Source organism: Argiope bruennichi, chromosome 2 (genome assembly GCF_947563725.1).
Source record: "Argiope bruennichi chromosome 2, qqArgBrue1.1, whole genome shotgun sequence".
Lineage (NCBI taxonomy): Eukaryota > Metazoa > Arthropoda > Arachnida > Araneae > Araneidae > Argiope > Argiope bruennichi.
In genome coordinates, this window is record NC_079152.1 from 92,914,397 (window position 1) to 93,055,898 (window position 141,502).

Below are 141,502 nucleotides of genomic sequence, written 5' to 3' on the forward strand. Positions count from 1 at the left end.
TGCCTTAAATTATGCTACCACCATTTGAGTTATGTGTAATTTGTGTGAGAATTTATAAACATTGTTTTAAAAACAAAATGTATTGTTCCTTTTTTTTATTTTTAGCTTTTACTGTGTTGCTTGTTTTTAACTATGAATTATCTATTATCAAACTTCTTTTTTATATTTATGTTACAAATTTCTTTTGATTCTATCAAAGGTGAGACATGTTTCTGTGGAAAAGTGTTATGTGATTTTGCTGTTGTGGTTTTTATTTTGTATTAACTAGATTGATTTTCTATGTTTAAATTATATAAAAATGTTCTTGAATACAAATTTTTCTTTTATAATATTTTCATTAGTCTTTGATTATTTTATTCATATGCTTTTATTTAATATTCTTGTTTCTTTTGTTATTTAAAAATTTTAAAGACAAATTAAGTTTATAATAATTTTTTTGTAGTAGTTTTTCTTGTAATATGGTAATACTGGCATATAGATTTTTCCTGAGCACTGTAAAATTGACATTAGCACATACTCATGCAGATTGAGACATCCTTGTATACAAAAACTGTGCCACTATCAACATATTCATCTTCCAGATCTTACAATGCTCATTCCATTACCATTTTTCCATTCATTTTCAAGCCTTGTTTATACATTTTGAAAGAGCATGAAAAGTAATGCCTCTCCATTCTTTGAATAAAAATCTTTTCTCAAAGTTCAGTCATTTTTCATTATTTCCTAGGTTCTCCCATAAGAGCAGAGTCAATTCAAATGACATCTGTGACATTAAAAACATAATTGAATATCACTTAATATGCAATTGCATTTTATATAGTATGACAGACTGTGTATGTGTTAGATAACATAAGAAGCTATGTTTATATTTTGCACAAATTTTTTTAAGAATAAAAATCTGTTCTTTTTCTATATTTACTGTGATAATGGAAAAAGGGTAATTATTGTATGAAAAACAATTTTTTTTTGATCAACAACAGTTGGATAATAAAAGTATGGGAAGTTAAGATTTAGAAGGCGAAATCTTTAATTTATAATACTGTTTACCGTTTAATTTTTACAATGCTTCCGAATGTACCGATTTTGTTTTATAAAAAGAAATTTAAAAAAGACAATTTATTTAAAACTTTTGGAAGGTTATAAATTAATAAAATTGATTACAATTATTAATAAGGCTTAGAGGTAAAATGCTTATGTAAATAGAAAACCATTTTAAATAAAGTATACCAGATTATGAAAATTGTAATATATATATATATATATATATATATGACTATAAATTGTTTTTTCAGATGTTTATTATTATTATTTTTTTAATATCTTTACAAGATGTGCAGTAGATATCGGATTTTAATTGGTGAGCCATTTTTAAAGTGCATTAAATACATATGATTTCACTTTTTATTTTTTAAAAGAAATTAAGTGAAAATGAACTGCAGATATTGGATTGCTTTATATGGGAGGGAGTTGGTAGGAATCCTTCAATTTCTGAAAACAAATTCTTGTATCTATTTTAAGAGCTCTATGAATCTTATATTTTTTATGGTCAGTTATATTTTACTGAACAATCTTATTCAGGAAATTTTTTTTAAGTAGTTCATGTTTAAAAAAATTCAATTATTTTCTTTTTTAAAAATTAAATATTAAAACTTGCAGATTGTAAATTAATGAATACCATTTTGTATCTTTGTTATATAAAAATTTTTGGTTAGAAAAAAAAATTATCTTTCCTTCGAAAACAAATATTTTAACACATTCATATTTTTACAGAATTAATCCTAATGATTGCTCTTTAAAAACTGTTGAAATTGGTTAAGAAGCAAACTCTGTGTATTATAATGTTTATAAATTCTAGAAATTAAATAATTATTTTTTTGAAATTCAAGTATTTAAAGTTATATGGATCTAAATGTAATTTTTAATAGAACTAAGATTGAAAAAAAGTGAAATCCCTTGAAAATCAAACATGTATCTTTTTATTGACAATTGTAGAAAGTTGATTCAAATTGTAAAATATGTGCTCCTAATGAACATGCTATATTAATTTTAGAAAGGCATTACTTTTCACCATTCATTTTTCACTAGTCTTTGATTCATTATTTAATTAATATTTACAATAGATTTTCTTGGAATTTATTTCGTTTTCGTTTTTATTTTTAAAAAAAATTAATATTTTTAGAATGCCATATAAAAGTTAAAGCCATAAAAATGGCATTTATTGAATTTGACAATATGTACATTTTTTAAATAAAAAATTTTGTACATCATTATCAGAATTCCTTATTTTCTGTTTTTGTCATGAATGAAATTTATGCTAATATATTTATTAGATAGAATGTTGTATTTGTCTAATAATTCATCATAATCATTGAATTTGAAATAAAAGGAAAAGCCATTGCTGTCCATCGCATGTAATTTTCTACAAAACTCAAGTTATTTGCATATTAACTATGTAAAATAGATTTATCTGCACATTTTATTTCTCATTTCTAAATCTCATATCTAAAAGCTAGTATATAATAAGCTTTGAGACATAGCCATGAGAATTTTATATACCTAAGTCTCAAGCTTTTAGTTTTCCCACAATTCTTAAAATTGCATTATTGTAAATTTAATTGTCTGACAGGACTGATTTTGTAAATAACATTATGAGCCTATATAGAACTGAAGTATCGGCAATCTTTGTAACTGCACTATCCAAATAAGGGGAAAAAATCTCATCTTGGATGCTTAAAAGCTTACATTACCTCTTCATATACTTACATGACAATACATCTTGGAAAATCATTGCTAAGATTTAAAAAAAAAAAAAAAAAAATATGCCTATCTATGAACTAGAAAAGATGGGATTCATCAGAAAGTTATTTTATAATTCTTCATGATTACTACAAATATATATGAATCTAAACGTAAACATAAATTTTTCCATTAATTTATTTACATTATGCAATACAAAAAACATTTATAAAAAATTAGAAATTTTGAATTTTTCTGTGTATTTCTAAAAAATAATATTGCAAACCTTAATTGAACATATTTCAAACTGCAAACTATTGTTTAAATAAAAGGTTACCCAAGGACTAACAACGAATATTTATCTGAAAGTATTACATATTTTCATATATTTGAAACAATCCACAAGATAATAGGCACTGATTCTGTATTAGCAGAAAATATGATGAACATACTTTGAAAGTTGCCATCGCCAAAATTTTATGATAATTTGGCAAAATAAAAAAGAAAACAGTTGTCAGGGCGATGATTAGAATCGCCCTGACAAATTGATTTGCTGATGGTTAGAATCAGAAAACGAACTGAAGGGAAGAGTAGAACCGCGGGAGAGACGGTGCCGAGAGAAAAAAAAAGATGGATGTTCGGAGCTCTATGATGTTCTCGTACTAAATTTTGTTACAGTGTTCTTGTATGTTATGTTTTGTCCTACGTCAATTAAATGTTGTCAAAAAAATTTAACTATGGTGTCATACCGATTATTTTCGTTTACATTTACTTACTAAAAGGGCAGTCTTTGCCTTATTAATTTTTCTGATGAGAAATAAAAATTGAAAAAGCTTGGCAGCACCGACAACATTTATATTCACATTCCGGATTGTAAAAAAACATTCCGTTTAAGATTTATCATAAAATTAGTATTGTAGAATGATCTTAATGATTTTTTTTCTGCATTATTGATTTTATGCATCATGTAGTATTATTTAGTGATAATGAATTATTTAGGTCATTATATCTGTTTTGGGTTGGATGTGTTTGTTTAAGCAATAAGTTTGAAGACTTCAAGCTCAGATATTATCTTCATCATTTAACAGAAACTAATCACAAAATGCCTATTTCTGATGTAGTTTCCAAATGAAATGTTTATGTAACACATAGAATCTGATAAAAGAAAGCAAATTAGACTATTGTGAAACCAAAACGTGCTATATCTTTGGACAGGTTTGTTTTGGAATATAAATGCCAAGGCCCGTACATTCTTCTTGTGTGTAATTGCATAGTCTATGTATTTATGTTTTAAATTCTTCAACATTTTTCAATCAAAAATAGTTAGGCGATAAAAAGCTTTACTTTTTTTTTTTAAAATTTTAAAAATCGTAGTTATTATTATTTTTTTTTAGTTATCAAAAATACTTCATTTTCTTATTTATTTTCCAATTTCCAAAAATTGAATGCTATAAATGAAAGTCTTTTCTGTTTGAAAAAGGCTTAGGAAAAAGAAAAATTAAGAAGTCTTACATTAAAAAAAAATATTAATTGTTTGTTTGATTGAAACAATTAATAATTTGTTTGCTATTAATTCAAGTAAAGCAGTGCCTTTTTATAATGATAGAATGCATTAATTTGGAATTAACCTCTACAAATTAAAAAAAAAAAAATAAAACCTCACTCAGAAGAAACTGGATAGCTAGGAAAAGAACATGGAATATCTCAAGTGATGCTCCATAAGCCAGTGAACAGTGTAAAATGGAGTACAAAAATATTTTTATTTGTAGCTACATTTTGCAGGCTGTTTCTAGGATGAAAAACCAAAACATCTTTGGTGTGTAATCATAAATGATGATTAAAGCCATTTGTTGCTCTCCTCGCTGGCATTCTAAACTATACAGATGAAATTTGACAAGAGGACTCGATTGGTATCAAATAATTTAACGGAACAGGCACATTATCTACATAAATATTTGATTTTCTTCAGAATATAATTAAAAACCATAATAACATTTAAAAAATATATTGCTCATTGCACTGAACAAAAAGGCTGTCATATCCAGTTTTTAATTGCATTTATTTGCATACATGTTGTCATTCCATGGGATAAACATATTGAAATGTGTTGGTGAAAGTATTATCATGACAATAACTGATCAGCTAAGGAAGTAGAAACTACTCACCATTTTATGAATTTCTAGTTCACTATAGAAAACTGCAGTCTCATTTGCATTGTATTCTAAAGTCAAATAAATCATCTACAACGTTATAATTTTTTAATCATGTTTTGCAAACACAATTCTATCTCACATAAAATAGAAAATGAATTCCAAAATTTATAATTGCATACGAAATTATTATTAATTTAAAATCAAGAATTATTATTATTTAAAACAAATCATGAATGAAAATATTAAAAAATGAGTATTGTTAGACATCTAGCTTTAAACCATATATATATGTGTGAGTGGGTGTAAACATATTTTAAGCAGATGCGTGGCAGAAGAGAAGACACTTTTGAATTTTTAACTTTGATTTATTCCATCCGGGAGGCATATTACGTACAAAAAGCGATGATGAAACTGACGTCCATTTACATTGCGATACAAGAGTGAAAGAGATAGATATTTTTCCCTTCAATAATTTTACTAAGAGATTTTTTATAGGGCCACGTGTCGATTTAGGTAAGGGAATTTTGGGTATTTTTAAAAGAATGTGGTAAACATTAAGGATTTTTATCCCTTCACTTGAAGCGTGAGAAAATGCAGAAGTAAGCAGTTTTATAGGACATGTGTTGAATTAAAAAAAATTGGAATTAGATCAGAAAATAAGAGGACATTTTAGAATGAAGTTAATATGGGCTAAATTAAGATAAAAATTTGATAATGAATCAATATTTAAATTAGATATAAAAATATCATTATATATGTATATTCTTGTTCTTATAATAAATAGATGAAGATATCTTTTTTTTTTCAATTAGAAAGCTTTATTGGCATTATCCAGATAAAAAAAATGCAGTTTTGATGTACTGATTAAAACCTTAAATTAAGTATAAGATCATAATTATTATATTATGAAATACATCATATGTATAAAAAGTACTAATAATATCAACATTTTATGTTCCATTTCTTTATAATATTGATGAGCATACATCATAATATGAAGTGCATTTTCACAAGTACCTTCAATTTTTCGTAAAATATGAATAAGATATTAAAAATTTTCATAGTGGTGCACAAATATTGCTCCCTCATGTTTGTTCAGTTCCTCACAAGATGTCTGCACACTTCTTGTCATTAAGGGTGGTCCACAACTGAACACTGCTATTTTGTTCACCTAAATGAAAAGTGATGGGGGAAAATGTAGTTATTGAAAACAAAAAAATCAAATATAAAGTTGAAATGTGAGTTCAGCACATAGATTTGACTATTTACTATAGTTAACATCAAATCAAATGCAGGGAGTGAAGAATGGCACAATGATTTAAGTTTATACATTCCTTATGTAGAAAATGCTGAATATTTTGTTATTTTTTTTAAGTAATAGCCTTGTTTAACAGAATTAAATTTAAAACATCAATGCAATAGAATTCAAAATTTTTGATATATATTAATGTAAATCCTTTCGATATCTGCTATTTTTCTCACTTAATTTTTAAACTGCAATCCAAATAACAATGGCTGGAATCAATCCGATCCTTACTTAATTCGGATAATTAAAAAAAAATAAATACATTAACCCTTTCTAAGGCCGTGGGAAGTATGCTTCCCACGAAATTTATCAATCTTTGTATGAAATTTTGTAGGTTGGCATAAGTTCTGACAAATTTTTTTAGAAAGACAGAAACTTAGATGCTTCAGTTCTTTATCTCACACAAAATGATGTATCTTGGTTTGTCACTTAATTATTAATTAACCAAATTAATTAATTAATTAAATTAAATTTATCTAATAAGCTAAATGAATCCCTTTTCTTATTCTAATTTCAAGCCTAAAAATATTTTAACATAATATAACTAGAAAAAAATGGCCCTTTAAAGGGTTAATTGATGTTTTGGATAAAGAAAAATCACAGTTTCAAACAAAGGTCGTTTCATTTTTGGCATCTATTTCCGTAGTTCAAAGGTGCATAAATATACGAATTATATTATTCATAAGCACTATTACTCTTTGTTGCTTTCTACATATTGTCAACTTGAATGGTCATTGACTATTATTGAAAATTATTAAAGATGAAATAAAAGAAAATTACAATATGATTGAAAGTTGTAAAATCAAAGATATGCTTGCTAATATCCCCACCACCTCACTAGCTGAAAATTAAACTAAGTTAATAATTCAAGCTAGTTGTGAAATTAGCATTAAGTAAACTTCTTAAAAGTTGTGTTTTCGGCATATTACTGCTAAGATATTCCACTCGAGTGGATATTTGAAAACAGGGAAAATTTTGAACAATGATTTATGAATGCCATGGAATTTACTGATTTATTATTATTGACTGAATGATATCATTTCTTATCAGAAGCGTCTCATCAGTTCAGAAACTAAAAGTTCTACAAATAATAATAATAATAAAAGAGCTTTTTCTGAAAGTAGCTCAAAATATTCATTACTCTCTACGGTTCAAAATTAACATTGTGATCAAAAATATAAACAATATTTTTCATATCAGCAGCGGCTCGTCAGCTCAGAAATGAGCAATGTTCCAAAAAGTATTTCTCAGTAGAATATATTTTCTTTTAAAAAAGGCAACGTTATTTTCAAATAGCACGACATTTTCAATTATAATTCTCTGAATTGTATTTTAGAAAATTATAGATGTATTTTTCCTATGAATAACTTTTAACAGAAAAGTAATTTGTATTAAATTATATGTGCTTCCATCAAAAAACATAAGAGAGAGAGAGAGAGAGAGAGAGAGAGAGAGAGAGAGAGAAAAGAAAGACAATTATGAAAGCGAATGCAATCCTTAAGTGAAAAGAAAGAGTGGGAATTATTTGGTCGAGCGCCAAAATAGAGCTGCAAAAATTTCAATCCTTTCTTCGAAAGATCAAATGGAGAAAATGTAGCTTATAGTCTTCCACTGTATTCTTCAGCTACGCACTCTGAAAGTACTTTTATGTGTTCCAGAAATATTCAGTTAGTAGCTCTATCTATAGTATCTCTCATACTTACCAATTCATTTTTAGTTTTTTTAGGAAATTATTATTATTATTTGTTTTCGTTGAATTTAAAACTCTTAGGATGAAAAGGCAAGAAAATAGGATTAAAAACGGTAATACAAATTTTAAAAATGCATCAAGGAATCTTGCGATTTTGCTGCCAAAATGGACGAGACACCACTGGTTTTTATATCATCCCAAATCATGAGCAATCGTAATGTAAGAATGCTCATAATCTAAATTTTTCAAATATTAAAAAATTGTGGGATTTTCGCAGTGACTTCATATACTTTATCTAAAGAGAAATCATAATTTTTCAGGAGAATCCAATCAGTAATAAACAAAGTAAAGGCACACAAGCATTTCGCCATTTGATATCATAATTATAAATAGCATAGAGTTGCCAGTCATCAGGTAAGTAACTTCCTTGTTCCATTTGTAATGGGTATATTGATTGTTAATGAAGGAAGACCAGAATTGCAATATCACAAATGGCTGAAAAAGAATGTAAAATAGTGTTCTGCATTGATGCAAATTTTACATCTAGCAAAAATAATAAAGCAAACAGTACAGTACTTTGGAATTTCCTGCAATGGAAGACAGAATGCTATTCCACAATTTTTTCTTTTTTTAAAGATTATAAAAAAAAAAAATGCGTCAAGGAATTCGGTATCTAATTTGGTTAGCATCCGAAAGCTGATCATTGTGATTGGGAATAAAAAGAATTGAATGAGGAAAGAAGCAACGAGTGTAATGACAGAAATCCAAGCTCTATGCATTAGGAAAATTGACTGGTGAAGAAAACTGACTGAAAAGGAAATAAGTTTTCTAGAATTGGTTAATACTAGAAATATATAACAAGTATCACTCATGTTGTTTCATCGGTTACTAAAAGAAACTAAAATAAAATGGCGTAACGATCACAATGCATAATGGTCTAGATGTCCCGGGCGCTATAACAAAATATAAATGCGTTTGTGGTGTTAAGCCAGATAACAACTTCCGGACACAAGTAATTACTTTTGTCTAGTGGCTATGTTACTCGGCTATGAATCGTAACGTTGGGTGTTCGAACCTCAACCTTGCACATTGGTGACCCGGACGTGATATGAAGACGCAGACCTTGCACACGTTTATTCCACTTTTTTTTTTTTTTTTTGTTAAATGTGATAAGGTGATGAAAAAAAGCCCACCAAACTTCGCTGACATTTACTTTTGCTACCACACTGACGACAGCTGAAAGAAAGAGGTTAATCATATTATGCCCTAGGTGCCACTTTATCTCGTTACACCTATCTCAAAATATTCTACTGTTTTTTTTAATATATATATTTATATCTTGTGTAAAGCTAAATTGGTACAAAGCAGAAAATTATTTTATTGTATTTTATATTCTATTTACTCTTCTTCCGTTTTCACTGTAATTTAAAGATTATCGTAATGTCTTGTGTGTTATCCGCAGAGGCGTATAATCCACAGGTGCTACTTTTTGGCTTGACAAAAATTTCAGCAGATAATCTGCACCGCCATATAATTCGTGGATTATACGGCGGATAATGCGCGGCGGCAAATTATTAGTGACGATTTTCATATTTTTTTAAACAGAAAACCCTCGGATTATAAGCAGGAAATTATCGTAAATATATTTTCAACATTAAAATGAAAGATACATTTAACAGTTTTCTAGTATGGGTAATTAGAAAATATTAAATATAACTATAATAACTAGAGAATATTATTCCATAGAAAGGCATCCTAATAACACAATTACAGTTAATATAATGAAATAAAATTGATATTAATTAAATCTTACATCTGAATGCTCCGTGCGAAGAGAATTGAAAAACACTTGGAAGTCCGGTCTACCGAAATGAGTTATGGAGCGAAGACCTGTAAATAGGCTTCTTCCACAAACTCTTTGGAAATGACGCTCACAGATGTACTGAAAGAAATAATAATAATAAAATTAAGCTTACATCATAAACATCAGCACAGGAAATGTGTATTTTATGACAATAGTTTAAGATTTTAATCTACAAGTAATATGTATTATAAAAATTTACAATGCATTACTCATTATTTTGAGCGTGCAAAATGTATCCAGATCTAAAATACAGTCAAGACTTGCTTAATGAGTGCTCACATAATGAGCAAATCAAGATGTAAAAAAGTGATTCGCTTGAGAGCGATGTTTTGCAGAACAAGTGGTGAGGAGACACCACATTCTGAATTGGCTTGTATAAATCTGTGTTGAGCGTTTGTCTTAAGAGAAGCTTTATATTTATATCGAAGAAGTTTGGCCAGATAGCGTTGTGAAACGCGACTCTGAGAGGTTTCAGCAAGTGTCTGTGGAGCCTTAACCAACGAGATTTTATTCCTGATCAAGGTTATGGGACTAAAAATGGATAGCAAAGGAGAAGGGTGGATTTTTTATCCGTTTGTTGTATCCACGTGCATGTGAAGAAAAAAATGCAAAAAAGTTTATATATGTATATTTTTTTTAAATTGATTAATTACAAATGTACAGTTATTTTCTGTATTTTATTATTATTTGTATTCAGTTATATGAAATTATACTATTCACATCTAAAAATAACAAAAAAGAAATCTTATGGGGATACAAATGGCATCATATAGCCTGATCGTAGATCTTTAGATATGTTAATCTTTGATTCATATCCCTAATATAGGGTGGTCATAAAGTCTTCCCTTGATTACAAAGAATTATTACGAAAGATGGATATAATGCTGTAAAATTTTCACCATGGAATTATGTTTTTAAATTTCTTTTAGTTCGGCACATAGTGCTATTTACGCCGAAACTGAGATTTTACATTTGATTGTTAGAAAAATGGCATCAAAGAAGGAAATTATTTAATATTTTTTTATTTCATAAATTTAAATCAACCATTACTGTTCAAAGCTAATTTTGGGGTTACATAAAAGACAGAGTGTTTTTGTAATGCTTAAAGTTAGGATTATAGATACTGCGTCTAATGTGACAACCAAAATGTTGGACAATACATGGCGAAAATTGGAATATCGCCTTCACATTATTCAAGATATCAAAGGATTCAAATTGAAATTTATTGATGAAAGTGGTTTTATTAAAAACTTAAACGTCTTATAAAGTTTCATAAGACTTTTATAAAGTTATACAATATTTTGAAATAATCGTACGCCAAATTATAATAATTTATGTACAAATTTTTTTTGTAATTATAGAAAATACTTAGATTACCCTATATTTCCAAAAGATATGCATACTTAAGAATTCTCATCTATGATATTATGCGACATATTTGGATATTTGGCAGTTTCAATAGCCGGATGGCAATATTAATAAACTTCTAGTCTGAAACATCGTATGTATGAAAATATTTTAGGTTATCTGAACTAATATAAAATTTGTTTTGAAATTATTCGATTACATAATAGCTATTAATGGTACACAAAGTATATAATTACTAGCAGTACCCGCACAGCGTTGCCCGTGGCATATCTATGAGAAAAAATTAGCTTTAGACTTAAGTCTAGCCTCTACCCGATATGACATGGGAATGTCATGCGGAATCCAAAACATATTTAGAAATCATCAAAAATAACTACAAAACAATTTTTTATAGCACAAATTCACGAATCGTAATAGGAAAATAATTAAAATCGTAATTATAAAACTCTTTTATTTATTTTGATATGACTTCAACATACTAAAACCTTTCCCAATAAATGCCCTATAAAATGGTACAAATATCTCCAAATTAGTTAAATATTTCTAATTACAAGAAATTAAATAAAAAATTAAATTTTTTTACAGTATTTCAAAGTGGCGTGAAAATAGGTTTTTGTTTAATAATATTTTTTAAATTGAGGAAAATATTAAAATTTATTAATTTTGAATTAGAAATTGAGCACGGAAGATGTCTTTCACGGAAAAATTTTTGTAACTTCAAATATTAATAAAAAAGAGGAAAGTTTTTTCTTATTAAAATGTGAATCCCATTATATTTGATATTGGAAGGTAAAAACTTACTAGCATAGTTGTGCGCAAATCAAACTTTTCATAAAACTGAGTGATAAAAATGTGAATGTCAACAAGGCCATTTCGATCATTGTCTTCAACTTCTCGTAAGATGTCAATCATCCATTCAAACTGTCTTTGACTTCTCGTTACCCAGATGAAGTACAACTAAAAAAAAAAGAATGTTTGCATTTAATAAATTAATTTAAAATAACCTGAAATGACGATAAGATGAATTTAATGAGAATTTAAGTTTCATAAGATTAAAGATAATCTTAGGAAGATAAAATTAAGATTTTTTTTTCTCCTTAAATTTCTTTATTTTAAACCAATCAATGGCCAGTGCGAGGGAGAGCTGTATATTGATTAGATGATATTTCTGGTTACTATAGAAATTGTCTAAAAAATTAATATTTAAAATTTCATTATTCAGTAAGTTTTTGCTCTCAAACACATACATTTTTCTTTTATTTCAAATGTTACTGTCTCAAAAATATCTTTATAAATATAGTGGATGCCACTTAATGCGATCACGGTTAATGTTATTTGCTTTCTATTATGAAATTTCTCTAGACATCTCATTGTCGTATTCAAAAATACACACAAAAAAAGTTCGTTCAATGTGATTAGTTTTAAGTAAAGAACTAACCGATCCTCCATTTTCAGTTGGCGTTAATGACTGAAATTCGTGAAATTTTTCGTTCCATTCCTAAGCAAATATCTGGGAGTCATCTTCCCGATGGGATGGAATTTAAATTCTTTTATATGGACTAGAGTGATTAACGGTTATTATAATCAGATCTGATCAAAGAGTTGTGTAATTGTATAAAATACCATGATCCAACACTTCTACAATTTCAAATTTATTTCATTATTCGCTAATTAATCTTGTAGTGGAATGAAGATCTTTATGATCAGTGCAGTGGAAGCAAGAGGACCCATATTTTCGGGAACATTTCTTTAATGATCACATTTCACACAAAACAAACACAAACACGAAAAGACAAGACATTAACGCGTGCACACTTCTTACAGAACAACATCTCATCTCATTATAATAATAACAATTTCAGAGTACTATGGGATGTGTACATAATCAGGTATCGCCATCTATTATCCAAAAGAGAAGATAGAGTAATGCAACTGCTACAATCTGAATTAAGTCCCTTCTTGCTTATTTACATATTACAAAATAATCTTTCATTAAAGAATGAGCCTAACGATAGCTTGTTTTTATTGTAATATATAAATTTTATTTATTTATTATTTTTATAAGTTTCAGTTAGTAATATGTAGTTTATAGTTTATAAATATGCGAAAAGATCATCTTTACCTATTATGAAATTTATGATTTATGAGTGATTCAAAAAGTTATTTGTAAACTAACATCTTATCAATATACTTGCTATTAGTACATTATTTAGTTTTTGTAAAATTTCTCAATTTCAAAAATGCTTTGTTTTAAAACATATTAGTGGATTTTAGTTTTTTACAGGCCAGCTTTGCTTACAGTATGAAGTAATAAATGCTTACGAAATGCAGCAAAAATTACAATGAATACAAAATCAAATGAGGAAAAAATGAATAACTAGTTTTACCTTCTTGCAAAATATTTTATGCTTCAAAGATGATTTGAAAACTACATCTTTCAAGATAGAGGCGAAAGGTGTAACACCAATGCCACCGCCAACAAGTACAGAAACATCATAACGAAACCAGTCCTGGTGTCCTTCGCCATATGGTCCATCCAAATAGATCTGTTAATAATCTTTATTTTAAAATTATATACATATTAAAAAAACTGAATAGTTTAAATAAAGCTTAAATTTAAAATGGAGGGGGGGGGGATGGAAATATATTTTTTTTCAATATTTATAATCACATTTTTTTTAAAGGCTAAAATTTCCTAAAAGTCATGAAGCTACTGTATAACTGTACTTAAAATATTAAGATTTGTTTTAAAAGCAACCCAAAATCGACTCCACTCTTTTCAGCGGTTCTTCAATTCAATGTTATATTAAAGACTTCAATTTCTACTGACAATTTTTAATTTTTCATTACTTTTTAATGTCAGACACACACAAAAGAAATTCTCAAAAATGCATTCACTTTGAATTAAAAAATTGTTACACATCTTACGAGTTGATTTCATATACAGTTCTTTAAAACATATATTTTAAAATATTCATAAAAAATTTCTTATATCTACTTCAATTCTTAAAAAAAGTCATAGATTTTTTAAAGTAGTAAATGAACAAAAATTCAGCATGGAGAAATATCAATCATTTTAAAGTTTCCATTTCTTCAATGGCACGGTATAAAAGTCCATAAAATAGTTTGTAATGTTTACAAAAAGTTAATAAACCTGTTTTAAAGTGCTTAGCATAAAAATTGCTAGAGTTTGGAATAATCAAATGCGACACTTGTAAAATGAATGTATACAAAAAGATTAAAATTTTCTAAATTTTTATTTCAACAATTATAAAAAAAAATATATATACACATTGAGGTTCATTTTAAGGACAGTTATATTTCTAACATAAATTTACAATGCGCACGAAGCTATTTACAACTTTATTTCCATTATTTAAAAAATCTTTAATTTTACAAGTAAAAATATTTAAAAAAAATGCTTGAATTTAGAATTGTGATTCATATAAGGAAGAACAATTAATTCGTAAAACATGACAACAGTAAAGAATTGGATTCATAAATTTGTTTAAATTAAGATCTGAAAGGGTTTCATTTACAATTGTTCCTTGCATTTAACTCTTTGCATCCAGAAAAGTAATTCGATGCATAGTTATTCCCCTTAATACCTACCTTGTTCAGTGTACCGAAAAATAAAAAAATATATTTGTTTAAAGTTGAATTTCTCCGAAAAAGTAATCGACATCTTCTTACAACTCTGTAGGAATTTTTAACAATAAAAATTTTAAAAATAATCTTTAAAATGATGCATCGTCTTAAATGGTGAGTGAGAGTCACCATCCGAGTGCTACAGGTTAATATTTATGAAGTCCTGTTTTAATAAAAGCATCTGAAAAGTGCGAGTGACAATACTGTTTAGTTTCCAGTCATACAAGGAAAATTGTTAAGTAATTTAATAAAAAATGTAGCATCGCTTTGGAATTTTACAGACGTGTATAAAATGATTCAAGCTATCATATAAACCAGTAAAAAGTATTGATAGTTTGTTGATTTTTTTTTAGTGCTATATCACCTTAAGACTCAAATATATATATATATATATATATATATATATATATATATATATATATATAAATATTTAATGATTACCATGTATATGCAAAAATGGTGTGAAATTTCTTGGTTACGAATGCTGCTTGAATAACATTTAATAGTAGAAGCTCTAAATATACGAGAAGTTATTTAATTTCTTTGCAACCAAATGTCCCTTCCGTTTAACAAAAAAAAAAAAAAAAAAAAAAAAAAATCAAACGTATTTTCCATAGAGAGCTGAATTGACGATCATTGTGGCTTCATTCCCTTCAAAGAAAAAATGACTCGACAATTCTACATTTGTAAAAACCACAAAACCCAAAAAATTACTTTGGGCTGTGTAATGATTGCAAGTGTAATCGACGCGAAACCATATAAGAATAGCGTTGTGGTTGACGACTTCACCAGGATGTTCGGTATCGAAATGGCGCCTGAAAAGCTGCTGTATTTCAGTTACAAATTATTATAAGAAAGAAAAAGTATTTTCGAGTCCCCAATGATATGATGGAATATTTAACATCACTATATGGAGAGTTGAACGACACTTAATACAATCTCTTATCATCCTATTAATAGAATACTATCATTACATAAACATGCTTTTTCTCAGAACCATTCTGTACTTAGAACAAAAATCAAATACAAAAGCACTTGATGACTTTTCTGTTATTTTTCAGAAAGTCTCAAATTTATTTTTTTCATAGAAGGATCTATTTTTATATGCTATAAATACAAGAGGTTGAAATATATTAAAGATTTATACTTTTTAGATTTACTATCTCATCTGAATTGAAAATTATACCTCGTCAGATTTTTGAATGCATTCTCAAATGGAAATCTCAAAGTGCTAGATGAACATATAGAATATGACAATATATTTCATCCAACCACACCACTATTCCATTAATAAGTCAAGCTGCGTGAATTCTTGCGTAGCCACGATAGAACTTAAATTCTTTACGATTATTGAATTTTTGGATGAGCGATGAGCTCTAACTGCCGAGCTATCTACACTATAATTCGTCCAGTTTGTTTGATTCCTTGATATCAATTCGAAAAACACTTGAGACAAATCTTTATCTCAGAAACCAATCGGATCGGTTAGGTACCACATGGTACTAAACAATCTATCCCACATAACTGACTATCTATCTGAAATTATCTTTTATCAATTGACTGAAAAAAGATAATTTCAGTCTGTACAGTGAGTACACCGCAGATGTCGAGAAATGGACATCTTTGAAATGGCTATCCGTCGAGTATACATTTTATTCCGATAACGTTAATAGTTTAAACAAGCGTATGAGTTAAACGATTCGATTTAACATATTTGCCGATTTATTTTTGACTTCACATTTCATTTCACATATTCATTCATTTTTTTAAATAATAGTATTAGTTTCTAAATTTTAACAAATGAGGATTTCATTGAAATAATTTCGCATTAACTTATAATGAAAATTACAGTTATTCATTGTGATAACCAGCTATTCAGCTGGAAGGCAGTCTCAATGTGGTTCTTGTGTTTGTGTCAAGAACCTGAGTTTTATTAAGTAAGACTGAAATGAAGGTAGGCATTTTCTCATGTCTGGAAATGCATCATATAGCGTACATTACGGCGATACTTATTATTAGCATAAATGTAAGATGAAAAATCTTACTTCATAAGTTTTGCGTTCTTATTAAATATTATATTGTTAATACTGAGATTCATGAACTTGTTACTCTTCTTCTATTAATATTCAGTAGATTTAATAACAAACTATTATATTGTTAATATTGAGATTCTTGAACATGGCACTCTTCTATTTCTATTCAACATACTTTTATTTCCCTTTTCATTTTCAATTCTCACACAAATTTAGGGCAATAAAATTCTTCAATTTATTCTTTCATTTTAAACGTTTACTTTTTTATATTTGTCAACAAAAACTAACATTATTTTCATGTATTCCTAACTGAGTCGCCAAGTATCGAAATCACCGATAGTATACCGATGCATTATCGGTGGTTGTATACATGGTATGTTTTCCATAGGTTAGGAAAATCTGTTGTAGAGCATGTCACCACAAGCTGATTATGAAAATCAACAACTTGGCCATCCATTTTCAACTTATAAATGAAACTTAACTTTTTTTCATAGAATGAAGCAAAAACTATCAGATATTGTTTGATATGTTAATATCCCAGATGAGAACAATTCTAATATTTTCAAAAATGAAGTAATTATCCATTGTGAATATGTATAATGTCTCTTTGAGTCACAGAATAATACAAGACGAAAATGATTGTTGAATTAGGGAATACTCTTTTCATTTTTTTTTCTTTTCGAATTTAAGTGCATATAGATTGGGTCATGTTCGACCAAATAATTTTTTTTTGTAAAATTAATGCACAATTTAATTAAACAATTATCGTATAGATTGGTTCATGTTTGACCAAATAATTTTTTTTTGAAAAATTAATGCTCAATTTAATTAAAGAATTTTAAATGTAATAATACAAGAAAAATTAAGTTTATTGTTTGAAAAATTAAATAAAGAGAAAAATTTCAAAATTATATACATAATGCGTTAATTAATATCTAAAAAGTTTAACTTATAGCTTTTGCATTTGCAGACTCTTTACTTAGAAAGGAATAATATATCTCGAATTTTCTTCAAAACACCGATAAAAGTTTAGATAATAAAGATTAAAAAATAAAAAAATAATAAAGCACACCATAGATAAAAAACGGGTTTGAATAAATAAGTTGCTGTTCAAAGAGCAGTTGAAAGCTAATATAATGGTGAATCTATATCTATATCTTATAGAAATAGAAAGTTTCACTTTCTTTTTTGTAAGTAATACTGCTTTTTATAATAATTACAGCAAATATTTATCAACATTCAGAGCTTCATCAAGAATAATTAAATTCACACTAAAATTTAAAATTTTTGTTCAATCAGATAGTATTTTGGGAAAGCGTATAGAAATACTACATAAAAAAATGGTTTCAAATTAAATTAACAGTTTCGAAATCTAAATATTTCTAAAACAGAATTCCTATAACATATCATCAATATGAACAATAAAAACGATATTAGATGTTTATGTTGACAAAAGAACAGGATAAAAACAAGCAATTTTGTTTTTATAGATATAACTTATATGTTAAGAAAAATGCATTACCGACCGATATAATATAAATTAAAATTAAGTTATATTAAATAAACAAAAATAAATAAACTGTAAAGCTGATAAGAAATAAATTATAAACTTAGAAAATCTTTAAAACATTATACAAAACTAATTTTCATAGCAGGAGAGAGAAAAGAAAAAAAAAAAAAAAAAAAAAAAAAGAAGAAGAAGAAGAAAAGAGTTCAGATACCTTTGGGAGAGCATGACGCTGCAGATTATTCGGATCATAGATTTTCCGAAGGTTAGTCGTCCAAGGTCCAACCGCTCTGATGTGCAAGCTTAAATTTTCTTCGTGTGGTGCAGATGATAAGGTAAATGGATGGAACTCGTTAGTGTTCAAGGGCACGCAAGCTATCCTGACCCACTGACCACTTTTATATTCAAAGTTATTGGGCCTTTTAAATTCCAGGTGAGTAACTCCTATAAAAAGAAATTGTTGCTTGAAAAAAATGTCAAATTATAGTAGAAAGTACAGTAAAAAAAAATCTTGCCTTTGCGATATGATGTTCAAAGGACTGTTCCAAAATGATGCATCATATTACATTCGGGTACACATTGCGATGGACTATTTAGTGATACAATATAATCGTACAAGTCTACAAAGGATCGTACAATCGTACAAGTCTACAAAAAATCCCCAAACTAGATACAAAATTACTTTTTAGTAATATTTCTGTCTATCGTTGTTAATAATAAAGATGAATGTCTGTATGTGCGTGTGTGTATTGGCGCTCTACCGCACAGATCGTTTGACATTGATGTACTAAATTTGACGTATATATAGTTTGGAGGATGGGATTGTGCACCTCAACACGATTTTTAAAAGATTTTAATTGATGAAAAAATTAAGTGAAATTTTAGAATTCTCCCACAATAATTTTCAAAATATTATGTTACCAAAATAATCTTTACATCATATTAAAATAAAAAGAAATTCTTTTTTAATGAAGTTATTTCCTTAGTTATATACAGGGTTAGCAAGAAATCAGTTACCCTCTTCAGAGGACTCTAAAGTTGCATTCTATTGGTCCAAATAAGATAAAATTCGAACTACAGATTATTCAGATGATGCGCTTTACATTTATTAAGTAAAAAAAAAAAAAAAAAAAAAAAAAAAAAAAAAATCCTAAACATAATTTGTGTTACAGCGCATATCTATTACCATTTTTCTGTAAATAAAATAAGACAGATTCTGAACGAACATTAGTTTCTTCTCTGTTCGTCATGTCTACATTGCAAGAAAAAGCGCTACTGGTGAAATTGTTCTTCCAGAACCAACAAAACTTCGTTGCAGCTCTAAAGGTATTTTGTCGTATGAAGCAGATACGAAGAGGTCCAATGTCTCCAGGTGCCTTACGCAAGATGATGCAGAAATTTGAAAAAACTGGCAACTAGGCATTCTTCCAGGTAGAAGACGGGGGAAAAAAATCCCGTCTTCCACCGTCGAAAATGTTGCGATCACACTCGTTGAAGCCAGCAGTCAGTCGCCGCATAATAGTGTGAGTTTGCCAGTTGTTTCCCGTGTTCTGGATATGCCGCATTCAACTGCACGAAAAATCGTTCGGCAGATTTTGCATTTTTATTCATACAAAATCAAGTCTGTTGCCGGACGGGGACTTAGATTTCCGTAAAACTTTTGCACTTCGGTTCCTTGCTCGAATGGTGGTTGACACAACTTCGCCATGGAACATTCTGTGGAGTGATGAGGCTCTTTTTTGCCTCAATGGGAAAGTTAACACCCACAACTGCCGAATTTGGTAGAGGAAAACCCTCACGTTATCCAGGAACAGCCCTTGCATCCTGAAAAAGTGATAGTATGGTGTGATTTTACAGCTACCTTTGTCACTGGACTGTATTTCTTTGAAGATATAACTTCAAATGGAATCCAAACCTGTTCCGTCACAGGACAACGGTACCATGATATGCTGAGGGATTTTATAATCCCAACTCTTCTGAAGCCTTTTGGATGCCTTCAAGACATCGTTTTCATGCAGGATGGCGCATCACCTCATATTGATCGTCGTGTAAAGCGATTGTTAATACAGCATTTCACAGAAGGCACGAGTTATCAGCCGTTCATTTCCCACTAGCACGGCCTCCTCGCTCGGAGGACATTACCCCTTGCGACTTTTGGTTGTGGGGTTATTTGAAGTACAATATCTACCGTCAAAGGCCTCATCTCTACCAGATCTGAAGGACAACGTTCGGCGACATATTCTTAATATTCCGGCAGACTCAATCAGGTCATCTATAATAAATATGGTTCTCCGATTGTATTGTTGAAACAAAAGAGCATATTGTTGAAAATGAAGGGGGACATATTGAGCTATTTTAATTTTACTTTATTTAACAATTATAAACCATATTAAATGATTTTATGTGTATTACAACGCCACCTAATGGTGGATTTTTGTATTAATTTTTTTTTATTTAATAAATGTAAAGCGCATCATCTCAATCTGTAGTTTAAATTTTATCTCAATGGATCAATAGAACGCATTTTAGAGCCCTATGAAGTGGGTACTTAGTTCTTGCTAACCCTGTATATATTTTTTTCTATTTTTTAATTAATTATTCCATGCCACAACCCCCTTTTTGATAAAAACCTTTCATTTTACTTTTTAATGCACTAACAAAAGTCTGTCGACTTTTAAAAATTTATTATCATATATCCTTCAATCTTATATATATTTCATTAAATTTTTCGCAAATTCACAATTAAATGTACACGCTCTTGAGCACATGGGCAAACAAAATTTAAGGAAATGGATTGATTCATAATTAAATTTTGGACATATCAAAATATTATATTATCATCAGGAGCACACAACTGTACCAAATAATTGCAAACATGATTCAGAAATACGTAAGAACAAACCTGACGGAAGTAGCTCAGCTTTTATGACAGGTATTTCCACTTTTTTCCGACTAACACTAATCAGCCTGTCGATGCAAAACAGCACACAAGGTCCAAGGAAAAAGTAATAAAATAGTGGCTCTTGAATAAGTTGCCCGATTCCATGAAGGATGCACAAAATGTAGAGGACCGGATACAAATTATGAGTTTTCCAAAATGCATTGAACACATGCCTACGAGCGAATTGAATTGCAAAGACATACATCAAGGTAAGTACGATGACCAGGAATACACCGGTTATGCCTGTAAAAAAAAAAGAATAGTTTATTCATATGATATTTATAAAAATATTATATTAATAACCAGGCTCTTTTTCTGCCGATGGTTTTAAAATTTTCATGATATTAGATGTATGCATAAAGAAACGACACAGAGGAGAATCTTAAATGGCTTCGGTTTAATTATTATTAATCTTATTAATAATATTTAAACCAAAAATAAAAAAACAGTTCTCTCGATTAAACCTGAATAACATTAATAAAAAAGGATAGCTTAATTTTCTGATAATTACTATTTTGATTATTTTTACTCTCTCGTATACGTAATATAGAGAAAGTATAGAAATCGCCAAAAAATTTGAAGTCGGGATTTTGACGAACTTCCACATTTTAGATCTCCTTAAGTACGAAAAACATATTTTTAGAAAATGTCCGTCTGTCTGTGACAAAGATAGTAAAAAAGTGCTTTGAGCTAGATGTTTGAAATTTGGTATAGGTCTTTACATTAAATGTGCAGATTTCTGTCAAATTTTGAATAAGATCTGTTCAGAAGGAATCTGGCTTCTGACTGTTCGATTATAAGTTAAGACAACTATAAAACGAAAAGAGCTAAATAAATAAAATTCGGTATACAGATTTAACATCCATAGTGCCGGTACTTTTCAGATCCTGTGTCAAATCTAACAAAGAGTTGACCATCTGTCTGTCTGTACTTTCAGAAATATGCAAATGCGATAACTCAAAAACGCAATGACTTGCATATATCAAATTTGGTATGGATTTTTGTGACTACAAGTGCAGTTTTGTGCCAAATTTTTTTGTTTCAATCGTTTGAGAAAAACACGTCTAAATCACAAAATTGATTTTCGGATAATATTAATTCCATTAAAGGAAAGAATCGCCAAATAACTCGCCAAAAATGACATGACAGATTCAATATCAATGCTTAATTCACGCAAAAAATTAATGTTTCGTAACTTTTGTACACCAATGCCAAGTAAGATGTTCTCTGGCATGACAAGTTTATCAGAGAGCATGAAAGAAACTTTTGTGAGACTACTCCTGCTGCTTTTACTAATTTTTTATAACAAAAACAGAGCATAACATTTAGCTGATTTACACAATTTAACAGATTTGTCTGTAAAATTAAAATGGTGCTAGAAAAAGAAGAGAATTATACAAACATTTGAAATTTAATAGAGTAAACTAGATAATTACAACTAATAAAACACTGATATTAACTTAAAATGCTTGCAGTCCTTTTAAGTAATCACCAAATTTTGATACAACTAATTGCTACAGTGGAAGGCCTAAAGTACTTACTATTGCTAATTGCACAGACGAAACAATCTGTTGCTTTAAAAATATCTGTAATTGCTCGGTAGTTCTTTTTACATACCATACATCGCTCTACAGTTTCATTTTTTTAAAAACAAATTATAAACACATGGGCAAAAAAACCTGCCACAAATTAGTCATATGAGCAGCGAACGCACAAGTTTGGAATCAATATAAAGCAGTACTATTTAAAACACAAACGGGAAAAAAATATCTAATGGAACGGAAATCAAGCTGAAAGTCTAAAAAAGAATTCTGGAAGTGCTCTCCTCTTACTGCATATCATCCTTAAGTTGTTGAGTGCCATCATCCAAAAATGCCAGTCCCGGAATCCTGAAACAATTAGTATTCTACGACTACCTTATTGTTGAAGACAACAAGTTGTACATAATTCTGATGACAGAGGGCGTATAATCATCTCAAGTTAGTACTGCGTAATTGCAGAATCGCAACTATTAAATATTCAGTTATAAATTTAACACTTTAACTGCTACGACATCTTAGTTGTCCCATGCATTTCAGGTTTAACATAAGTAAGACTGGTTAAAATAATTCCAAAACTCATTATTCATTTTGAAATCAAAGAACCGATGCCTTGAATTAGAATATTTGTTTCGGGATACGGAGATTGTAGTTTCAGACCAGAATCTCACGAAAAATCCACTGTTTGATAGGTCTGACAGGTATTAAATACATCAGATTCTAATATATTCATGCTAAAATGAAGGCAGGAGGTGTCGTCTTGTCACAGACGTGACACCAGTTGAAAAATTACGAGGTTCAAATCCAAACAGTTCTCGTGTAGCTTTAGAACCTATTAAGCTGTTTGCAAGTAAGAAAAAAAGTGTAATGCCCCGTAAGTCAGAAGTGTGACTCATGTGTCACATTTAATATCAATGCCAGAATTACATAGATTTTCTTATTAAATTACAAAATTCAAAATCAAATATCAGAGATAAATAAAAAAAAGTTTGGAAATGGAAATTTACCTGTAATTGTTTGAAATAGCCAATATGGAAGTTTTGGAGGATTTTGAAAACTGTAAATAATAATAATAAAAACAATTCATTTGTAAATAAATGCAAACATTCGAATAGACTTTCACGATCATTAAAAACACATATTACGTTTTTTTTTCTGATCATTAGTTTTAAATGGTATTAAAATTGTTTGAAATATAAGATCTTCAAGTATCTGAAAGTCAATCATAAAAATAAATTTAACTTTATTTCTTACTGAACATTGATCCTTAATGTTTTATGATGGGTGTTTGGTTGATTTCATTTTTGTGTAGATTTTACTTTTTTCTGCCTCATTCTCAAAACTCACTTTGATGAAGTAAGAAAATAGTTTTCTGATACGCTAAGCGATAGGTAACTTGCGCCACTATAGCACATACAGTTAATTTTGTATATATATATGTAATGATATTTTAAACTCTTAATTTAATCCAAATTAATTTCCAAGATTTTATCTTAATTTAGCCCATCGCAACTTCATTCTAAAATATTCTCTTATTTCGTGATCCAATTCCACTTTTGGTTTAATTAAGTCCTCTGTAAAAATAATGCGCCATCAGTACTACGTATCAAGAGAAAGTGATATCTTCGGTTGCCCTTGAAAAAGTGTCAAAGGTCACTATGTGTATTGAATTTGCGCTTGGCCAGAAATCCTATGTTATATAAGACTAGTGATCATTTGTTCGTCCCTTTTCGCTCTTCTTACTTCTGCTTTGAACCGCGCTGCGCCTTCTTGTAAATCATGCCTGCCACTCGGAATAGAATGAAACGAAATTAAAACTACAAAGTCTCGTCATTGCTTCAACCAAAATAATGTTACATATTATTAAGCCGACAGGATTAGAAAAATTCATTATATATATATATATATATATATATATATATATATATATATATATATATATATATATATATATATATATATATATATATATATATATATATATATATATATATATATATATATAAAATTGATACTGTGGCACCTTGCTGAACGAGTGTAATTCTTTTCCGAATCTTACTCGTACTGCGTTAAGAGAAACATTTTTTTCCTGAGGAATCCATGTAAAATAGAACAATGCGTTCCATTCAGAGAAAAAAAAAATTACTGAAACAAGTTTATAATGTATGCTTCTTCTTACGAGAAAATTTTCTAAAGAGTTTGAAAATTTTCTGAAGATTTTCTTTGACTACACTTCGAAACATTCATAACATTATAGTTAAATGAGTTTGTAGCTCGCATAGCTACTGTCTTATCAGAGTGGTACTTCTCAACATACGATGCAATAATTTTCAATACTTTCAACAACCTTTTTATATCACTGGAAGGTTGTTGCTCTATTGCATCTATGATTTCTTCCTATCTTGACCAAATCTCCTCCTAGATTTTTTGCTGTGACACAGAATGCATCTCCAAAAGTTCTTCGTTGGTAGTTCTGGCTATGTTCTTTCACCTGTTCATCGATGCTTTTACTATCCACTCTTCCCCCAAACTCTAGACCAGAGACAAAATCTTGTCGATTTAAAAGATTTGGTGAAACCCATTGGAGTCGCATTTACAACACTATACGGCAAAAAGTTCTTCCATGTCGATATAAGGGTTCTTTTCAAACAAGTACTCAACACGGATTGATACATTTCAATTCACCATGTGACGACACGGTGTCTTGTTGTCACTCGTTCAGCGAAACATCGCTCGTTTAAGCAAACATTATTTTATTTTCCACGTTTTACGAATTACTCGTTAATGCGAGGTTTGATAGAATTAATTTTTTATAAGTTAAATAATGTTGATTTAATTAATAATGATGTCTTGAAAAAATCTTTCAGTCTAAAAAGGCACATATGCACTGTCCATTCTATTTATAAGTTGCAATTATTAAGTAATAAATTGAACCAGGGATAGATTATCAAGTAAGTAACTGCGAACTTGATAATTTTTAACAGTATTTTCAAGGTATTTTCATTTGATTTATAAAAATCATGTATCCAAACTTATTCAAATTAATATGAAGCATCCTATAAATTCCAGAACAGTATTCTTATGACTTCTTAATATTTTTAAATTAGCTAAACGATCAATGTATTTAATTTTTTTCAGTTGGTTGAACAATTCGCCAGGTCAATAGCTCTGAAAACTGTATCAGAGCAGATTAGATTATATCTAAAACATTTTCGATTTTTTTAACCATTTCGTTGAAAATTACTTTAAATTTTTTTATACTCTCTTGAAGTAGATTCGAAATTAAATATTTTAGACTATCATAATACATGCTACTTATAAACTGCTTACATAGAGCTTAAGGCTTAAATACGAATGTTACCTTTGGGCAACATTTGTATTTAAGCCTGAAGTGCACTGGCCAGTTTTATCTTCTAAAATATTATGAGAATAAATTTGAAGCTCTATGGCTTATATTGCCAATAGGGTACGCACTGAAATTTTTATTAAATCACTAGACAGTATGTACAAGGCCGAATTTACAAATAAATCAATTGGGTTTTTTTTGGTAACTGCCATTTTTGTTCAAATGCGTGATTAAAAATACCATGCATTTGAATGATTAAAAATATCATTTTTATTGCGCAATGCTGAATTAAAAGTTGCTGCTAAAAATGGTATTTAAATCTATATTTATCACTATTCACAAATTTTTTTTTATTCAAATAAAGGCCAATGCTGTCTGTTTACAACAGGCTTTTTCTTAGACATGAAGTCTTAAAGCATTTATTTAAGGCCTTTCCCCCAAAATGTATTTAAAAAATAGAAATAAAAATGATTATTGAGTAATATTTTTTGTTCAAGGTTTAATCAAACCCTGAACGGGATCCTTCTGAGCGGGAATAGTTTTTCTCTTTTGCATTAACTAAAAGCTGATCAATAATCCTTTTAATACCGCAACAAAATTTTCATACCAGAAAAGATATTAATAATAAACGTTTCTGCTCAGTATGTCAAAATTTAGTCGAATGCGCAGATGACATGAGCAGTTGCTTTTAATCAAGTGACGGTGAATTAATAATCGATTCCATCAGAGATATGAAGTCAAAATAATAAATTTTTCGATGTTAAAATTACATACAATCCTACACGTTTTTATAATTCCGTATTTTAAAATTTAGATTGAAATATAGTATTTAATAAGAAAAAAAAATTTATTTGACCTTAAAAGGAAATCTGCTATTAATTATTTATTTTAAAAAAATTATACTTTTTAAGTATTTATATTCTCTTTTTACATGATGAACTAGGTAGAAACATAAGACAAAATATATTTCTTACTTTAAATGAAAATTAGGAAAGAGGCACTGTAGATCGCTCACAGTCTGTGTAGATACATGATAAAAATTTATTCCATGTCCTATAATATGAAACACTGAAAGAAAAATATAATATTATGTTTCAAATAATAACCCAGGCCATTATATGAAACAGCACACATATAATAAAATAATGTAGAAATCACTGAAACAAAATTGCAATACTTTAAAAAAAAAAAAAAAATCTTTTATTGTTGTCTTCAAATTGTTCTGAAACCGATGAAAGAAATAGAATAATATTTTTGACAATATTCTAGATAGTTCCAATTCATGATAATCTCGAACTATTACATGTTTAAATGGATTACCAAGAAATGGTAGAAAGAGTGCCAAATTAGTCACTAGAGTTTTTTAAAGCTTCAATAAAGGGAACATGCAAAATTAGAAATGCAACTGAAAAGAAATGGCAGATTCTTTATTTTAAAGAGATAAGTGGCATTGCGAGAGTAAGAGCCACCTGATACATTATATGAATTTTTTCAAGCTTGCATCAAAATTTATCTTCTATTCCCTCGCCTTTACCCGAATGATAGAGTTTGTGAAGATGTCAGACTAAAACAGTGAAGGTTACAGAAAATACTTTTTAATATATTAATGTAGTGGCATTTTTAAAGATACAAATGGAAAGAAAATTAGGATATAAAATGCTAAATGAAAAATGATTGCACTTACATGAAAATATGAGAGCCCAAAATGCAATGTATTTATGGAATGTTATTGCCGCATCAAATGGGATATATTGGTGAAAGAATGTTTCTCGGAGAAATGTTATTGTGTTACGACACATAGTTAACAATATGGTGCTGTATGCAAACATCATAGAGCTCGCAGCTCCTCGGGTAACAGTCACGCCATAGCCTGCAATTCTTCTGAATCCCGTATGCTCAGCTTCAACTGAATAATCTATAGAAAAAATATATTTTATATCGCATTAAAGAATGTAAAATATAAATAATTTAATTCATAAATAAATCGTATGCTATATGAAGGTAATCAAAACAATTCATATACATCACAATACTGAAATGATAAATCATATAATAAGTAACTTTTCAAATGTTATGGTTAGTGACTATTCAAATTAACATTACAGGGAAAGTTGTGCGGTATCTCATTACTCTCAGATGAATGTTCTTGAATACTGTCAGAATATATTTTGAAAATTAACATTAGCATTAAAAAACTTGTGACATAAGTTCTTTGCAATTAAACTATTTTCAGATGAAAAGTGAATAATTCCATACAACTTTGTTTATAACACTAGGGCACACATAAACGCATATTATCTATTCATAATGCAGCCTCTTGTATCTCTCTGCATGCAATTAGCTAGAATAGTATGAATTATAGTTGTCGCTATATCTCAGGAAAGAAAGCAATACCATATTATTTCGATAGGATCTATAATTGCGTACCTTTAATAGGCTTGGTATTATATCGCCCAAACATGCATAAGGATCATATGATTCAGACGCATGTTTGGGCGATCATACATGCTATGTTTAATAACACGATTAATTTAATCTGGTGATTTATTAAATCATATTATGTATACCTAAAATCAATCGCGAAAACTCTGGGCTCAGAGACTTATCATCTAAAAATGTCACACCCTTATTAGATTATGTGAGATCCACAGAGTATTTCAAATGGTCAAGAGGTTAAACGTAGCAATTTCTTGTTAAGGATTGGGTCAGTTTTATCAGAAAGTCTACACCAACTAAACACTCCTCATAGTATTATGGAACTACCATTAGCATACACAGTGTTCTGCACTTGTACCACATTGCTTAATGTATTAGTCATCGCCTTGTAGTTTGATTCACATAGGAACACGATCACCAACTCATATAAATGAAAATAAAATTATCCATCTTCTTTCAATCTTGAATTCCGCAAATCCGTTTGTAAGGAAAGCAATATGCAGAAGCCGATATTGCAATATGGGTAAAGACATTCGAGCAGGTCTTTCGTTAATAGATCTCATTACCAATAAATTTTCTTGTATAAATTTTATGGACATGTTTATAGAGACAGTACTTAAGATAACGCCAGTTTAAGCAGTGCCATTCGCTTATTATCATAGACATATTGTACAAATGTCGCTAATCGTGCTCATACAACAAACATAGATGAAACTCTTGCAGAAGAGAATAACATCCACGAAATATTGTCTGTATATAATCAACGCATCACTCCTCATTTTTTTGTTGTTGTTAAAACTAAAGTATGCTATATACTACATGGCGCTATACAAGACCCAAAAGATATTTTACAATATCGTACAGTGTTGATTTATTCGTGGACAGACTCTCATAAGAAAATTCGACATTATAATCACACGCTTTATAATTTGTTTTTAAAGAATACCCGCCATAATCAAATATGAACATCCGAACAGATGATTTATAATGAATGCCAATTCTCATGCCTTTACCGTTGGGTAAGTAATAAAGTAAGTAAATAAACTGAGTAAGAAAATAGTCACTAAGACAAGAAAAGTAAGTAAGTAAATTGAATCATTAAGGCTAAAAATATTGAGGTACAATGAAACTTGGACAATTTGAAACTAATGGGACCGAAATAAAAATTCGAATTCTATAAAAATTTCAATTAAACAAAACTGCTTTCCATTAGCATTATATTAAATGTGAAATTCAGGAGACTAGTGAAGTTTTCGAATTAATTCCATTGTTTAGAGTAATAATATTGTAAAGCAGCTTTTTTTCTATAAGGGTGGAAACCAGGGAATTTTTAAGCTTTTTATATTATAGAACAATTTTTGAATAGGAATATTCCAAGCATGGAGCTCCAACAATTACTTCCGGTTCAGACTTCGTTGATTCTAGTCATCGGGTAGAAATTAAAGCGATTTTCAATATTTTATGATGTATGAAAGAGTGCAAGAAAAACAATGATCACCTTACTCATTACATTCTTTTAACCTTTTCGTCGTCCGTAACACGTCTAACGCGTTCAAGTGATACTTCTGTAGGGCGGCCATAACGCGTTTCAAGCGTTCTTCTACATTTAAAAACTTTTAAACGATTAAAACGCTTTGTAAATGTTTGAGTTTTTGTTCTAATGCGGCGAAAAACAGAGGAAAAACAGAAATTTTCGCGGACAGGAGAGGACGGCGAAAGGGTTATAATGATTATGAACAATAAATATGGTTGGTGAATTACTGAAGTTTAAAAAAAAAATTAAAACCTATTTAGGACCATTTTAATGGCTTCTTGATTCAGAAAAAACCTTCGGTTGAAATTTAATATATTTACTTACTAAATGAAAGTGTTAATTAAGTATGACAACAAACATTTTTAATAAGAAATAGGTTTATTTGAAACATTTTTCAAATATGCAAAAATTAAAAACTACAAAAAAATACAAAATTCAAAATTTCAAATGAAATACATTCAAAAATGGAATTAAAAGTAATTATATTTTTTTTCTGCTAATGTTTTGAAAATGTCAGTGGTTGTCAAAACTTCTTAATCAAAATTTTTCATAGTTTTTATTCCTTTTTCTGGATGAATTTTGAAATCCATGTTAATTCTCACGCCTATTATCGAATTTTGAATTTTTTTTTGGAAAACCGCTTATTTTTCTACTACTACTAATAATAAATGTGTTAAGTTGGTATTCTACAGGCTAGATCGTTTGATCTACGGTTACCAAATTTGGCACATATATACTCTGGAGCGTGTAAATGTGCATTTCAGAGAGATTTTTTTGAAAATTTAAATTAAAATTTTAACGAATTAAAAATTAAGTTGCATTTCGGGATTTTAATTTATAACTTCCAAAAATATTGAACAAAAATAAATTTCTTACCGTTTTAAAATTTAGCAAAGTTGTCTTTTTAATGATATCAGTTTTACAGTCCTCGAATTTTTTACTCAAGTTTGGCAATCTTTTAAAAATATTTTTTTTGGCTGATTTTCTACAATAAATCACATTGTTGTCTTGAAATTCGAACCACTTTCGATGTTTCATCAAATATTTAATCGCGTGATTTTCTTCCATTGTTAAAAGCTAATGACGAGGAATTCTTTTTAATATTTGTGTAATTCAGAAAACATATAAAAAAAATGTGAATTTACAATATTGCAAAATTTAAAAGATAGATTAACCAGATATTTATATTTTTAATTTTGCTATGATATTATGAAACTATCCCAATTAGAAATTGTTCATATACATAACAAAAAGAACTTATGTAGCAAGGCAACTAAAATAATATGGCTCTAAATTGAGATAATTTGGCGAAACTATGGATATGAAGTTATATTTAAGTGATTTATTTCAAATCAAATATAAACAATATTCCCAGTGAACCGGCTAGTAAACTGAGACTACTAGTAAAAAATTTGATCAGATTTGATTTTCTTTTCAAAATCTATATTTATTTCAAACAAGAAGATCCCTTCAAAGAAAACAGTTCAATTAACTTCAAATACTTAAGAAGCCATTTTGTTAGTACAATTATTAATCAAAATCTCCATATGATAAAATTTCACTTACAATAAGCTTTCTGAATGAATATTCCAAAGATAACAAGTGTGTATAGGGTGGTCCAGAAAATGTGTGGCCTGTAATTTTCGATGAATCGAACGAGTCGATTCACTTGTTGCTTTGTTGGATCTTTCTCATACAGATTTGGTTTTGTTGCAACTCGAAGATACGTTTTAGTACCTTCTATCGATCCTGTTCCAACGATACTAAAATAACAAAAATTTCATCATCAATAGACAATTTTGGCATGCGTATGAGAAGAAATTTTCAAGTGCATTGATAAGATAATGTTTCAGTACGGAATTGATCATTAATCCGAGTTAAATAATCTTTGGCCCGATCAAAATGCATAAATATTTGTCGATATATTAAAAAAAGTAAATATATTCTGTAATATATATTATACATATGAAAACTAGTATCGCCGAAAGCTAAGTCTGATTCCGAGGTAAAGCATTGTCATGCAGCTCTCCCCCTTCACATACTAGCTTCTTTTCAAAATAAGAATATATTTTGGTGTTATTTTGAGCCGATGGGCCTCTCCTCTGGGTTCGAGAATCTTTCACCCCTGACTCCCGTTCTAGATGGGCCAGATGAATACTATATTTAAAACGAAAGTTGTTTCCTTTCATACAGTTTTTTCTCTATACTTAAGACACACAGGGCCTGCCATCTGGGAGGTGCGGCAGATGCAATGCACTGGCGCTCTGCGAATGAAGGGACTCCAACATGATGAACTAAAATATTGTTCTGAATAATAATAGTGGCATGGAAAGAAGATAGGAAGAAATTTAATTGAAACAATCGATTGGGTTGTAAATATACGAAGTTTACAGACATATTACAGTCTAGTGAAAGTGCGCAACTTATTATAAACACAAAATAAGTAGATTTACGGTCATTTACCTTGTCTTCTAGATTAAATTGCATATAGTATTTTGATAATTCATACTGTAAACTGTTTAATACTGTTACATTTAATCATGTCCATGCTAAGAAAATGTCACTCTGGGTGTCAAAAAAGAAACTTAGCAGAAAAGCTAAATTTGAAGAATTTATTAGATCTGTTTTCTTGTCTGTGAAATAATTTTGGCAAAATATCCTTAAATGCACTATACTAAGAATAAAAAAAAAATTGCATAAATTGTAATTTTTCTGAAGTAATTAATAGCAAAAACAAAACCGCGTAATAAATAAATACATTTTTAAAAATTTTATTTAACAAAATATTTAGGGCCCCAAATGATCGCTTGCACCCAGGCCCTTTATAGAGAAGACTGGCTCTGAAGATACACGTGTATTTCATCTTCCACCAATAAATCAGTCGCTTGCAATTTGTTTAAGAACCGTCAAAGACGAGATTAGAATAACTAAAAAAGGCCAGAGAAAAAAATTGCTGGAAAATTGTTTAGCATTATTTATCAGGTTTTAGTCGTGCCTTTTCCGATGACGTTCTTTACTTATAAGTATTGAAAGAGCAAGCGTTGCAATCTTTGAAAAAACAAATCGATATCGAGATTTTGAAGAATCTTCACGTTTACACCTTCTTGAGGCCAAGGGGAAAAAAATCGACTAATGTTTGATAATGGAGATGATAATTTAAAAAAAGCAACGAATTAAATTTATGAAATTCGTTAGTGGACTTGACATCCAAATTCTAGATTTACATCAAATTTTGAATGAAATCAGCGGATGGAAAGTTTATCGATATGCTTGTGGGCATGCGAATCGATAACTCAAAAAAGCTAAATGGATAAAATTTGGCATGTTATTTAATCATGGGAATCGTAAATCAGCAACAAAATACATCAACGGATTTGGTGGTCTTTATATTCGAGCGTATGTGAATACGATAACTAAAAAGCACAATGATTTAGGTAATTGGTAATTGTAAATTATATATCAAATATTGGATAAAAAAGTCGATGGCAAGACGCCCAAATAATAACAGTTCTACAAAATTCTGTCACATTGAGTTAGAATAAAAGAAAAGAGCATTCCTGTTTCTTTCTTTCTTTTTCAATTTTACTTTTATCTTTTTTTCTTCTTTTTTCTTTTTCAAAAGGAAAAGAGTGTATAAAGTTCAGCCTTGATTAAACTCCCATTTGAAACCCACAGTTAACGACTAACTGGAATGGACCATATAATTTCGAACCATGGTCAAATGATAAGAACGACTCCTAACCGGTTATCCCTTCCCAAACTTCCATTTCCATCTATCAGTGGATTGAAGTTTGAACCGAAGGATTTAACAAACACCAAGTTCGCACTCTTAGGCGAAATCATGAATCGACCTTCCAGATCCAAACCGATATTCTGCCAGTTGTAGTATCAGAGGACACTCTTTAAAATAAAAATTCAGATATCTCATCTAAGTCAACATTCTAAACAGTGCACTATTTTTAGAATTTTTTTTTTTATTTAATAGCTTTAATATTTTTTTAATAGCTTTATCATAGAGTTATAAACAAAAATTGCATTTTTATTTCTAGAAAGTATAAAAGCAGTCTTTGTATTCAGAGAATAATTACACGTCTTTTCTGAATACAAGGGATGAAAATAATCTTTGGTTGAGAAAAAATTTTTCCTCTTTTTTATCTTCAAAAGTCACCTCACCCACTTGATCAAGTTAAAGAGCTAAAAATGTATTTTACTGCATAATATCCATTCTGTTACAAAAACTTAATTTTTTTTTGGTGAAACTTTAATGATACGGCCATCTTACTACTCAAATACAACATCTTTCAACATCTATTTGTTCATTAAAATCTAGGCCCGATTTCGGAAAACAATAGGTATAAACCTGATAATATCTATTGTTTGAAATGGACCTTAATACACATTAAGGTGCACGTTTGTGTTTAAGGTTCAACGCTTTTTTTTTTTTTTGCAAGTGTGATTATATCCAAACCATACGACGTGACTGTTTAGGTGTTGTCTTCATTAATTCAAAAATATGCGTCTGTATATTTGCATATATTTCAAAAAGAAAGATAATCAAATCAATCAATCAACTTTAAAGACAAAAATGGCCGTCATGAAAAGTAACGACAATGCTTTAAAAGCATTTTCTGAAGAGGCACAAAATAAAAATACATAAAAAAAGTTTTTAAAAAAAATTATTGATAAGAGATGGTAGATTCACGATATAAGATTCAGGTCAGAATGCTTCATAATTATCAAATTCTATAATGAATATCGATATGCCGTCTGTAATAGGAATGCTAGTAGAGATAAAGATGACAGAACCTGAGAAGAGTTTATATTATTTGTAATACTAATAGCTGGGAAAATGTGAAGGAGAAAATATAATAAATACAAAATAGCATCGGATCGAAATCACAGATATTTTAAGAAATAACTATCAATATTAATAAGAAAGATTTAATAATTAAATTAATTACTAACACCAGTTGCAGCTCATGCGTCAGAAAGGAAACGAGTAATTGGCACATCTTTGGCAATTTCCGGAATACCGAGACAAATTCTGGTAACAAGAATTGGAGAATGGACGGTGGGCGTTTCGTAAAATATTTCTGAAATCAAGGCTTTTCAGATGTCCGTTAAAAAAGAAATAGGTGAGCAAGATTCGAAAAATCTAGGGATGAGATAAGTGAATGACCTGTTAAAGGTAAATGACACCCATGGAATAGCATTTATCTTTCTTCCTCTTGTATACTTGAACTATTTTTGCAATTAAAATTGCCAATATACGTAAAAATATTAGCTTCGCAATATCCTTCTGGTCTAACATCTGAGGCATCCATCCCCTGACCATCCCACGCTACGCTACAGGAGCCAGAAATTGGATGCATTCTCCATACTAATATATCAGGGAAACAGAATATTCAAGTAGTTAACTTACCAGCTAATGAGTTTTTGTAGTAAATCATTTAGCATAAATCGCGAATTGTGTTAAGCATGTTGTTGCTTTTATCTTGTCCTGTCATAACACAAAGTTGTGACTCTCTTTCTTTCACCTCAGGTGTAATATCGAATGTGCTTAAAATTTTATAATACAAGGCTCTTTGTTATAAGGAAAAATTAGAATTCAAAGAATTAAGTTTTATATGAAGGCAAATGTGTATGCATTTTAAATTTGTCTTCAGAGTTTTTTAATTTCTCTGCAATCCGATTATAACACATATATATACGGCATATGCAGATTTCAATTATAAGTAATTGCTCGAATTTACATTAAAACAAACTTTGCATGAAAATCTTAGTTATAAACGAAGAATTCAAATAATTTTGCAGAGTTATGACAGAAAAAAATCGTTTACCTATAAGCTCGTACAACAGTTTCCTCTGCTCGAAATGCCATACTTTTTCGAGGCAACTGTGCAGCAGTTGTTTTAAAGCCGTCACCAACTTATTAAAAAAAATAAAGTATTTTAGAAATAAAATATAAAGAGTGTGAAAAATAAAATATACAAAATGGATAACATTATGTGACAAAAAAATATTTATTATTTAAAAACGTTAATTACGGTACAATAAAAGGATTTTTTTTTAACTTTTATTTTTTATCGTACTAAGTGATTCAGAGCAAAGCTTACGATCAGGCGCCATGAAATATATGTCCACTCTATGTATTCTAATTTTAAGAATGAGTGCTAGAGTAATTTGAATGTGAAAGTGAAAAATTTGGACATTCAATGTAATGGCCAAAAGATCGTCTTGTGCCGACATAATCTGAGTCATCTATAAGTTGAAGCTGCTCTAATTCGATGCCTTAAGATGATATTGCATGCGCAATATTCTTAAGTTAAAATACCCGGTTTTTGTAATGCAGCGAACGTGGTAAATTAAGCTTCATTCTTTTAACACTCCCTCCCTCATCCTTTTTTCAGTATCACAAGCATATTTGTAAGGACAGGGATGGGGGAAGGTGTTGACTAAAATATTAAATATTTCAGTTTAGAATGCAACAATGAAAAAAAAAGATAGACAAATTTAAACTTACTATTAAAGCTTAATTGCACATAACCCAACTGTTCGCGATGATCAGCTAATAAATGTTGAAAATCATCAAATGTCATCTCTTGCTTTTGCTGTAATCCAGCTGATGTAAACATGGAAGCAACAAGCTCATCCAACTGCTGAGGAGATAACGACTGGTTGGCTAATTCCAATAGTGACCTGTTAATATGCATAAAACAAACAGAAAAAAACTTTTTCAAATCTATTTCCATATATTTAAAAACTTTATATGACGCATAACATTTATCAACTTTGCCTTTGATAAATGTTATATATATATATATATATATATATATATATATATATATATATATATATATATATATATATATATATATATATATATATATATATATAATGATATTTTAAACTCTAATTCTAATTAATTCAATTGAAGCTTTGTTAAAATGATTGCGTCAGCCGCTCCCAAGTGCCGAGTGAAGGCATAGAGAAGCGCTGATGTAAACAGATTCTTCTAAAGGATCCCTTTGTTTCTCTGGTCAAGGTCGACGCGTGTGAGAAATTCCAATCGGAATCGACACGTGTCAGAAATCTCATCTTATATAAGACCAGGGATCATTTATTTTGTTCTTCCTTACTTCTGCTTTTGTGCCGCACTGTGGCGTACGTGCTTTGTCCGTGTCTCCTTTTGTAAATAAGTTATGCCTTCCAGGGATGGATTAAAGAGAATTTAAAAATCCAAAGTGTCTTCTCTATCCTCGAACCTTCCATCTGCTTTCAGACAATTATATGCTTACATTATATATATATATATATATATATATATATATATATATATATATATATATATATATATATATATATATATATATATATAAACTCACATATATATATATATAAACTCTCATATAAATTAGATCTTCGAAATGTAAAAAATATTATAAACTATGAGTTTATATATATATATATATAAACTCATAGTTTATAATATTTTTTACATTTCAAAGATCTAATTCAAAATCAGTTCAAACACACAAAACATATTATTGCTATTCTTTTATAAAAAAAATTCAGTGTCCAGTATAATAGTTCCTTTTTTGTGTATTTTCTAAATATACAAAAAAGGGACTATTATTATTTTAACAGACTAGACAGATTAAATTAATTTAAGTACGATATTTCTATTCATTTGTTTAAAGTATTAACACAAATGCTTAGCAAATGTAAAACGTTAAATAGCAAATATTTTCATTACATGCTTTATTTCTAGTATCCGCACATGAATATAGTAGGTGCATTTGTAACAACTGAAGACCATTACTTACCTTATCATGTCAGAAAACTCCAGTCTAGAAAGTTTACCAGAATGATCGATGTCATACATATCAAACATTAATTTTGTTTTATCTTCAGGACTACCTGTTAAATAAAGCAAACAAATGAAAATTAAAAATACAAATGAAAAATACTCTATATATCTAAAATTAAACTACCCAAATCCACAAACAAGTAACAATTACCGAAATTCTTAACTTTAACAGAGGAAAATAGCAAAATTTGGGACAACAACATCAACAACATGAAAGAATTAGAAATGATTGGTTCATACAGTCATTAATCAAAAATTAGATTTAACCAATAGAATATAACATAAAAGTATGAAATGAAACGAATTTTTAAAAAAATACTAATAAAATTTTGGCACTATATTGTTTGTTGCATAAAAACTTAATTAAAATGCAATAAAATTCTAATTGTTTAATTTAGATAATTGTACCTTGTTTTTCTACTTAGAGAAGACAGTGTAATAGTTTATGGAAGCGACACCTCAATAACATGTAACCACATAAATCAGTGATGGTCCAACTATGGCTTGTGGGACATATATGGCATGCAGCAGATTTTTAAATAGAAATGTAATAATTTTAAAAATAATATAATCTATTGATTATACTATTTTTCTTTTTACATTCTCGTTTGTACAAGATTATGAGAAATTTTCTTAAATGAAGTCAGTTTCTAATATAAGTTGTCAGTTTACGTTGTCAGTTTTCGTTCACAGCATTTTTTATTGAAAAAAATTCTAATATTACTTTTTTTAAAAAATGTAATAAATTATATTGGTACGCCAAAACGTTTTCTCTCCCTTCACACATTTAAAAATATCTGTATATCCCTGACCAGTGGCGGCTTTTGGTTTAACTTAAATTTTGTCCTTTAAAATTAAACTTGAATAATTTAATTATTAATCAACTTCTATTAACAATAAATGAGAATATATGTTAGACAAACCAACCGTTTGATTTAGGAGAGACGGTTTGATCTAGAGCAACGGAATTTGGCTTAGACATATTTTGGAGAATGAGAACATACACCTCAGCGCGATTTCTTTTGAAAATTTTAATTAATTAAAATTAAGTGTGATTTTAGCGTTTTCTCACAAAAATTTCTGACTAATAATTTCTTAACTTATACTACTGCACAAAATAATTTTTATATCATTTTAAACTAAACAAAAATATATTTTTTAATAACATCAATTTAGTTATCCAATATTTTTCTAACAATATTAAAAAATGTTTTTCACTTGATATTATTCAACGCTAGCTCGCTTTTACTATAATAAAATTCAAATAGTTTTCATAATTTTGTGAAATATTAAGACAGCATCATTTTCTTCTATTTTAGAAAGAAAGAAGAAAAATTCTGTTTAGGCCAATTACAATTGGAATAAGAAAATGATTCTACAGTATTTCGAAAGACAGGTGCAATGAAAAAAAAATTACCTGGGCAGTTAGGTTTTTATATCACAGTGATATCATAAGACTCAATTCCATCAGAAATATTCATGTGCTCGATAAATAGAATAGTTATAAAGTTATTAAATAACAAATATTAATGTAATTTAATTTTATTGCAATTGGTTGCATAGAAATACTTTCAATCATGAAGGAATATGAAATGCATGTGAAATTTAATTGTAATTAAATTAATCCAATATCCCTGGCGAACTTTAACAATAACCTTTAATTTTTAAATTTATATTCAAATTTCAGACTTGTAAAACAACGTTTGCATTATTACTGAAAAAATGTTTAAAATCTGTGTTCTTAAAACAGATTCCTTCACAAACTATGCAGTACACTTCCTTTCACAAACTATGCAGTAAAATGATTGCGCTTTGCAAGTGCCATTTTATCCAATGACCTAATAAGACCGAAATGTAGGTTCATCATTGATTCAAAGCCACATAAAATTTACTGATTCTGAAATTTACTATGTAAATAAAGTGGCATAAAAGGAAAAAAAATTATATTTATTTTAATAAAATAATGATTAATTTCAAAAATGTAGAATGCTTTTATATGCATATACACGTACTATTCGATCGTTTACTTGAATAATATTTTTAAAAAAATATTATTTACAATGAAATGCTTTAGTTTCAATTAAGTAAATGAATTTTAAAATATTAAATAAAGTACAATGGATTTACACATGTTTTATTATATTAATTAAATTATTAAGTAGCAATGTATTTTTGTATAAAACAAACACGTAAGAAAAAACATTCTTTTATAATGTAACCATTAAAAATAATTACTTACACCGCTCAGGCCTTGTTAGCCAAGTTTTATCTAAAAAAGACATCGATTAACAAAGTAGTAAAAAGCTAATAAAATAAAAAGTCTTTTTTTTTTTTTTTTTTTTTTTTTTGCTCCTCATTTCTCTTATTAAGTTGGCCTTTTTCGTTAGGTCATTGGCGCTCAAATTTTAAAATGTTTTTTATTCTAATAGGGTGCCAAATTACTCTAGCTCAAGACGACGTTCAAATCTGATAATATGATCCTGTTTGCTGTTGTGCGCATGCAGTGGTAGAAATTGGTACTTCTAGCAGTACTTTCATTTCATAAAGTATGGAGCTGAACGGAAGCGCTTTGTTATCGGTAGAAATTTGTGGGAAGTTTTTCTCCCTATGAGAATATATATATATATATATATATATATATATATATATATATATATATATATATATATATATATATATATATATATATTCTCATAGGGAGAAAACGGTCCCTGGGACGGTCATTGGTGGATTGGTCACTCAGAATACAAAGATGAAGAACTGTTACCTTGGCAACTATGATAAAGAAATAGCACACTGGGTAATATTTGAGTGTGCAGAGAGCGGGGGATGGGGGGGATAGATCGTGTGTATGTGTCTCTATGTCCAAAGACTATTACTAATTTGACAACTATAATAACAGCCGCGGCAAAGAGACAAGCTAGGGGAAGTTTGGCAAGACGGATTGATTTATGATATTTGACAAAGGACGCCCATTTAAAACTGTAATGCCTCATTTAAAACTGTAAAATATTTCAAATAAATGCAATAATTACCTATTGCACACAGCTCAGTTTTAAAATCGGAGCATTGATTTTGACCCCTCTATATCTGTCAAGGATCAGTTGTTAATGAATTAAAAACAGAGTCATGATATTTAGGTCACTATTTACGAGAAAATTAGTGTCAATTTCAACCGAATAACTTTCTGATATTTTTCAGAACATGTTTCTATCGATTCTATAATCAATCAAATAATGTGTTTTAAAACTTATTTATACCTACTTTATTCCAAAGAAAGTCAAATTATTGTTTATTTTCGCTGACAATTTCGAAAATCACTAAAGAATCTGTTTAGTTGCAAAATTGCATTCTAAATGAGAGCTTTTAAAGCTTAGAGCAATATATTTACTGACCTATTTTGGAGTCCTTTTTATTTAGATCCGATATCTAAATTTTTATGATACGTTAAAAATCTATTTAAAGTTGCGATGGGACTTCATGCAGTAACGGTACATTATTTTATGATCTTCAGATTAAAATTTATCAAGAGAAAGCAATTTCTTAAAGGTATATCATCAGTCAACAATGTCTAACGCTATAATGAAAATAATGCTGTCAATTAACAATCAACTGTTGTGACCTGGATGAAATGTGCAAAATCATTCACCGGTGATTGACGAGGTACAAAATAAAATAGTATATTGTCAGTCAACAGTAACTGATGTTGTTCGACTGAAAAATGCCAGTAGCTTAACGTGTTGAAAATATCAAAAATCGAAGGAAAGTGATTAAGCAGCTGCTCAAATGCAAGTGAACAAAATAACTGCAAAACGTAAAGAGCTAAATAAATAAAATTTGCATTTAACGTTTGTTGTTGTTGTTGTTTCTTATGGCACTTGCCATGGACAAGCCCGTTGTTACGAAGACAGCGATTTAAGCCGGTAGGGGAACGTCTCTTGTTCTTATAGTAGCGCCAACTAGGCCCAAGAGTACGACTTTGCTAACGCATCACTCTTCCGCTTGCACAACCCACATTCACACATCTCACAGATAGAACAACGGAAGAACAACCATGCCCAAACCGGGATTGGAACCCAAGACGTCCAGATCACGGGGAAGACGCGCAACCCCTATGCCACAACCCCGGCATGAATGAAATCCTTCTTGGAGTTGACCATCTTTCGGGCTGTACTTTCGCATGCATATAAATGCAAATAACTTAAATAAATGAAACTTAGTAAGTGATTTTCTACTAAAGTTGTAGTTTTACGTAAAATTTTGGCTTTAGTAGTCCAAAATAAGATGTCGTGAATACATAATCGATTTTCTGGCTCTTGTGCACTTAACACACTCCAGCGATTATTGCCAAAAACCGCATGGTAGATTCGGTAAAAAATGCTAGATTCACGCTAAAGACGCGTAACTCCTTTTCGCCGCCATGCAATTAATACACAAGTATCAGTTAACTTTACTATGCTAAGAAACATATAACTCTTGTGTGTGGGACCCTGAAATTTTAAATTTGGTCAGCCTTATCCAATGTCCATAATTTTAGCGTGATGGGAAGTTTAGTTTAGTTTAGTTATATTATCGACCCGTTGTAATGCAACACTAGAGCTATTTAGGGACGGACCTCGTAATTTTGAACCGCGGTCAGATGACGAGGACGACACCTGAGCTGGCACCCCCTTTCCACACCAGCGGGAGGACGTTTGGCCTGACGGATTTGGCGACCCCCCTTACACGACGGTTCTTCGGTGGAATCGGGTCTCGAACCTGAAAACTAACGGCTCACGAGCCGAGACCTTACCCCCAGGCCACCGCGGCCCCAGCGTGATGGGAGGGAGGTAGTACTTTTATTATAGAACATGCGAGAAAGATTCAGGATGACAATTCCCGTTTACAAGATAGACCATTGGACATAGACTAACCAAACTTGACACATATATACTTTGGTGGGTGGAAATGAGCATCTCGCAGCGATTTTTTAAAAAAATGATATGGAAAATTTTCGTATTTTTCTGTATTAAACTCAATTATCATCGTAATCAACTTAAAATTAAAAAAAAAGAAAAAAAAAAGAAATCTCCCTTTCACTGGTACCAATTTTTTAACGCATAAATTAAGTTTCTATTTTTAATCAATTTTTCAAAAAAAAAAAATATTTTAAGCAAATTTTAAAATTTATCTCACAAAATAAAAATAAAAATTAAAATTAACCAAAATTTTCTAGAATGATGAGTGCTAGAAAAAAAGTATTTGTGAAATTTTAAATATTTATATTATTAATTCAGTAATTCTGAAGCATTTAAGGCAAACATGGCTTATATATGTATACAGGATGTCCACTTTAATCGGTCGCAACATTTAATTTCTTAATAACTAGTATTGCGCTTATACATTTAATAGAGAAAATGGACTATTTTATGCACTTAATAAATGTTTAATGATTAGCGAATTTTATATTTTTATATAGATCCCTTGGTTCAGTGAGTCATATTAAGTAAAATATTCTTCAGCTACTAACATTTCAAATAAAAAAAATCCACTTCATTGCGACTAAAATTGAATGAGTTATAAAAATTTGAATATTATAAAAATGTGAGATTTTAGACCATTCTTTTGATTATCTCAAAAAAGTGCCCTGAGTTTCCCCAAAGATTACTAATCTAAAATAATGAAATAGTTGATCATCCTAAAATAATATTCAAAACTTCATAACTCGATCAGATTTTGTCACAGAAACATTTTTTAAATTTAAAAGTTGGAGTATCAAGAATATTGCAGTATGAATCTTTAGGAAAAAAGGACTGTATAAAATTTATATTTCATAATTTTTTAATAAACATTTGTTACTGAAACAAAATAAAGAATTATAATTTACGTCATTTAAAAGTAAAACTATAAACTGAATTTTATGACGAATCAGAGAAATTTTTATTGAATAGTTCTTTGAGATATTTCATAAATTATAAAAAAATATTCTATAGAATACTTCAATGCTGAACGGTTTTCTTTTCTGGACTCATAATTTTTTTAAATGTTTACTTACAGCAAAAGAATGTTTGTATTAATTGAAGATAAATCACTTTAGCTTCAATTTAAAGTACATTTTTTAGAATATACAAAAAAGTTATATAAAAAAGTGGAAAGAGACATAATACAACGAAAAGAACGGAATATGGCTTCTATAATAATATAAATTATATGATTACCAAAATTTAAAACTTAAAAATATTTTGCAAATGAAGCTATTAAGATACTAAGTTACATTAAATAATTGAAAATTGTAGCGAGCATTAATACCGGTGAATTAAATGGTCGCAAAAAGTAGCTAGTGAATAAATAAATAAATTTATTTTAAAAATAATAATAAGAAGAGAGCTTTATTCTTTTTATTCAGTACCAAAGCAGGAATTCAAAGAAAGAAATTTTAAAAACTTATTATATCTATAAAGTGCATAATGTTATATTAATAAAACATGTATTTTAGAGAACGCAAAGGTAAAATGAAAATATGTTTTTAAAACAAACCTTTAGCAAAAATCACAATCACATTCAAGAATTCCCGGAAGGAAATGTAACCATTTCCATCGGCATCAATGAGAGCAAACATCTGTTTGACAAATGTAGCTTCAGGGCGCAGTGATAATGCATCAGCAAATTCATAAGCTGTCAGCTCCATTTTGACAATTTCTTTCAGTTGATTACAGTCTATACCTGCTAGTGCATTTCTTTCGTGCTCTATAGAAAATGCCTGTAAAAAATATAATTGTATATGAGAAAAATGGCGAGCATTTGCAAGGAAACAATGCGAAAAATGATGTTTAAAAGAAAGGGTTCGGCCTTAAGAAAGTTTAGGTTGTGTCAGTTAGGTGCATATCTAGAACCATAATCAATTAAGCCAAATCTAAGTGAATGCGGACCGATATAAAATTTAGAAATCACATTTTATCTTTAATTTATTTACTCAAAGTTCAAGTTCTTCCCCTCATGATTCTTTGAGATTCATTTTTAAAATCTGTGAGAATGGTCTCCTCGAAACTTTCTCGTATGTACTCTAATAAATATACTGGTGTATTATTATCACATGCCATTGGCAAACTATGGTTACGAGAGAACCTATTAGCGCGCAATTGTTAGCAAATTATTACCAGAATGCGGATAATACAAAAGCACTGGAGCACCTAATGTATATTTTGGATGCCTTTTTTTCTGACTGATTGAAATCGAAATTTGACGCAGAACTATGACCGTAGTCACAAAATCACATACAGAAATACGTATATTTAAGTCACTGCGTTTTTGAGTTATCACATTTCAATGCTTGTTTGAGTACAGACTAACACACCACCCCTTGACGGATTCGGTTCCAAATTTGATATGAATCTATATTTTAGATAATTAGCCTGAGTATCAATCTATTTTTATCTATATTATCTATCGATTTTTTTAAAAACATTTTTTTAGCTATAGGGCTTATTTGGATAGCTGGACAGACAGATTTCCTTGAAATGAATTTCATTTAAAATTTTTAAAATATCTACAAATTTGGTATATATACTACATTTCATTCATCTAACTCATAGCGGTTTTGAATTGTGTTCAGTGAGTGACAAATAAAAACCCAAAATGGTGTTTTTCCAATTCCAGAATGTCTGAAACATGGAGATACAAATGTTACAATACTTTCTCGTTTTATATTTCGTACACAAGAAAGCAAAAAGTAAACAGAAATAATATAAGATAAACGGAAAATTTTTATAGCACAGATTATCTTCGTGATTTACCAAGATGAGTTTCTTTTATGTTATTACACACTTATTCATTTTTATTTATTACAAAATTTAGACGATACCATCTACAGATAAAATAAAATGCTTATATTTCATATTCATTTGAGAATTTTTTTTTAAGTTAAACAATTCTCAATCTGACGCTAAGGTTTACATTTTTAAACTGACACTAATGAATTAAAAATGAATAAAATGTACATATAGTAATCGATGATAAATAATTTATAAATTAAAGAATGCATAGCGAAATGTAATTTTATACATCAAAAATATTTTCAATGCTTCTTTAATGTTATAATATTTTTTGAATGCAGTGATAACAAAATATATGAACGCTTCATAACTTTATTTTACGAAAGGGTTTAAATATATCGAAAATACAGCATCTGCCTACTATTGTGATAGTTAGGAACTATTAGAAAGGAAGAGTTAATTGGATAGGGACTCTGGGATCCTGATTTCTATAATTATGAATGAGAATATAATATGTTACTGAGTAAGTTCAATTAGAATATCAAAAAATGTATGATTACTTAAGTTTAGCGATATTAAATTTTAAGAGCATTCAACTATTTAAGGATTTAAAGTTACAAAGAGGATATTTGCATAAAACGTGATTAACTAATATTTAACATAAAACTTGATTACAACTAACATTTAAAAAAATTATCCAAAAAATTACCTGTGCAAAAACAACACGGAAAAATTGCTCCAGTTGTTTTTGTCGGTGCCTTTTTGTTATGGCAGTTTTAAGCATTTGATTAACGGTGCATTCATACCGTTGACGGCCAACGCCTATTTTTCCTAAAAATGTTTCAAGTTTTTCGATGAAAGCTTCCTTCTCATCAGGGAATTCAAATTTCAAAATCTATAGTGAAAAAAAGAAATAATAATAAAACCATTAATCGCTTGATTTACATAAATTATACATTTTACTCTTTGCTTTTGTATTTGAATTGTAATAATTATAATTCTATTTTTAACATTTATTATTATTTCAATGAATTTGAAAAAATGAAGAATGCATGAGATATTTAAGTATATCATAGTGATTTTTGTCTTTTAAATCAATTGGTTCTTTGACTTAATAACAGATTTAAATATAAAAAAATTCTGTAATTAGAAGTCAGACGCATTATTGTAAATAAAGAAATAAACAAGTTTTATACTATCTTACAATTAATAAAATTAACAAAATAATTTAACACTAATGACTATTTTTCTGTAAAATTAACCAGCGGAAGTGGTTTCTCCAAAACTTTCTCGCATACTTTCTAATAAAGGATTATCACAGAGAAATGTACGACAATGTCTTGCATGGTATTGCCGTACAATGAGTACGAAATATTAATCTTCGGAATGAATTATACATTTTTACTAAACTATCGTGTCATCCTTGGCGAAGATTTGATGATTAAACCTGCCATGCCGTCAATGGATCAAATACAAAATGATTTAATATTTTTTCAACTTTTCAAATTTTTTATTAACTAATAAATATTTTAATATTTAATAACATTTAATACTTTCGTTAATAAAAGGTATTTTTAAAAACTGTTTTTATTAAGTTTATTGTTCATTACTTACAATATCATATTCTCTTGAAATTCTCACAAGGACATAGTGCAAATGACCTCCCGTGCTGACATGTACTTCAACCACTTGAACATGTTTCAAATCGATGGAACGCAACATTTGTTTATTTAACAGGCAAATCGTCAGAAGCTTTCTGTCTGCCAAGAAATTTATGATAACATCCCGAGTTCCTTCTTTTCTGCCCATCCATTCAGTACCTAAAAAGAAGAAGAAGAAAAAAAAAAAAAAAAAAAAGAATAAACAAGTCAACAGAAAACCTTATATAGCCATGAAGTCATACAGCCATGACAAATACTATTGAGATCTCATCTATAGTCATTGGCGAATTTCATTAACATAAATGGTCATGAAATATTCTATCAATGATGGATGAACTCAGTGGCATAGCAAAGCGAACAGGCGCCTGAGGCAAAATATAATTTTTTCCGCCCTCGATAGTTATTAGTGGCTTAGTTAATATATATATATAAAATATTAGCCTAGAACATGACACTAGTTTTTCGCCTTTCATGACATTTATTTCAAAAAATGGTATAAAAGCACGGATGTTCTGATGATACCCATTAGATTGCCGTCTGGGGGTCAACATTTAATTTCCCTCCTGATCATTCAAATCTGGATTGAATTGTTGGGATGTGGTCAGGGAAAATAAATGGTCAACAGAAAGAATAAGCAGAAGAGCATTCATAATATATATATTTTTTTCCATTTAAAATGTGTAAGGACTTTGTACAAGCACTGAAATAATAAAGTATCAACAACACAGATTTAAAAGTTATTATCTGATATTTTATTCTTAGTTAAATATTTACATAATGTTGATTATATTTCAAGGCATTAATATGATGATAATGTTAAAGAATAGTTATAGAATAGTTAAAAATTAAGTAAACAAAAATTATCAGCAAAAGTCATGATATGGGTAAGTCATATAGAAAATAGTATGATTTTTTTAAAAACTCTAAATATATTTAAATGTCTGTAACGTTTTAAATTTAGAGTCATAAAACTTGGCTTTAAGTGTTTTGTTTTAATTTTATATTAAACGAATATATTCCATTTGTGAATACCTTTCCATTTTATGAATAAATCTGTTTCTATTTTTATTTCTTCAAAACCAGAATTTTGTATATACTGAAACAAGACAACAATATATGTAAAGGTTTCCACATGCCTCACCTATGCAAGAATTTTCATCTGAAAAATTCTTTCTTTGTTGTTTTACTGAGTGTCTGAGATTGGCTATAGCTCTTTTACGCATGTTTACAAGAATAAATAGAGCAATGATGCAACCTAAAATAAAGAAGAAAGCAATGAAAATTCCCTTTAACATTTCTGATTATTTTATTATTTTTATTTAAAGTTTTTAAATCTCAAATTATCTTGACAATACTTACCAACAATGAAAAGGAAGAGAAACAGAAAAGAGAGGGCATAAGGTAACCCACTTCCTGTAAAATAATCATAAGTTTCTGCTTTTGAATTTTTACATAATGGAGTTGCAATAGAGGATAAACATTGCAAACTTTCATCAGCAACAGTAGGCAATGCTAGGCAAGTGGTGTTCACACCATACACTTTGCAAGGATAATCAGCAAGATCCGATGAACACTGCAAGTTATCAACTATAAAATAAATGTGAATTTAACAAAAAAACTAAAAGTAAAAATTCTTTGTACAAATTTCAGATATGATAAAGGCTTTGAAAAAAAAAAAAAAAAAGCTAAACCTCATAAATTTATAAATTGTGCTAAACATAAACATTGAGAAGTAAAATAAGTGAACTTAATGCTGAAATTGGATACTGAAAAAAGTGAGTAATTTACTATAAAATGAATACATTTATAAAAATACTTGAGATATTGAAAATAATCTAGCATTATTAGATAAAAGAAAATTAATTGATTTTAAGAGCGATAAGATTCGATCTCAAAAACATTGCAATCAAATGTGTTTGCAGAAATTTGTCATGTCTGCCATGTAATAAAGTAATAAAAAATAATAAATAATAAAATAATAGTAAAAATTAAAGTAATGGTAAGTAACAAAAAATATACGAAAATAAACTGATTCAGTATATAATTTTATCACACAATAAGAAAGTTTTTCCCACTTTAAAAACACAGAGCAATTAAAAAATTTTTTCAAAGCATATTTTCTGAATTGTGAAAAATTAGGATAATATTAACAATTTTAAAAACATAATTGATCATGTCTTATATATTTAATTTCATTCACTTACCTATTACAATATTAAGAAACACTGAACGTCTATTTAAATTATATTATGTGCACATGCAGTTGTGAATGCTGAGTAATCATAAGCCATGATAAATCAATAAATAATAATATGCATAGTTTCACAACATTATTATAATAAAAAAATCAATTTAAATAATTAATATGCTGCTTAAATGATTAAAAGAGAGGTTTCATAATGTGCTCTATCTAGATTTGGAAAATTCCAAAATCCTTTACTGTTTGTTCACGAAACACTTCCTGTATGTGATCTCAAAAGACAAGAAAATTACAGGATGTTGAATAAACTTCGAAATCATAGTGCATAGCTCATTTTCAATGGCAGATTTAGATATATTGTATAATTCATATTCAGAGGCCTCTCTCTTAACAACTGATAAGTTTAATTTCATATTTCAATACATTTTTACCAATTAATAATTTTTTTAATAACTTTATGAAAGTATATAAGTTTTCAGTTTTTATTTCTTTAAGTTTAATATATATACTGTAGGATAAATAATTAATGTAGTAACATTTTTAAAAAATTACCATAATTATTAATTAAAGATTTCTTTATTTTCAAATATAAACATTTAATTATTCTGAAAGCTTAAAAAAGAATAGGAAATTTCAAACAAATAAATTATTTTTACCTTTATTTTACAAGACCTATCATATATAATATAACATAAACATTTAATAAATAATTAATATTCCAATATATATTATAGAAAAATATTTATTTATGCTTTAATTAATTATTTTAATAATTTAATGTATATAGACTCTGTTGTCCTAATATTTTATAACTTCAAAAATTTGTATTTCTTACATTTTTTAAAAGAAATACTACGCTAATAACATTTTTGATAGATCTGCTTGTTAGCCCTTATTCAGTTCAGCAACCCTAAGCAGCTGCAAAATTAGAGATCTTCCACTGCTCATTTGTAAATATTAGGGAATTTTATCATAATTTTAAATATACAATTACAATAATTTATACAACTTTGAATAACTGACCAATAAAATCATGACTTATCATACTTTACATCATGGTTGCTAGTACAATACCAGGTAGATATTATAGATATTAATTGCTATAATACAGGCTTATATTAATTGCTTAATAATAATGTTTATTATTAAGTAAATAAGTGTAAAGTAAGTATTATTAAGAAAGAGAATCTTTTATTCTAATGGACTAATGAAATATTTCACCTGTTTCTAAATTGGGTACATGAAAAACATCCTTTGGTAGAGAATCAAGTTCCAAATCTTTAGCCACAGACAAAATAATGTCAGACATTAGAATTTCTCTAATCTGCTTAATTTCTTTCAGTGTAAAAAATCTATAAAGATTTTTTTAAAGAAAATTATTAGAGTGTAACATTAATGAAGAAAATTATATTATACACTAATAAACTTTTTTTTTTTTTTGCTAAAGAGGGTATAATTTGGCATAAATAAGATAATATAAATACAATTTTCAAAAATTAATACTAATTACTATAATTAAAACAATTTAAAGAAGCACAGAAGATAAATTTTTAAGAACAAATATAATGAAGTAGATATTGAAAGTGACATACCCATTTTCTGTATTTTCAAACCAAAAACGATCTCCATCTCTGATACGTTGAAACTGTTCCTTTATTATTTCTCTGAATACTGGACCTAGACCTTCATTGGCTTCTAAAAGTCCACCCAAGAAAAGATCCACCTCGTCCATAGATGAATAAAATTGTGGTAACTCATTTTTAATAACCTTCAAAAATAAAAATGCTAATAAAATAAAAAAATATATAAATAAATAACAAAAATGTTAAATTTCCAGTTTGTTCAGCCAATACATCTATAATATTAAATACAATATTAAAAAATATTTTTAAGGAAGAGTTTATATATTTTTATAAGAAAAAAATCATATAGTGTAAGATTAAAAGTCACAAGCATAAATATATTAAAAAATTCAAAAAGAGAAATTAAAAACATTAATTATTTATTATATTTTCAATTCAGAAATTTAAACAGGATATCGTAAAGATAAATAAACAAATTAAATAAATGCATATAAACATACTTAATATTTTTGTAAAAAAAGATTAATATAGTTTTTAATAGTTGGAAATAAAGACAATGCGCAGTTATATTAGAGATTGGAAAATGTATGTTAAACTGTTAACCAGTTATGACAAAATATGTCAATGTACAACTAGTTGAATAAAAATTATTTACCCTGTTAAGAGGTTAAGAATATTTTATATTCATTTATACAATTCACAAATTCCTATTCTATCAAATTATTTATCCACAATGGCAAAATATTAAACATATTTATGTTAACTATTATTTTAGCATGCTATCTGAGGGTAAAAAATAATTTTAAATTCCATGATCCTCTCCCAACAATTTATATTACACAATTTACTTTTCATCAGTTAGGTTTTGAAATATATAAATCAACTGGTGATCAGAAATCAGTTACTTATTGATAAGTTCAGAATGCATTTAAAAAAGTTTTCTAAATTATGGAATAATATTAATCTTTTTCTCAGAAGTAGAAATGAATGTTTTACTGCAAAGCAGTTAAGATTTCACTTTCCTCATTGAATTCATTTATCAGTCTGCTAATCAATCAGTAATCAGTTTCATTTCTTAGACCATATATGTCATGCCATATGAATTAGTTACATTTACTACAAATTAAAGAAAAAGTAATTCCATAGGTGGTCAAAACAAACCACAGATTTTATCTTGGTTTAGAAAAAATGGTAAACATGTTCAAACTAAATATTTCGTCCTCAAAGAATATCTTTTAAAGCTCTATCCGCTCTTAATTAAAAGAGTAATGTCTGTAAAGATTACAATTATTTCAAAATATTTTAGACAAGCTGCACTGAATGTAACATATTATACATTACATAATAGAAGCATTTTAAATCATTTTTATATATTTACTTTCTGATAGCGTGGATACAAAGCAGCCATGTGATCAAAATCAAAATTATCAATTTTTTCCCTTGGCAAAAGCATTTTCCTTGCAACTCCATATCCTGGGAGACCATGATCGCGACCTCTTTGAATATTAATTGCTGCCAAATCCCTACGAGTAAATTCTGGGGGACCATATAGAAACTCTAGAAAAAGAAGAAAAAAATCCCCCTTCATTATACAGAAATTATATAGAATAAAAGAATTACTAGTCTAATATCATTGCAGTGAAATTGAAAAGTTTTGTACTAAGCAATCACTTTAAACATCGTTTTAAGAAAATATAAGTTAATAAATTTAAAATTAATTATATATCAAGAAAAGAAGAGAATAGTAGGCAAAATTAACGTAGTAGAAATATATATATATATTAAACTTGCTACCTAGTTATAAATTATAAAAGAATAAAAAATAAATAATTCAGACAAAAAAGTGAATTTAAAAAAACCTTTGACAGGAACACCACTCTATTTGTAGATTAACGAAAGATTCGTGATTAATATGTTTCCAAAAATAGTCTAGTTTATACAACAACAAAACTGCATCTCTATTCCGAAAGATAATTTCAGACATAAGCCAAGAATAATAATTGATATTTTATAATACAATATTGAAATAAAAAGACTGAATTGGAGAAAAACAATATATATATATAACAGAAAAAAGGAACTTAAAAATATTTATAACTTATAAATAATTATAACTATAAATAGTTTCAGAGTTAGAATTTTAAATGCAAAACAAAGTTCAATGCTAAAATAATGAATTCAGAAATAAAATTTTAAATAGAAATAATTCTGAAGAAAGTTTGAGATTTTCAATTTATTTAATTAATTATTCAGGATGACTCAAAAGGAATCTGAGGAACTAAAAATATAATAAATCAGATATATAGAAACTGATTAATTTTATATAACAGCATATAGGTGGAAACATCACATGTGAACTACTGAAACAATAATAATAATAATAATTAAAAGAATGAATGCAGATATGGCTAACAAAACATGTTTCTTAAATAACATTTGCATAATATAATGGAAAAAGCTTAAGACACACAAGTGCTCACCTACAACAAGAATCGATTGCAAAAGACCAGCATCATGCAAGCTTTTACAGCAAATGTCCAAACATACAGTTCATGTGTTTGAAAACAAACTATTGCTTATCCATTTATATTAGATGTCTTACAAACTGTTACCCCAGCAAGCAATACAACTCCCACTTACATTCATTACATTTTAACCTAGAATAACGATGACTCGTGTGATCAAATTCTCAATCATTCATAAATATGCCCTCTAATGTGCATATATCACATATTCTGTCAATAAGTTTCTATGCTGAACGGACTGTTTCGGTATGCTTGAATCACTTTTAAAATTTATCAGAACCTTTTTAAATCATCCTGTATATATTTAAATCTAAAATTAAAATGCTTTTTTAGAATTTTGCATGTGATGTTACAGTGATAGATATGTACTTCTCAAATCATCTACTATTGAAACATCTTCAGTTTCAGCAGCTTGAAATACCATCCCAAGTAGCAAGGATTCAACGGAGGCATTTTTAACTATCTCCTGTGAAGTAAAAAGAAAAAAAAAGTTTAAAATATATTCAAGAAATGTAAACTTCCTAATAGAGAAGAATTTTGTAGAATTTCATTATGATACATAATTTACAAAAATTTAGCAGTAATAATGCTTAAAAATTGTAAAGTAAAATATCTTTATAACTATTTAACTAATGTTCAGTATTTTTTAGGTAAAAAAAATGCTTACATATACATAAGCAAATGACAGAAATATATTAAAAATTCATAAAAATATGAATGGTAATAAAATAGGATTTCACCTGTAATAGTATGTTTCAACTTAACTTATTAAAAAAATTTACAAAAGAATGACTGAGTATTGGATGAATTAACTTGAAAAAGCTTGCTTTGGAGACATTTATATTTCAAACAAGTATCAGTTTAAAACTTATTCTCAACTGAAATAAATTTAAACAATATTACAAGTTTAAATTGGAAAACACTTAACATATTAAAAAAAAAAAAAACAGCAATTATCTAACATAGTGATTTTATATATAGTGTATATTTTAATTATTAATTTGGTTCTGTAGATGTATTGCTATAAAATTTCCAAAGTCATACTTTTGAATGAATTCAAAGTATGATAACAAAAATAGCTTAATAATATAGATATATAGTTTAATATATATAGATAATACAGTTTCGAAAATATAGATATTTTAGAAACAAACAACTAATGAATTACCTGAGCATTATAAAAACTATCACAAAGTCGAATTGATGTCATATCACAATATTGAGGATGCAACCTGAATGATAAATTATCATTAAATAGTTATTATTTATAAAATCAAAATATAATAATTTGCTAAAAATGTAAAATATAATATTCATAAAACCAAAAGCCAATTTATTAAGAAGTAAAAGAACTAATATAAAAGCAAAATTGATTACCAATGATGAGAAATATTGAAAGCATATTTAAAATTAGATGGCATATTTCCATTTTATAATTATATTCAAGATTAATTAATGATTATTTTTCAAGAAAATGTACAAAAAAAAGCAATTTTAGAACCAGTGCTTGCCACTATTAACAATACACCAATAAAGATAATTTATAGTTTTAAATTCAATCACTCAATTAATTAAATTCATCACTCAATTTATAGAACACTATTAAATTCATTACTCAATTCCTTCAAACACTATTAAAGAAAATGAAATGAAATAGTATCAAAAGAAATAAAGAGCAACTTGCAATTTACTAGAAATTAATTTGACCATACTAATAAATTCATTTGCATCTTTTCCAGTTTCAAGTAAACAAAAATAATTCAATACTGCAAATACTCTTCAAAAAAAATTTTTTTTTACATACACAATGTAACAAAACTTTTTATTACTGATAACTGCACATGGTAAGTATTAGAAAAGGAATTAATACAAATAAATGGGATTTCCGATTATTGTTTGTATATTTTACATTTCATTAAACATTCTTAGCATTCAGACTTTTTTTTTTTAGTATTGATGAAAAAGATATATATTAAAAAAAAATTTCCTGGAGTCTTGAATCTTTGAATTAAAGGTTTAAAAATTTTTTTAATAAAAGAGAATATATTTAGAAAATAATAGGATGTTTTAGAAACTGTCAAGGGAAAACAAATCAGTCAAACAAAAATGAAATCTACTTAATATTCATGAAAAAGATTAAACAGAGAGAAATGACTTCAGATAGCATAGAAATATAAAAATGAGTTAACTCTGTATGAGGAACACAAGAGCAGGCTTATTCTGGAACACTTTTGTAAAGAAATTGGTCAATTTTTATATTGTATATGAAGACATGCAACGAAACTTTTCACAAAGCCAGATCAAACAAATAAACAACTCTTCTGTAATATCATGCAAATTAAATCTTGATGTAGCTAGTAAAAAAGTTATTCCAGTCAGTAAGCCTGAAAGTGAAGGTAGATTCTGTTTCATTCCTTCCTTCTGCTACTTTCTGATTCAATTTTATAAGAGTAAGATATAAAAGATGACACAGAATGAGACTAACTAAAATATTTAGGTTAAAAATTCATTGAAGTTAGGTTGAAATTCACTTTTCAATTCTTAAAATATTGCAGCTATTGAAAAACTTCTACCACAAGGGTAATTCGTTATGTTGAAGCAAAAATTTGCCTAATTTGAATTATTTTTCGTTCTATAATTGTAAAGGAGTTATGCGAATAAAAGAATTTTAACATCCCATAATTTCATACCCTTGCAGCTGAATGCCCCATCAATGAACTTAATCAAGCTTTTCTTTCCTTGCTGAATGAAGGGTAGCTAAGAATTCTAGGGACCCTAATCAATGAAGATCTGCAGAAATGTTTTCAAAGTCATGTCATAAGAATCATTGCACTAACAGAGGCATAGTGAGGATAAATAGCACTTGGGAATATTATTTTCTACCCCTCCCCCCCAATTGACAACAATATAAACACAACAATGTATTGTCCCAATGGCGCTTGATAAGACTAATGCCGGGAACATCTATAACCTCTTCCTTGCCCTGCAGTTGATAACCCTTTGAACCATTGGTAGTTCTTCTATAAGGAATCAACTTAAGATACAAACAAATAGCAAGTGTGGTGGATTGAATTGAGCGAGGATAGAACCTGGGACCTTGTTTGCAGCTCAGTAACATGACCACAATACAAAAGCAATTGCTTGTGTAGCTTAACTGTTAACTGGCTCATAAGCTTTCACCACACAAGCATAGATAGTCCCGAGTAAAAGCATGATTTTATCTCCCATTACTACTCAATTTTTTTATCCACTTTTCTCAAATCATTGATGGGCTAAATACTATTATAACATTAATTAGAAAATACTATTCATACTGAAAAATGATATATCTAAAATTAATGAAATATTTTGGAATTATTTTAGTGTAAACATGTTTGCTAATAAGAAGTAAGCATGTCATCTCATATTAAAAACCAAATAATTAAGTTAAACAATGATTAATTAGAGTAAACAGCCATATAAAATAAACCATGACAAATTTATATATATATATATATATATATATATATATATATATATATATATATATATATATATATATTGGGTTTGCAACTAAGTAATTGCAGATTTTTTTTAGAAAATCAAAGACAATTTTTTCATGGAACTAAATAACTTTATTCTGTAATGTATTGCCCATTTTGATCAATGACCTTTTGCCATCTTTCAGGCTGCATCATAATCCCACGTTCATAAAACTTCTGGTTTTTATTAGCAAAAAACTGAATCAGGTACGATTTGACATCATCATCATTATTGAAATTTTTACCATTCAAGGAGTTTTGTAAAGATCGAAACAAAAAGTAAATAGATGGTGCAAGGTCAGGACTATATGGTGGATGTGGCAAAACCAAGCTCCAATAATTTTTGCCGAGTGACCAAAGATGTGTGTGGCCTTGCATTGTCATAATGGAATACAACACCTTTTCGATTTGTCAATTCGGGCCGCTTTTCTTCAACTGCATTGTTTAATTTCGTTAGCTGTTCAATGTAGACATCAGAATTGATCGTTCGGTTGGGTTGTAAGAGTTCAAAGTAGACAATTCCTTTGTAATCCCACCAAACTGATAACAAAACCTTCTTTTGATGAATATCAGCTTTTGATGTTGTTTGATTTGGTTCACCTGGCCTGCTCCACGATCTTTTCCGCTTGATATTGTTGTAAACAACCCATTTTTTATCGCCAGTTATCAGTCGTTTTAAAAATGGATCATTTTCATTACGTTTCTTTAGCACATCGCAGCTGTTAATGCGTTGCGTTAAATGCGTTTCTTTCAGTTGGTGAGGAACCCATGTATCGAGTTTTTGAACATAGCCAAGTTGTTTTAAGTGATTTTCAATGCATGTATGTGATACATGAAGCTTCTCTGCAATCTTCCCGAATCGATTATTGCTTTGATTAGGTCGTCATCAACTTCAACTGGACGACCAGAGCGTTTTTCATTTTTGAGTGAAAAATCACCAGAACGAAATTTACAAACCAATTTTGACACTGCCGTTCTTTTAAGGCTTCGTCACCATAAACAGCACATAACTTTTTATGAGCTTGCGATGCGTTTTTCCCTTTGCGGAAATAAAAAAGCAAAATATGAAGAAAATGTTCCTTTTGATTTTCCATTTTTCAACGAACGCCAATCGAAAACTACGCAACCGATCAAAAAACTTTTTTTACTGATTGACAGCTGAATTGACAACTATCAAATAACAAAATAAGTTTTACATTTGTACTACGTCTGCAAACCTAAAAATTCAACTGAAGCCATCTATGAGTGAAATCCGCAATTACTTAGTTGCCAACCCAATATATATATATATATAATGAAGGCTTTCTTCACCAAAAGAATAATACTGATGCATTCAATGCAAAATTGTTGTTTAATTTTAATAAACAGCTTTATACCTTATATAGACTGCAGAAGGGACCATGGTGTGCCCAAACCTCATAGCAGCAGATTGAAAAGCATTGGATATGCTTGGGTCAATACTTGGATCATATCCTGTTAAAAATAGCAATTTATAATTAAATTATAGAATGACTCAAAATATTTTTGTAAAATCTATATATAAAAAACAGCAAATGTTTTCATACAATAGAATCTGAAGTTAAAAAATAACAATAAAAATGCAATTCCTACAAAAATCAGAATTAAGAAAAAATTCTTCCAGAAAATAAGTATAACTAGAGTAATCTACAATTCTTAAGCTAAAGTTTTTTTTTTTTTTTTACTAATTAGTAATTTCAATAAACAAAAATTAATGAATCGCTATCAATAACATTTTTAAAAAAAAGACTAATAGTTAAAAAGATAATTTTAATAAATAAACAAAAAAAAAAAAAAAAAAAATCCTTGATGAGAGTTGACTGAGAAAAATAGCAGACATTTATTTAAAAAAAATGCTGGGCACCAGATAAATGCCTCATAAAAATAAAAGATACGGAAGCAATAAATGAAAACAGTTCAAAAACAAAAGAAAATTTTAGTTTTCATTTGGAAATAAATAAATAAATATTCAAATTTTGGATGAGATTTTAATTTTATATTAATAGGAAATTGAAGGATCTATGTACTAAGAAATTCAAATTATTGAAGAATTTTAATTTGACCTTAAAATGTCAAATTAGTCAAGTCAAGTTCCACTTAAATATTAAAACTGAATACTATTGAATTATTAAAAAATGAATTTAAAATCAATACATTTGTGTAAAGTTTTTGCATATTCAACTATCTTCACTCTCCTCCCCCAATTTTTAAAAAAAAAATTTAAAATTTTTTTTTTATTGGATTGCTGAAATTAAATACCTAATGAAATGTATACATAATACTCAAAGACAGTTTATTGAAATTACCTTTTTTTAAAATAAAATTTAAAATAGCTTTTTATATACAATATTCGCATCTGAATATAAATATTTTATCTTTTTTTTGTTTGTCAAATTCAAAAATTTTAGTTTTATTAGAAATTTTTAGTTTTAGTCCCCCTTTGAATAATTATACATATGTTAAAATGAAAGAACCAAACAAGAGAACGTCTACAATCTCCGATGAGTGCCAACAGTCTCATCTAGTTGACATTCACCAGAATGGTGACTATGTGAATGCTGACATACACTAGAGAATGATGGCCTTTGTCAAATATTGGTCTGCCACAATAACATATGCATAATTTAAATCGATTAGTTTTGTCAAATAGTGATAATGTTGTGGTGGAATAGTGCAACTATGAAATTTATAAAAATGGCAATAAAAAACCTTTTCAACTCAGAACTCAGTAGATTTTATTATTAATATCCATTTTCAGAATGTCATAAATAGATAGCATAGACAGTATAGCTGTTCATTTTCAACCTATAAAGATCAAAGCTCTTGTTGACTTGTAAATGCTCAACTAAAATGCTAACAAGAATGCACACTATGGCGACATATACTTATTAGGCTAATTTATAATTATATTGGTAATTCAGTAAACAACTATGATGTTTTAATCTTTGTTTTAACCCAAATTTCAAACAAACAACTTATTTCAACATGCACTGAATATAATGTAAAAATTGCTATTCCACTGATATTTTATTCAGTGATGTATGCTTTGGAGTTAGTTGAGAAAAAGTAATTTTGTTATAGAATCAGTATATAGGACCTCCTTCAAGTTATCAGTTGAACTGGCCATAATTCTGGATTTATATATTTCGAAGTTATTTTCATTGAAATGAAATTTATACATTTCAATGTTATTCAAAATACAAAAAGAATACAAAAAAAACCCCCCATAAACATTCAACTTTTGTACACTTAATTATTATGTTTAATATAAAAATACATAATATGCATTTTGCTGTAAATTTTATTAATAAAAATACAATTTAGGATGTTAACTGTTAGTTTTGATTTGAAATTTATTATTTTCTCTATGATTGTAAATGTGACTGATCATAAATCAAGAAGATGGATCAGAGAAAAATTCTCTGTCTGATCACAATAGTTTGAGTAGATTATGTTCTTCCTCATTGTTAAAAAAAAATGTTTTAATTTAAACTAAGTATGCTACGTTAAAAATAAGAAAAGAATTCTATCTACTAATATTCATTATTCAAGGTTTAGCATTAATTGGATAAAAGCATGTAGGCAACATAAATAGTATATATTATTCTCTATTAAAAATAATTATGTATTATTACAACTAGATATTGAATAATTAAATTTTAATAAAAAAAAATGCCTACTTTCATATTCAAGCAGTTCTTCTCCAAGAAAGTGTGGTAACCATTCATTAATGACAATATTCTATTCAAGAAAATGCGTAAATAAACAATACATTAAAAATAACAAATAAATGATTAATGTAAACAAATAACTGATAGAATATACCTGCTAGCTATAACTAACTATATATTGAATATTACCTGCAAAGTAGCTATAACCCATTTTCTAGCCTCATAAAATAACTTTTCATCATCCCAATCTTTATGTTTTGCTCGTAATTTATTAGCCAGAATATTATGCCACTGATGGAAAATGATATTTATTGTTAACATGAAAGGAGTTTCATGAGCAAATGAATTTCCTACTCCTGAAAAAAAATGCATATAAATACAAAATCTTTAAATAATCAATAAATTAAGAAAAATATTGTTCTAAAAAAATAACTGTTTACACATTAAAATTTTTAAAAAAAAGGAGTAAAATATTAAAAATTTACAAAAATTTAAAAAATTGCATAGTTACAAATTTACACAATATAAGTTATGCATACACATTTTATTAAATTTATCTGCTAGAAACAAAAATTAAGACTTTCACTGATTATTTAAAAACAATCAAAATTCAGAAGTAGCTTTTTATAATTCAATGGTGTACATTAAAAATATATTTAATATTTTCAGACTAAAACAATGAGTGGAAAATTAGAGTTTAAATATATATCACAATATTATTATTACAGCTACTTTTCAAACTCTCTTTATTTATTTATTTTTTTACTTCCTTATATGAATAGAATACAATTAAAAGAAAAAAAAAAGAAGAAAAAAACCCCCATTAAATTAAGATATACTTACTAGAATAATAAGATGAATCATGGCAACTTTAAAAAATGAAATAATAATACAGATAATATTTTTAATTATAAGTCTCAAGTATTCAATATTTTGTAATACTTAATTGCATGATTATGTTTCATTGCTTAAAGCTAAAGATTTTGCTAGTTACAAGAGTAAGAAAGTGAAACCATAGTACCACAAATGTGGATGTGAAATTAGCAGATAGATTAGATGAATAATTATGTTTTTAATAATATTATGATAACATGTACTTGACTTACATTGTAAAATTCATGCACAAGAAAGAGATAAATGTAATAAACAGTGTTAGGCTATTAAAATAACATGACTTTAATGCTTCCAACTATTTGAAGTCTTATAAGTGAATCAATTTCTCACTAAAAGCAGCTAATATCAAATAAAAGAAAAAAGGTTCTTACTGTAATGCCATGTCTTTATTTTATTCTCCTGGATGTTACGTGAAGGTGATAAATAAGATAAATAGCCTTCATTCAAAGCTGGATATAACTCATTTTCATTTATACTTTTCAAAAGACCTCCTTTAAAAGCTCGTAGAGACTCTGCTTCAGATCTTGTAGTGCCATAAATAACACTTCCATCAATCCAAGCAGTTGCACCATTCAGCTATTTCAGAGTAAAAAAGAATTTAATAAATTCCTTTGTATAAAACAAATAATTGGAATTTATGCAATAATATAGAAAACTAGAATATACTATACACAAATAGTTAAAATCTCTCCAAATAACAAATAAAATTATCCATGTATAGCATTGATGGAAATTCCTTTTAATACATAAAGTAACCTATATACTCAAATAGAAACAGATAACAATTTAATTTAATAGTAAATGAGAATAATAAGCCTTCTTGTAATATATAATAGAATAAAGATTTTTGGAATAATAAATACAAAAACTGGAAGAAAAAAAATAACCCTTAACAATGCAGTACAATGAATTTTGTAAAAATAGCATTTGTAAGATTTGTTTACTTATTTAATGTCCAGTTTGAAAACAACACAAGTATATATATATATATATATATATATATATATATATATATTGAAAGAAATTCTATAAAAGTACAAATTTTAAAAAGTTAGTTTCCTATATGGATTATATATAATACATTGATAATGCCTAGTCGTAATAATATTTTTTCAATTTTGTAAAGTTATAAAGTTTTGATTAATTTTATAATGTTTGTAAAGTATTGATTAATTTTATAATGTTTGTAAAGAATTGATTAATTAAAAAAGTAATTTAATTAATCAATAAAACAAACTCACACCATTTTTTTACATTATTAAAATAGGATTAAGTTTTTGATTGTTCACTAAAAAAACTATGAAAAGAAAAGTATTTGATAAAGTGCTTAACTGTGCATGTTTCTTTTCAAGAACAATATAATTTAATACTTAAGTAAAAGTAATCACAATCCATCTTTAATTTATATCACAGTTATATTATTTTCGTTATTTGCTTCATTCAGGAAAATTAAACTAATTAAAAATTGTAGAGTCATTTTTATAGCATGATTTATAAAACACTGAGGATTCCAAACCATCAGAATTTTTTTTATAAAAATACCAGATTAAGAATTCGAAATGAGGAACTATAGTGAAATTTTTTTTAAAGGCATTATATGTCTTATAAAGTAAATATGTCTTTGCACTTTAATTCTTTTATAATAAATGAAAATTATAGACTATTTAATATTGTTTTTTTTAAACTTTTGTAAAAGTATAAAAATATAGTTTCAAATATAAAATTTAATTTGCAAAATAATTCAAATATCATTTTGAAAAGAAAAATTAAAATTTAATACTTATCACCAATATATTTTATTAAAATGCTCATTATTAGAAAATAAAATAAAATAAAACCCAATTTTAAATAGGAATTATAAGATAAATGACAATAAAGAGAGTAATTCCCAATGCTTATTTAGAAGAAATTATTCTAATTTTTTTTTGATGGAACATTGGATTGTATTGTTTCTGTAAACAAAAAATGTACATATGTGAAATGAAATGATTACATATGTTTATTTATTTTTCATGGATAGTTTTCAGTTTTTAAAGCAATATTTTCTACATTTCTTATATATTTGAAATATTCTTTTAAAATCAGCTTTTGTAAAATAATAAATACTATAATAAAACGACATCAAGATTACATTTCATTAGAGTGCAAGAAAAGATTCAACTAATTGAATTAAAAAAGTAAAAACATCACTTGTTTCCTAGGATTATTTGAAGATTTCCCACTTTTCAATCTATATTTGGAACGAATGAATGGTAGTGTTTTGCGACCAATCTTGCGATAATCATGGCCTTTAGGTAGTTCTATATTAAAATAATTAGGAGGACAAGATGGTTTCCTTGTATTCAAAATTTCTTCAGTAACAAATTGCCCTAAAAAAATATAAAAATAGCAATTTAAGAAATAATCACACTTTTCAAGAATAATTTCAGAATTAATAAGGAAGCATACCAAAAAATGCCATAAAAACATTGTTCCCTGTGCTAGAATAAGACTTGTTTTTGCCATTGCATGGTAACTCTTTTAAAAGTTTGTTACTAACAGCTAAAGGATTTGCTCGGCTACGATTAGATGGTCGATATACTCCTCCTTCATAGTCTGATGGTAATAAGCGAATCAAGGTGCTGTCTAAAGAGAAATATGAACCCAAATCAGCTATACTATATATTAGATAAATAATAATAATACTTTAATTAAGAAGGAATATTATGTAATAATTTCATATTATTTCTTTCTTAATTTTACAATAATCTTTGAACTTTTTTTAAAACTTCTATATCATGTAATAAATAGTTATAAAAAAAAGAAGCAATTTATATAGTAATTGAATTTTTAATTGAGAAAAAGGAAATATAAGTCATTAAAAAATTATTAGCTACCTAAAGTGAAATATAAATATGCCATAATTGATGAAAATCACTAAAAAATATCTAAAAATTAAGTTTTACTGAATTTATTTCTTACTTATATGGTTAACATAAATATTAGAAAATAATTTACAGTAAGGGAGAAAAAATTATTTTATTACTTTAAAATCATGAATTTATAAACCAGCATAAAAAACATCAATCCAATAATGAAATTTAATATTTAATCAAGAAAATATTTTTTATATATAAAATAATTCCCTATAGCAAATTTTTTTATATTCATATTTATTGAATATATTAATACTCTTATTTCATAATTAGCAATTATTTAAAACTTATTACTTTCATCAAATTTATATTTATTCATTATGTTTAGAAATTATCCAATTTTTTCAATACTTATATATTTGTTCGAAAGAAAACAATTTTTTTCTGTAGACAAAATTACTTTTTAAAATGGAAAAGGTGAACAAACCTCGGCACTTTTATTCCGTTATAAATTTATCACAGAAAAATAAAATGGAAGGAACTTCAAATAGATTGCATTATCCTGCAATATTCAATACAATGATAGATGATAATCAGATATTTAGAAATTTAAGCTTTTCTTTAATGTTTTTCGCATATATTAAATTGAGAATATTCAGTATTATACAATTCATTAAGTTTTATCTATTTAATGATCATTTTTAAAAATATATCTTTCATATAATTAAATCTATTGAATACAGTTTACTCATAGAAATTTCTTATTCATTTCTGAAATTTTAGGTAAAATAATCACAAAGACTATAATTTTGCATTCAAAAACACACTTTATTTCAAAAGCAAAAAATTATAAAAAATAGCATCCTTTGCAAATACACAAAAAATACTTCAAACAATAATAGTAGCTCACAATTCTGGGCAAAAGAAAAATGCTACATTATATTACACATTAATATTTAACAAGAGGTTATATATTAATTCACATATAACAAGATTTACAATCATGCATTTTCAAAGATTTACAAAAATTGGAACATCACAGTTAAGCTTTATTTACTCACCAAGAAACAAGTTTAAATTTACAAATTCTTTTAATTTCTGTCAGCACCAGTTGCACAACCAGGATATGCCAAATAAATACATTTTTAGTACAAACTGTTATAGTTTAATATAATATAGCAAATATTATATTAAATAGCAATACTAAAATGGTAATTAGCACATTTTAAACTCTAAAAACTTATTGGGGAAGTTATAGGAAAGTATACATTAATCTTAATTGTATTTTTCAATGACACATTCATACAAATCCAAATTATATTAAATGATTTACAATCAAAAGTGAATTTTAATTGGTGACTAATAGCACATAAAAGACACAAGAGCATACTTTTTAAAAAGCCTCAAATATGATACTTATATATATTAAAAGTGAATAATTTTAAACAGATTGGTTGGTTGAGTGAGTTTTACTGGCGCAAGAGCCAAATTTGGCCATACCACGCCAAACTTATGGTAATTTTAAACAGAATTCGTTAAATACCAATAATTGAAAATCTAAAAACTTAAGATCCTATAAACACCATTCAATATTACAAAGATCTTTTTGCAGTTTTATTAATATTACAAAGATCTTTTTGTAGTTCTAATCCGGATAGAAACACATTTTACTTTCATTTTAGGTGATATAATGGAGCTAGCTTATTACATATAAACTAAATTGATGTTGATTATAATGTGATGAGACCTTAAATTTAGAATTAAAAATAATTTGTAAAAAAACCTATCAATAAGAAAATGGTTTTCCCTTGGTTATAATGTCTTACATTGTATATAAGAAAATCTTAAAAGCACAAGCCCTTGCAAAGGCTTTAAATATTATATATGACCACAGAAAAAGTTTGTTGTTATATGTACAACCAACAAAAGTTTTTAATTTAATAATTAGCAGTTTAATTATTTTTTAATTAATTAGTATAAAATTCATATTTAAATCACCTATAAATTTTTATTTGTAATGAAAATATATAAGGACTAAAAATTAATCTGCTGCAAGTTATATCCGTAGTTTTGAAATCTATAAACAGACTAATTTATTAATAAAAGAAAGCGGGGGGGGAAAAAAAAGGACAATATATTGTAGATTTCTTTCTCATTTTAAAAAGTGGTTCAATCTGAGATATCATATATTTATTTAATTACTATGCACAAACAAATAATTATATATGTTGCAAGATAAATGAACAATATATCTTATTGCAAAGATCACTGTCATTTCGTAATTTTCTTGGCAAAGTGGGACACAGCTTATTATAAAAAGGCAATGATCTTGGCAAAATGGAAGATTTTAACTAACCAATAATATATAGATAATTAATCAGAATAATTTATTTGAATTAATAATTAAAAAGGAATGGGAAAAGTTCACTTACTCATTAAATTTAGAAAAAATATATAAATCAAGTTAAGAATATGCAAAAAATTTTGTTAAAATAAATTCAGCATGACATTGGCAATACCTAGTTTTAAATTAAAATATAAAGCATACAACTGGAACAATATTATTTACATAAAGACAGAACTCATTTGTTGTAATAAAATTAATATTTCAAATAAATCCCAGGATATCAAATTCAGTCAAATGATAATACTTAATGGTATTTAGTGTAAGATTCTTCAATATATTTAAAATATTAGGAAAATAAATTAAATGGTTAAGAATTTAAGATCCTATAGTAAACAATGCAAAATTAAAAATATTTATTTTGAAATATATATAACAAAAAAGAAAATTCTACTATAATAAATCTTTAGAATTTAGATACATCATCGTTCTGATGTTTTAAATCTTAATGATCTTATAAGACATAATAAGAGGATAAATTATGAATTAAAATTTTGCTGAATATGCTAATTTGTATTTAAAATAATTATACCTATAAAATATTTCATAGCATCTTACTAAAATAAGAAAATTATTATAAGTAAACTTGCAAATGTTTATTTTAATTTTTAGAGACATAAAGTAAGAATAACGTGCAAAATGTCTTTTTTCTTCAATGCAAATGTGTGGGCTATACTAATTGGCAGCAGAAAGGGGAAAAATCATAATAAAGAAATATTGGGCATATTTCTGTTAGTTCAAAAACAGTCAAAATATGATACAAGAACTACAACCTTACATTATTAAACTAACAATTTTTTGCCCTATTCATACTGCAAAGTTACTGTTTTATCAGCCTAGTCCATAATTGCTACTAAATTAACAGAAAATTCACATTTCATGCTAAAATTTATGCTTAGCAACTGCCAAATATTATTACTGACAGTAAAAGTACTCCACTATTTAAATGCAATTCAAATGTATCAATTCACAATTAGTTTCCACATTAAAAAACAGTTTGCACAAAGCACATTTACTTCAAATATATGAATATTATAAAACTATGTCTATCATGCATATTTTAAATGATAAAGAGAGAAAAAAAAAAAAAAAAAAAAACCTGCCAAGCATTCAGAAACTCAAGTTTACATTGTTTTAATATGCAAGTTTCATAATAGCAAGAGTAACTACAAATTTTAATTCTATGTTCAGTACGAAGTGAATCAATACAACAAAGTAGACAAATTTTTAAATAATTCCTAGAATATGATTACTACAGAAAAATGTTAAAATTCTACCTTGCAATAGGAACATTCCACAAAAACAAAACAGAAAGATAATTTGTTTCTACTATCCATAACAGATAATTAATTGTAAAATGAGTCAACTGCACATAATTATAAATTCAGTTATAAGCTATAAACTTCATAACTGTAAAAAATAAAACATGTTTCATATAAAAATAATTGAAATATTGAGATGTTTCTCAGTATCACAATGAAAAACATAAGTTTATATGTCAACATTTATGCACCTATTAAGCTCAGACACTACATTTAAATAGAAAATCATTTCTGCATATATAGATTACAACAATTTTTCATTAGATTCACAATAAATTATATAAACAGACAATAGCAAATGATGAAGAAATAAAATAACATATATACTAGATGCTGAAATAATATAGTTTAAATTAAATTAAAACAGTTTTAAACTCAATAAAAAAAATAATGGCATACATATATATACATTTAGTTTCTAGGTTACAAAACAGATGCTTATTACAGGAATAGTTTTAAGATGACCAGGAGGGTAAAATAGTTAATCACACAAATCACAATATTATTACAATTACATGCAGGAATTCATCCTATTTTGATTATGTTCGATTTTCATTAGTCCATATTTATCTTAAAATCTCAGTCCAATAAATGTTATTTTAAATTTCTGTATAAATTCATTTCATATTCTTTGACAAATATTTCTTTAAAATTCACCAAGAGGAGATAATGTTATTTAGATATTTAAGCCACATGAAAGGCAATATTTAACTATACAGTAATAAACCATTGGATGCACAAGAGAAGGGGAAAAAAAAAAGTATTAAAAACTATAAGTTTTGTATGCAATGCTTTCCAACTTTCAGTTGTTTTAATTATATTTTAGCATTAATACATGTAATGAAAATAATAAATATATTGAATCTAAACTAAATTTTGTATTATTTTAAATAGAATTTTCTCACATAATTTAAAATTGCAATAAAAGGTTTAAAAGTTCATTACTAAGTAATATTAAAAAAAAAAAAAAATGAAGTACATTTAAACAATATAAATGAAAAAAAAATTTCAGGAAACAATTTTTCATGGAATTTTATAAAAATTTATTTACCAAAATTATCTACGCACATTTCAATTACTTAAAATTCTACTATTTATATGAGTTGTATACTATGTTTATTCACATAAATTCAGTAAATTAATGTACTCTAAATAATCCATATATAATTTTTCTCATAAAATAAATAAGTAATCAACAAATTCAATAACATGAATAAATATGACGGTATTTGAATGCATAAAATTTAGTAATACACAGGAATAAAATCAAATTTATTTCTTGTCTTGAAGAAATAAAATCATGACACCATGTACTTCAAGAAAATACAACACGATCACACTTTCCAATCTTTCAATATTTTTAGCATTATGATTTAGAAAAACTTTACACCTTCAATGTCTTCATCTAGTATTAATTCGGCCCGCCCTTCTTTTTCCAATGCAGAAAGAGCCTTTTTAAGGACACCTTGATCCAAACCATAGAATTCTTCGTTCACAGAATCAACTCCATTTGAAATCTCATACAAAGTACACACAGTGTTTATTAAACCATTATTTTCGGCCCATTTATAAATCATTTTACTCCATTCTTCAGGTGTTCTCCAAAAGACGTAACATCTCTGTTTTTGTTTATCAAGCCATTCTACATTTCCTTGCTTCTGCAACTCATCAAGAACCACATAAATAGCTTCCAAATTTAATTTACGATTAATTGTTTTGTTATTAAACAACGGCGAAGCTTGAGCTTCTGTTACATCCAACAAATATATCTTGTTAAATTTGTGGAAATCCAAGATTAAAGTTTTCCAGGCTTCCAACTGCTTGGCCCGAGTGTCAGAATTCGGTTGAATTGTGAAAAACGGTGGGAACTGATACTGCCAAGGCCACTCAAAATCAATTGAATTTGCCATCATGAATCAAAGATAACTGTTAAAATAAGATTTAAAAAAGAAAACCATAATGAGTAATAAAAATAAATTATTTCAATTAAAGAAAACGAAAAACATTAAACAGGAACATCGGATATGTTTCTTTGGCTGAATCATTACGGTTACAGCAGTTTATGATGCTTGACTGACCCAATAACCGTGGTTTTAATTGAAAATATATCGCATTAGAACTAAATATAAAAGCATCATTTTAATTTGCCATAGATATGTGTGCTTTATTTTCTAAATTTTCTCTTCAAGAGAAGGGAAATAAAATCAGGACTCTCGACTTTCTGATTCGTTTTCAGATGTAAAACGTTCTTTAACGGTTGAAAGTGAAGCAAGAATGTTTATACTGGTTTATGTGTCACCACATCAGTCCATGCTTATGATCTATTTCTCTTTTTAATTAATTGATAAATTTAATATATATTTAATGCTCTCTTTTGGCATTACGAGATACCGGCTTTTGTTGCCAAAATCCATTTTCTCATCACATTTCAATCAATCAATCAACCATAAATCTAAGAAATTCCCCCATTATTTATGTTTTCTTTACCAAATTTATAAATGCGCGCCAAAAATTAGTGTTCTTCATTTTAATAAACGATACGTAATATAAGACTGGAAATTTAATTCGTAAATAATTTGGAAATTTAATTTCGAATGATAATGACTATCCAAAATACGAAACAAAGCGAGATATCCTATGTATTCCAAGGGAAACCCCGGGCTATCAGCCACACAGTCACAATCACAAGCAGTACACAATATTGCGTAATATTGCAAAATTTTAGAAAGCAATATTCTATAAAATCATTTCTCCGATATTCATCGAATTACTGCAAATGCTATAAATGAACCAAAAATTTATTAGAATTATTTGAGTATGAAAAAATAAACACATTTTTAGATTATCTTTCGGTAAATTTTTTAAGCAAATTTGCTTTTTTCTTTGGCTTCAGATTCGAAACCCAGACCACGAATATATAAACGGCTGCTTATCCACTGAGCCAGTTAGGTTTTCAAATAGACATCTAGATTTTGGAAATTCAGTGTTCGGTCGATAATATTAACATATACTTTTATATTTAAATTTAAATTGTCTTTCAATTTATTATTTCGCTCAAAATTTCCATTATAAATAGTATTTGAAGTAAAAAACCATTTCGCTTGTGCTCATTATGGCTATGATAAGAACTATATATATATATATATATATATATATATATATGTAATGATATTTTAAACTTTAATTTAATCCTAATTAATATCCAAAGTTTTATTTTAATTCAGCCCATATTCATTTTAAAATATTCTCTTATTTCCTGATCCAGTTCCACCTTTTTTATTTATTTAATGGAACAGAAACTCTGTAAAATTGCTGATATTGACAATTCCCACTCCAATAGTGAAGAACTAAAAATTTGTCGATCTAACACATTCTTTTAAAAGTTCCCTATAATTCTCATACTTAAATCTACACGTGTAAAGAAATCCCTATCAAAATCACCCAGTATAAATCACGGGGAAAAATATTTTATTAACTTTTTCACTTTTCGGTCTTGTGTCGTTCTATTTTGACGTTCCTTGTATCTCCTATTTGAGCATAAATCATGGCTCCCGGGACGGAATAAAGCAAGTTTGGAAATCGAAAGTGTCCTCTCTCTCTCTTCGGTTTCTGCTTAAAAAATTATGTTTACACGCACGCAAGCACGCACGCACACACACACACACACACACACACACACACACACACACACACACACACACACACACACACACACACACACACACACACACACATGTAAGCATTATTATTTTTTCAATTAGAAGGCAGTTTCGAAGATAGAGAAGATACTTTGCATTTTTAACTTCGTAACTAACTTTTAAGGCATAATTTATTTACAAGAGGCACGGACAAAGCTCGTCTGCTCACAGCAACAGATTAGGCAAGAGAAGACAGAATTAAATTATCCCTGGTCTTATATAACATGAGATATCGATATGGAAAATATTTTTTCACAATGCTAATATACTATTAAGATTCTGATAGAGATTTCTGACACATGTCAATCACAAGTAAGGGAAACACAGGGATTTTTTTAAAAAAATAATTTGTTTAGATCAGCACTTTTTATCTTTTCACTCGGAACGTGGGAACCGCCGAGTAAAGCATTTTACAAAACTCCTCTTGAATTAATTAAATAGAAAAAGTGGAATGGGATCAGGAAATAAGAGAATATTTTAGAATGACTTTGATATGGGCTAAATTACGATGGAACTTTGGGAATTAATCTGGAATTGAAATTGGAGTTTAAAATATTATTACACACACGCGCGCGTATATATTGTCACATAGGAACTTTAGTGTGAAACTAAATGACAGACACAAGAAGTAGAGCTAAACCAATTTATTAACAACTCTGAACTGAGAACACAGTTGACAGATCCGCTTTTATACTAACAGGGAAACTTCCAGAATACTTTTCTGGAGACAGTTAGAAAAGTCCAGAATACTTGTCTGGTAAACTAAAGAAATGTTCAGAATCGTCTGGAACATGAAATAAAGGAAAACATAAAATCAAGGAATTAAATATTCACACAGACTGTGAATCTCATTGTCATTCGAACTTACGATCTCTTGATTAAGGGACCAGTGCTATTACCATTCTGCCATGTAGAATCGAATGCCTCTTTTCAATGCGGCAATATAAAGGGCGTTGTCGAATTCAACCGACAAAATTCAGAGGATTGATAGTACACATCAAGAGGATAAGGATTCACCATACAACATATGATCCCAAACGACGTTTAGTAGGTAAAAATCGCAAAAATATAAGAAGTCGGAGAACTGTTGGAAACTGTAAAAAATTAATAAAAAACATAACAAATGCTGTTTCAACTATGAATATTTTTTTTAGTGAAAGCACGTTCTTAAAACTTTTTTTCACGTTAGTAGCATGCGGATTTGATGATGTAGGGGGTTGTAAATTACTAAAAACGAAAAACTAGTTTAGAGCCCATATTTGCAAAAATATTAAAATTTGAAGAGAAATAAAAGCTTGAAAATGTAAGGAATTTTACATTCTGTAATTTGATATAAGCGTGTTGTGTGAAAACTGGGGAGTTTTAAAGATATCCAAGAAAAAAATAAAATGGGAATACATTTTTCATGCGTTCGAGAAAAATAAAAGCAGCGAGCAAATACTCATGAATGAGCATTGCAGATTTGATGGTTGCTAAATTTATTCGCAAACAAATCATATTTCCTGTGCTGATGCTCCATCATGCATTAACAAACATTAACATTTCATGCAACTAAAATGTGCTGATGCTCCATCATGCATTAGCAAAAAGTTCTGGCTTACAATTATCTGTGTTTCCTGCAGTAAATCCGGAGGAACGTGCTGTAAGAAAACAATATTCTTTGTACCTCTGAGGCGTCCGAGTAGAAGATACGGTCCGAGTAGATGACTCTCTCCAAATGTTAATATCAAACTTGTTTTGTACGTTCGACGAGATAGTGATATAGGGGTGTTCGAATGACCAAATATATCGCATTGTGCGTGCTGAAGACACCTACTCTCGTAAAGTAGGCTTCATCTGGGAAAAAAACTCTAGCAGAAAATTGTGCATCTTCCTGTGTGGTATCAAGCATCCAGCGTGCGAACTCCACCCGATTTGCGATTTTCACTGAATAAACGTTACCTGTGACCCTAAGTTTTCTGATAATTTTTCATCTTTTTAAAGTCTATTATCCTTGCTCTGAATTTATTTTTCAAATTTAACAACACCCTCTGCAAACATCGGTACTGATTTTGCAGCAATGTTTCTGGTGTCCATTTTAGTTTTTCTTGAATATCTTTAAAACTCCCCAGTTTTCACACAACACGCTTATATCAAATTATAGAATATAAAAATTCCTTATATTTTGAAGCTTTTATTTTTCTTCAAGTTTTAATATTTTTGAAAATAAGTGTTCTAAACTACTTTTTCGTTTTCAGTAATTTATGACCCCCAAGATCATCAAATCAGCATGTTTCCTAAATGGATGAAAAAAAAAACTTTTCAAAAACATGCTTTTACTATAAAAAATATTCATAGTTGAAACACCATTTGTTATTTCTTTATTAATTTTTTACACTATCCAACAGTTTTCCGACTCCCTATATTTTTACAATTTTAACCTACTAACATTGTTTGAGACCCCATATATATATATATATATATATATATATATATATATATATATATATATATATATATATATATATATATATATATATATATATATATATATATATATATATATATATATGTGTGTGTGTGTGTGTGGGAAGCGCTGACAGATCCCGTATCCTGTATGGCGCCATGCTGGCCATGTTGCGTCACGTCATTAATCACGTGATGCTTTCCCGCCATTATTGGCAGACGAGAGTTAGGCAGTGAGACTGCAAGACGTGTAGCTCACGCTCATGTATCTTTTATGTTCTATGTAGTAATGTTTTGTCCTTTGTACTTTAATCTTAATAAATATATTTCAAATATTAATGCTGGTCGTTGCCTTTTCCCACATTTTTGGGGGCTCGGCCTTTCTCGTGAATACCCCTAGCAAATCCCGCCAAATTGTTGAAAAGCTGTGGACGTTAGTACAATTTAAGACGTTAAATTGATGCTAAGAATTTTGATAAGAGTGGATTTTTGCCGTGGATATTTTAATGGACGTTAGTGCACGTTTTGGATGGATATGATTCAAGTGGAAACGTTAAAGGTTCAATTACTTCGTGTTCTTGTGCAACTGTGCTGACATATACTGGCTGCTTTAAAAAAAAGGAACTTTTAAGAGTGAATAATTCGACTGCTCCCAACCAGGTAGGCGCAATTTTTTCCCAAGTTTGTAATTTATAGTATAGTACGTTACTTTATTCCATTCTCCCTTTAAATTTTAATCCCGAGTGAATGTACATTAGTTCTGTTTTAATTCATTACAATGTCTTTAAAACTAGGCGATATTGAATTAATCGCTAACTCCCTTAAATATGCAAAAACTAATTCCGTAAAATTGCTTAACTCTGTGTTAGGTTACAGTAATTTTGACCATTCTTCTCGAAAAAGAATGAGAAATTTTGAAAGATTTGAAAATTTAGATGTAGAAAAACATAAACAAGAATTGCTGAAGATTTTTTCTTTATCTGATTTTATCTCCGTTTCTAATTTATTACACTTAGAAGTAACTGAGACCGACAAAGATGCTATGTGTGAAAATATTTTTAAAGCCTTAACAAATTTAAATGAATTTCAGAACTCGCTAGATATTAGTTTTTTATCGGAAACAGAAGAAAAACCTTTGTCTCCTCAAAAGGTTTCTCAAACCGAAACTTCATCTATTAATAACAGCTCTATGAGTAATACGGGTAATAATTGTTCCTTCCCCATCCCCGTAACTTCAGACGAAACATTAATAAATAACAGTCAGGCATTAATTACTGGCGCCAAAAGGGAATCACTCGAAAATGATCCCTCGAATAAACAAACGATGAATGAAATAAACCTTCAGTTTTGTTTTTTATTACGCGATCTCTGTGGTAGTAGCAGAAACTTCACAGGAAATGATTCCTATTCGATTAAAAGTTTTTTTTATGATGTTGAAGAGAATTTTTCTCTTTTTCCTTCTTTAAGCGAACAACAAAAATTAATCTTTGTAAAGAGATTAGTTTCCGGCGCAGCTAAATCTTTTTTATTCTCTCAAAGAAATCTAAATTCCTATCATGCTTTTAAAAGTGCATTCATTAATGAATTTTGCGATAAAGTAACTTCGATTGAAATACATAAACAACTAGAAAGACGTAAAATGCGCTCGAATGAAACTTTTATGCAATATTTTATTGCCATGCGTGAAATTGCGAATCAGTCTGAAACCCTTATTGATGAATGTTCTGTTATTCAATACACAATAAATGGGATACAGGGTTCTCCTTCTGATAAAATTATTCTTTATGGTGCAAAATGTTATTCTGAGTTTAAAGAAAAATTACGAATTTTCGAAACTATCGTAAGTGCAATGAACGCAAATAATTCAAAGATGTCGTATTCTAGATATGCTAATGACGGCCAAAGACGTGATACAATACATAAAATCCCTGTCCAACAAAGAGAATCAAAATTGAATCTTAGTAATCCGACTAACAGTAAGACGCGTTGTTTTAAATGTAACGATTTTGGACATATCGCAAAGTCTTGCCCTAATCGTAATCGTGGTCCTAAATGTCTTTCTTGTAATTTTTTCGGACATAAATCTTCCGATTGTCATCGTACTACTCGGAATGACAGTTCTACCCCACGGGATAATGTCAACACTTTACATTTATTGCATTCTCCGTCGAATATGCATAAAGAGGTTGTTATTCTTAATAATACACTTTCCGGATTAGTCGATACTGGTAGTTTTTCGACACTTCTCAAACATTCTGCATGGATTAAACTAGGATCGCCGCCGTTGACGAATAACAAGATGACACTAACTGGATTCGGTTTTTCCCAAACTAAAATAATAGGTTCCTTTGAATCTGAAATTATTATTGACAAACAAAGTTTTCCTGTTTTTATTTCTGTGGTACCTAATAATTGTACTACTTATGACCTAATAATAGGTTGCGACGTAATAAATCAGGCAAATTTGACAATTAAACCTGACGGTGTTGTATTTTCCAAAATTTCTAAATCTGATGATCCTGTTGAAACTGACAGTTTTATAATGGCTATTTCTGCCGAAACTCCCACGTTTGATATAGGTCCGAATATTTCTAAACAAACTCGCAATGTGGTTGAACAGATTTTGTTAGCCTATAAACCTAACAAAACTAAAACCGCGAACATCGAACTTGATATAACACTTACTGACGATGAGCCAATTTTCCACACTCCTCGACGTTTACCCTTTGCCGAACGTGATATAGTAAATGCGCAGATAGACGAGTGGTTAAAAAATGGCATTATAGAACCATGTTCTTCACCTTATGCTAGTCAAGTTGTCGTAGTTCGTAAGAAAGATGGAAAACATAGAGTCTGTATAGATTATAGAAAATTAAATCGTAAATTAGTTAAATACCATTATCCCCTACCATTAATTGATGACATTTTAGATCGTCTTCAAAATGCTAAAATTTTCAGTACTCTCGATTTGCGTAACGGATTTTTTCATGTGCCGGTAAAAGAAAAAAGTCGTTGTTACACCAGTTTCGTCACAAATACAGGTCAATTTCAATTCCGTTATATGCCATTCGGTTTAAGTTCATGTCCTCCTGTCTTTATGCGATACATAAATGCCGTTTTTCGTGATCTTATTGCAAAAGGCATTGTCCTCCCGTATATGGATGACATCGTCATTCCCGCAAATAATGAATCTGAGGCTCTCGAACGCCTTAACACTGTTCTAAAAGTAGCTCGCGATTATGGACTAGATATAAACTTTAAAAAATGTCAATTTTTGCATAGTCAGATTGAATTTTTGGGTCACGTAGTAGAACACGGCAAATTGCTCCCTTCACCCTCCAAAACTAAAGCCGTTCTTAATTATCCTGAGTTAAAAAATGCAAAAGACGTACAACGTTTTCTAGGTCTTACGGGATACTTTAGAAAATTTATTCCCTCATACTCTACTATAGCAAAACCACTTAGTGATCTTCTTCGTAAGGACAGCCCCTTTCTATTTCAAGCTCAGCAAAAAACTGCGTTTTTACGCTTAAAACAGTTACTTTCTGATAAACTCGTTTTAACTATTTTTAATCAAGGCAGTCCCATTGAAATTCATACAGACGCGTCAATTGATGGCTTGGGGGCAGTCCTACTACAAAAATCCAAAGATGATAACAAATTCCATCCAGTGTATTATATGTCCAAGAAAACGTCTGACAGCGAAAGAAAATACACCAGCTATGAACTGGAGGTACTCGCCATTGTAGAAGCTCTTAAAAAATTCCGAATTTACATCCTCGGATCACACTTTAAAATTATCACTGACTGTAATGCATTCGTCAAAACGTTAAATAAAAAAGAAATGAATTCCCGCATTTCGCGATGGGCATTATACCTTCAGGATTTTGACTACGAAATAGAGCATCGAACCGGTTCAAAGATGACTCATGTCGACGCTCTTAGCCGAAGCCCATGCTGCATGATCATTCAAGACTGTGTCAATCTTCAAATTTTCAAAGCTCAACAGATAGATGAGCATATTACAGCTATAAAAGCATTACTTCAAAATGCACCTTACGAGAACTACATAGTGAAAAACAACATTTTATATAAGAACTTAGACGGAATCGATTTATTTGTCGTACCTGATGATATGCAGGCCAACATTATTAAATCCTGTCATGAACGAGGCCATTTTGCAGTAAAACGCACGCAGGAAATGTTAAACAAAGAATTCTTTATTCCGAACTTGAAAGAGAAAATTGAACGATGCATACGCAACTGTGTAACATGCATTCTAAATAACAGAAAACGTGGCAAATTAGATGGCACTTTGCATCCACTTGACAAAGACGATACTCCCTTTCATACATATCATATTGATCATTTGGGTCCTCTTCCCAGCACTTCTAAGAAATATAAGCATATTCTGGCGATCATCGATTCCTTTACGAAGTTTGTGTGGCTTTACCCGACCAAGTCCACCGACACCGCTTAAATTCTCAATAAGCTCGAATGCCAAAGATCAGTTTTCGGTAATCCTTCAAGGATTATTACGGACAGAGGTACCGCTTTCACATCTACGTCATTCAAAGAATATTGTGAACATCAGCATATCACCCAGATTGCTATTACAGCTGGACTTCCTAGATCAAACGGTCAGGTAGAAAGACTTAATTCTACTATCATATCTGTACTCTCCAAGCTATCCATAGAAAACCCTGAGAAATGGTATAGCCATGTTGCTTCCGTTCAGCAAATTATTAATTCTACATTTCAACGAAGTATCAATTCTACTCCATTCGAAATTCTGTTTGGAACTAAAATGAAACCTGAGCATGATATAAAAATCCTCGAAATCGTCAACGAAGAGATCCAGTCTGCATTTCTCCAACAGCGTGATGAGCTCCGTAAAGATGCAAAACAACAAATCCTCAAAATCCAAGAAGAAAATCGCCGTACCTACAATCTGCGTAGGAAACATGCTCAAAAATTTCAATTGAATGATCTCGTCGCAATCAAGCGCACTCAATTTGGCCCTGGTCAATAAATTGAAACAAAAATTTCTCGGACCATATAAAGTGATCAAAATTAAGGCAAACGACACATACGATGTTGAAAAGTATGATTTCTTCGATGGACCATCAAAAACTTCAACTTGTGCAGAATATATGAAACCATGGTCCAGCAATATAGAACATATCACTTGAATTGTGTTTCAAAAGAAAACACTGAACACTACTTAAAGAGAAAGAGAACTACTTTCCTTCTTTTTGTGTGTGTATATTTGGACGATATAGACTTTGATTTTTTTTCTCTGTTTATTTTGTGTTATTATATTTTTACATGTTCAACACTAATATTATTTTTATTTTTAGTTAGTTATTCGATATTTCCAGTGCACGCTATTGTATTGTTATATACTTATGCTGTCACGGATGGTATGACTATTTTATTTGTTTTATCTTGTGAATATTTCAATTTTACAAATTATTTTCCTGTATTTGCTGTTTGTTTTATATATTTACTTCATTGTACTGTATACCATAAGGCGAGGTCGCCTATCCTGTCATGATGGCCGATGTGGGAAGCGCTGACAGATCCCGTATCCTGTATGGCGCCATGCTGGCCATGTTGCGTCACGTCATTAATCACGTGATGCTTTCCCGCCATTATTGGCAGACGAGAGTTAGGCAGTGAGACTGCAAGACGTGTAGCTCACGCTCATGTATCTTTTATGTTCTATGTAGTAATGTTTTGTCCTTTGTACTTTAATCTTAATAAATATATTTCAAATATTAATGCTGGTCGTTGCCTTTTCCCACATATATATATATATATATATATATATATATATATATATATATATATATCGAAACAATTTGCTCTTTTTTAACTTATGCAAACAGAAATTTCAATATTAAGAAAATGATAAAATGAATTTTTCTGTAAAATAGGACCTACTTACAAAAAAATTTGATAGCTTGCTAAAATATATTTAATAGTCTTATTTAAATTTGGATAGATAATTTTTCCGATTTTTTTTTAATATGGCATTTAATTTTTTATTTTACTGTTTTTAATTTCCTTTTTTTAAAAGATTTTCTAGCATTAGATTATTTTATTACAAATACATAAATATATCATTAGAAACAAGATATGATAAAAATGCGTCCCTTTTGTCTATCACTTCAGGTGAAAGTTAAAAATGATTAATAAAGTGTTACAGCGTGTTGATAAATACATATCTTATAGTAGTCTCTATTACAACGTTGATCAACGTAGATAAATGTAAATTTTACAATATATTCTTCGGAATATTATTTAGTAATGCTCAAAATAGAATTTTTACCATTGTTTTCTGAATACTGTACAATATATATGATCGGCTTTTAATGAAAAATTATTCTAACTAATATTTTGAAATAAAATTTCTAATTAAGTGAATTATTCAACAATGTGTCAGAAGTTTACTGCATCAATCCCTTTTAAGATTTTATTGCATTCTTCCGTATTGTTATATCTTCGAATATATTTTGAATATTGTTTATAAGATATTTGGTATTCTTCGATATTCATAATATTGTTTAATATTTCGAAAAATGTTATACAATATTGTGGTGCTACTGAGGATCACTGTTTCGATTTCGTGAATTTTTGTTCATGTCTTCACTTATGCTGCCATGAAATTAAAACTAAAATTTTTATTGACCTGTAGATATGTCATTAATGGTCATCTATTTCCCTGTAGTTTTAAATTTAGGCGAAAAAACAAATTCACATACAACTTCGAAGTATATTCTTTATATGAAAAAAATCCCCTACAGAGTTCTGTAGGCACAATTTACATTACAGCCCTGCGTTATTTTTGAAATGAAGTTTTTGAAGAAACTTGTAATTGTTTTATGATTGGAGTACAATACATCTGGCAGAAATCCATGAAAAACGAGACAAAATAAAATGATAAATGTTTATCCCAATTATGCCGAAAAATAGGAAATCATTTGTAGCAACAACAAATAAATATTCATTTTAATTTTTCTTGTTTTATTTTTATTTTAAAAGGATCTTACTTAAAAACAATTCATATAATAACAGAAATAAATTAGATTAAGAGCGAAAATAAAAAAGTTCCCTTACAGACCTGGGGATATATACTTTTTTTTTTTTTTTGTTCTCTATGAATAAACTCCTTGTGTGCCAACAAGTATACCACAAGGCTTACAGATGTAAGTCAATACGCAATTGAGAGTAAAATAAATTTCAAATATAAGGTCGCAGGCACAAATGCAAAAAAAGAAGAAAGAAAAATAGGGGAAAACAAGTAGATACAAAAACAAAAATGAAACAAAATTGCTCACATAGTAATAGAAACATACAGTAAATGCTATAAAACAATTGAAGAAGCATGATCAATTAAAATATTCAAAATACAAATACAAAAGTATATATGCAAATATAAGTAGGCAAACACACTGAAGTAAAGTTTAAATCATACGGGGAAAAATACTATTAATATATGTACAAAAGGAAATGAAGGATGCTTTACACTGGCAGATAAATGAGGAGGCCAAGCTATATTGTTCTTTCGAAGGCAGTTTCTCAGTTTACGTCTTTCCGGAATAAACTTGGTGCATTCAAATATCAAATGCTTGACACCCTGGACTGCACCACTGTAGCACGAACACCTATCAGTCGGCGACAAATTGAATCGTTTTAAATATGCTTTAAAGTTTCCATGCCCAGTCAGAAACTGGATAAGTTTAAAATTTGACTCAAAGTAGTGAGCTTTTAGGCGTCTCTATATGGATGGAATAAATTCCTTAGTGAGCTGTGCATTAGTCGATGCTTGATATAAAGTATTCCATTCAGATATAACTTTATCTTTAAAGACATTCTTTAAATAAGATTTCGGAATGCTCATAGGAATGGAATGAACAAGTTTTGTCGCTTCTTTGGCAAGCCAGTCGGCGCGTTCATTGCCATAGATTCCTGTATGACCTCTAACAAACGAAAAGGAGACTTGCACACCTCTGCCTTGAAGAAAACTCAGGTTGGATTGTGTTTTAACAATTATTTGGTTTAGGGAATCGATATTATTTAAGGCATGTAAAGATGAAAGGGAGTCGCTGCAAATTAAGAACTTTGATGAAAGGTTTTCATTGTCACAAATCCAAGAAACTGCTTGGGCTATGCAAAGCAATTCAGCCTGAAAAACACTGCATTCATCTCTTATTCTGAATTGATGAGTTTCAATTTCTATGTAATCTTGGAAAACAACAAATGCAAGCCCAACCTTATTGTTAATTTTACTACCATCTGTAAAACAGACAACGGGAAAATTGTCTTCAATATTATTATGATAACTAATTAAATTAAGAGGAAATCTTTCAGCAGGGGGGATATATACTGTTCAGCAACGGATTGTTAAACACTCCGCGCTTTTGCGCATGCGTTAGGATGGGTTTAATCCGTCAAAATAGGGGTGAAAGGAAAGATGAAAGGAGGAGATGTTTACATTTACTAATATCTAATAGGGAAAATCCAAGGTCAAAGGGAATACCGGAAATGCACTCATCGTTCCGCGTCTCACCCTTAATGAGATGGAGTCGTCGAAATGTGGTCGTCTCAGAATCCGTTGACGAACAGTATAAATGTATATAAGGATATTAAAGAAATCCGAAAGGACGAATTTATCTTGTGTTAACTGTGTAGATAAAGAAAAAAAAAGTATAATAATAAATTTTAGATGGAAAAGTTGAACAATTGTTTTAAACACGTAAATTAATTGGCGAAGAATTACTTATTTTCAGTGATGATTTCAAATTTAGCTATCCTCAATTGATTAATAATGGGCATTTTAGTTAGATTTCAAGAAAATGCAGTTTGTAATTTAAGTTCTCAGATAGATGATATCAAGAATTTTTCACTTAAATATAATTCAACCTCATATCTAACTTTCAGGTTTATAAAGGTTGAATTTTGAAATGGATTTCACTATAGTTTTGAAATTTTGAACAGTTGGGTTTTTCTTTTGACGAAACAATTTTTTAATATTTAAGAAACTTCATTGCTAATTAATTGATAAACTTTAATAAAAATTTAGTTCCACCTAAGAAACGTCATTTAGGGGTAAATTTGAAATAGAATTGAATACAAGATTCTTAATATTTATACTAGCAAATTATAAAGTACATTAAAAGTTGAAAAATAGAAAATAAAACAGCAGATTTCCCTGAAATTTGTCGCATACACTCCAACAAAAGTCTTATCCTTTTGCCTTTAGTGTCAAATTGTGGTCATTGGGCAAGGTCGCGAATATCTTGGCGAATAATAGTCATGAAATCCAGGTCTTTGGCGCGAATCTAGCCTTTTTTAGGTTCCACATTTCTTTTTTGTCATATGAATTTGGATTTTGGAATCCTTTTTTTCCAACCGATTAAAACCACACTTTGATACAGAACTACGGTTGCAGTCACAAGATCACATACCGAATTTCATTTATTTAAGTCAGTGTGTTTATTATAGGTAGATTATTGCATAGATGCAAAAATATAGTCCGACAGACAATCAATCTTTTGGCAGATTTGTATCAACATTTAATAAAAATCTACATTTAAGACGCTAAGTCTGTATACTAAATTTTCTTCATCTAGGCCTTAATGTATTATAGTTCTCTTGTTTACTTGTACGTACAGACTTCCTCTAAACGAATTTCTTTCAAAATACGATGAAAAATCAACAAAGTTGATATAAAGACTCTATATAAGATCTTTTAGCTCAAAGAGTTTTTGAATTATCATGCTTACTGACAGCAAACATAATGCCAAGTTTTAAAACTTTTTTAAATTCTTGAACGTGGTGATTCGTAAAAATCGCAAATTCGAATATATTGTTGATTACAATATTTTGCCTAGACTTTTTCGTAATCGTTAGAAGAATGACAGAAAGGAAGAGTTTCCCCAAAGCATATTTTTATTAATATATTAAAAATGGAAAATTAAATACAAAGTTCCTGAAAATTAAACTTAACAAAGAAGTCCTTAAAAAATAACAATCCAAAATACATATTTTCCTTTATTCAATAAAATGAGAGGTTCGTCAAGATCTCGAGTTCGAATTTTTTGACGACTACAATGTTTTCTCTACGTAGACGTTAAAAGAATAAAAGAATATAATAGTTTCTTCAAAGCATATTTTTAAAAAAATGGAAAATTAAATACGAAGTTCATGAAAATTAAACTTAACAAAGAAGTCCTTAAAAAATAACAATCCAAAATACGTATTTTCCTTTATTCAATAAAATAAGAGATTCGTCAAAATCTCGAGTTCGAATTTTTTGACGACTACAATGTTTTCTCTATATTTCTTTGTAAGTTTTAAAAGAACGAAAGAATAGAAGAGTTTCACTGAAGCATATTTTTATTAACACATTAAAAATGGCAAATTAAATATAAAGTTCCTAAAAATTAAACTTCACAAAAATCCTAAAGAAACAATCCAAAATACATATTTGCCTTTAATCAATAAAATAAGAGCAGTTTTTTTGATTCCTTATATCCTTTGAAGTAGAATTTAAAAAAAAATTAAGTCTTTAAAACACTGATGATTTTCAACTTTTTTTCTCAGCCGAATCAATGTTTTTTTTTTGTTAGTTTCTATTTTTTTTTTTTTTTATTCTTTCAGTATTTTATCTCATTTGATCAAGAACCGAATTCAGATTCTATGATTATTTGTGCAAAGTCTCAAAGCAGAAATGTATATTTTTCTAGTTCTACTGAACAAACGGAATATTTAGTTATTTCTAAGGGAAGAGGAAGGAAGGAAAAAAGAAGGAAGGGGGAAAAAAAAAAACAAAAAAAAAACAGTAATCGAAACCTGTGGGATGGTTGAGACAACTCACAGGCTACAAAAACAAATTTGTCCCATTCATGTTTCCCTTTAGAATCCTTATTTACGATTCATCGACAGGATTATGCAAAATTTTGATGGATCAATGCTTATTATAGTAATAGGGTTATGCTGAGATGGTAAGTATTGAAGAGTACTAGAAACTATGGATAAAATAGTTTGAATAACGTATGTCGGCGGATGTGACATCAGAATTGTGTGATTTCAGACGAATCTATTTTAATTAATTTGGAGACGAACTTGATTTAGTTGATTTCAGCTGTTTCATAAAATGAATCTGTATCAATAATCAGAAAAAAAAAAATTACGCAGAGTTCATCATAACCCTATTACTCTGTTATTTCTTTGTGATGCAATCTTCGTTTCGTACTTTCCTTTATATTAGCAAATGTACTCATTTGCTTGAAACGTAAAAATCAGCCACGAATTCATTGGAACCACGCTGTACTTATTTACAACAGTCGAGATAAATGAAGATATCTCGTCTCTTATTTTCTCGTGGGATGTTTAAAGGAATAATTATTAGTTAATAAATAATTACTTTATATTAACTCCTTATTTATTACTCAAAATTCGAAAGAATAAACAAATATTGTAATCATGTAATGTTATGTTTTGTTTATTAGGAAATTACATTTTATTACAATTGAATTTTAAAAAGTCCGAAAGAAAATACTGTGCAATTCTTATTTTAATGGAATGAAAATTTGAAAAGCAAAGGAAAGACATATTTTAAATTTATAGCATTGAAAGCAAAGCATTTACTACTTTTTAAAAATAAATAGTATACATTTTTTATAGTACATAATTTTTTGAGGAAAAATGTCCTTTGGAAAGTTCATAAAATTTCTGAAGAATTTCTGCTTTAGTTACGACGTAACGACTTTCAATAAGAATTCGAGATAAAAAATGCAAAATTAATTCCATTCTCTTTCTTATAAAGCCGGCAACGGGTCGGCCAACTTACTTTTCATTGATTAAAATGTATTCTTGATCTTGCGCCAATAATAAAAATGAAATTATTATCTTGTGTAGATTGATCATCGACATTCTCTGCAGAGCATTTAAAGGAGACTCCACAGCATTGTAGCATGGAAATGTTTCAGACTTGAATCATTCCTTTTTTATCCTTAAAATTTATTCTAACTCGTATAGAATTAATAAAGAGCCCCCCCCCCAAAAAAAATAATATATTTAATGTAAATTCATAACATGAGATAATAATAAAAAAAAGCGCTGTTATAAAACATACTTCAAATGTTTTTGAAATTTATTAACATTAAAAAAATATTGCATTGGATTCAAATTTGAATTGCTGAAAAGCTTTCTTAAAATTTTAAATTCGGATAAGAATGGTTTTAAACAATAATATTTTCAGCAATTATTTCATGGAAACATCAACATTTTGATTAATATTTACACAAAATCCATAAAAGTTTTTGAATCACTGCATTTAGTAAGCATATATTATCAAAGAATTATTTACTACTAAATTTAGTGACTTTAAAACTAACAATTTGCCCTATAGTGCCTTTTGATCACTTATAATGCATGACTCATAATATGTTAGCTTATGAATATTATGACATTAAAAGTAGACAGATGATTTATTTTTATGAAATTTAAAACACGTCTATAATGTTCATCAAAACTTAATAAATTTAGGTTTATCATTTTTATATATTCAGTGAGGATTCATTATGCAAAGTTTTGTGACTACTATGATTTAGTCTTTTTCAAACTAATAATTTAATTGCCATAATAATAAGAACAGAATTTTTCAGCTTATATACATTTCCTCATATATATATCCTTCATATTTATATTCTCACATGTTTAAGTTAAAAAGATGTGACATTTAAAAAATGGCAAACACTGATTTGATGACGAACAAAATATCTTACCAGTTGAGCCTAAAGAGAGATGCCATGGATTGTTGTACCATCCGTCGAAAGTTTGGTATTCAGCTTTGCTACCGTGTTCGTCTTGAAGAAGCAAATCTACGAATGAATCATCTCCGCCCAATTTCTTCTGCTTTTCCGAGGCTGCAAACACATGAACATACATAAAGTACAGTGAGTCATAAAACATTTCTTTGATTATAAAAAATATTGAGAAAGAACCATTGAATATAATACTATAAAATCTTTTTAATGGAATAGTCATGTTCCTAATTTTGTTTAGTCCAGCAGATAGCACAAGTAATGCTGAATGACAATTTCATTCGAATATTGTCAAAATAGAGTGAACGAAAGAATAAGTTCAGAGTATTATTTGGTTCCATGAATTCAAATCGATCATTAGCATTTAAAATCAATTTTAGGCTTATATAAAGAACAGATTGTTCTTAACACCCTGAAGATATTGATGTATTCAAAGTCAGGTTCGCAGCTACTTATCTAATGTGACAGCCAAAATGTTGGACAATACTTGGTAAGAACTGAAATATCGCCCTGACATTCTTCCATCTACCAAAAGAACCCACATTGAAATTTATAGACTTAACTTCTTTACAATGTATCGAAGCAACCGTCTATCAAATTATAATAGTTAATTTTTTCATTAATTTTTTTTTTTGTAATCAGGGCAAGATTTTCTGGCCATCCTGTATTATATTACTAAAAAGTAAGTTTCTAACAAATTCTACTATTCTCATGTAAGATAGAGCAATCTTTCACATTGGATTATATGTTCATTAAGTTTGTCACCGATATTTTATAAATAGAATAATTAATCGCGCATTTCATAGCGGCTGGTTATCAAGTTTCCAGAATCTTTTTCCCAGTTATATTTCGCAGAAGTGTCATCAGAGAAATGGGATTTTCAAAGGGAGAATTGATAATTTAGTTTTTTTTTTAGGATCTGATAAGTTTCTTCAAGTTTGGAAAAATAAAAGCTGAACTGTTGAATTCTGTGACCCCAACTTAAGGGATACATCGTTTTGAATATTTCAGAGGTCAACTCATTGAACCAGATCTATCAACGGTACGAAATTAAAACTGTAATATAATTTTTGATTTTTGTAATCCCTTCGGTTAATTTATTTGTTTAATTGCATGCGCAATATCTCGTTTCAACTGATGATGAAAACAAAGACTGATATTTTTTAGCAACTAATGGTAAAAACGAGAAATAACATTTTTTTTTTTTTTTTTGACTAAGCAAAACCGATCGGAATAATAAGTAGCAGAGGTTTAGCAGAATTTTACAGCTTGATTGTGCAGATTTTTTTACATTTAAGTTTTAAAAATTTTACGTAATTTCATGGCCACCATATAAGAAAAGGACATCAAAGATTTACGTAAATTAAAACACTTTTCTCCAAAGTGCAATATTTTTAATATATAATATATAGTTTGCCATATTTCAAAATGTTAAGGATGTTATAATGTCTATGGACTCTTTATATTAACCTTCTCAAAGAATTATTTTCTCTATTAATCGAAAAGTACCTTCTCGAATCTCTGAATGAATTTCTTTGTAGACTTCATGAATTAAAAAAAAATGTTTATGCTTATGTCAATATGATAACTCGAAAGAGCAACAAACTAGATGGGGGGATTTTAAAGTGTGATCCTTATAACTAAACTGCATATCATTGTTTATTTCATCTTGTTTTGGATAGACAGTCAGAGATATCCGTTGTATCTTCCACTTCATATTTTTAAAATTCTTTAAATGATAGCAAAGAGTATAATCACACAGTGAAACTATATATATCTGACTATCTTATATCTAATTTTAGGCTCAGTCCTTCAAAATGATGATTATTTGTTTGCATTTAACCCTTCAGCATACGTACTTATTTTTCGAATTTTAGCACACGCATGGGGTCATTTTAATCCCAAATTATTAGACACAAACTCCTTATCTTATTGGCTATTTATATAAAAATAAAATATAGCCACAGTATTTTATCAGTATAAGGTTTGAATATTTTTTCTTGCAAATACGTTCTTATTTAAAATAAAATATAATTTTTAATAAGAAAAACTCGAATCGAATGATACATTTTCTGTAAGGTCTCGGCTTCGGAACCGGAGGGTTTCAGGTTCGAGATCCGAGTCCACCGAAGAACCGTCGTGTAAGGGGGTCTGTTACACGTTAAACCCGTCCTGACCAAACGTCCTCCCGCTGGTGTGGTGTGGAGAGGAGGGTGCCAGCTCAGGTGTCGTCCTCGTCCTCTGACCGCGGTTCAAAATTACGAGGTCCGTCCCAAAATACCCCTAGTGTTGCTTCAAACGGGACGTTAATATAACTAAACTAAACTAAATCCTTTTCCTCATTCCCTTCCTATAAAATTTATTAATTTTAATGTAAGTAGTTTTTTTCTGAATAAAAATATTGAAAGAATAAGAAAATCTATATTTTACATGTAGTTTACACTTGAAATTCTTTTTTGGAAAAAAAGAGCTTTTAAAGGAAACATACAACTTTGAAAAATTTGTGTATTTCATTTTTATATACATACTCAAAAAATGCTTTTATCATTCCTCGTTCAGAATAAAAGGGATTTTTAACATAAATTTTAAAGCAATTTACTCATATTATAGGAGCTGCATTTTAAAAAAAGGTTTTATTACCTTTTCCAGAAGCAGGAAAACAGTTTATCAGATTTTCGAAAGTATTCAGAATCCGCTTTTCGTTCCCGATTTTGTATTCCGATCATTTTTCAAAATTTCATCAATATTTGACAAATTTGAGCTATCGTCATTTTGTCTATCAGTAGGAACACTTACGGGATGATCTCTGAATCTCTGCTACTTATATTCATATGCTATCAAAGACACAACATTGAAAGAATCTGAAACGCTAGCACACACAGGGGTGAATTTGACCCCAGTCCTACTGCAATAAAATGAAATATTTTGTTCTATTAATTTCTGCTGCTCTGATCTTTTTTTCTTCTAGCTCCACATACAGATATAGGAAGTAACAGGTGAACACTTTTATAAATTTCTAGAATTTTCTAAACAAAAGAGAATGAATGGGATAAAAAAAAAACGGATATGTGCTGCGGGATAAACACGATCACTCAAAAATCAGCACACCAGATAAATGAAATTCGGTAAGCGGTGTCGACCTCTGTATCCGATTTTAGACTAATAGATGAAAGAGTTCTGATCCAACCCCGGCGTCGCTACATAGGGGTAGCGCATCTTCCCCGTGCTCTGGGCGTCCCGGGTTTGGATCCCGGTTCGGGCATGGTTGTTCTTCATCTGTGAACTATCTGTGAGGTGTGTGAATGTCTGGTGATATTTGGTATTGTTTTTAGGCAATTAATTTCTGGAAAGCGGTAAATACAGAAGTACCCAAGAATAAAATTTGTATTTAGGACGCCTTTTTCTTGATCTATTGAAATTTGACATAGAACTGCAATTGTAATCAAAAGATCACATACAAATTTCCTTTATTTAAGCCAATTCGTTTTTGAGTTATCAAAGTACGAAAGTGCCGACGGCAGATGGTTAACTCTGTGACGGGTTGGATTTCAAAATGGATTCGGATCGATATTTTAGATGATAAACCTATGAGCCAAATTTTGTCTAGGTTACAGTATGTAAATTGTATTGTACGTTGCATTCTGTACATTTTATTGTACATTACAGAATATGTACATTATATTGTACATTACATTAAGTACATTATATCGTACATTACAATGTACATGTATTGTACATTACATTAAGTACATTATATTATACATTACAATGTACATGTATTGTACATTACATTAAGTACATTATATTGTACATTACAATGTACATGAGTTGAACATTATGTACATTGTATTGTATATATGCAGATTAAATTATGTATTTATGTGTGTATGTCTGTATTATTAGCGAGAATTTACATAGTTATCGTGTTAAAGTGTACTCGAAGAACAGACAGACAAATTTTCTCTATATAGATTTCGTTCAAAATTGGATGGAAGTTTTTAAATGCTGTGCAAATTTCATATACTAAATTTCATCTCTCTAGTTCAACATGTGTTTGACTGATCACAATTTTGAGTATTCTTAGGCAGACAGACATAACTCCAAAAATGAGTTTTTCAGACTGAGGGAAGTCTGGAAAGTGAAGATTCATTAGAATATTGAATTAGAACTTTTTTATGTTACAATGCTGTTTTCTGATACAATGCTTTCTTTTTGTACACTTCATATACAAGAAAGTAATAAGCACGTGAGATACCAAAGAAATTTTCCATTATCTTTCATAAAAATTGCTTCTGAATATTTCTTTTTAGTTTTTCTAAAGCGAAATAATCGAAAAGAGATTACTATAAATGTCGAGAGATTTATGTTTCAGGTTTTGATGAAGTTAGATAGTTTAGACATTTCAGAAGAAAATGATAACGAAGAAAATCATGAATGTTATCAGCACCGATTTTTTTATACTATCACATTAAAATACTTTATATAATGCCGTGCTAAAACGATTTTATTTGTTCGGAAACTAAATCTCATCTTTTTATCGCTCTGTAACATCTTATCAAAGTAATTGAAATCCCATTTCCCAGCGACAACTTGTCCCTTGTGAATAACAGATTTAGTAATTCTTATTTTACTAAATCTATTATTCACAAGGGAATCTGATAATACTTCGGAAACTTTTATTCGAAGAAAGTATTTTTATCCCATCTTAAATTTCTAAAAGTTCTCTATTCAGTTATATCCATTCGAATCCTTTTATATTTGTTTTGTAGTTCTTTTTCAGAATTGGCAAATAAATAAATGTATCTATTATTCTTTATAGATGGAGATGCATTGTGTGTGTAATTAATGAATTAGTGATATGAATTAATTGAAAATAAATAGATTTTCATTCAACATCACGAATAAATTAAATCAAAAATAAATTATTATATTTTTCAGAAATAATGATTATAATTATAGAGTATTATAATATACTATAATATAGAGTATTATAATATACTATAATATAGAGTACTATAATAATATATTATAGATTACTAGAGAGTAATTATAGAGTACTAGTATACTATATGCTATAATTATAGATTATAATTATAGTTATTTTCCTGATAGATTATTTAGTAAAGAAAGTCGAATATGTATTTTGCAAACGTAAAAGCGTATTCAGTATGAGGATTATACAGCAACTTTCGTCCACCTAGCTCGTTAATTATTTGAAAAATTGTTGTTAACATTTTCTTTGAGAAACAGATAGATCGACTATTAAGTTTCGAAATATTGAAATTCATCTGAAGGTCGAATTTTCTGATATTTACTATGCTTTCTTTATGTGTAATTGGTTAACGAGAGAGAGAGAGAGAGAGAGAAAACAACAACCCAGTTTGGATTTTTATGTTTTTATCAGGTGTAAGAGAATAGGAAAATAGGTTTGGTTTAGTTATATTAAAGTGCCGTTTTTAAAGAAACACTAGGGCGAATTTTGGTAATTTTGAACCATTGCCAGATGACGAGGATGGCACCTCAGCTGCCTCCTTTCTCTTTCCAAACTTTCGCACCACACCACCAACGGGAAGACGTTTAGTTCAGATGGGTTTAAAGAACATCAGACCTGCTTACGCAGCAGTTCTTCAGAACCTAGAACCTTTCAGTTCCGATATTACCAGGCCACTGCAGTCTCAATATGGTTGCAGGAAAATACAATAAATTATTTGAATGAGATATGGCTTACGATTCTCACATCTAAGTTATATATATGTACCAAATTTTGGCCAAAATCCATCAAAGGGGGAATTTCTTTTATCGAAACAGTTCATTTTCCAGTGAAATTACACAAAAAAGTAGCCTTCTACGTACGTAAGCTGTCCGAAAACAAATATTTGGTTACAACCTAGCGACGAGGAGGCAAGGGGGTCGGGGAGCTTGCATAGATGCCCGGGTCTTCAAGTGGCGCCATACAGATAAACGTAAGAGAGTTTGTGTTCTTTTTAAAGTCAAATATAACTAGATGAAAAAACACTGTGCAGCGTGTGTTAACATTCGCTACACTACTGCTTAAGAAACAACTAGTATTTACAAAGGCTATAATTATTCAGAAATTATTTGGCGACATTATAGTGATATAGGTGTACCGCAAACTCATTAGCTAGCAATGTGGTAGTTTAGATGAAAGAACAAGGTTTATAAAAACAACAAGATTCATAAAATTCTAGAAGTTTCAATAACGGTTATTTGTGAGTTTGTAATAATTGCTATTAGATATATAATAATACATATACAGACACTATAATAATACTTAATTAGACATATGGTAATATATTTGATTTCTTACTAAATGTTACTTTGCACGGAAAAATTTAGAAAGGCCATGCTATTCCAAAGAATACGTAAGGATGATTTTGAATTTGAGTGTTAAAAACGCGAGCTGCAACCTTTGGAAGAAATTCAATTTTTGACACAATTTTAAATTCAATTTCTTTCTGTTTCTTTTTTTCCATTTCATTCTTCAAATAAAATGTCGAATCGAAAAAATCGAAGTCCTATGTATTATCATTAAGTAATGATCAACGTAATGATATCATTGTTCGTTTATCTAACAGCGTTGCTAAAAAAACGCATCGATATTTGTTTTGGAATTAATCTATATACGATTAGGCTAAAACCATGAACTCTAACATTTACGGTAATTAAAAATGCAGCACTCTTTTTTAAAGTTTATTATTTTTTTTAGAATTTATCAATTATTTATAATAAATTTAAGTACTCTTTTTTCAAATACAAAGATAATACTGATGCTCATTTAATTATTAAGTTTATTTCTATATGCTTTGTCACCCCTTTTAGAGAAAATATATGTATTAGAATACAAATTATCACGACTATAATTAAAGATAATTTTATTTAGAAAATCAAACGAAAATAGACAAATACTGAGATCTATAATTGAATAAATAATCTTTCCAGTTATTTAAATGGCGCAAAATTTTTTTCGGTGATACTTTATGTAATTAAATTCGGGAAACACATTGTCGTTAAAGGATTAGAAAAGATGCAAACCTCTGGACCAAAACATCAAAGCATTAAAATATTTTATGTTTGATTTGTTTATAACTTTTTATTAATTTTTTTTGAAGTAAAATTTTTCAAAATTTACTTTCAACCAACCTGGATTAAAAAAAATAATTTGCATATAAATATAATTATTATTGTCCCAATGTACGAAAGTAAAAAAAAAAAAAAATATGTCAGGTATTGCTGCAGTATATACTTTAAAACATTCTTTAAAATTTATATTAACAAATTATACTAATTATTTATGTTAAACTTCTCAATATTATCATGCTACCTAATTTCTGATTAAAGGTTGGAATCTTATTAATTTTTTCTGTATTGACAGTTCTGTATATTTTTTTATAAAAAGTGTTTATTAATTTGTTGAAATTTTTATGAGTTTAAAAATCTTCGTTTCTCTAGCTGTATTAGTTTTAAAAACTAGATTTTCTTAATCCGAATTCTTGGATAAATCACGTTTTTATTGTGGCACCATCACTTTTCATGTAGTTAAGTTTCACTGCAAGTTAGTTTCGCTACTCTTTCTAAAAAAATTTTTTTTCTCAATTCTTTTTTAAAAAGAACATTGTGTTTTAAATTTCCAATATTCACAATGTTAAGTAAGGAAAAAAAAAAAAACCCCTTTGACACATTGGGATAAACGAAAAATTAATATAAAAAGGTTCTGCATATGTTCAGTCATTTCATAAATTTTGATTTTTATTTTAAAGGGAAAATAAATTAGATCTTTTCTATATTACTGAATGCCATCACCTCAACGGACAAAAAACAAAAACAAAAAAAACCTATTTTCTTTTGTTATTTCATATACTCAGAGATAAATTCCCGAAGTAAATTACTCTAACTTTGTAATTTATGTGCGCTTGGCTATTCAAATATCACCAAAATATCAGAGTTATAGTTCTAAACTATGTTATTACTATTGTATATTTCAATGAAATAAATAAATGAAAGGTCATAACTTTCTCCTCCAAGTTATATGAATATAAACATTTTCACAAAATCTATTTAACTATAATATAATTTCCACTTTAAGGGGACGGTGGACTCTTTTAGGCATTTTTTCGAGTTATTCATTTAGGGTTATGAAATTTATATATTAAAATATGAATACATAAATTTCCTGAAAAAAAAACCTTTTCAAAATGCAATATATTATTTAAAAAAAAGTTAAATATATAAAATTTTTAAAATATTCTAGGTGACTTAGTTTTTAACTTTTCTATTATTTTTTCCTTAATATCCTAGATAAATTTATTTAGAATAAAACTGTATAGGAATTTAAATTCCATTTAAATGCTAATTTTTTAGAAATATTTTGATGCACAATAACTGAATTTTCATAAGAATTACATTTTTTTCTGAATTAAAATTGACATTTAACTATGCAAAATAATTCGGAAATATAAAATGTATACCCTATTTTCTTTAAATGTTTAACCGAAATCTCTATTAGACATTCTATTTAATTTCTTCAAAAATTAAGACACCTGGAACATTTCAAATATATTTAAAACTAATTACTATATCATTTTGAGAAAAGCCATTAAGATACACTTTTTTTCCCCTCTAGACTTTTCGGATATTTTTTATTGTATCATATATAACCTTTATTTTAGTTGAGTATAAACATATATTTAAAAGGTGAAACGATAAAAATAAAATTTCATATTTTTTTGCTTATTCATTTTTGCTTATTTCAGAGTCCACTGTTCCCTTAAACAATGACTTCCCTTAATAATAAAACACATATTTCAGAAAGGCGCTCCTGTTTTTTAAAATAAAGACTGTTTCTTTCATAAATAAACTTACTTTTTGTAGTGGCAGGATTGGTTTCATTTTGACAGGAGTGCAATTTAAAAAGAAAAAAGAGTAGAACTATCCTCGAAATTTCCATAGTCCCAGCAGCAGCATTTTAATAATGCAACTCAAAAAAGGAACATGGCTTACACCCACACAGGAAGGGGATGTGACGCACACCTTTTGCCCAGGAAGACAGGTTTTCGAAGAATTTCCGCGGAAGGATAAAAGCATCGTACTCTGAAGTGTTCGAGCAAAAAAAGAAAACGACTTACGGAAAAGCTGGTTTTCCAATGCAAATCATTACAAAAAGTTCCGGTTTTGAAATATTTAAAAGAATGCATTAAACGATGCAGTTAATTATTAATGATAAACTAATATGAGTAATGTTGCGAACTAGTTGCCTATAGCGCCCAACTGATTCCCAAAGAATATTGGTTGTGTTTAATTTCTGTTAAACCTCTAATACATAATTTTGTACATAATACATACAATAAACTAGACATAAACTACATACATAATAATGATTTTTTTAAAAAAGCATTTCAAAACTTCAAATCGTGATATTCATTAAACAGGTACGAGCAATGCTATAAACTATGTTATGTTATATTATATATATAAACTATGTTACATTATATGTTATCACTCACGTTAAGTGAAATTATATGCAAATTTAAGCATTTTATTTAATAGCCTGCGAGTTTGCCATTCATTTCAAGATAAATTAGCATATGTTTAAATAAGGATAATCATCTTGATGTGTCCACTGAAAATAATGATGTTTTTCTATTACTGGCGCGTTATTGTGACAATAATTAAAAATGCATTTCAAAAAATATGAATAATATTAGTTTCGGCTCTATTATTATTGTTCAATGAATAAATTTAAAACTGAGAATTTATTTTCTCTTGATAATAGTTAGCGAAATTATTACGAATTACAACCAGAGAAGAAATTTGTCAAATCATCGGCAGAAAATAAAATTTATAACGATTCAGAAGAATTTCAAGATGCCAATAAAGAATATTTGTTTAAAAAATATATAGGTAGATTCATTTAGAAGTTATATGCTTTAGAGGAAATATAAAAAAAATTTAATTAGTGGAAAAAATTAATTTACAGCTTAAAATAACTTTCCTTTAAATTTTTTTGTAAATAAAATTCTAGCTTTTAAATTAGAGCGTTAATTTATGTTTCATAACTCTTTTATTAGTTCTTAAAATGTATCTAGTTTATTAAATACAGGTTTCTTTTTACATTAATATTATTCTGGCTTGTTAACATTATTAAACTACATATAATATAAATTATATTAAGGTTTTTAAAATTTAGCATACATTTAGCAAGTTTTATTTGAACTATTTTATTAGACTGCTTCTTTATTTTCAAAACTAAATAATAAATATGCAAGTCAATATGTTGAGAAATCCCTTTACGGTTAAAAGGGCACTGTAGTTATCTTGAGTAAACTGTAGAATATCTTTTCAAATTTAAAAATTTAACAATACAGGAATTAGTACAATAGTACAGGAATTAGTACAATATAGTTGTAGCAAGAGAAAGTGATTTTTTAAAAAAAACTTTTTTAATCTTTCTTGCATTATAACATTCAAATGACGGACAAAATAAAACATTTATTATTTTCTTGTATACAAAGTAAGAGTAATTACTTTTTTTCGTAAACGAAGTACACAATATATTGTAATTATCAAAACTTCCTTGCTCGAGGTTTTGATGACATTTTTGGGATTATGGTTATCTATTTGTGAACGCTATAACTCAAAAAATGTTTCAAGCTAGACAGATGAAATTCAGTGTATGGATTTTAAACCAAATTTGTAGGTTTCTGTCAAATTTTAAACGAAATCCATTAAAAGAAGTCTGGTTGTCCTTCTGTTCGAGTACAAGAAAATATAATAACTGTAATCATGAAAAGCTAGATGAATGAAATTTGATACAAAGATTGAACATCTAGAATTTGGATTCTTATCAAATTTTAATCAATTGCTCATAGGTTTGATATTCTATTGGTTTGTACTTTCACATGCTTGTAAACGTAATTACTGAAATGCGCAATGACTTAAATAAATGAAATTTCGTAAGTGATTTTGTGCCAACAAATGTCGTTCTGTGACAAATTTTGGTTTTATTTTGTCAGTTTAAAGGTGTCCAAAATACATATTAAACCTTTTGGGCATTTATGCACCAAAGCATATGTTTGAGTGCATATGTATGCTCACTACCCGCATGCTAGGTGTTAATTGCTAAAAATAATCATCAAATATATATTTAATAATAATGCTGAATTCTTTTTTCGTTACTTTGCTAATTCCATGCAGAGCATTTGTGATTTTATCAAAGGCCCAGAAATTCGCTTCCGGTAAAGAGAACAGCACCTTTATTACAATGTATGTGAGGAAGTTTGGGGAAGACCACTTCTGCTATTTCTATCTAGAAAAAGTTCCGATGATGTAATTAGATGCAAATGCACAGGTCCAGGCTCACGGTGTACTGCAATTCAGCATTTAGTTACAGATTTAGATAACATGCACTGTTAGATACGTTGATTTGAGATTGTGCCTTCATATGAATCGATTCCTTTAATAGAAGGTGGCACATTTATTTATGCTGATCTGTGATTGTGACTTCACATGAATTGAAACTTTCAAGAGAAGGAAAGCATAGTTAGTTATATTGATCTGCAATTGTGCCTTCATATGAATCGATTCCTTCAATAGAAGGTGGGCACAATTACTTACGCTGATTTGCGATTGTGACGTCACGTAAATCGATTCATTCAATAGATTGTGGATATATTAAGATAAGGCCTCCTTAGGCTTCAAAACAGGACTAAAAATAACATTAACGTTCGATGCGTACATAATGTGTATTATCCATAAATATTTAAAATAATTAAAATGCCATAGTTAATCTAAGTTTAAAAAAAGAAAGCTAAGAATTAATTTTTAAATTTAGAGTATTAAGCTGAGAAAAAGGAATCTTTTTCAAAATTATGAACAGTTTCGTATTTTTCAGAGTTTCTTAAAACAAACAAACAACAACAAAAAACAATACCTTCAAAAAATTATTTAATTTTTGAGGTAAGAAAAACATATTGGCTCATTTACCCCCCCCTTCCTTATTTATATATATATATATTTTTGTGTGGATAGGAAATATACTAGAAACTTTTTAGAACTATTCCCCCCGTAACCCCCTCCCCCACAATTAACTTACTTTTATAATTTTTGCAGTATAATTCTAATTGGAAGTTAAGTTGAAATTTAGCTTAATAATTTTTTCATTTTAAGAGCTCATGTTTTATATTTATGGGGTAAAGGACAATCGTAATGAAATTTAGATTCAAACAATGAAATCGCAATGAAAATATTTGAAACTTGCATATCTATATTTATAATATCGGTTTGTTTCTGATATAACACTATTTGCTTGTCTTGGCGTGTAAAAATGTAATTTTGAGTATGAATTTAAAAAAAATTCTTAATTTCAATTTTTGTTTTTTGAATGCCATGACCGTTCAAATATTTGTATAATTTTTTTGCTTAAGTATAATTACAATACTTTTCAATCAATTTCGTTGTACAAAATCATAAAAAGAAATAAAGCGCTTAATTTTATGGTATAACGAAACATAAATAAAATTTGATCCTAATCAAAGTTAAAGGGAATTTTTCTCCCCCCCCAAATTAAAAATAATTCAATGGACTTTAATTGTATAAATTGTCTTGCCTTATGACCGATAGATGGCAGCACTATAACAATGTCAGTGAATGTTAGACATTTTCAATTTTAAATTTAATGTTCTTTTATACCTATAACGATATATAGATGGCAGCAGTATCACCTGGATGAATTATTTAACTAATATGTAACTGAATAATGGAGATTTTTTTTCTAATTTTTTTTTATAGTTTAAGAATAAGAACTGTGAGTATAAATTAAAACAATATGCTTGATGAAGTGATAAAAATAGTAATAAACTTAATAATTCCATTGAATACAAATTTAATCATACTCCTAATAAACTTTAAATACGAAAACTGTTCATAAGGGAATAGTGAGATAAAAATTTTAATCTTATGAAGGCAATAGTTATATATTTTTCTTTTTACAAAAGAATTTAAATATTCTTCTAACTTGTAAATTTTATATTAACAGTTTTTAATGTGAATAAAGGCGATGGTATGAACTTTAATATCATTTAAATAATTAATAAGAGACAAAAACGACAAATAGTTAACAGAATTATTTGGTAGAAAAGCTGTTTGTGATTTTTTTTTAACTTTAGGAATGATTTAGAATTCGGGAAAAAATTGTCAGTATCAATTGACTGAAAAAAATAAATAACGAATACTGAAAGTATCTCATTTGGATAGATTTTTAAAATTGTAATTTTTTTTTTTTTTGTAATAGTAAGATGTTATTTATTAAATATTTCTGAATCTGTGCTGTTTTAAAAATTGCAAGAAATACTGAAATAATTTTTTTACATTCATCACACTAATATGATACAAATAAGTGCTCATGTTTCCAACAACTAACTGCACATTGTCTTACACTGAGTTGTGATGTCACTGTCTTTTTATATTACAACGTGTATAGTTGCAGTCTTTTATCTAAAATTTCAACTAATTGAAGGAAAACCTTCTATAACATTGATAAGGCTAATAATGGACCATAATTAATACTAATAACGAACCATAATTTACATCACCATAACTGATAAGATCAATAACAACAATATATATATATTGATTACACATGCACTAAATTTATGTCGATAGCTCTCACATTATTAAAAAATCACAACACAAGAATAAATTTGGACTCTTTTTCCTTTTATTCTGGTCATCATTGCTTAGCAGGCGCAGCCTTGCTAACGCACACACACTCGCTAACGCTACACGATACACTGAAGTGATTTCCCTTTGCCGCAAAAGGGCAGCACAGTGACAGGTCGGAACATACCGCCCGCCTTGACATAATGTTGTCAACACACACACACAAGGAAAACGTAATCCATCGCTGATCGCTATTTCCACTCCTCCGAGACGGACCATATGATTACACATGCACTAAATTTATGTCGATAACTCTCACATTATTAAAAAATCACAACACAAGAATAAATTTGGACTCTTTTTCCTTTTATTCTGGTCATCATTGCTTAGCAGGCGCAGCCTTGCTAACGCACACACACTCGCTAACGCTACACGATACACTGAAGTGATTTCCCTTTGCCGCAAGAGGGCAGCACAGTGACAGGTCGGAACATATATATATATATATATATATATATATATATATATATATATATATATATATATATATATATATATAACAGAATTTATCATAATAGGAATAAAATGTAAAAGAAAAGAATAGTGCAATCAACAATTGACATGATTCTTTTGAATACAGCATCAGTAAGAAGATGAAATTAAACTAAAAGTTCTAAAGTCAAACTAATATTTAATTGTACAAAACTACTGAAGAAGTTTCGATGAAAAATTTTCCTTATTTATAGTGATAGCTATAAAAAATTAATTCACTTTGCTAATTGTTAATTGTTTATTCTATATGAATAAAATGCAATATCGAATATTTAAAAGTTCATATAGAAAACAGGATAGATTAATTGCTCAATGAAGAATTTCTGATACTATTAAAAAATTTAAGAAGGGCGAATATACACAAATTTTTCCCATGAAAATCCATTGGAAGAAAAAAAAGTAGAATGAGGGTGGATTGAAAGATATAATATTAAACTAATTCTATATTGATGATTTGCTCTATATGATGCATATAGTTTAACAGCGAGCGAAATCGTTTTTGAAAATTAAAAGAAATTTTTGACATTTCAGCATTTGAAAAAAAAAGATTCGACTCTGAATGAATTGCAATCAATGGTATATCAGGAGAAATTGAAGTTTTACTAATATGCATACAAATATGCAAATTTGCAAACAGATTTACTTATCGCATACAAATTTCGTATATTTAATTACAATAATCACCCTAGGGTAGTGGTTTCCTCATATATTTTTTCATGTGTAGCTTCGAAACAGAGAGAAGAACAAGTTTTTATTCTGGATTCTTTACTAGGTTAAAATTTCATAAATAGCTGTTATTTTAGTGATAAGGCAAACCTCAAACTCTATTTGAGCAGCTTGTTAACTTTTGAATTTCATGCTCACTTGTGGATTCAGAGACAATCTAACATTCCTTTAAAAAATGAAGTCAAAAATTAGAAACAGATATATTTTTTAAAAGATCATGCACTAAAACTTAATCAACTGGCTAGCTGCATTTCCGAACAATCGCGTTTGCATATACGGAGATAGACAGATTGTCTGACAAAAACCCCTTTCTAAATTTCGCTTACATTTTGGGACACACACACACACACGCACACACACCCTCTCTCTCACACACATTTGGTATTGGCATATTTCATTTTATTATATTCCACATTTTGTTGCTCGAGTTTTCTCTGTTTTGAAATCTCTGTATTCACAGGCAGCCAAAAAGTTTTTTTGAGAGTCATTGGCGTGGGATTCAAAAATGAAGAGATTAATCAAAATCTCGAGATCAAACTTTTTGCCAAGATATAAAGCAGAAAGATATTCATACAAATACTTTCACGAATTCTTTTCCTCACTCCACAACAAAGCTCATTATCTGCATCAAGATTATATATAATATTTCGGAAAATACTGAATGCATTCAAGAACTTATATTAGAACTCTTTCACTAAGAGTTTGTTATGGCTTATATGTTACTTTCATTTTTATTTAAAAGTTAAATCTCTATATATAATTTGAGCAAAATCATATTGATCAGGAAAGGAATAGCGGAAATGACACGAGGAGTAAGACAGGAAAGATATGAGGAATGTTAGGAGGGTTGCGTCATGATAATCTCATTGAGGAATCCAAGAGGGACAAAAGAATTGCCCAGACAATCTATGAAGAGAAAAACAGCCAGCCATATTTCTATTTCACTGCTTGGAGAAGGGGAAATATTTCCCTAAATAATTTAAAAGAAAACGATATTATAGACGGAAATAGTAAAAATATTATATATTTCGCAAATAAGATTATTTTCAAGAAGTATGCATGCCTAGTTATTCTATAGGGATCAGAATGTATCTTGAGTTTTCCATTTGAGCCTTTAATTTATGAACTCGTTTTTTTACGAAGAAAATTTCAATCTGCTTCCTGAAAAAGTGAGAATTTATTTAAAGTAAGCTAATAATAATTAAGCCAATGGACTAAATGAAATCTATGTAATGTAAAAAAAAAGAATTTTAGAAACGAGGAATATTTTGAATACACAGTATAAAAAAGATAAAGAAAAAAAAATGGTAAAAAATTTAATGTTTTCTTTTTAGCTGTATTTTCTCTGTTGCATCTTTTTTTATTTCAAGGATATCTTGTTTGCAGTTATTACTTTGAAAACTGATTCAAAGCGGAGCAAATACTTCTGAATCCAACTGGAGACACATTTCTCACAATTGCTTCCAAATATGGACATGATTTCATAAGCTAGTTTTCGAATATTTTAAAATCTGCCTGGAGATATTTGCAAAATTCAAACATCCTAAAATTACAGAATTTTACCTCTAAGTTTGAGCATCAGTGGATTTCGATTACCTACATTTGCACATCATCTTCGCCTTTATCTTAAAGCATTCATCTCTTTTGGTGACGGGCATCAATACAACACGATTTGTAATCAATCAAATTTTTGTCGTTCGCTATTACGAATTATGAACGATTGGCAATTCCAGGAATTTAAGATAAGAAATTTGTATTGAAAAATTTGTCATATTCTGTAATGTTTGCTGGGTTGCAAAATTATTTGCTGCTGATTTCATGCAGCCGTTATGTTTAATACTCCTTATTTAAATAGGCAAAAAGTTAATTTTGTGATCCCTTTCTGTAGATAAGGAACCTTTTTTTAGAAGAAACTCCCAAACTCAAGCTACTTATAAAAAGCATTTTTAAAGAGAAACTCACACTTTTATATATAAAAAAATTCTACTCTTTTCTTCTATTCATTAAACATTTCATAGAGATAGTAATACGATTAAAAACAAGAATTTTTTGTAGATGAATTTAACTTTGCACTCATTAGCTATGACTTAAAATTCAAAAGTAAAGATTTTGAAGCGATGACAATCCATGTTAATGAAATTTTACAGCTCCTATCAAACTTTATTTGCTGAACTATAATAATATCAATTGCAATTCTATAACATATCTCTAATCATTATTATTGACCCTTAATGTTCCAGGCTGTGTTAATTTTATTTGAACAAAATAAAATTAAAGACAATTAATTTTATTAAAAAGTAATTGTTTATTCATTATTTTGAGGAATTTATTGGTTTGTTTGGAAAGTTACGAGCGCTTTAACCAGCGTTTTAACAAATGTTCCAGCTACATATAAACTATAAAGGCAATTTTAAGATCGAAATAAAATGAGAAAAGCTTAAAGAATTCAATTTCGCCTCACAAAATAACTCTTCTAGAAATCATTGTAATTTTGAAATACAGCATTGCAAGTCCCAGCAGCAGCAGTTTAATCCAAGGACTGGACTTGATTCTGACATCTTTGCCCTTTGGTGTTTATATTAGAGGCAATTCTATTTCTTTCCTTTAGAGTTCTGGAATATTTCATCATCATCATCATCATCATCATATATATATATATATATATATATATATATGATGTCATTAGGCATATATCATGAATCCTATAGGTAGTGATAAGTTATCTATTTTTCTCTATTTGCTTGTGATACGAGTAGCTTCAAATTAATGTCTATTTCATTCTGAAACATCATTATTATTTTTACGCATTTATGGGCGGACCGATGTTAAGATGGATGAAAAAATGATATTTTACCCAAATTTGATCTAGGAAGCTCCGCATGTTAATTAAAACTAATGTCTCTAAAGGACTTCTCTAATGAGAAACTTAAGAGTGTTTACATAAGTGTTGAAATATGTCTGAAAATATTGAATCCGTTAACACGAAAAATAAGACATTTTCTTAAAGAAAGCTTTATAAGGCATTAGAAATGAATCTCTAATGCATTATAAAAAGAATTTATTCTAACATCAGTTTGTGGGGTGAAACTATAGATTGTTTATAAGTCTACAAACAATCATAAAGAGAGCTCCCTGCGATCATCTAGTAAATGAATGTCTGGATCTCATTGTAAAATAGATGTGAAACATAGAAAATAAGGCCAATTACAAACCGTTCATGCATCGAAACTTCATAAACCTCAATAAATAATTTTTTTAGGCCCCTCACTCTCTTTATTGTAGTTTCTGAGAGTGAGGGGGCTATTTCCATTTCATTTAATCAAGCAGTTTCTCATCTTCTTACTCGAAATGGCCCCTTCCTGGAAGGATATTTCAGTATCATATTATTGAGGTACATTATATTGTTACGAATTTATAAAATTTCTTTCTTGCGCAGGTAATGTCAAGGTAAGGTGCAGCTGGTTATAGATCATTCTGACGGATGCTTCATGGATATCGGGATAATGATCCTTAGTTGGAGAATAATTTGGCGACCATTTGGAAATTTAATGACAAATTCGACGAGCTTGGCGATAAAAATGAAAATTCCTTAAATTATTGAAATTTCAGCAATATATCGATTAGAAGTGAAGAAACGATATCTTTCTAGAATATTCAACATTGTTAACCGATGCGACAGATGCTAAACAGTTGAGATGAGCTCAAGCGATGACTGAGTTACGTTTTTCTTTGGAGTATCGATCTACAGCGAGTCCTCTCTGAGCTTATTATGCTTTGGCCGGTGCTTAATAGCGATTCATTGTGTGTGTGTGCTGCAGTTTACTGCGAGTGCTGTTTAGTGTACACTTCGAATGTATGGTATTATCTATGTTTCACGTTCTAATGAGGGTTTTTTAATTGTTATTGAATCTCTTGAAATTTCTTACTGTTCACCTACCGGACGGATTTGACCTTTTTTCTGCAACAATATAAACAGTCTATAAATTGGTTTTATAGAGACTTGTAATGTTAATGGAAATATCATATATTTTATCACTTGAGAGAAGAGTAAAATTAGCATCATACTTTAAAATTGTTTAACTGAATATGTATCCTTAAAATATTAGTCGCAACTTACTAAAATTATAATTAAAAATGTTGGCATGACAAGAGATCCAATACAATAGAAAAGAAAATATTTACATGCCAGATGGTTACACAAATATGAAACATTAAAAAACAACGTTCAATCAAGCAAAGAGATATAAACGAATTAAAAAAATTAAACATACTATCAAATAATTTAATAAAAAATATCTGATTATACTGCTTATGAAAGAATTTAAGAGTTATAAAAAACAGAGACTATCATAATAAACTCATTCATAAATTTGCAGCGTTTTAATACATTGCAGAAGAAAGGAGACATGTTAACATCAACAACATATTTTTAAAACTCCAAATATTGTGTTTAATTCAAACGAACAGAGCATTATCAAAAGAATAAATGAATGTTATTCTTTTGGAGAATGTTTTTTTACATGCTGTTTTATTTATGTTGTTTTATAAGGAGTTTGTTAGCTGCAGACGAATTGAGAACGAAAGTAATAATGCAACTTTGTGAAGAATTATAATGTTTAAGAATAACTTCATGTCTTTTAAGACGTTATTTTGAGGATGCACTTTAAGAAATAGTTTCCTTTACTAGTTCTTTTCAAGTTGCAAAAAACGGATCTACAAATTTAATATGAAATCTTTTCTGTAAAACAGAAAAAATACCAAAAATTTGTTTTATGAGAATTTATGTTTTCTTTAAAATTTAAAAACATTTGCATCTTTCTTCGACATTTTTAAATAGGAAAGAAAATCATGTAATTTTTTTAAAGGTCATAAAGCAAATAAAAGGAAGATGTCTCCCTGAAACTTTCTCATATGATTCATTATAAAGATTTTATCTCCCTTTTACTTTGTATAAAAATTGTGGGCCTTGGACAATGACATTAACATCACTAGTTCTCAACTTTTTATTTTCCGCACATAAGTGTTTTCTGTTTCAATAGCCTATAATGAAAACGAAGTATGAATTTTGGACGCGCTTTTATCACTGACTTAACCCTTTAAAGGGCCATTTTTTTCTAGTCATATTATGTTAAAATATTTTTAGGCTTGAAATTATAATAAGAAAAGGGATTCATTTAGCTTATTTGATGAATTTAATTTTATAAATTAATTAATTTGGTTAATTAATAATTAAGTAACAAATCAAGACACATCATTTTGTCTGAGATAAAGAACTGAAGCATCTAAGTTTCTGACTTGCTAAAGAAATTTGTCAGAACTTATGCCAACCTACATAATTTCATACAAAGATTGATTAATTTGGTGGGAAGCATACTTCCCACGGCCTTAGAAAGGGTTAAAGCAAATCTGGCAAAGAGCTGAAGTTTTAGTTGCAAAATGAACCTCAAAATTTCATTTTCTATATATTTAAAAGGCTAACTTAGCATGATTTTTGTACGTGACACAGAAATCACGCTTATTAGTTATCATAGAATGGCAGCATGTAAATTCCAACAAACCATAATAAAAATTTTAGATTGCTTCATTCATTCAATATTTTTACAGATGCATTAAAACCAACGCTTCCCCCAGCCAATTAATGGAGCAACAAAATATTATTAAAAAATATTCTAGAGATGTTTTGTCCAAATGCAGATTTGAACTTTGATAATGTTAAAACTATAATCCAAATTTTACCTATTTAACTCTACACATTTTTTGTTTATTGCGTTCTCTTGCATTCCTACAGAGGGATAGATAAATTTCCTCAGAATTGATTTCGTTTAAAATTTGACAAAAATCTAAAACTTTGGTGTAAAGACCACACATCGAAATTAATCCGACTAGCTAAAACTACTATGTTCACAGAGAGACAGAAAGGCAAATATAATTCCATAAATGCATTTTAGGGGCTCGAGAAGGATTGAAATTTATTCTGAAGATGTATTAAAATCTTCACGGTCGAATTTCTGGACAATTACAGAATTTCTTCCATGTTTTACTCGCATATAAGGAAACAAATAAAAAAAAGATATTAGGGAAAATGTTTTACTGAAACATTTATAGAAACATTGAACATAACTTTTGAAGTTTTGCATGATAAAAAATGCCCGAACAGAAAACATTAGTAAAGCAAAAACATTTCAGGTAACATGGACAGAGAGATAATACATTTCTTTTAAACTGTTCCCAAAAAATTCAAAACTACGATCATCAACACTGTTCTGCCTTTTGAATTTCTTTCTCTGTAAGACCTGACATTATTCAAAATATCCAATAAAATCTAGAGAGGCATTTATGCCTTTTTCTATAAAAATGTTGATGTAAATGAATCCTGTTTTTGACAATATTTCACAAGAATAGACGTCGATTCTCTTTTTTGGAACGTATTTTATTTCTAAACTTCAAAGAAACGCATCATCAATGCAGAAAGAAAAAAGGGTTTCCCAGCGCGACCATCAAGAAGCGGAGCTCATATATTTAAAAAGAAATGACAAAAAGGGAGTAATGCTTTATATGAAAGGAGAAGAGAAATGATCTTAGACAGGTCTCTGTGTTTCTTTATACCAGATTAAAAAATATTTTCGAATAATTTTTCTTTATTCTTTTGTGTTTTATGCACTTATTCTTTCTTGTTCTTTTGTCCATGCTAAGGTGATTTACCTTGCAAATCTCCTTCTCATGAATAAATTTTGTACTAGCTACTATTAACTGTTCGAAATTTTTAATTCTTTGTGATAAAAGCAGATGTTCTATTTCCCAAACCAGGATGAAAATTTGTTTTCATGTTAAGTGAATATTGTCGTCTGCATTTAAATTTCGTTCTAAGGTTGTGCATCTATTCATTTTTAAGTGAATATTGTCGTCTGCATTTAAATTTCGTTCTAAGGTTGTGCATCTATTCATTTTTAAGTGAATATTGTCGTCTGCATTTAAATTTCGTTCTAAGGTTGTGCATCTATTCATTTTTAAGTGAATATTGTCGTCTGCATTTAAATTTCGTTCTAAGGTTGTGCATCTATTCATTTTTAAGTGAATATTGTCGTCTGCATTTAAATTTCGTTATAAGGTTGTGCATCTATTCATTTTTAAGTGAATATTGTCGTCTGCATTTAAATTTCGTTCTAAGGTTGTGCATCTAATCATTTTTAAGTGAATATTGTCGTCTGCATTTAAATTTCGTTCTAAGGTTGTGCATCTATTCATTTTTAAGTGAATATTGTCGTCTGCATTTTAATTTCGTTCTAAGGTTGTGCATCTATTCATTTTTAAGTGAATATTGTCGTCTGCATTTAAATTTCGTTCTAAGGTTGTGCATCTATTCATTTTTAAGTGAATATTGTCGTCTGCATTTAAATTTCGTTCTAAGGTTGTGCATCTATTCATTTTTAAGTGAATATTGTCGTCTGCATTTAAATTTCGTTCTAAGGTTGTGCATCTATTCATTTTTAAGTGAATATTGTCGTCTGCATTTAAATTTCGTTCTAAGGTTGTGCATCTAATCATTTTTAAGTGAATATTGTCGTCTGCATTTAAATTTCGTTCTAAGGTATTCAATTTTGTAATTTTTTCATGACTTTCTAAATATATACAACATGCGGAATTTGCTAACAAAGCGACTCCTGAATGTCAGCAAATATCACAAAATTTGTGAAGAATTTTTCTCAAAGTAAAAACAAAATAGAACTTAATTTCTAAAATTATATGCCATAGAAATGCTTGGGAGCTATAATTAAGTTGAAAAACAAATTTACATTTGAGATAATATTTTTCCCTTTTCTCAGAAACAGTTTTCATTTTGAAATGTTTGTCAAACAAATCTATTTGCCTAAATAATCAATTTTTGGAATATTTTCTGAACTTTCCCACTATGCACACAAATTATATTGTTCTATTTTTCTATTAATAGGTTTTTAAAATAATTCTTAATTCATTTTAGTTGAAATCTTCTCGTAACTTCTCAAGACTTCAAATTTTTATTCTTATAAAGTAAAGTAAGTTTTATTCATTATTTTATAATTAGTTAAAGATATTAAGTGCGGATTGCAATACCGGTATACCGGGATACCGAATACCGGTATTTTGAGCCATTTGTACAATTTTGTAATACCGGTATTCACAAGTTTAAATACCGTTTTTTAGGTATTTACTAGAGATTTTTAAAATTGTCTCCACTATATGTTCAGGGATAGTCGACATAGCAAAATAGTATACGTTTTTGTTTTTATGTCTCCCTAACGGGTGAAATTAATTAGCTAATTAATGGCTTAATTAATTGCTTAAATCTAAATTAGCGAAACATGGATCATCCCTGAAAGAAGATATTGTATCCATAACGACTGATGGAGCAACAGTTAAGAAAAAAGTTGGAAAGTTGATTGGTTTAAATCAGCGGTTGTGCTATGCTCATGGAATTCAATTAAGAGTAATAGATGTATTATACCAGAAAAATAAAGAACAGAAGAATCCAAAAGACTGTGGATATAGAAACTTCGGATTCCAACTGCGAAAAGAGTAAGAGTGAGAGTGATATTGACGATGAAGATAATGACAATGTAATTGTTTAAGAAGATATTGCTAATGAGGATGAAATATTACCCCAACAAGAATTCCTTCCTATAATTTATAAAGTTCGAAAAATTGTTAAGATATTTATACTTTCCCGTATAAAAAATGACATATTACTAAAATATATATTAACTGAAAATAAAACAGAATGTATGTTAATATTAGATTCTAAAACACGTTCAACAGTTTACTCCAAATGATGGAACGATTTTTGAACTGAGAAATCCAATCCAAAAAGCAATAATCGACTTAAACCTGTAAATTAATTTTTCAGAGAGTGAATTCAAAATATCCAGAACTCTATCAGCTCTGCTTCCAATAAAACTGACTTTGAAGCATTATGTTCGAGAGATTCCAATGTATTAACAGCTAATGCAACAATAAATTTCATTCAACAATAAATTTCATTCATTTCAGTCACTGAAAGAACATCACTATCTGAAGAATTATATATTACATTGAAAAATCGCACAGAAGAAAGGCATACAGAAATAAAAAATGTCTTATGGTATTTACATAATTATAATGATTTAAAAAATGAAAATGAAAAAGAAGAAAATAAAATAACCAATTCAAATCTGATTCAGTTTATAATAAATTTTCTTAAAATTTTTTACTCACAAACCTATCCACATTCAGAAGAATTCGAATCAGTTATCGAAGATTATGATGATACTAATGTCAATAATAAAATGGAATTGTGTTTTGAACAAAAATTATAATTAGGAATAAACAAAAAAAATTCAGCGAACCAAAAAACAATACAGAAATCAGTTGTAACCAAAACCATCCGACGAGAAATCGATTTATTTGAAGATGAGGGATTTAGAGGTAAATACTTGGAAAAAGTATATCGCGCATTGCTAACAGTACCACCAACTAGAGTAGATGCCGAAAGAGCGTTTTTGGCAGCTGGTCATTTTTGCACAAAATTACTTTTCAGGCTTAATGACAGTACAGCTGATGCATTATGTTTTTTAAGACCACTTTTCAAAAATTTGTAATAGTACCACAGATTGAATAGTGATATTTACACTTTTTTGTGATTTAAATAGATAAGATATTCTTTTACTTTTTTGTGATTCTTTATATATTGTTATAATTTATAGGTTACAAATTATTTTTTGTGATATTTACACTATCTATTGAAACTGGCAAATAAAACAAAGAAACACCTGTGTTTTTTTTTCTTTTTCCAAAATTTCTAATACCGGTATTAAAACCGGTATCCCGGTATTAAGATCTAAAAAATACCGAATACCGGTATTGAACTTTTGGTACGATATTGCAATCCCTAATATTAAGTATATCTAAATGTAGCATAGCTTTATTGATGTTAATGGGATGATGAATTCAATGATTAAGAAACCGAGTGAAAAAATATTAAGGGCTTTTGGAATAATACATTTAGTTTTTATTTACCTTCCTTATTCTCTAGAAAAAAGAGGGTGAGCATAGTTAGGAACTCTATGTATTAGAATTTAAAGCAAAACGATATTTCCCGAAATTTAAGCTTTTTTATTAATTGTATAGATAATTGTGCAGAATTACTTAACCTCAACCTATTTAACGACGCTTTAAAATTAACATCACTTTTAAAGGTAAGATTTTAAATCTAAAGTTTCAGTCTAAGAAAACACATATCATAAAGCATTTATTGCATGCTGCTGTATATAAAACGTATCGTAATTTCTGATTATCATATACAACACACACTAAGACGTAGCGTAGGAGGACTCCATGTTTATTTACAACGAAATTTTTGTTGCAATCGTCATGTTGCCATGCAAGTAATAACAAAAGTTATAGTTTTGATCTATATGGTGTCATTCTTGGATATCTCAGGCGCGACAGCTTTGTTTGTTTAATATCATAATATATAGAAAAATGAAAAGAGAATAAAATCTCTAGTTTGAAATTCCATAGCACGATAATGGATTAGTTGGTTCGCCTGTTTTTATTTTGTTTTTAAATCTAAATCTTAATTAAAATAATGAAAACCAATGTTGTAAAATATAATTATAATTTAAAAACATTCTTAAAATTAGAGGCAAAAATCTATTGAAATAAAACTGATATTGATGGAAAGCTTATTTGAAATTGAAAGTGATAATATGTTTCAAGAAAAAATCAGAATATCGATTCATTTTTATTTTCTTAAAGTATTGTAATAACCGCAAAAAAATTCAAACTCAATAATTTGTTGAATCTTGAATTTTTAGATTTTTCGAAAAATACTTTTCTGAAGCAGAGTCCGAGAAAAAAACTTTTTGAAATATCTATCTGTCTTTTCACAAAATTCATTGAGCCAGAGGCTTGAAATTTGGTATCTTCTATCAAAATTTGATCAGATTACAGGAGTTACTACAGGAGTTACAGGATTACTACAGGAGTTACAGGATTACTACAGGAGGTTCGTCATAGAATAAATCAAAAACGCTTTGAGTTAGACTGGTGAAATTCGATACATATTCTGTATACCAAATTTGTAGATTTCTGTCAAATTTTGAACGTAATCCATTCTTAAAAAATCTGTCTGCCCTGTTCAAATGTACGTTAATAGAACGACTACAGAACGAAGAGATCAAAATAAATAACATTTGCTACAATTATTTAAAATCTAAAAAAAGAAACGTAGCGATTTTGGTACCAAATCCGTCAAAATGTTGACCATCTCTTAGTCTGTATTTTCAAAAGCATGTAAACTAACTATAAAGCTAAATTGCTATTATTTAAATTTTCTATGCCATTTTATAACTGTTATCGTAGTTATTTGTCAAATTTTGGCTTTATTCGATCAGAAAAAATGCACTCAAAATATGGTTTGTTTGTTTGTTTCTTATGGCACTTGCCACTTACCAGCCCGCTGTTACGAAGACAGCGATTTAAGCCTGAGGGGGACGTCTCTTATTTTTTATAGCAGCGCCAACTAGGACTAAGAGTACGACTTTGCTACTCACGCATCACTCATTCGCTTGCACAACCCCTTTTTACAGGAGGGCACATTCACACATCTCACAGATAGAACAACCATGCCCAAACCGGGACTCGAACCCGGGACGCCCAGATCACGGGGAAGACGCGCTACCCCTATGCCAGGACGCCGCCTCAAAATATGGAAATTTGCTAATCTAAAAAAAAAATAGATACGTAGTGAATTTAGTACTAAATCCATCATCATCATCTATCTATACTTTCACAAGCATGTAAACTCGCTGTAATGATAAGCAGCAAAATCATCGATTAATCGTAAAATATCGCACGTTTATAAACTGTTTGTAACTATTGTTCGCCTATCGCATGCAATTAATAAAGCACAATTACATTTATTAGAGGATATGCAATAAAGTCTCGGGAATACCACTCCACCTACTTAATTAATAATCTTATTAAAATTAAAGAAATATCAAGCATTTACTAACCAAGAAGTAACTTCTTGCTGAATGTGAATGCCTAGGAAAATTATCTGTCCTGCATAAAGTTGCGAACATTTTTTTATCGTACTTATTTCATCACACATGTCTCAATTTACATATAGTATATTAGCCTATAAACGTTATCACATTAAAAAGATATTTTATTTAATGGGTCAGTGGAGTAGAATTGTAATCTTAAGTGGATGCCGATTATACTGATTCCATCATACTTTCTCTTGATGGCAACGAAAGAATTGAACATGAAAATGATAATGAGAAAGGGAATGGGTACGGGGAAAGGAATGAAAATGCAAAGGATAAGCACCCCAAGAAAATTACAGGAAAGGATGCAGACAGAGGAATATTGACAGAAATACATAAAAGTTTCATTTGTATCAATAAATGATGCTATGAAGTTTCATTATATACACAATAAATTTTTAAAACAAATGCAACTATCGTGTAAACAAGCAGATGTTCGAAATTATAGGTCTTCATACTAACAAGTACACAACTTTCTCTTTATAATGTAATTTGAAAATGTTATCTTTTGTTTTTCTTAAGTATGAAAATAATTGTATGTATTTTCCTTTTAAATAATCTTTATAATTTTTAACATTATTTTATTGTAGTCATTAGACTGTAAAAAACTCCAACGGAATTCCCATGTTATAAAATTTAAAAAGAATTCATACGTTTCTGAAAAGTCTTTTTTTCGGTATCGACGAAGTCTGAATGTCAAATATTCATTAATGTCAGCAAAAGAAGATTAATATATATTAGCACATGACGCTATGAAATTTTATTGCAAATACAATACACTTTTCAAATTTCAATGATAATCCTGTGGACTGGCAGAAACTTGAAATTCTATCTCTGCAAAATACGAAACTAAATATTCTGATAATATCTGTAATATGGTAATTGCATATTTTTGCTTAATATCTTTTCTTTGATATGTAAAAATACATGTATGAGTTTTAATTTAAAACACTCTTTACTAATTTTAACATGGAACATTAATTAATTGTGATGGATTAAAAAAATAAGATCAAAGAAATAGGTATGTAGTAATATCAGTATAAGACCTTACAAAACATGAAAAGGTAAGTTTTAGATCTAGTAGTTATTCGGATAGGTCTCTTGTACGGCATCGGCGATGCCCTGTTAATGCCTTGTTTGAAAGATTTATTTCGTACAAGTTTGAACTATAAAATACTTATCCAACATTTTTTATATAAAAATGACCATGAAAACATTAATTTGTTGCCGCATTATACCTAAAATGCATTATCCGGTATTGTCATTCAGTTTCCCTAATTAAGCAAAGGCGAAGTGAAAGTTAAGCAATGACGAAAGTAAACGAAAATAAAATCTGTTTAAGGGAGGGGGCGATTTTTTTATTTCTTTAACACTGCAAATGTGCTTGAGATTTTCTACTACAACTTTCGTGAGTTAATTTGTGACAATCAGTTTATCAGTTGCGTTAACAGGATAACAACCTGTTTAAGGAGCAAATATTTTAGCATAAGAAGAATTATCTAGGATATTTTCATACTTTATCAACATGTTCACTTCCCATCTATCCCAGATCGATTGTATTCTAGATACAAAATAAATAAATAAATAAATAAAATTCCTGAGAAGTACTAGCTTGTTATAATGAAATACACTATATAGGCCTAACAAACATGTTTTAGGACTTTCAGGAGGTTATAATTAAAGTTCCCTTATTCAGATGGCACTAAAAGGTTTTATGGCACCAAACGAAATATAATTTCTCTACTGGTAATACAAATGATGCACTCTGTGAAAATTCGAATATAAAATTCGTCGCAATTACCGTTAATAGATAACGATGTGCTAATATCTAAAGTGATTTTTCTATATGTATTATTCAATAAACCAAGAAAAACGTTTTTCAAATGCAGCGTTGTTAAAATTAAATAAGATAACTAGAGCTGGATCAAAGGCCCCAAACAATGCAGGAAAAAGCAGATTAATGTCAAATAATGCAATCATCGTTTAGAAACAAAAATAAAAACAGATCATTATTCAAAGAAAAATAAACAAAAAACACCATTACGTATACTCACTAAAACTTCCACAAAGGAATGCGTGTTTTTTAATCACGCATTTTTTCTACTGCACAGCATAAAATATTTTGCATGATTAAAGAGACGAGAAGCGTAATAGTGTTCCTCAGATCAAAGATAGTGCGACATCTATTTTCAGACGCACAGTCTTTGAAAAAAAAGTTGAAAATCTCATGGTGTAAGATCAAGCGATCATGTTGGCCGTGTTTCTTGAAACCGACAACATAAAAAGAGTAAAATTTGATGGGAAGAAGGATTTTATGTTCAATATTCAATTGTGTTTTTAGTTCATTCCCCCCCCCCCCAATCCCACTTAAGTGCGCATGTTCAACACAGCGCCATCTGTTGACAAAAACTATAACTATACTATACTATCTGTTGACGAAAACTACAATCAGTTTTCCCAGAGCGCATTATTTGTAGTAAGTACTTGCTAGTGAAATTGTGTTTCCTTGGGAGCCTTAGAACAGAATCTAGAGTTTTTTGAATAGGTGAACTTTAATTACATATAATATGAAATTATATATTAATATAAAAAATTAAGTGTTTGGATAAAAATATTTGATAATAGAAAAATTTTAATTTTATGTCTGAATTCAGCAAATAAAGTTACATTAGAAACATAAGAAAAAACTTTTCAGGGATCAAAATCTTTTTAATAAGGGTACCTGTAATGGGTAAAATGATTTATATTCTATCCCATATTAATATATATAATGTGAGAATACTTATTTAAAATCAAATGCGGGACTACACAAAAACTTAAAATAAATTTGCATTTAAAATTATGTTTATGTAATGAACTAAATAGAAAATGAAAGTTGAAAAAGCTACTAGAATAATTTCTAAAAGACTAAAAAGGATGAAAGAATTATTATCCCTGAAGGGTATTGATGAAAGAAAGAGCAAACTTTTCAAGAGTTCTTTAGAAATTTTTAAGTATACGTAATTAAATATGTTGACAATTAGCAGTATAATAAGTACAGATAATTAATACAAGCGTAATTCAATTGCGATGAGTGATCAGTTGTTTTTAATTATTTCGAAAATGGTAGAAAGGAAATGTATTTAATTTTGGCAAGTAAGTTGGGCTTCAATGCTGATATTGATTTCTTGAATTCTAAAGACGATACTAATGATATCCTGGCAATTCCAGTCATCATTTAGCGATTTTTCAATAACTTGTTTTCTCTCTCTCTCTCTCTCTCTATATATATATATATATATATATATAACTGTTTAAACTGGTTAATGACTTAAACGTATGGTTAGGTGAAGATAACGACAATTTATTAACAGTTTCTCTCCAACATTCAGCCATGTTATCAGCATTTTGAAATTAAGAAGTAAAACTAGGGCTATATTAACCCTTTAAATGCCCTTAATGTAAACCCCCTCCCCAACATCCAAAATGAGATATCTTTATTGTTTTTTTACTTATTCTCTGTATAAACAGTTGTAAATAGCAAATTCAGACAAACCTAAGTAGAAAAAAAAATAGAGCAGTTGCTTTCTAGATATTTGAGTTTAGGATTTCACGCATAAAAAAAAATCAAAATTAAAAAAATAATTTTAAGGAAGACAAAAAGCTTTAAATTCTTTTACACAATTTAATCTATAGGACTGGAAATTTTTTATTAATAAAAAAAAATATATTTTTATAAAACATCATAATACGCAATTTACAAACAATAATTAATTAGAATTTTTTTTAGAATAATATCTTCAACGATACGTATTTTAACCTGTGTATGTTCTAGTGTATTGTGGAAGTGAATTACGTAAACAGTATAATAAAACGGTGATCTTAAATTACCGAAAGAATCTGAATGTTATGGGCATATCAGGATTACAAGACCCAAAGCCTCTACCAATTATATCTGATAATATAATTTACTAAATATAATTAGGACCATGCATTTAACATAATGAGTTTCGGTTTATCATATATAATGGGTTCGAATCATACTTCGAAATTTGGACCGTTTCGTTCCTGCTCCATCCTATAGTAAATAAAAACTTTTAGGAAAAGGTTTTAAATACCATAATATCTGCTATATCAGTGCTGCTCAGCTGGAAATGTTAGCTGTATGAGATAAATAAGAGCTAGAAATGTTATCTAGTAATAGATATAATTTCTATACTCTGTTTCACCCTAACTTGGCAGTATTGTAAAAGGCAGGAAATGTGACGCTCCGCGTTGGGAAAGAGTTCCCCATCAATTCCGACTTTAAAATAGTTAAAATGCTCAGAAATATATCAAATAATATCATAAATTACAGAAATCCTTTTTTTATCAGTATGTATTTAAAATTATTCTCAAGTTAGAAGTGTTTATCTGTTAAGTATTTTGTAAATAAAGCGAACGAATAAAACGAAACGATTGACATAATAAATTCCACTTTGGCTAGAACCGGTCTTCAAGGTCAAATATTTGGCGCGCTTTTCTTTTACGTCTCCGCCAACTCAGCTTCATTTAGTTCCCAACCATTATCATCTTTCGTACTTTTTTATTCTCGCTTTTTTACCAGCTGATATTTTTTATACTATTAATCACATTAGTAGTTATTAGTTTTGATTGTTGAATATTTATTCGATTCGTCATTTCTATTCACTTCTAAAATATCTGAAAAAGAAAAAGTGTTATCACCGAATACGCTGTGCTCACCGATTTCGCTCAAGACGAGTGAAATCAACAAAAAGTGCAACATAAAAATAGAAATAAAGGCACCCAGTCCTTTAAGTACCCCTGGAAAGAAGCAGCCAGGCTCAGTAGGTAAACATTCAGGTCATTTTATGAAAAAGTAAATATGATGATGTAAAAATGATGATTTTTCATTATCCTGTATCTGACGAAAAATCCATGCATTTATTTGTAGAAATGAGATCCCAACATTAGATAAAGTTTTAAAAGATATGAACGATGATACAGATATCTTTTCTAAAAACATTAACCGAACTACGCTTTACAGAATATTGAAAGATTTAGGGTTTTCTTTTGAGAAACGATGAAACGAAATGAAATAACTTTAATGATTTATTAAAATAATGTATTAATAATATTGAACAAAATAATGAAAATAAGGAAAAAATTAATTCTCTGGTTTAAAATGATAATATAATAAAGTTAATAAATATTTACTATTTGGCGAAAAATTTGCGAGATAAAGTTCCGCCAGCGATCTGCATTTCTAGTAACTTTGTACTTTAAAGTAACCCAGTTCCCCTGACAGCGACTGCGATTCGGCATGCCTAGAATATACACTACTGCCAAGTTAGGGTGAAACAGAGTATAACTCATACTTCATATACAGAATTTAAAACACTACAAACATTATAAATAATCAGTCTATACGTCATTTAGATTGATTTCTGTCTCCTAAGCTTTTCAGTATTAAGTAAAGAATCATAATAATGAGGCTTCTCTGTTTATACTAATATTAGAGGTGAATGAGTGTCTGTTTTTGTGTTGGCTCTCTACAGGGCAAATTGTTTAATTTAAACGATACCAAATTTGGCCAAAAATACTTTGAAGATTAGGAATTAAAATAAAGAGCTATTTTTTAAAACTCTGAATTTGAATTAAATTAAGCGAGAATTTGGCCTTTTCCATCATAGCCCTTGTCAAATATATTATTACACAAACTGGTTTAAGCACAGTTTTAAAATTAAAAAAATATCCCTTTTTAATGATAAAAGTGCTACAAATATTTTATAAATTTTGACAATTTTTTTTAAAAAAAGGCATTTTTACGTAATGATTAACAATAAATTTATATATTGCTTTATTTAATTGCTTGATTTTTTTTTATATTTATGAGATAAAGAAAGAAAGAAAGACTATTTTTGTACATGACAAGTAACATTGGGAATCAGAAATTAGAATTATAACATCTTGCAGTACGCAACAGATTACTCAAACACTTAAGTTTCTAATGGCATCGTGATACCATAGAAGTCGTTTCCGTTAGAAGTTTTCATATTAAACAGATCAGATGTAAGACTGTCAAAAAGAAATGACTTTTTTTTGTCTGTCACAATTTGAGATGCTGTTTGTCCATCCATCCCATAGTCCCGATTTTGATCCTAGTAATTTCCATAATCACGAATATCAAGAATTGTGAATGCCAACTAACTGCACTTTGTTTGAAATGAGGTCTGTCATTATGTTTTTTTTTTTTTTTACTATTAAAAAAACAAAAACGTCAGCAAGATACATAAAGAGTGAAAAAACTCTTCAATTTAAAGTCTTCTATTAAAAGTGTTTGAACAATTTAAGAAGGACATTCAGAAAGTTGAAATGTTCGAACTCAATTGCGAGGTTCACCCAGAAATTAAGTTTCTCGCATCGCCAAAAGGTGGAGTAGCAAACAATAAAAAGCACAAGTTGGTGAGCTTATAATGTACCTATTGTATACAATAACTTTTCTATCGAGTTGAAACTTTTTGATTATTTACTAACGCCATTGTAATGAAGGAATATGTTGATTCTTGTTACTTAACCCGCGGAAAAGCGAAGTTAGGCTCCCGAGAAAAGCGCAGAAGAGAGCACCTGTCACATTCCACCAACATTTCAGAACGTGAGATTTGCTGATGCATTGATCTACTATAATGCTTACCAGCATACTGCGAATTTCCACGAAAATTCTGCTGCGTGCTATCTGACCATCCATCTATAGTCCCGATTTTGATCCGTGTAATTTCATCCTGTTCTTGCATTTCAAGAAATTCCTGCCCGGACATCATTTCCCCATCAGTTAAGATCTGCAGACAACTGTAGAGCCTGGATTCATTCTCAGACGGCAGTCTTCTATACTGGATTCTAAAAACCTATCCCACAATGCTATAATTCCACAGATGCTTTAATTCCGGTAGTTATTACATTGCAAAATTGCTGAAATATTACTGCATCTTTGACAATAAATCTTTCTAGGTAATTATGCTTTTTTTTTCGGACCGTGGGAAACCTTCATACATTAAAAATGAAGATTCCAAAAAGAAAATTGTCACTGTTTATCAAAGCTTGCTTTACATAAATTCTGATATTTCAGAAAAAATATGAAACTTTAGGAAACACGGAAAAAAAGATTGATTTAGTTTCAATTTACGAGTCAAAATATTAGATATAATGAGAGAATAAAACTTCAAAGTAACTTGTAAGAAGCACAAATAAATTTTTTTTGAATAGAAAATAGCTCCACTTTTTACAATACCAAAATTTATTTAACAATAAAATTTTATGAAAGATATTTTTTTTTTAAAAAAAAATATAGCCTTAATTTACAAAATTCTCATGTCTTAATTTTCTATAGTCTGCATATTAACTTCCTATTTTCTATATATTAATTTTCTCACTTAATTATTATTATCTACAAATAAATAATACAGCTAATATGATCTAATTATTTTATGATGTAAATAATTAGTTATCAAATTTAATCATCATAAATAGTTATTAATTACCAACCTCTTTTGGTAACCTGCTCATTCCTCTAGAACAGTGATAATTTTTTTATAATTTTAATACAAAATCTGCAATTTATAATTCCCTTGTAAAATATATTTAAGCCATAATACTTTTAAGTTTAAAATTGTGAAAAACATTTAATTGACGTTTTATATTATGGCTGCAAATTTTTTCGTCATTGTCAGCTTGAACGCACCTAATGGTTTTAGTTTTGTTTAGCTATATAAACATTCGGTTTTAAAGGAATACCAAGGCCCTTTTGGAACGAACCTTTTACATGTGAACCACGGCAAATGTACACGGTTAGATGACGAGGACGACACCTGAATTGGCCTGCCTCTCTCAATCGGGTCTCAACCCTCCAGTTCCGAGACCTTACCACTTGGTCACGGAGGCTCAGAATGTGGCCCTAATGAAGTCAATTATGTGCCAATATCATTTCATAATTATTTGTCCATTATAGGTGCTATTTTTAAATTCATATTCTTCATGAAAAACACTTGTTTGATTTTAGATTTTAAACGATACAGCACATTCTAAGTCCCTACTATGCTAGTTGAATAAAACATGACGTTAAAAAGAAATTAAAACTAGCAAACCATGATATTTGCGCTTACTGGATATGTTTTTTTTTTTACATTTGCTACATTGCAGGTGTTTGGTCTAAAGTTAAAAATAAAAAAAAATAAAAAAAAACCCTAATGAAATAAAAAAAAAAGAAAAGAACGTGAAATCCACTTGAATGCCATCTTAGTTTTCAACGATGGAAGAAAAATATACAATTTAGTGTTTGTACATATAATGAAAATGGCATAAATTCCATACCATTGTGCTTTATTTTCAGCAATGAAAAGTATTGCTCAAATAATTTTGAAAGCTTATTAAAATTAGGCAAAGACAGAATGACAACTTAATTAATATCAGCAAAATAATAAAATTTTGAATTTTAAATTGATGTAAGAATTAATTTTGTTTAATAATATATTGTGAAATTACGAAAAACCTCCGACGATTACATAATTTTTTAATTTATTAAAATTCGTCTAAAAATTTAAAAAAATCATTCTGAAAGACTTAAGTATATATGTGTCAAATTTGGTAATTTTAGGTGTAACTATCTGTTTTTTAAAGCATTCACAGACATATGTGATATATATTCTGAACATATATAAACAATTACACATTCTCTATTATTAGTAGTAGAGAAAATCTTTAATATATAATCTTGGAATCAAAATTGTTGATTTACTTTTAATTTTTTTAATCCAACAAGCTAAAATGAAGACTCAAATTGTATACTCTTCCATACATAGCAAAGTTCGATAACAAAAAATTGTACCAAATTGGATAATCATCCCTATAAACACAGTTTTCATAACAAAAATGGTGCCAAATGGGATACTTTTCCCTATATAACACAGTTCGGTTACGAAAATTGTGCCATTATTCTTAAGTAATCGAGAAAGCTAAAAAGAGAGCATCCTCGCTGGCATGTATTAAATTGCGCAAATATTAGGTAAGAAATAAATAGAGTGGGTAGCAATGCGTAATAAAAAAAATGAAAGTTATATGATAAAAGCTTTCACTATCAAGATCATATTGCGGAATCTAAGAGAGATAAAAGAATTGTCAGAGACGAACTATGAACAGAAGATTTATTCTAGTGAGATGGCTGGAAAAATATCCCAAAATTATCTAAAACAAAATGTATAGTACAAGAAAAAAAAATCTTTTCCTAAATGAGATGATCCTAAAATAGTGTACATGCATAGTCATTCAATAAATATATGATTTTTTTTTAAAATTTCATACGAACATTTGATTTTTGAACTCATTTGTTTTTATGAAGCAAAATGTAGCACGTTTTATAGGGGAATATATGTTCCATTAAAGAAGAAAATAACCCGTCTTCATACAGTTTCCTATCTTATCCTACTTGAATTAGTTTCCTTAATTTCCTTTTTGTCAGAAGTCGAATTTAAGCCTCTAGGGACCACACGGAATGGGAGTTGCAGGAACCATCTTTTTCCATATAGGTCCAGAGCTTTTTCTTGATTTTAATTTTAATCTCTAGATGCATTGTTTTAAACAGTCAATTTTAACAGCCTCAAGTACCAAAAAATTATTTCAAGTTATTTTCTAAAAAGTTGGTTTCAGTACCTCTCTTCCTTACCTCTAAAAAAAATTCATAACTCAAATTTAAAGGTATCTTGAAATAAAATAACATAAAAAAAGTCGTAACTTTTAAAATATATTCTAAATACTATTTAATCATATGATCAAATAGTTTTTAAATTATATCATCTTTAAAGTGATAAAACAACGGAATATAAAATTTTCAAACGAAAATTTATTAAGAAGTTGCTAGGACAGTCTTCTATAAATTAAATGATACTTGTTTTTATTAAATAAGTTTCAGCATGCGGCTCTTGCAAACTAAGTTTCATTGAAAATATCGTGAAAAGGAAAAAAAATCTAGTGACTTCGGGGATTTCTAAACATGCGGAACCACTGAGCCAGCCCTGCTGTTTGTAAAATAAAACATTGTAACTGACTCTACGAATGAAAAGTCTAGTTTTATCAGTTATGTCTTAAAAAACACATTTCCTAAAGAAATAATTCAAGTATTATATTTCATATGTGGGATTTATAATTTATTTTTAAAGGTTTTGTTTTGTGAGGAGCAAATTGCGTTTATATGACTGAATCGATTGCGTGTGTTGTGAATGTTAAAATTTTAAGCTTAAGACACAAGAGGAAGAGAAAAAGTTAACTCTTCAAATTTTATTTTTGACAGAATTTTTTTTTTTACTGATTCTACAATGTTACTTTTGTGAAATTTTTTATATTTTTACTTTCTTTTATCTTTATTATAAATAAAACGAAAATGAAGTTTGTTTGTCTGTGTGTGGTTTTGATTTCCCACAATCTTGACCACGAGCTGTCAAACTTAATGCGCATATACTTTGGAGGGTGGAAATGTACATCTCGAAAGGATTTCAAAAAAATTCAATTCAAAATTAAACGAATTTTGGCATTTTCCCTTTATTTTAGTGTAAATATTAAGTATAAAAATGATTCTTACATTATCTTAAAATTTAAAAATTATATTTTCAGTGATATTTATTATTTTTCAATATAATTCAGTTTTTAATTTTTTTTATTACTTATTTAAATTTAAGAATATTTCAAGCAGAATAGCATAATAGTCTCTAATAGTATATTTCATGCAAAATAAAAATATAATTTAATCTGCATGAGCATGTTATGTTTGTATGAAAAAATTAAGCTATTCTGCTATTATGCTGACAACAGCTGAAATTAAAAGGTTAAGAGGTTGATTCTCGCTGCAAACGGAGTCGAGGGACGTTTAGATTTTTGCACGTCTCTAAGAAATGAGATAAATATGAAACATGATATTTTACAAAATAAATAAATAAAATAAAAGTAAGAAAAAGATTCCTCTCACTTTTAAGATATTTGTAATAAAATTCAATAATTCAGTGTCATTTAAGGCAAATATGGATTAATATATAAAGGATACCCAAGTTAATCAACAGCTAGTTTTTGAACTGTCATTAATAAGGATACATACTGACGGAAATAAAATCCCAACACCAAGAAAGACGTGTTAGATAAACAAAATTTGGTAGGCGTGTTTATACATCTGAAAGATGATATCGATTCAAATTTCGCGTTTCGCGCATAAGTGTGGCGCTAGTAGCACCACTCAGAACTTACAAATCAGGTTTGCTTTAAATGCGTGCTGTAAAGTTCGTGAGCGTTATTTATCTTTGAAATCTGATTTACTGAGTTGATGTTAGCCAAGAATACCTTTAAGAAGACGAAGAAGCCATTATCAACAGCTCAACGAGTTTGAACGAGATCGTGTAATAGGATTCAGAGAAGGTGGATTTTCTTTCCGCGATATTGCAGAAAGACTTGGCCGGAATGTATCCGCTGTGCAATGATTGTTAGGAGAGTGGTCAAGGGATGATGCTGCCTCAAGAAGACCGGGTTCAAGGCGGCCACGTGGCACTACTGTGAGGACAGACCGCCGTATTCAGCGTACGGCTGTGGCGCATCGTATTGCGTCTGAGGCAGAAATTCGAGCTGCAGTTGGTACCACATTGACACAACGAATTGTTAGAAAATAGTTACTTCAAGGACAGATCCGAGCCAGGCTCCCTGTAACGTGCATTCCACTGACTCCAAGCCATTGCCGTTTACGACGTCAATGGTGTCAAGTCAGAGCTCCTTGGTGAACGGAGTGGAGATCTGTTATGTTTTTTGATGAAAGCAGGTTCCGCCTTGGTGCCAGTAATGGCCGTGTGTTGCTCAGAAGGAGGCCAGGGAAACGCCTGCAACCAAACTGTTTACGGCCTAAACACACTGGACCTACACCTTCTTTCTTTCGCCACAGAATATCCCCGAACTTGGAATCTCTAGGATTCCTTGTCGGTTGAAAGGATATACGTGAGAGTATTTATTAAGATAAAAGAAATACACATAAAAAGACAAAAAAATCAATATACACAAAAAAAGACATAAAATATCAATATACACATAAAAAGACATAAAATATCATCAATACACATAAGAAGTAACTATATACAATATTATAATGATGAGGGAGGTTTTCGGTGGGGAGTATGAGTAGATGAAATCTATTGAAGGTAATATATTCTGGAGAAGAGCTTGGTTGAGAAATGAAACGAAAATTTATACTGGACTTGGGTCTGGAGAAATCTTCCTCGTTCTCTTGTAGGAACCGCACAAGATTTCTAATTTTAACCTTGGACATCTTGTTTCTCATAACGTTGGTCCACCAGATATTTTCTAGGTCGTGGATGGTTTTTTTGAGATGAAAAGACGTGGTGAGAGGGCAACTAGTGGCATAATGAAGGGGATCGCCTACTTCGCCGCAGCCACATTGATCAGATCCTTTAATATGGAATCTCTTGAAATATGAAGGGAAAGGGCCATGGCCAGTTGCAAAGATAATGTCAAGCCTATTCCAAGATGATGGGTTAAAGGACACTTTCGAGATGATTTGATGGATGTTTCTGCCAGTTGAGCCATTATCCCATTCTTCTTGCCATCGCTGTAGGCTCAATTCATTTACAATACTTTTCAGATGGCTTCTAGGAGCTGGGTATTGAACGGGCGTACCTGCAGAAATGGCCTGTTTGGCTAGGGAATCTGCAACCTCGTTTTCGTTGTGGCCTACATGTGCTTTAACCCATCCTAACTTAATAGAAGGTTGGGGGAGCAGAATGGCTTGAATTTCCTGAACAATTGGGCTTGAGGTGGAGAATGAACTGATCGCTTTTAAGCTGGACTCGCTATCACTCCATATTTTAGCGTTATGATCGTATTTGCTAGCCCATTTACATGCTTCCTTAATGGCCAGCAGCTCTGCCTGAAAGACAGAATTATTTTCGTTCAGTTTGCCGAGCCATTGATGAGTAATTTGTTCGTTTTGGAATACGCAGTAGGCAAAGCCGGTTTCCCCCTCGATTTTGGACCCATCTGTAAAAATATCCGTCTTGTTTGTAGGTTGGAATTCTTGTTTGAGGGAAATTATGTCCTCAAGAAGAAAGTTTGAGGGGAAGATTTTTGTGTGAGAGCATTTCCTGGAGTCATGGTTTTTTCTGTACTAATACATGTCGCAATATGTGTCATATTGTGAAAGCATATGAGAAAGACGAAGGAAGAGCGCTCCCACTGACTTGTGTTAGATTTTTGATATGAATATTGCACACGGAAAGGAAATGATGATAATATGGAAAGAAAATGATGATGGCGATTTTCAGATAGTGCCATGAACTCCAAGATCATGAGCTTACTTGGTAATTTACAAATTGCGTCCAGACTCATTATACACAAGATGCCAAGATGATTGTAATCCCAGAGATATTATGCACATTTCAGATTTTGTACCGTTTCCTAGCATAGGGGTAGCGCTTCTTCCCCGTGATCTATGCATCCAGAGTTCGAGTCTCGGCTCGTGTATGGTTTTTTTTTCCTGTGTTCTATCTTTCAGGTGTGTGAATGTCCCCCTCCCCTGTAAGAAGGGGTTGAGCAAGCGAATGTGACGCATGAAGGAGCAAAGTTGTACTCTTGGCCCTAGTTGACGCTCCTGAAAAAACAACAGACGCTCGCTCGGCTTAAATCGCTGACAGATCTGTCAGAGGGCTTGTAGAGTGCCATAAGTAACAACAGTAGATTGCGCCAAGATTGTTAACGTTTATTTGCCAATCATCAAAGTGGCAACAGTTTACAATTTATGGTGATTTATTGCAAGAACCGTAAAAATAAACAAGTACCAAATGAAATTTAAAGGAAATTAGAGCGACTAGTACAAAACATCGTACTCTTTTTTTAGGTTTGAATCGCATATCTTTAATTTAATTTTAAAATTAAATCTTAATTATGTAGTAACAATGATGGGTACTTAAAAAATGTATTTAATATAGTCGAAATGCTTGCATATATAGTAAAAACAATGAAAATTATTGCTGTAAAATATATCTGAGAATATTTTAAAATATTTTTCAAATAAAAAAAAACAACTTTTTTAAAATCGTATTTTAGGTTTGTGTGAAACTATAGACCTACAGACGGTTAATTCTCTGGCAGATTTGGCTGTATATGACATGAATCTGTACTTTAAATGTTAAATGTATGTATCAAACTTTATCCTTATAGCTCTTTATTCTTCGAAGTTAACGTGTTTCTTTGTATTTGAACAATCAGACAGAATTACTGTGAGTGGATCTTGTACAAATTTGACAGAAATCTACAAATTTTCTATAAAGACTATATATCATAATTCATCAGTATAAATTAAAGTGCTTTTAAACTATAGTGTTTATAGGCGGGCAGATATAACTTCAAAAGTATTGTTTTTGGACACAAGGAAATATGAAATGTGGAGATTCGTAAAAATCTTGCACTTGAATGTTTTGACGATTTAATTTTGCCTTTGAATATTTCGTATAGATAGTAAAAGTGCAAGAGACTCTGTATAAGAAATACGGTAAATAGTTTTGATGCTTAAATTTTGCATATGTATCAGATTTTGAAATTAATCAGTCAAAATTGAATATTTGATTTTGTTCATTGTATGAGGAACACAAACACAAATTTTCCGAAATTGGTAAGTATAAAGTTGAGAAGTGAAATATAAACTCTCCTAGTAGCTTGATTTTCAGTTAAAGTTAACAGGTTTTACATTTTATCGATGAGTCAATTGGAGTTTAATGTTTCAGTAATTAGGCTATCCAAGATGTTGCAAGATTATTTAATTATAAATGGTATCATTAGATTGCAATTAAGACAAAATGAAATCGAAATTAAGACACTTGTAATTTCAATTTGAGATTGTAAACGATAATTTCAAAAATGTGGAGGCAGAGACTTTCATGTAGAATGTTTGCTTAAAGTTTAAAAGGCTTGAGAATATAACGAATCCTTTATCTTATAAAATATTTTTCAAGAATGTGTTTATCCTCAATGATCCTTTCAAGGTATTCAGAGAGGAATAGCCGGCGTCCTGGCATAGGGGTAGCGCGTCTTCCCCGTGATCTGGGCGTCCCGGGTTTGAGTCCCGGTTTGGGCATGGTTGTTCTTCTGTTGTTCTATCTGTGAGATGTGTGAATGTGCCCTCCTGTAAAAAGGGGTTGTGCAAGCGAATGAGTGATGCGTGAGTGGCAAAGTCGTACTCTTGGCCCTAGTTGGCGCTGCTATAAAAAATAAGAGACGTTCCCCCTCAGGCTTAAATCGCTGTCTTCGTAACAGTGGGCTTGTCAGTGGCAAGTGCCATAAGAAACAAACAGAGAGGAATAATTTCATCTAACATGAAATGTTTGTTGCAAATTTTGGGTGATTGTCGACAGATTGATTCCCCAGAGTGTCAAAGAGTATCTAATCTCCTATGAGGTAAATCAGGACAACTTTGAATAATCCTGACAACTTTGAATTATTCATTTGATCAGTTTCAGGAAGAGAAGAATTCTTTCGAATTCTGAAAAGAACAAATTTAAAAGAACAGGCGCGCTTAAAAACTTAATTATGCGTTTTGATATCTATTTATTAACCAAAGCACAGAGAGGAGAAGAGATAATATAAAACAGGCTTGAAAAACAGGATAAATGACCAAATAATGCTATAACATTGAAAAGGATGACTTTGAGATAATTAAATAATATACAAAGGTCCACTAAAAGAAATGTACAGCTCATTTTAACTCAGGAAGGATAAGCACAAGAAAATGTTGCAAATGGAAAGAATGGTTGTTTGGTTCTTTGGAAATGCCTTTCAATACATGATCAATTTTCTTCACTCTTCTGCAGTTATCTTTGTTTCGAAGACATGAATGCACGTTTGTGAATCGTATTAGCACCATTTTTTAATATATGAAATGAACACGTTGTGTTCTCGAAACTATTTCAAAAACATCGGTTGTTCAAATAGATAGGAATTCAATGATCATATGGTACTGTATTGGAGTTGCTGCACCAAATCCCATCCTAGTTGACCAATCTTCTGAACCTTAAGGTATGCAGCATGAAGTCTTGCAACACATCGAAACAATTTGATGCCCGTTACGCTTACACTGGTTTCTTTGTTTGAAATATACACTATAACTTATTAAATGTCGAATAATATTTTGACAGTAGTCACTCAACATTCGGGAAAGTCTAAGAAAATGATCCATTGCTATTTTAAAAGAATGTTCGCCCTCACCTTGTTTACTAGACCATCACGTTTATAAGAATGTTCCCCTTCAAGAACTGCTTATAGGAATTTGATAGCTGCATATTGCAATGATGGGATGTCACATAGTGGCCTACTTGCAGAAACAGAAAATAAATGTTAGTCAAAGATAAGGTTGTAAATGACCAATGCTTCTAGTTTCAAAATTTTATTTTTTTAGTGTTCATCATTATCAAGATTCAGTCAACTGTGAATTAAGTTTTTGACCGGTCAATGCACTTATTAATGAGATTAGCAGAAATGTCTGATTAAAATGAAAGAATTAAGAAAGCTATAGAGAGTAACGAAAACTGTCCTAAAACTTTCAAATGAATATTTGAAGATCTCATGATTTTTAATACCTTAAAATGGATATAAAAGAGCTTACAAGATCTTCAAATTTTCTAAAAGTGAGTAAATTTAATCCTAACTAATACTATATTCTGGAAAAGAGCAAAACAAATGCTTAGTTTTCTTTTCATTAATGTTTTGTTGAAGGAGTCTCCTTGCTGTAAGTGGCCTGAGATAGAAAGTACCATCAATTTGTCTGACTTTGGCCAAGATTGAAAAAAAAATGCTGATTTTTGTTTATATAAAACATGATTAATTGTTGTCTTGAAATTATCCAGGTATCCAATTTTCAAGCAGAGGAGACAAGCTGAGATTTGAACATATTTTCAGATAAATTATATCATCGTTACAATATTCAATATCAAAGGAAAATTTCGGAGCCCTTAACATTTAATTGTGCAACTGTTTTGATAATTAGACGCGTTTCAACACTTATTATAAGTAGATGCAGATAAATAATGTAAAGCAACTGAAGATCTGGTTTGTACCTTATCTGAAGGTTTTTTTTTTTGAGCAATATCACTTCACATTGAAAATCTCGGAAAAATTTCCCAATATCTAATCGTTATTTTGTATCCGATTCTGCCAATTATTACGATCAATAATGACTGAAAAAATGGTTCTATCCTATTTAGAGCTTTATATTGCTCAGAATCATGAAGAGAAACTATGAAAAGAAACTGAGCCCCTGCATCTACGTTAGGCATTTGAAACATCGAAAGCAAATAGCAGAAGATGTTTTGGTCCAAAACATATCTATAAGAAATTCGATATTTTGTTTTCTGAGGACAAACGATAAAAGAAAATCTTTCAATTTCCTTCAGGATCTGGAAAGGTAGAATGCTTCTCTCAAAGATATTGCGTTCAAACCAGTTTCCCTTGTTTAATGCGATTCAAATATAAGGAATCTCTCTGGATAGTTTTGCAGCTATGTGTTTTAGATTATTATTATTAGATTTTTATTTCTTTTAATGTTTTTCTTGTCGGCAACTCAAGTTTCACACAAAAACACCTTTTGTTTGGTGAAGAGTGTCCCAAGTGTACAACGCGCTATGTTGAATTTACGGTCATTCATACATTATCAGAATGCCTTGTGTTTAATCACCACCGAATACACTTTTTTAATGCATCATCTCCGAGAATCAGTAATTTAGTGAGGGAAAAGCCCCATAGTAACATTTTTACATTTCTGAAAACAACTGGATTTTATCATCTTATTTAAATATTATGTTTTTTATATTTTTATCATTGTTTATTAAAGTGAAATTATCACATTTTAAACTTTGATTTTTCATATTTACTATCTTAAATCGTATAAATTGACCAGTAACTCCAAACATAATATTGGTGCAGTTTACCAAATATGGCTCTTGTGCCATAAAAAAACTAGCTAAATAATGCGCTGTTTTCCTGATTCATATAATATGAATAGTTTAAGAGGGTTATGACAGTCTTCTTTCAATCAAATTATATGTTTTAAACAAATTTTTTCAGTACAAAAAATGGCTAAAATTTCACAACTCCTTAAAAAAAAGGGGTTTCTCTTGGAAATGTATTTCAATCCGTCAAAGAGATGGTTAGAGATAATACATCTTTAATGTTAAAGTCTTTTTTCTGAAGTTAAAAAGAAACCTCAATATTTTGTTAAACGAGAATTTGTGTATTATTTAAAATTTAAAAACATATGCAACTTTTAAAACATTTTTATTACTCATATGGATATTTTTAAATATAAAAGGAAAATATTCATTTTTTTTAAATGGCAAATAAACGATATTTAGCTAGCAAATGTTTAATGAAATATCCATTTAAACAATGGATATAATTTCTGTATTTTAGATTATAAAAAAAAATGACTGGATAGAAATCACTTACAGAGTAAAAATATTTAGCTAGCAAATGTTTAATGACATGTTCATTAAAACAATGAATACAATTTCTGTATTTTAGATGATAAAAAACATCTGATAGAAATTACTACTAGAGCAAAAATAACATGGATAGAGAGATAATAAATTTCTTTAAAACTATTTGAAAGATTCAAAACTGTGATCATCAGTATAATACTGCCTTTTGAATTTCATTCCTTGTAAGGCTTAACATTATTCAAAATATCTAATAAAATTTAGAGAGGCATTTATGCCTTTTACTATAAAAATGTTGATGTAAATGAATCCCGTTTTTGACAATATTTCACAAGAATAGACGTCGATTATCTTTTTTTGGAATGTATTTTATTTCTAAACTTCAAACAAATGCATTATAAATAAAGAAAGAAAAAAAGGGTTCCCCAGTGCGACCATCATGCAGCAGAGTTCATATATTTACAAGAAATGACAAAAATGGAGAAATGCTTCATATGAAAGGAGAAGAGAAACGACTTTAGACAGGTCACTGTGTTTCTTTATTCCAGTTTAAAAAATATTTTCGAATAATTTTTCTTTATTCTTTTGTGCTTATGCATTTTTTATTTTTCATTTTTGTCCATGTTAAGATGATTCACCTTGGAAATCTTTTACTCATGAATACAGTGGTTATTAAATGTTCCCAAATTTTTAATTCATTTGTGATGAAAGCAGATGTTTTATTTCTCAGACTGATGTGGAATGAAATGTATTGTTTATATTTAAATTTTATTCTAATGTTACAAATATTGTTTTTGTGATCTACTACTTTCTAATATAATAATAAAATGCAACATTTTCTTAAAAAGAAATTCTTTCAGTCAGCAATTTTCTCAAAAGATATGAACTTTTTTTTTCTCGAGAGAAAACAAAATGAAAGTTAATTTCTGAAAATGTAAACAGAGAAGTGCTTTATAGCAAGGAAATTATGTTAAAAAACAAATTATACGTTTGAAAAAAATGTCTTTCATTTTCTGCAAAAGAACTTTTATTTTATATTGTTGCCAAAGAATTATATTTGCAAAAGATAATTATTTTTTGCAAAACTTTTAAATTAGAAATAGTACTTCTATTTCAAAATTCTACTTTTCTATTCATGTTTTGATAATATTTCTGTAATTTTAATTGCTGGAGTTTAGTATGAATTCTATTTTTTATTTGAAATCTAGAAATTATCTAGATTTTTATAAAGCAAATTACCCTTTTGGTGATAAAGCAAAAAAATAGGGATTGCTTTTAACGTAACGTTATCGATATGAATGAGATAATAAATTTATAATGATTTGGAAATTGGTATATAAAATAAAAAAAAAAACATTTTAAGAATAATTAATTTGATTTTTATTTTTTCATGTTATTTCTTTACATAAATAAATGCAAAAGAAGCAATGTTGTGGAAGAATTTGAGTCAATCTTTTGACTTTTATAATTACTAATATTTTATATTTGTAACCGCATAGCATTAAAAATTTTAAAAACATTTTTTTTGTCATAATTATGTTTTTTACAAAATATTTACTCGTTTTACATACATTTGAAATATTCTTTGATAAATAATGAAAATAACGCTATTAATTTATAGATAATTGAAATTCCTGTCAGAATGAAACAAAAAGTAGTACTAGGAATATTGTAATTAGGTATTGCTATGAATACTTTTAATAATAAAAAATTAGGAAATGGTTATATAATTGCTTGATAATATTCGGTGAATGCAGTGAAATAATAGACACAGATGAAGAGGAATATAATTATCAGAGTCTGGGGTGAATAATGAATATGACAGACAACTAAAACTAGTCGAATTATGAGTAAGAACATAAAAAGGGTTTAGTCTAAATTTCCAACGTGCTATGACTGGTTAACTGCATTAAATAGTTTCCTCGTGTAACTTATAATTTCATCCAGATCCACAAATTTTCTCAAAATATTGGAAAAAAACACACCCACCTACGCTTTTTTTGAAAAAATTGATTAGAGATTAACAAGTTATAGTATTCATAACATGATGTTTTTTGAATTTTGTTTTTCGAAGTAGAGATAAAATATATGATACTGGCATCATATATTTTATCTCTGTATATGCTTAGGCACTTTTTTTATTTTTACTGTCGTTGCATTCTCAGAAATTTCATTCGCCGATACTATCTTTTAGCGCAAATTGTCTTTTGATTTAAAAAAAAAAATAGGGAATATAAAATAGTATCAATTATTGCTGTAGAATTAAATTTCATCAATGCTATTGGACGTCGCTTCCGTTTATTTCACTTTCTACCGGATGTAACAGAAAATGCATAATTTATCAATAGTGATACATCTTCTTGAAACTTCCAAAGTGCACATCTCTATCCTCGTGAGTAGTTGTGAAACCTTTTATAGATAATTTAACGATACGGGTATATAATGAAGTATAATTTCTTGTCTTCATATACTTCATAAATATGAAGTATAATTTCTTGTTAAATTCTATGAATAAAACAGTTTTCTATTTTCCTAGATTTTTATCCGTATATCCACTTTGGATTGATCAATCTTTACACTTACAGCTTCTGTCTTCACTGTTAGAATTTCACAAAATATTAAGCTAACCAGTGGTATTGAGAATTAAAATCCTGAATGACCTAGGAACACTATTATGGATTTTATCTTACGATTATGCTATAAACCATAATTATTCGAATGCATATAAGAAAGTGTAAGAATATAATTGGTATTTTTCCTTGCACAAAAAGGAAAACTTAAATAAATGGCAGTTTTTAACGATAAATTCATACCAATTTTAAACATGAAATATTTTATTCGTCAGATTTTAATTTATAAATGCACAAAATCCAGTCAGATTTCCTTTTATCATAACTAATGTATAAAATTCTTGTTTTGAATCTTAAATGATGTACTATTTTATGCATTTGAAAATATGATAAAACATTGGAATTATGTTTGAACCATTGAAGAAAGCGTTAAGGGGAGGAAGATTTGCAACCGATGAAGAAGTCATTGATGCGATGCAAAACTGGTTACAGATACAAACGGAAATTTCTTTTTTTCGCGACGGAATAAAAAAAACTTGTGAAACGTTGAAGTCCAGAGTGGCTACGTAGAAAAATAATGAATGTTTAAGTTTTCTATCACTAGAATAAATGAACCTTTTCTTAAATGTCCCTTTACTTTTTGAATCTCTCTCATACTCATTGCAAAAAAATTAGACGTCTCGTAGACGTTTACATCATGGACGTAATAAGCATAAACAGATCATATGGTAAAGTGATCGTTAAGTTTTGATGATAAGATGTAGAAGACACGTATAAGATGAAATACTGTAGAAGTTTTCTTATAAACTGAATTCTTCAACAGATCAAAGCATCCGAGTGCTGATCTCGAATGATATTGTGCGAAATATTCGTGATGAAACGATAAAAAATTACGTTGTAATTAAATTGTCGAAAAAGTCGATTATAAATGCACCCCGAATTTTTTTTACTCATACTATCATTTTTTGTACATAGCTTTCTTTATAAAATCACTTGAATTTTATTTCTACGTTTCTTCTTAGAAGTTACATTTATTTTTATATTCGCTTAGTATACATTTTTACGTTTTAATGATATTTTAATCTTTAAATGCTACTTTTCTAAAATTTAAAATTTTGATAAAATTTTGTTAAGTAAAATTTTATAAATTAAAAATTTATCTATAAGCATTTTGTTTAAATTTTATACAGTTCTTTCTCAATATATTCTGAAGTTTCTAAAGAACAGAATACAGTACACTCCCGATTATCCGCGGAATTTGGTGGCCCGGCCACCCAGGATAACAAAAATCGCGGATAATCCGAAAAAAGCTAAAAACAGGTATAGCAAAAGAGAAAACAGTCATTCCAACTTTGAAAAATCGTTTTATGTACAATAAAACGTAAAATAAACAGCAGGAAATGTTTAACTAACCCTTAATATTTTAGTATATCACTCAAAACTAACCTAAAATGCATTTTGTTAATGAAAACAGAAAAGTGCTTTGTACTTACGAGAGGCGTCAAGCGTCAAGGATACACAGAAAAATTAATACATATGTACTGTTTTAATACTGTAATGTATTATGTAATTACAAAAGCATAACTGTAAAACTGCACCTTTTTGAAAAAATCAGTCAAAAAAAAAAAAAAACTTTGTGCTGCAGGCGCGGGTAATCCTCTCCGCGAATAACCCGCACGCGAATAATCGGGAGTCTACTGTAAGTGATTTGTTCATTTACAGAAATATTATAATTGTTTTAAACTATCATAAGGCAACGGAAATTGAACAATTCGTATAGCTTATCAGACGAACCTCAGTATTTTAAAATTGGATGGAAGTACAGCATATTGCCTTAAGTTCAGGAACTGTGTAACGTATTTCTTAATTTGTCTACAAAATTATGAATACACTTCTTAAATATTAAAGTTTTTGCTTTGTACCTTTTATTTTAGTCAAAAAGAAACACGTTTCTTTGAATTTTCAAAACATTTTTTATTTTTTTCTGATTAATTTCTGTTTAAAAATGTTTCTTCATTTTATTTTATACAAAAATTCAGAAACATGAGTGTTCGATAATTGTTTTTTAAAAATTCTCCCATTGTCACAGATTTTAAATGGATTATCGTCTTCCGTTGGAATTCCTGTATGCTGTTATATGAGGAAACCGAAGGTAAATATCTTGCAAGAATGGTTGTAATAGAGATCGTATGCTTTATACGCAAAAGGGAAAATTCATTCCACTGTTAAGAACCTCTATTATTACATTTCCGTGTATTTAGTCTCATAATGAGAAAGAAAGTTTTACAGATATTTTAATAGATGTTGAATAGATGGATATTCAATGGTCTGCATCCTTAGCAATACATTTGGGGATCATTTAGTGGCAAACTTGCAAATCGAAATGAAGGTGCTGGAAAATACAAGAACTATAGTGATATCTGTATTAGGAGCCGGATTTCTGAAATCCACCATGGTTTGTATTGATTCTCAATCGGAAAAGCTACATAAAACCAGAAATTAAATTGAATCGATTCTTTCACCGGATTGTGATTACGGAGTGTGTTTTTCAGCTTCAATCTGAGTGCTATTGTATTGCTATGTAACAGTATTGTAATTTGCGGCTTGGTACTTGCGTATGTGGGATTGATTTCTGCAAATGTAACCCTTGTTACCATTCTTCTGTGTGTTTTTTTATTTCCTTTCGTGTTTTCTTGGGAAAAAAGATTCATTATTTTTTTGATCAAGCCTGTTGGACTTATCTTTTACACTACTCTCACTAGAGGGGAAGGTGTACCTCAGTTATGAGAATGAGGAGCTCCCGGTATGGTGGCTGGTTCTTGTTAGGTGGATAGGTACATAAATGGTGTCGGGTCGGATACCCCCTACTGCTTACGGGACGTGCCTCCCATAGCATGATTTCGTGCCGCAGCCAGGACTTATGGCCCTTAGGACTCAACATTTGTTTCTGCAAATGCTAGCACTGGCCGTCAGGTCATTCAGATTTATCCACGGGCCTTAGTGGCGTATCGGAGTCGATAATGTGTATTTATCATTGTACACGAACCGGTTTTTCATAATAATGCTATTAAATTTGCATCATTCTCATTATTTTTTCCTTTAAGGAATCTAACAAATCTTCATCTCACAGACAATAAAAACCACATGCTGTTTCCTTTTACTTCATCAAATAAGTCCATCGGAGAGTGTATGAGCTTGCATGATCTTCTGATGCTTGTCTTCAAGAATAAGAAGAAAGTTTTTCTCTCTCTCACACACATTTTCTTGGAAATATATCTGAAAATTGTTTATTAAGGAAAAAAAAATTACATTTTGTACAGTTTTATATTTGAGAATCTTGAAAAGCTTTTACGTATCTATTCATTTTTTTATAATGTTTATATGTGTTTGCCGTTTTTTTAAAAAAAGAGTATTAGCGGATTACTATTTGGAACAGTTCTTATGTGTTTATATTTATATTTGCATTTTTTAATTTAATTTTTTCTTTTATTATAAATTGTCATGCCAATTATGTAATGTTTTTGAATGCATAAATATATAATAGGACGCTCTGTATGCATTTAAATAAAGAACCATTCTGATTCCAGATGCAAGGGCAAGGAGTAGAGTTTTGTGATACCGAAACTTAACATCATAAAGGTTCCCAAACAGTGAAGATGGGAAAATAAACCAATAGATATACATTTGAGAAAGTAGTGAATAAAAAAGCATGCAACAGAAATTAAAGTAAAGTAAACAAATAAAAAATAGCAACACTCGCTGTATTGGAGCTTTGTACAAACATTTAAAAAAAACCGAAGGACAAATCTTAGTCTTCCTTTCTTGCACTTGATTAAAAACATCCTTTGAATAGAAACAACAGATTTTGGATAAACCTACTAAAGATGCCATGGATGAATGGTGGTTCTAAATAATCAGAAAAATTTTGAATTTTTTAAAAATAAATTTTCTGATGATCAAATGATATTAATTATCAGATTATTTTATTTTTTTAAAGATATCTCTTTCTTAGAAATTTATAAATCGATATTTAAAATTTTTCTTAAAGAATCGAATAAACACTCTGCATATATTTTAGAAGTTCATTTATGGGTACACCAGAATTCGTTTTAATATTTTGAATAGATTATTAGAATTTTTTTAATATATTAATTATTATAAAGTATTAAAAATTCAAAAATGTTCAAAGGCAGTAAATTTAAGTAATTAATATTTTATAAGTATTACAAGTATTTTTAAAATTTCCCAAGTTTAATAGAAAAAAGATCTCGTTGATTTTAGAAGCGAAAATCTCGATTTATTTTTTGTTAAGTTTTATAAAAATGAAATGCAACTCAAGGCCTGAAGCCACGGTTTTATCTCAACTTTTGCTGGGTAAATAAAATATGAAATTAAATTGAAAATTAACAGAAAGCAAATTAAGTGGAAGGGAACTAGTTTCAAGTTTAAAATAACATGTTCCATAATTTTGAGTTGAGAAAGAAAACCCGAAACTTTTTCAGTACTAATTAAAATAAATGAGAAAAACGTTAATTAAATATTGATTTATTTCTCTCTAGACTTAAGAATCTCAACATTAAAACCTGGTTTGAATTGTCTAAAATAATAATATGAAAAACACATGACACAATGAAAGAGTTCTTCACTTCACTTTCTAATGTTTAGATTTGTAATGTGATGAAGAGAAAAGTGTACCATTTTGGACTGCTCGGAATAAATTCCAATTTAGATCTGCGTTTTTTTACGAAAGTCCTCATAAGAAATTTCACTCATCCTGAAGTGACTTAATTTATTTCTGTAATATCATAAGTAAGCGGAGGCAGTTTAATCTTTGATAGAATTATAAAATAAGAAACAGATTTGTTGTTTCGATGACGCCCAAATGAAAAGAAGATCTTTGCTGTAATGGTGTTGCATTAAGTCCCAGTAAGATTATGTTGTATTCAATCCCTAATTGTTTATAGGTAATTAAAGGCTTCACACCAACATTCACCTTTTTGGAGAGTTGTTTCAGTAATTAAAAAAGCTAAAGGAAGCCATTATGCAAAGTGTAATTATTCAATCAAACTATTCAATTAAATTATCCACAATCAAACTATTCAATCAAATTATTCACAATCAAACTATTCAATCAAATTATTCACAATCAAACTATTCAATCAAATTATTCACAATCAAACTATTCAATCAAATTATTCACAATCAAACTATTCAATCAAATTATTCACAATCAAACTATTCAATCAAATTATTCACAATCAAACTATTCAATCAAATTATTCACAATCAAACTATTCAATCAAATTATTCACAATCAAACTATTCAATCAAATTATTCACTAACAATCACATTATTCAAAGTGGAACTATTCAATCTGTAAGCATAAAGTGTATCAAAATCTGCAGCGCAAAACACAAAGAGCATCAAAATCTGCAGCACAAAGCACAAAATGCACAAGGCGCAGTTATCAAATCTGCAGAAAGCAGCACAAAGTTCAGCTATCCAATCTGAAGAAAGCGAGAATGTTTCTCATATTTATTGCAGAGCAATGTACAGCACGATACATCATATTGCGGCAGTGTCAGTGTTATGAAAATGCGTGATCATCAAGGACTTACCAATTCTGAGCAGGCGCACGTTGTGTCCAGCATTGCCTCAATTTTGGTTCTGAATGTGTCCATACTGCAGAATTGTCGGAACAAAGCACCTGAAATTGCTGTAGAAGTGGCGATTATTTATAGTTGTACTGGTCCATATGAATTTCAGTTATAATATTGCTGTTAAAATTTCTTTGCATATAATTTTAGTTTCCTCTTCATTTGGGCACATTTTATAATACGGAAGTTTTCGCGCAAGGTCCAATGTAGGATATGCTGCGCCAAACACATGGTTAATTGAATAGAAAAAGTTGAATTACTGCTATATGAAGTCTATACAGAGTACAAGTGTTTTATGTTAATATGCTATTAATTTTGTGATTTAAATAAAACTGTCGCTCAAACCAGCGCAGCTAGCAATCGCCGTGGCTTAATCGGCAGAGCAACTCACTTCTGATTGGTTGGC

General features: G+C 29.0%; 2 protein-coding genes across 2 annotated transcripts; both read right to left on the minus strand.

Annotated features, from left to right (window-relative positions):
• Positions 1–5,717: 5,717 nt before the first annotated feature.
• Positions 5,718–96,360, minus strand: LOC129955181 (dual oxidase 2-like). The gene is made up of 31 exons (XM_056068203.1): positions 96,235–96,360; positions 87,316–87,456; positions 64,243–64,419; positions 63,985–64,163; positions 62,166–62,370; positions 61,090–61,256; positions 60,910–60,970; positions 58,588–58,684; positions 54,859–54,922; positions 54,060–54,156; positions 52,544–52,722; positions 51,175–51,350; positions 50,804–50,934; positions 48,742–48,969; positions 48,524–48,637; positions 47,336–47,541; positions 46,431–46,616; positions 44,487–44,709; positions 37,927–38,020; positions 36,624–36,799; positions 35,941–36,028; positions 31,667–31,863; positions 27,815–28,045; positions 27,105–27,198; positions 23,792–23,841; positions 21,208–21,489; positions 18,520–18,749; positions 13,505–13,663; positions 11,919–12,074; positions 9,699–9,827; positions 5,718–6,060 (listed from the first exon to the last, which is right to left on the minus strand). Exons 1-31 carry the CDS (start codon positions 96,317–96,319, stop codon positions 5,938–5,940), a joined length of 4,725 nt encoding a protein of 1,574 aa, XP_055924178.1. The 5' UTR covers positions 96,320–96,360; the 3' UTR covers positions 5,718–5,937.
• On the minus strand, positions 69,427–70,416 carry LOC129955197 (vacuolar protein-sorting-associated protein 25-like). The gene has a single exon (XM_056068204.1). The coding sequence runs from the start codon at positions 70,286–70,288 to the stop codon at positions 69,749–69,751; it is 540 nt and encodes a 179-aa protein (XP_055924179.1). The 5' UTR covers positions 70,289–70,416; the 3' UTR covers positions 69,427–69,748.
• Positions 96,361–141,502: the final 45,142 nt, after the last annotated feature.

Bases quoted from the DNA above. Each gene is read 5' to 3' on its own strand.
- LOC129955197 (XM_056068204.1), bottom strand. From the start codon at position 70,288: ATGATGGCAAATTCAATTGATTTTGAGTGGCCTTGGCAGTATCAGTTC.
- LOC129955181 (XM_056068203.1), bottom strand. From the start codon at position 96,319: ATGGAAATTTCGAGGATAGTTCTACTCTTTTTTCTTTTTAAATTGCAC. The intron at 58,685-60,909 runs GTAGGCATTTTT...TATTTTTAACAG, and splicing joins AGAACTGCTTGAATATGAAA to GATATGATCCAAGTATTGAC. The intron at 28,046-31,666 runs GTAAGTGAAATT...TTTTTTCTATAG, and splicing joins ATTCATTCAGAAAGCTTATT to ATTATTCAGTTGAAGCTGAG.